General features: G+C 42.8%; 1 protein-coding gene across 1 annotated transcript; it reads left to right on the top strand.

The window, feature by feature from the left end:
* Positions 1-1,744: 1,744 nt before the first annotated feature.
* On the top strand, positions 1,745-111,201 carry LOC311223401 (consortin-like; the record flags this gene model as incomplete). The annotated part of the gene is given in 15 exon segments (XM_084308189.1): positions 1,745-1,832; positions 10,047-10,123; positions 15,840-16,175; positions 31,928-32,439; positions 47,404-47,434; positions 65,425-65,511; positions 69,967-70,048; positions 71,000-71,021; positions 87,829-87,895; positions 93,397-93,777; positions 93,808-93,935; positions 95,550-95,693; positions 105,328-105,481; positions 110,992-111,155; positions 111,157-111,201. Coding segments are annotated over 14 exon segments (2,166 nt in total). The 5' UTR covers positions 1,745-1,832; positions 10,047-10,110.
* Between the last annotated feature and the right edge of the window lie 10,695 nt (positions 111,202-121,896).

Below are 121,896 nucleotides of genomic sequence, written 5' to 3'. Positions count from 1 at the left end.
TAACATACTGAACTCCTTACAACACTTCTCAATACAAAACAACAAAACACTAACACTTACTAGGATGAAAACAGTGCAACACGACATGAACGGGGGGAAACTGGAGGTATGTCGCCACAAACATCTCAACAAACCACAGGCAATAAATACAGATCCTAATTAACGCTAATTAGTAATGGACGACAGCTGGGGGAAGAAAGGCATAAGAACTAATACAACAATCAACACAACAGGAACTAGGACTAGGCTATACCACACACAGAATCAGAGATACAAACACAGAGAACAACCTAAACAGATAACAATTGTAATATCAACACTAAATGCAATGACAGCATACTGTTAAGGATATTTATCATCACAGCGTGCATCAATTGTTTGTGACCACTAGAGGGTGGTAGGAGACCATTGTTCACCTCCTGTCTGTGGTCTTGATTCTCCCAGGCCTGACCTGACCTGGGCGTGTGACACTTTTGAGTGGCAAAAGCGAGAGGACGTGCCCTATTGGTGCCCCTCCAATGGTTAAACTTGACCATGTGCCCCCACAGTTGAAAATATTGCGCTAAAATGCCCTTTTGAGTGTCGAAAATGAGAGGACATGCCCATTGGTGCCCTTCCAATGGTCTAAACTTGACCATGTGCCCCCACAGTTGAAAAACATCACGCAAAAGTGCCTTTTTGAGTGAAAAAACTAGAGGATGTGCCCCTCCAATGGTCTAAACTTGACCATGTGCCCCCACAGTTGAAAACATCGTGCTAAACCTAAAGTGCCCTTTTGAGTAGCAAAAGCGAGAGGACGTGCCCATTGGTGCCCTTCCAATGGTTAAACTTGACTATGTGCCCCCACAGCTGAAAACATCACGCTAAAATGGCATTTTGAGTGGCGAAAATTAGAGGACGTGCCCATTGGTACCCTTCCAATGGTCTAAACTTGACCCAGACGGTTAAATAATGTCACACATAAGTGTTAGCTACAACTCTGAGCAGCCCTGTCACTACAATATTCCATCCATTTAAATGTTCAGTTTTAGACACATCCCCTCTTGAATGTTCAGATGCCAGATGCCTTAATGCAGTCTGAGCTCAGCTGTAACCCTGCATTCTACTGCTGTGTGTGAGGTGGGTAATACAGCAAGCTTTCTTTGAAGTTGCAAAGATTGAGTTTGTTTTACCAATTATGCATTACTAAATACTAATGAGCACTTTGTTTTACATGTTTTGTTTTGATCTGACGTGTGGGTGGGAGTTGAACTGTGTTTGCTTCTGTCCAATGTACAGGTTCTTCCCCCTCAAATGTATACTCTCTTTTTAGACTATTTTTGTATCACAAACAGTACTGTATTTAGTATTTGTAGATCTGGTATGTCATAAATGTATAGACAGCAGTACTGTCTATCTGTATGTCATGTATGTCACATATATGTCATGATGAATTGAAAATGGGGGACCCTGATGTAAACAAGACGAAAGTCTTTCTCAGGTCTGCATCCCCTTAACAGTTGTGTGTATTGAGCCGTACTGTATTGTACCCATTCTGCAATCTGTTAATACAATTGTTCAATCAATCAATCAATCAATCTGAACTGATGGGCAACCAATTTTTTTTACACTGACGTAGTAGCTAACTAACACCGCACGGTGGCGCCACTGCTGCTCCTGCCTGCATGCAGCACACAGCAGGGAGGACGCCCCTGACCACGCCCCCTGGTCACGCCCCCTGTCCGGCTGTAGGTAGAAGAACAAACACACACAGTCCGACTGCAAGCAAGGTGTCAACATCGCTGGCGGAGGAGAAACAGTTAGCCGTCCAACTGGTTTGACCCCATTCACCTGTAAGTGCCATCTAGTCGTTTTGTCTCGCAATCGTGACCGTTTCCATGCATGATCCTAAAGCAAGCGAGGTATATAGGCTTCTTTCAGATCAAAATAAGTAATGTAACGTTACGTGAGCCAGATGTGCAGACTAGTGTGTACAGTACAGGCTAGGCTAGCTGGATGGCTAGCTAACACCATTAGATGGCTAGCTAACGTTGGGCTGGCTATAGCAGCTATCCCATTGGGGTGATGATGATGTTTTAGGTAACGTTATTAATGTCAACAGCCAAGAGCTGTGGTGGTTCATATGTTTCCCATATTAATAACCTTGTCATAGAAATCAACGCACCAGAGTGCTGCTAACGCACTCTTTTGCTAACAGCTAACGTTGCCTAGCTGCTAAACTCAAATGACATGATGATTTGAAAATGGGGGACTCTGATGTAAACAATGTCATGTATATATACTCTTTTTAGACTATTTTTGTATCATAAACAGTACCGTATATTTGTAGATCTGGTATGTCATAAATGTATAGATGTAGCAGTACTGTCTATCTGTATGTCATGTATATGTTATGATGCATTGGAAATGGGGGACCCTGATGTAAACAATGTCATGTATATATACTCTCTTTTTAGTTGTATATACTCTCTTTTTAGACTATTTTTGTACTCATAAACAGTACTGTATATTTGTAGATCTGGTATGTCATGATGAATGAATGAATGAAAACTTTATTACCAGATTGCAGAATGGGTACAGTACAGTACAGCTCAATACACACAATTGTTAAGGGGATGCAGACCAGAGAAAGACTTTTGTCTTGTTTACATCAGGGTCCCCCATTTTCAATTCATATACACATTTATGACATACTCAACATACAATGACATACTCAACATACATAAATGTCTAGATGTAGCAGTACTGTCTATCTGTATGTCATATATGTTATGATGAATTGAAAATGGGGGACCCTGATGTAAACAAGACGAAAGTCTTTCTCTGGTCTGCATCCCCTTAACAATTGTGTGTATTGAGCTGTACTGTATTGTACCCATTCTGCAATCTAAAGTTTTCAATCAATCAATCAATGGAATATTAACAGTTATGTGTATGTGTGTGTTTTGGTGGGGAGGGGGGGGGGGTTCTCTAGTCTCTCTCTGGGACTTCCAATACATTGCCTCACGCAGACACATTTGTTTGACAAACACTGAATTATATTAGATTAGATTGATTAGATTATTGTCTTTATACAGCACTAGTAGTACAGTACAACGAAAATAATTGTGGCATCCAACCAGAGTGCAAATGTAACAGTAAAGTGCAACAGTAATATACAATGTGATTAGACACTCTCAAAAACACTCTCAAAGAACACCTACGGGAGACATGTCGTCAGCTTGTGACTGCAACTTGTTCCTGTTTGCGGACGACTCAGCCCTGCTGGTCTCTGACAAGAACAAGTTACAGGTTGAAAAAACCCTCAGCTCGGAACTAGGCAGAATCTGCATATGGCTCGCTGATAACAAACTATCATTACACATGGGCAAAACAGAGTCCATTCTCTTCGGTTCAAATAACAAACTCAGCAAGACCGACGGCTTCTCAGTTACAGTGGGTGACAATATTGTCACAAGGAAAGATGAAATTACCTACCTGGGTTCCATCCTAGAGGCTAATCTCTCCTGTGACAAAATGGCATCCAATGTAATAAAAAAAGTCAACCAACGAACTCGATTCTTGTACCGGATCTCCTCTCTGGTAAACAAGAATACCCTGAAGACTCTGGCAGGAGCACTCATTCAGGGGTACTACGACTATGCTTGCACCTCATGGTACCAAAGCACCTCAAAGGCGCTAAAAACAAAATTACAAACATCTCAAAACAAACTGGTCAGACTACTGCTTGACCTTACTCCTAGAACCCACCTCACCCCTGCCCACTTTGACAACCTAGGATGGCTTAGAGTAGATGACAGAGTACAGCAACTTGCAATGGGCCTGGTCTACAAGATACACTACACGACCAAGGTACCCATGTACATGGCAAAATACTTCCCAAAGGTCAGTGAATACCACGATCACAACACCAGAGGGAGCTCCACAAATCATGTTAAACCCAGATTCGGCTCAAATAAGGGACTAAACACGTTTCGCAATTATGCCACATCAATGTGGAACGCCCTACCCAAAGCTGTAAAGGAATGTGGATCACTACCCACTTTCAAAACCTCTCTCAAGAGACACCTACGGGAGACTGCAATTCAACACTGGCCCCTGTAAATATCCTAACCCAACCCCCTCCAATGTACAGTCATTTACCTAGTATGGTTTTGTCAATAGTCCAATGTACAATTTTGTTTGTTTGTACAGAGTCTCCCCCCCCTCAATGTACAGTTTTGCTTGTTTATACAGTGTGCCCCCCCAACCACCTCCAATGTAGGTTGCCCAGTGTGGTTGTCAGTATCCCAGTGTACCCAACCCCCCCCACCCAACCTCCTCCAATGTACAGTTTCTACGTCAAATGTATATACTCCCTTTTCTTGACTCCTTCTGTATCACAAACAGTACTGTATTTGCAAATCTGGTATGTCATAGATGTATAGATGTAGCAGTACTGACTATCTGTATGTCATGTATGTCATATATGTCCTGATGAATTGAAAATGGGGGACCCTGATGTAAACAAGACGAAAGTCTTTCTCTGGTCTGCATCCCCTTAACAATTGTGTGTATTGAGCTGTACTGTATTGTACCCATTCTGCAATCTGTTAATAAAGTTTTCAATCAATCAATCAAGACTGCAATTCGAAACTGGCCCCTACAAATGTCCTAACCCAGTTGTACAGTAAATTACCAAGTATGGCTTTGTCAGTATTCCAATGTACAGTGTCTTTCAATCAATCAATCAGACTTTGTATAAATGTGTACTACTGTGTGTAGTGCTAATTGTAATTGATTAGTTTGTCTCCTGGAGGGGAGCAGGGCAAACAGTCCATGATTTGGACGAGATGCTGCGTGCCTTCCTCAGACACCGTTTGTGATGGATAGACTCAATTGCAGGGAGTGGTGTACCGGTTTGATTGATTGATTGATTGATTGAAAATTGTATTAACAGATTGCAGAATGGGTACAATATAGTATACGGCTCAATACACACAATTGTTAAGGGGGTCATGCAGACCAGAGAAAGACTTTCGTCTTGTTTACATCAGGGTCCCCCATTTTCAATTCATCATAACATATTATGACATACATGACATACAGATAGACAGTACTGCTACATCTATACATTTATGACATACCAGATTTACAAATACAGTACTGTTTTTGATACAAGAATAGTCTAAAAAAAGAGAGTATATACATTTGATTAAGAAACTGTAAATTGGAGGAGGTTGGTAGGTACAGATAGACAGTACTGCTACATCTATACATTTATGACATACCAGATTTACAAATACAGTACTGTTTTTGATGGAGGAGGTTGGTAGGTAGGAGGTTGGTAGGAGGGGTGGAGGGGGGGGGTTGGGTAGGTGGGGGGGGAAACTGTACATTGGAGGTGGTGGTGGTGGTGGGGGGTTGGGTAGGCGGGTGGGCGGGGGGTAACTAACTGTACATTGGATTATTGACTAAACCTTACTTGGTCCCAAGAAGAGGGTCTCGTGTATTATTGGGTTTAATAGGACATTTACTGTACATTGGAGGGGGTTGCGTTAGGACATTTACAGGGGCCAGTTTCGAATTGCAGTCTCTCGTAGGTGCTCTTTGAAAGTGGTTTTGAAGGTGGGTCGTGATTCACATTCCTTTACAGCTTTGGGTAGGGTGTTCCACATTGATGTGGCATAATTGCGAAACATGTTTAGTCCCTTGTTTGAGCCGAATCTGGGTTTAACATGATTTGTGGAGCTCCCTCTGGTGTTGTGATCGTGGTATTCACTGACCGTTGGGAAGTATTTTGACATGTACATGGGTACCTTAGTCGTGTAGTGAATCTTGTAGACCAACGGTGATGCGTTGTAGTGCTTTCCGGTTAGAGGCAGTCCAGTTGGTGAGTATGCTTTCTATGGTGCACCTGTCGAAGTTCACCAGAATCTGAGGAGACAGGTGGGCTTTCCTCAGTCTCCTCAGGAAGAAGAGGCACAGTGGTGAGCCAGCCTTCTTGACCAGTGATGAGGTGTTGAGGTTCCATGAGAGGTCCTCTGATATGTGGACTGACTGGACTCCCAGGAATTTGAAGCTGGACTGTCGTGACCTGCCATAATAGTATTTGTGGGTATCATCAGCAAGCAACCAACAATAAGTTAGTATCAGAGCAATGTTGTCTAGGATTGTAGATAGATCTTAGTTTGTATTATTATTGGTGATACTTGAGATTAGCTAGCGTTAGCTTTTCACAGTCCCAGGTGAATTAAAAGCCTAAGGAGGGCTGGGGGAGGGGAAAGTGCGAACCACGAGGAGAGAGCGAGCTAGGAGGGAGATGGGCCGCACAACCAAGAGAGATGAACGGAACCTTATTAATCTAGTTTCTTTTCTTAAACCTTTTAAAGACTTTCAATTCGTTTTTCATTCTGTGTGAGACCTTTGTTTATGTAAATAAACTATCCTTTTTGATACACAATGGACGATTCCACATACGCTTGTCCAAATGCACTGGGGAATAGGGATGGGTGTTTTTCAGCCATTCCACCGAACGATTGCCTCCACGAACCACAACAAATGCAACGCAGAGGATCGAGAGAGATAACACCAGACTGAGGCAATGAAGGATGATGATGATGATCAACGACAGGCTGAAACAACCCTAATTTAACATCACCAAAATTGGAGATCACAAGGTTTTCACTAGGACAGCATCGATATGTTCTTCCTGTGTCCAAGGATAGTTCAGTCAGAGCTGCTCCACAGACAATGATTGGGGCTCTGACTTTATGAGGCCATACAATGTTTCTCTGAGCACTTACACCCAAATGAGGTTTTAACTCTAGTTCAGACCTTCTAGCAATACTAAAATATAAAACGAATTTCAGTGTAAGATGTTCTGGGGCATGATTCCCCTTTTAAGAAACACAAAAAAATAAAAACATTGTGGAAAGCTGCAGACAGACAGACACTCCTGATGGTCTCCCTGGGGGGGACACAGTCTCAACAACACCTGTGTGTAATCTGACGTCCAGGATTTCATAAGCCTTATGCAGCAGGCTGTTTGTATCGCTGTGCGGTCGGGTATGTCTCCCACTGGGACGGGCCCTTGCGCTCATCATAGAGCTAACGTTGCTACTAGGGATGGGTACCGAATTCGGTACTTTTGAGGTACCGAACCGAAACACGTCGGTACTACCGAGTATCGAATCAAGTGAGAAACCGAAAAAAAAATAAAAAAAAAATAAAAAAAAATATTTTTTATTATTTTTTTTTTTTACTTTTTTTTTTTTTTTACTTTTTTCTTTTCATGTCAACGTTCACACGCACAATATATGCTTACCTAGGATTTGACTTGATTCAACAACAAAGCAGTCGGAGCAATGACAAGCCGAAAACTGTCGAAATTGTAGTTATTTGAAGTTTGGATTTTTTTTTTACGACTGAGGTAGGTAAATTACATTTCTACAGTTTTCGGCTCGTCATTGCTCCGACTGCTTTGTTGTTGAATCAAGTCAAATCCTAGGTAAGCATATATTGTGCGTGTGAACGTTGACATGAAAAAAAAAAAGTAAAAAAAAAGTAAAAAAAAAAAAATGAATAAAAATTTTTTTTTTATTTTTTTTATTTTTTTTTAAAGTACCGAAAAAAGGTACCGTTGGGTACCGGTATCGATTCACAGGTACCGGTACCGGTACCGGTATCGGTTCAAATGTGAAAGGTACCCATCCCTAGTTGCTACGGTTGGGCATCGTTTGGATTTGAACGATTCCGATTCTCCATTTCGATTTTTGGTTCTAAACGATTCTCGATTCCGATTCTTTGAGGTGCAGGTCAAAACAGGTCACAGCTTAGTTCTCAGGAGATTTATTTATACTTTTTTTTTTTAATCTTAAATTGTTTTCATACTATTCACATTGTCAGTTGACTTGATACAGTTTAATTTGGTTGCTGTACTGCAACGAGGGTATTAATTAAGAATCGAAATGCTAATATGTTACTTCCGGTTCCAGAACCGGAAGTTATGAACCGGTTCCTATTAGAACCGGTTCTCGGTGCCCAACCCTAAACATTAGGCTATATGGGAGTCACTGGAGGCAAGCTAGTTTCAACATCCCATAAGGTTTCTAGGGATGGGAATTGATAAGATTTTATCGATACGATTCCATTATTGATTCTGCTTATCGGTCCGATTCTTTATCGATTCCTGATACATTTATAATTTAAATAACTAAATTGGAAATGCAACAGAACTAAGCTTGTTAGAATAACAACATGCAACTTGACATTTCTGATTGTCATTTATCATTTATTGTTGAGCCCCCATGTCAGAAAAATACAAAAACTGTACAAAATAATGAATTAAATTAAATTAACTATACACTTAAATAAAATAATGTATTTGAGAACTAATTTAATCTATTGAACTGTAGTTGCATTCAACAGGTCGTTATTGCAAAAGAGAATTTGTTAGCAATAACCTACCTATATATGTATAAATAAAGGCCAGCTCAGTGTTCTCTCTCTGTCTCTCTCTGCAATGAGCATGGCTATTTAACTAGCTAGCGGCTAACGTTACTTTACCATGTAAATTAATGACTAGGATGCAAAGCACTTTCAGTTTACACTGCACACAATATCAAGCCCTTTAGATTTTCCTAGTCAAGGAATCAAATAGTCTGCTATGGCTGCATGCGTGGCGCTAACGTTATTGTTTTTAAATGCGCAATTGTCGGAAAAACATGGCATCGATAAGAGGAATCGATAGTTGCGGAGGCATGCGATTCCAGGAACCGGCAATTAGGAACCGGTTCCCAATCGATTCCGATTCTCGATTCCCATCCCTAAGTACGGAACACGCATAGCTGTCACAACAGCTAGAAGATTGATCCACAGACACCATTGGAAATGAGTTCTGCAGAAATTACGTGCTTTCTGTTGCCATACTGCAAGCCATCCCGATATAGGCTACGTCATCATTGTTTACAAACAGTTCTCTAGTCTCTCCCTGGGACTTACAATACATTGCCTAATTGTCTTTGCGGGAGGACCCTACTAGGACCTATTTTTGGGTGTCGACCCATAGTTTAGGAAACCAGGACATGGACAGCCAGACTCTCATCCAGGTTAATGAAGGTCTATATCTCAGAGGACCAGTGTCCTCTTTCTTTCAGCACCAGGCTAATTGTACCCTAAGTACTCTGTGTAGCGCTGCTCCTATTTAGTTGATTTGTCACCTATGCCATTGCACAGTCTTTAATATTGCTAGCAACTTGATGTGTGATTTTCCTTTTGTGATTTTTGTGATTTTCTTTCCCCTGGTTGTCACGAGCAGAGCTTTATATAGGTAATCCTCCGTTGTAGTGGCATGTGGTGCTGTGCGCGTATGCACATTGGATCCTTTCATTCTTACATTTGTACTCTCCTATTATATTTGCATTGTCATTTCTATGACCCCTGAATTTCCCCAAGGGAATTAATAAAGTAACATCTTATCTTAACAAATATGTTACTCAGGACAGCCCTCATCTGTGTGCTAACTAGAGCTGTTGCTTCTCTTACTGCAGCACTTACCTTACTTACTCTCTCTCTCGCTCTCTCTCTCTCTCTTCTCTCTCCTCTCTTCTCTCTCTCTCTCTCTCTCTCTCTCTCTCTCTCTCTTCTCTCTTCTCTCTTCTCTCTCTCTCTCTCTCTCTCTCTCTCTCTCTTCTCTCTTCTCTCTTCTCTCTTCTCTCTTCTCTCTTCTCTCTCTCTCTCTCTCTCGCTCTCTCTCTCTCTCTCTCTCTCTCTCTCTCTCTCTCTCTCTCTCTCTCTCTATCTCTCTCTCTCTCTCTCTCTCTCTCATAAATCCTCTGGCAGTAAAAGGAAGGTTATGGTGAACATTGGTGATGATGGGTGAATTACTAGGTGGAAGTGAATCTAAACTGTAATGACAAGGTGTGTTTGTGCTATTTCAGGTGTGGCACTTGGAAAGGGTTTTTAGTTTTTACATCTGCTGAGGATTCAGGAATGACACTTAACTTGTTCTCTCTCTCTCGCTCTCTCTCTCTTTCTTTCTCTCTCTACACACCGCCCTCCCTAAGTTCCCAGGTGTGGGCGGAGTTGACCTTCATGCTGAGAGGGAGCAGGAGGTGAGGGTGGGGCCTTATGGATCATGGTGGTGAGTGTCGGATCAAAAGTTTTATACACAAACAAAATGGAAACAGCAGGACAACCTAGCTCTGTAATGGTGGACATTCATCAAGCTGCTTTGATGTCATGATGTGGGAAGTCCACAATGCAACACACGCACACATACTGTAGTGCTCTAGTGTACAGCTTCTGCTGTGATGTGGATGCCGTCTAGCCACTACTACCCTTCTGTCTTTGTTAGAACATACCACTGCCCTAGCGTGTTGCATTGATTGACCATTGTTATTGTTAACTTGTCCGGCTGTATAATTTCTAGGGCTGACCCCTATTAGTCGACTAATCGGTCGAAAGGAGCCGTAGTCGACTAACCAACCTCTTAGTCGAATAGTAAAAAAATAAAATTATAATATTTTTTTTTTTTTTTTTTATCATTCTTTCGTTAGGAGTGGGGGGGGGGGGGGGGGGGGGGGGGGGGGGGGGGGGGGTTGGGTAGGAGGGGTGGGTGGGGGACACTGTACAACTGTACAAACAACACTGTACATTGGATTATTGACAAGACCATACTTGGTAATTTACTGTACATTGGAGGGGGTTGTGTTCGGACATTTACAGGGGCCAGTTTCGGGTTGCAGTCTCCCTTAGGTGTTTTTTGAGAGTGTTTTTGAAAGTGGGTAGTGATTCACATTCCTTTACAGCTTTGGGTAGGGCGTTCCACATTGATGTGGCATAATTGCGAAACGTGTTTAGTCCCTTGTTTGAGCCGAATCTGGGTTTAACATGATTTGTGGAGCTCCCTCTGGTGTTGTGATCGTGGTATTCACTGACCTTTGGGAAGTATTTTGACATGTACATGGGTACCTTGGTCGTGTAGTGTATCTTGTAGACCAGGCCCATTGCAAGTTGCTGTACTCTGTCGTCTACCCTAAGCCATCCTAGGTTGTCAAAGTGGGCAGGGGTGAGGTGGGTTCTAGGAGTAAGGTCAAGCAGTAGTCTGACCAGTTTGTTTTGAGATGTTTGTAATTTTGTTTTTAGCGCCTTTGAGGTGCTTTGGTACCATGAGGTGCAAGCATAGTCGTAGTACCCTTGAATGAGTGCTCCTGCTAGAGTCTTCAGGGTATTCTTGTTTACCAGTGAGGAGATCCGGTACAAGAATCGAGTTCGTTGGTTGACTTTTTTTATTACATTGGATGCCATTTTGTCACAGGAAAGATTTGCCTCTAGGATGGAACCCAGGTAGGTAATATCTTCTTTCCTTGTGACAATATTGTCACCCACTGTAACTGAGAAGCCGTCGGTCTTGCTGAGTTTGTTATTTGAACCGAAGAGAATGGACTCTGTTTTGCCCATGTGTAATGATAGTTTGTTATCAGCGAGCCATATGCAGATTTTGCCTAGTTCTGAGCTGAGGGTTTTTTCAACCTGTAACTTGTTCTTGTCAGAGACCAGCAGGGCTGAGTCGTCCGCAAACAGGAACAAGTTGCAGTCACAAGCTGACGACATGTCATTTGCATAAATTAGGAACAGTAGCGGACCTAGTATGCTTCCTTGTGGAACACCACAGTTTACTGTGAGGGGGGGGGATAGGGTACCGTTTACCTCCACCATCTGCTCTCTCCCCTCCAGGTAGGATTGCATCCAGCTCACTGATAGACTATCAAAACCAATTGCTTTTAGCTTGTCAATCAGAATGGTGTGATTGACAGTGTCGAAGGCCTTTTGTAGGTCCAGCATGACCATGCCGCAGTATTTGCCCGCGTCCACCTCTTGTTTGATGTGGTCGTTTAAATAGAGAAGGCATGTGTCAGTGGAGTGGGATGTTCTGAAGCCAGATTGGAATTCGTAGATTAGATTTTTTTCCGCAAGGTATTTTTCGACCTGTTCGTATACAATTTTTTCCATGACTTTCGAGATGGAGGTAAGGATAGAAACAGGGCGGTAGTTGCCTGGGTCTAATTTACTGCCTTTTTTGTGCAGAGGGGTCACTCTCGCAATTTTGAAGTCCTTGGGGACGTGTCCCTGTTTTATGGAGAGGTTTATTATGTGTGTGATGACTGGGGTGATGGCGGCTGCTGAGTCTCTGAGGAATTTGGAGGGGATGTTGTCATGGCCAGTGGCCTTGTTTGGAGGGCGCTCAGTTTTTTGAGTACCTCATCTGTTGTTACCATTTCCAGTTTGAAGTCGTCTTTGTGGACCCCTAGGTTCTTGTAGTATGCTACTATGTGTTCTACCCCATAATGCCCTGAGTGGGAGGGTAGTTTGTTTACCAGTGTTGTGGCTATGTTTGTGAAGAAACTATTTAAGTAATTGGCTACATCCAGCTTTTCTGTGATGAGCGTGTTGTCCGTCTTTATGTTTATGTTTGAGAATCTGGTTTTGAGTTTTTTACTGCAGCCTAGTTGATTATTGAGTAATTTCCAAAGTTCACGCGGTTTGTTTTTGTTTTCCTCGGTTTTGTCATTGATGAATTTTTTCTTTGCTGTTTTGATCATGGAGTTTACATCATTTCTTAGTCTGTTTCTTTCTAGTTTGAGTTCAGTCACGTGGGCTTGGAGTTCACTGCTCGTGCTTATGTTAAGCTTTGACTGACTTTTACGAAACTCAGAGCATTTTTTGTCTCTGGTTTTCATAGCGGTCAGTATTTCAGCGTGCATCCACGGCTCAGCGCGATTTTTTACCCTAGTGGTTCTTAGGGGGGCCATGTTGTTTAGTATAGTTGAAAATTTGGTTTTGAAGCCAAGCCATGTTTCTTCAACCAGTGTACCATTGAGTTCATCTGACCAGTCCAGGCTCTTCAGTTCAAGGTTAAAGGCCTCGCTAGAGTACGTTTTGAGGTCTCTAGATGTGACTGTTTTGTGACAGCCAGCCTTTTGTTTTAGCTTTTTGCGGGTACAGAATATCATATAATGATCACTTAACCCGCATGCTATAACCCCTTTATTGGCGATCTTGGACTTGTCAGAGGTCAGGATGAGGTCAATGGTAGTCTGAGTTGACTCACACACACGTGTGGGTTGTGTGATTAGCTGGCTGAGGCCGTGCAGATCACAAAACCTATTGTAGGATTTGAAGACGGGTGCATCTTTTTGTTGCATATCCGTGTTCCAATCCCCAATAAGAATCATTTCTGTATCCTCGACTCCAGCTAAGCACGCATCCAACACGTCATAAAAGCCATTTTGGTCTGGCGGTCTGTAAATTGTGCCGACTAGAACAGATTTAGCCCTTTCAAATAGAATTTCTACAAAAACAGTTTCAATAGCCTCATGATCTAGGTCTGTACGGTTAATAAATTTGGTGTCTTGATGGATGTACATACAGACACCTCCTCCATGCCTGTTCCTGTCATTGCGGACTAAAGAATAGTTCTCTAATTCAATTTCCGGGTCTGTTACTGATACGTCCAGTTTAGTTTCTGAGAAACATAGTATGTTTCCTAGTAGTATGACTCCTCCAGACAGTAAGCACCCCCCACAGCCCAAATGGAATGATACAAAAAAATATATATATTTAAATATATTATATATATATTTTTTTTTTGTCGACCAATAGTCGACTAACGACAAATTTTGGCCAATCATAGTCGACCATCCAAATCCTTAGTCGGGGACAGCCCTAATAATTTCCCTTGCTGAAAGAACTACAGTTGAGTCGTAGGGGAGGGGCTGAGTACTTTCAGTCTCAGGTGTCAGACGTGCCGGCATCCCTTTCGAGACGATGGATCCAGTAGGCTACTTTGTTGGCAGTGTGAAAATATGCAGAGAAAAGCTTAATATCTTTAGAAACGTGTATATCTCATAGTATAAAGACAGTGCGCATCAGACGGAAAAGTGACCATACCTCCGCGTAGGAGGAAGCTCTGATTGACTCGGGCTTGGTCATTATGATCATGTCTCTAAACTAGTGAGTGAATTAACCAAAGGGGAGCAAAGCCTTGTCATTGTGTGTGTGTGTGTGTGTGTGTGTGTGTGTGTGTGTGTGTGTGTGTGTGTGTGTGTGTGTGTGTGTGTGTGTGTGTGTGTGTGTGTGTGTGTGTGTGTGTGTGTGTGTGTGTGTGTGTGTGTGTGTGTGTGTGTGTGTGTGTGTGTGTGTGTGTGTGTGTGTGTGTGTGTGTGTGTGTGTGTGTGTGTGTGTGTGTGTGCAGTGGCGCTGCTAGGGTCTATTGATGTCCTAGGCAGTCATTCTTAGGAGGGGCCCCCAACCAGTGTTCATCTCCATTATGTTACAAATAATCTGACGCGAACAAAAAATATACTAAATAAACTTATTTTTTATTACAAATGTGCAACTTTCAAAGAGTACAGTCCATTATGATGGGAAAGTATTTAGCTTTGTTTTTGTTTAGTTTGACTATCATCACTTATTTTGTCTCCAATCAGTGCTATGATTTCATAGGTGGTTGGGTTAAGTGTTGCATAGAGCCATTGATCATCCTGATGGCCTGGGGTCACAAGTCATTAGACTAAGGCCATGGTTAGACTAGTGTTTTTGTTTTCGTTTTGAATACTTTTTGAATACGTTTGCTGTCCCTGTTAGATAGAAATGCCGTTTTGGCAGGAAAACGCGTTGCCCTACCAAAACGCTGAAATTGTGTTTCCGTTTTGGAAAAGCGCCAAAACTCGCCGACAACGTGTCGTGTAATCGGCGCAGAGCTGTTGTTGCTCAACGCCCATGCGCAGTAGATACCGACATCTGCGTGCCCTCACAACAGAGCTGTCCCAAATAGCTGCAGCTACCATGTGTTGTCAAGTTATTGTTATAAGGACCCCAGTCCAAGCTACAACAGTCTGCATTCCCTTAATTTGTATTGAGCCGTATTGTATTGTACCCATTCTGCGATATGTTAAATAAAGTTTACATCCATTCATTCTGCTAGCATTAACGATTGCATGAGCAGCTGGCTAACGTTAGCTACCTACCGTAGCTACCAGACCCTGTTAGCTCAGAGCTCATCTTTCAACATAACAAGCATTAAACAAAATGGCCCAGTCATCTATTCACCTTTGTTTAATACACAAGGCGTTGTCTCTAATGTTATCTAGCTACTGATAGCTCCCGATATCATCAGTTTGGTGCTGGCTGGCTAACGTGTGCTAACGTTAGCTGCTAGCCACAATGCTATACTGTTATAATGGCATATTCCTATCACGTTAGCATGTAAGCTAACAAAATCAGCGCAGATGAGACTAAACTCCGCTCTTGGTGGTCAATTGTGTTGATATTAGTTTTGTTTCATCAACAAATGAGAGGCAGAACACACAGTGAATGTATCCGTTTTGTTTATTGCACTTTTATTACACTTTGCTGAAAAATAAGTGCTGCATTGGCTAAATAGCCGGAGGCATTTAAAGATGGCGGCGTGTTGACATTTCTGCAGGAAGTGTATTGGCACATTCAAGTTTTGATTGGTTGAAAATTGCCTTCATGTTCGCCACCTACTGCCACCTACTGCTTTGGCAGTGTACTACATCACTGTGCTCTTGCCTACCGCTACGTTGCGACCTGGAAAATCATCTTCAAAACGAAACGAAAACATCAGTCAGTTTAACCGCAGCCTAACAAAGGCAGGGCTGCTCTCAGCCTAGAAAGTGTCAAGTCAGCGGGGGGGGGGGGGGGGATCCCCCCCAAAAACAATCACAAAATAGCCCAGACCTCAGAGGGTGGAAGTACATCTTCCATCTGATTGTTTATTCATCTTTATTCAGGGGGGGGGGGAAGCCTTTATTAATCTGTGATTGCACTTCCAGGTCAGTGTGAGAGGGAGGGACCGGAGATGTCACAGGGTCAAGGGGACGGGCTTAACCACGACCCACCTGACACCGAACTGCTCGCGGACGACAATGAGAGCCTCAACCAGACGCGCACACTCTCTCCAACGCACACAAACACTCCAACAGACACACCCTCTCAACCCTCCCCTCTGGGACGAGACTCCTTCAACAACAACGAGGAGGAGAGGAGGGAGGGCGAGGAGGATGAAGGGGAAGAGAACGATGAGGTGATGAAGTCTGAGTCGGATGAGAGCAGCTTGATTCGTGGCCAGTCCCCTGACACGCCCATGACCGACTCCTCCTCTGAGACAGGTATATACACATACTGTACACACATACTGTACACACATACTGTACATACATACTAAACTTTCATACTTCATACTGTACACACATACTGAACACACATACTGTACATACATACTGTACACACATACTGTTCATACATACTGAACATACATACTGAAGATACATACTGAACCTACATACTATACATTCATACTGTACACACATACTGAACACACATACTGTACATGCATACTGTACACACATACTGTTCACACATACTGAACATACATACTGAAGATACATACTGAACCTACATACTATACATTCATACTGTACACACATACTGTACACACATACTGAACACACATACTGTACATACATACTAAACGTTCATACTTCATACTGTACACACATACTGAACACACATACTGTACATACATACTAAACTTTCATACTTCATACTGTACACACATACTGAACATACATACTGTACATACTAGTGTTGTCAAAAATATCGATACATATCGATACTGAATATTTAAAACGGTTTCGATACTCATTTCCCGAAATATCAATACTTTCTGCAGTATCGATACCAGCTGGCTTGCTCGCAGTGTTCTACTGCAAGTTGTTGACAGACAGACACACTGCTGCTGCAGAGCACGCTGGCCCCGCCTCCTCCTCAGAGACCTGTCTTCAGTTTGTAAACAAAGATTTTAGCTCAGAATATGGCCAGTGCAGAGCCTCCGCAACTTGTGCTTGTGGATAAAGAAAACAGCAGAAGTGCTGTTTGGAAGTACTTCGGGTTTGAAGTAAACGACGAAGGAAAAGCTAAATCGTTGTTACAGAGCAGTGCCAACAATACAGCTATTAGCCAACGTTAGCTTATGCTAACTAGCTGGCCACCTTTTTAATTACTTCATGGAAACGGAGTAACGTTAAGTCGACTTCATACTAACTACACTAGTACACGTATGAACTCGACATAACGTTACCCCGTTTCGGGAAAAGCTAAAGATGCCCATTTGCAAGCGTTGTTACAGAGCAGTGCCAACGATACAGCTATTAGCTAACGTTAGCTTATGCTAGCTAGCTGGCCACCTTTATAATTACTTCATGGAAACGGAGTAACGTTAAGTCGAGTTCATACTAACTACACTAGTACACGTATGAACTCGACATAATGTTACCCCGTTTCGGGAAAAGCTAAAGATGCCCATTTGCAAGCGTTGTTACAGAGCAGTGCCAACGATACAGCTATTAGCAAACGTTAGCTTATGCTAGCTAGCTGGCCACCTTTATAATTACTTCATGGAAACGGAGTAACGTTAAGTCGAGTTCATACTAACTACACTAGTACACGTATGAACTCGACATAACGTTACCCCGTTTCCATGAAGTGTTTAAATAGCAGCAATCTTGTTGAAAATGTAACGTTAATAAATGCTACGAGTCCGAGCATAGCTCCGGAAAAATCTCTCTCTCTCTCTCTCTCTCTCTCTCTCTCTCTCTCTCTCTCTCTCTCTCTCTCTCTCTCTCTCTCTCTCTCGCCATCATGAAAATTGTTGTAGTTGTTGTTTTAACAGAGCTATAATGTTGGATCAATGGACGCGATCGATATTTGGAATGGCGATCAGGAATTGGATTAATCTTTTTGCATGACATCAGATGTGAGGTAAGGCCTTTATGTTACGAATCTTGGGGTAATCAGATGTTCCTATCACCGCCATCGGAGCATGTGTGTGTGTGTGAGGTTCGCGCCGACCAAAGTACGGACAAACGATTTTTCAGACCCCGCTTCTCTTCGTACATGAGGACACATATACTATCGATAATCTAGCATTTATTTGAAAACTATTCATAAATCAGCCGAAAAATGACAACGTGTTTTGTGTATTCCACTAAAGGGCTATTATCGTGTCTTTTTCTGGAATTACTAGAAATCTCCAAAACTATACTCATATTCAAAACGGAAATGTACCGATGAAAAAACAATCCGTTTTGTACATGTTGACTGGAAGCAACTCATTGACGATCACTGTGTTATTTAGATCTTTTGCTATTATATTTGATATGTTTTATGCACTCGCAAATAAGTCCTATTCTCCATTGGATATAGGGAGGTGGAGTCTGACGTCACTGGTTGTTCCACCCGTATAGGGATTTATCATTGGGAAAATGGATTATCGGCTATTGTAACAATTCTGCTGCATGGAAATTGAAAAGCTTTCCATTTTTGCACAAAATGAGTTCCCTTCTATCACTAAAATAATTGTTTAAGCATTTTTGGTTGAAATAAAATTTGGCGATTTTTTTTTATGATTAATTGCGAATATTTTCATGTTGAGCTATAGATTGAATAAGCACAGAAAGGTACACCATGCCAATGTTCATGCTTTATTTGTTTTAAACCAGACGATTTAGAAATGGGCAATGGGGAAATACATTGCGTTGGAACAGAGGGTGGAACACGAAAAACGGCAATGACGTAACCACTACACCTCCCTATAGCGTTGGCACGGAAGGGCCATCAGCAGAGGGCGCTGTTGGCCCGGAATGAGTTAATGATTATAACTCATCAGTTTCGTCAACATAAATAATCCAATAAAAGGGCACGGTTGGTATGAAAGTGATGGTGACGTCTTGATTAGATGGAGTGCCGAGTGCCAAGCGGATGCAGATAGGCTACATCATTTATTATAAATGTTTTATTAAAATGTTTATGACGCGTCATATACTATAATAGTATAATACTATAATATTAGTGTAGCCTAATCTTTATCTGCAACTGTGAAGAAAACCCCCATTGGTTTAAAACAGAATGAATAGACGCATAAAAAAAAGATATAAAGAAAAATATATATATTATTATTCCTTTTAACACTTTGGCTGCCATGGGTTAAATTCATTATCAACCGTAGGTTGCCGGCTCTATTTGTCTATAGAGAAAGTCCCCTTCTTTGCAGGGCTATAACTTTTTAAATTCTATTGCTACATTGCCATTATTAGGGCCCATTCAAAGTCCTATATGTATTGTTCATTGTGTAGCAACGTTAAACTTTTTCATTCACATATTCATAGTAAAGTATGGTCTAATGTGTTTTCATCTCTTTCTGCAGCTTTCTCCAGAACGTGATCTATAGCCCCAAATACATTATATTGATGATGCAATACAGTTTTATGGCAATCAGCGCGATATAAAAAATTCCAACTAGACGTACTTCTAGAAGTTACTACACGTCATCTGATGTTGACCGGATGGGCTAGGGGGCGTTTATAATTCCGTGGGCAGCGTTATACCAATCATCTAATGTGGGTCAAATGTTGATAATAGCAGTTAGTATCGAAGACGGTAACTTTACACGCTAAAACTCACCCCAGTCTCCGCGCGCCGTTGGGCGATCATCGTAGAGTAGAAATTTTATCATTATGGGATGTAGATTTACCCGGTCCATCTCCAGCTTGTATAATGGTATATACGTCCAAATCATGTTGTTTATCGAGTTATTGGCAATCGATCGCTGTGTATTGTGACGAGCTAGAATGCCGGGACCTATAGCGAGTGCCCGGAAGTAATACGGCCGTCCAGCACAACCTCTATGGCACTTCCTGTTAAGCGATTGCGCCGATCGGCCACCAGATGGCGCTCCTGAACCGCCAGAGAGCTCAGTGGGTCCTCCTGGTGGATCTCAGGCCAGCGGAGGGGAAATATGAATCCGGCCCCAGATTTTTGAAATATTGATATCAAAGACGCTGTAAAGCGTCTTCGGCAACTTGAGCATGGCCGGGAATGACGTGTTTAAGCGTTTCCCGGCACCCAAAGTGTTAAAAATGTAAAATTCTAATGTTTATCTCGAATTCGAACGCCAACGCAACGAGCGAAGGTCCGAACATTTGGGCTCAGCCCTAGTGCGTGCGTGCGTGCGTGCGTGCGAGTGAGCGCGCGTGTGTGTGTGTGTGCGTTTACTAACCCTTTCACTGCCACGCGACAGAAGGTTAGCCCTTCCTTTACTATCACACAACCGACGGCGATGGAGCATCGCCGTTGGTTGTGTGATAGTAAAGGGCTAACCTTCTGTATTGTCACAGTGAACGGGTTAACCGGCTGTCATGTGGCAGTGAAAGGGTTAACCCTGCTAAGCAGTCGGCAGCTCAGATTGGGATCAGACTGAATTTGATGATGTCATCATGACTGAGACTGATGATGTCACACAGATCACATGACAGAGAGAGAGAGAGAGAGAGAGAGAGAGAGAGAGAGAGAGAGAGAGTGAAGGAGACTGGAAAATAGAGAAAAACAGAGGAGTAATAATGAGATGGAAGGAGGCGGGATAGAGAAAGAGAGAGGCAAGTAATGAGGGATAAAGAAGTAGAGAAAGAAGAGGAGAGAGGGACAGTCCTGAGGCGGAGGTTTTGAGGTAACGCACACACACACACACACACACACACACACACACACACAGACACACGCACACACAATGTGGTTGAGTGATGCAGAAAGACAAATGGATTTTTGATCACAGGGTATTTGCACTTGCAGAATATTTAGAAAAAGCTTGGGATAAACGTACGAGAAGAACATGTGATGTATTTATTTTACATTTATTTTACATTTATTATTTATTTTTGAATGAATGAATGAATGAATTTATTCACACACACACACACACACACACACACACACACACACACACACACACACACACACACACACACACACACACACACGATATATCACATGTACATATCTTCATGTGAAACATCATCGTCCAGATTGTGTGCGTGTGCCAGGTCTCCCAAGAAGCTATTTAAAGTTTAGTTTTGGAGGGAGCCTGATCACAAATTTAAACAAACAAAAACATACAACATGGATAGGCTTACACACCTACCTACTAACATACATACAACATGGATACATAAATACAGACAATTAATATACCTAAGTAATAGGGGTGTAAAGGTACACATATCCGTACCGAACCAAACAAGTTTCAGTGTGTACCATACCGTACCGAACGGCTGTGTGTAGTGTACCGAACGAATACAACGGTATGTTAACCACTGACGACCGCCCACCGGGGGCTGTTTTTTTCACAATCTAATATAATAATAATTATTTTTTTGATTATTAATTTCAATATAGAATATTCGTCGACAGCCCTACAAGTACAATTAGTTACTGCACACTACTACATCACGCCTGAGTGGAACATGGAAAGCCAAACTTTCCCCCACTGTACCGAAAACCGTACCGAACCTTGACTTCAAAACCGAGGTGCGTACCGTACCGTGGTTTTTGTGTACCGTTACACCCCTACTAAGTAATGATTCTATTTAGAGATATGATTTAAGCAGTTCCTCTTTCAGTGATTTTTTTAATGTTTTGAAGGATTTTTCACACATGATTTTGGCCTCTGATGGTGTGCATGGTGTAGCTTACAAACCTTGGGAAGTGAATGTTATATATTCAATGATTGTTTTTGGTGTTTTATAATGAAGCGTATGGGATGGGTCGTCGGACATGACATGGAAATAAAATTTCACACACACACACACACACACACACACACACACACACACACACACACACACACACACACACACACACACACACAGATGTTGCTAAGAAGTTGTGGTATATTGTTGCTGTGTTCATATATCATCATATCTCTGACCATATGTAGTATTCTGAAAATGTCTTAGCATAGCACTCAGGCATGATAGCAATCACAATCCGACCGTACATAGCTGACATACTGTGCACGTCGTGTACCAGGTGAACTGGCTATGCTGTGAAGCCGTCAGACAGTGACCTATAATTGGCAAGGTTACATTTTTGTTTTTGTTTTGGTCTGACGTGTGGCTTGGAGTTGAGTGGGAGAGACACTTTTATATGACTAGTTATGTCAGCTATGGCAATGTGTCAGCGTGTGATGGTGTATATTAGGGATGTCCCGATCCGATCACGTGATTTTCAGAAGATCGGGATCGGAAAAAAATATATATATATATATATGGATTTTTATTTATTTATTTAAACTTTATTTTTTAATTCAACAAACATGACCATGTTCACGTCTTAAACTCATACTGAGGCCTTAGTTTTGGTTTTAAATTGCACATCATCATTCATTTATTTATTGTCACACAGAGCAGAAGAATTTATCCAAAACAAACGCATTTCCTTTGATTTAATTATACATCAAATGATTTATGTCAAGGATGAGGGACATCCACTAGTTGCAGAACTTGCAGTCACCTGATTTTTACAGACGATGGCGCCATTGCTCTCATGAAGCAGCAGGTTGGAGGCAGAGTTTTTAGATTACTCCGGTTTAGGGCTGACCTTCGAAGCTTTTTTTGGCAATCGAAGCTTCAGGGCCGAGCTTCGATTTTTATTCGAAGCTTCGAGAAAAAATAAAATAAAATAAATAAATTAATAAATTATAATATTTTAATTTTAATTTTTTTATCTTATGTTGTGGGACTTGTACAGCACTTTGGTAAACTTTGTTGTTTTTAAATGTGCTCTATAAATAAAGTGGATTGGATTAATTAATTAAGTAGCCCCTTTCGTGACTGATGCAGCCAACAAGGTTTCACTCGGCTGCGCTGCCTGGGTGCAGTGGGGCTGCTCTCACAGCCAAAGACATGACATTACATAATTATGTTGCAACCTTCGTCTATCAAGCAAACAATTATATTATATTTAATTTATAATTTATAATTTATAATTATATCAGACAATGCACCTACAAAAGCAGATGATTACAATTAAATTAGCCAACTTGGTAACATAGCAGCATAGGCATAGCCTTATTAATGTTAGGTGATTTGACAAAGTTGTTGTAGAGGCATTGTCTTTGCATATTTTAAAGTGTAACCACACGTCTGATGACTTCTTCATCGACATGTCTGCTGCACATGTCCTTGTTGTTTTCAACACAGATAATCTCCACGTGCTTGTTGTAGAGAGGTGGAGTCGAGGCGCCGCTTACTTTTGTTTCATTTGATTGGAGGAGCAAGACTTTGGAGGCAAAAAAATTAATAAAAATACTTCGATTTTTTTTTTATGTTCGAAGCTCGTGCCATCGAACGAAGCTTCGAAGTATTTAAGACAGCCCTACTCCGGTTGCAATGCCTCGCTTGAATGAAGTTAACTTTTCACCTGGATAACGTCAACATTCAGGGTGAATGTAATGTGAGAAATTGGGATGGGAGAAAAAAATAAAATATATGGTATATATTTTATTTTTTTATTTTATTTTTATCAGATCGGGAAAGATCGGTATCGGTATATACTCAAAATCACATGATCGGGATTGGATCGGGAGCAAAAAAATTTGATCGGGACATCCCTAGTGTATAATTATGTATAGAAAGTGAGCGCATGCCAGGAGCCATGTGTACAGTGTGACCTTTCTGCTACCAAATGAGGTACTTAACAGTTTCTGAAGGATTATTTTGACTTGTGGTGATTTGGAACTTTGTGCAATCACCTTCCATGGTTTCTTAAGGTCTTTGAACAAACAAGGCCACAGAAATGCATAACAATGTTCCACATTCTTTGAATTAAAACAGGTCACCCAGTTTTGTGCAAATGATTTATCCCCTCCCACAACCAGAAAGCACACGACCCCTGGATGAGGTCACACCCTGGTTCCACAGGTCACAGCCAGGCCCGGACTGGCCATCGGGAGCACCGGGAGTTTTCCCGGTGGCCTGGCCTGCACAGATAAAAAATAAATTATATAATTTTTTTTTAATTTTAAATTTTTTTTTGCCAGGCCATTGTTTCTAGTTGTGGCGGCGCCGCGGCGCGATAGTTAGATAACCTAGGTGAGTGGGGAACAACCAGGATTTCACTGTCTGCGACAGAGTTGGAGAACTATCTCTCTCTCTCCCTCACGCGGATCACACACAGAAATGGAGCCGTGCTGCTGCTTGTGATTGGTGGAGGCGGGACCAGGCGATAGAACTGATTGACAGCGGAGGCGGCGAATGGAATGGCAGATAAAGAGAAAGTCAAAGATAATTCAAAGATTACACACCTTTGCCACATTGGCTACAAACATAATCACTGTAAAGTTATCAAAAAAATAAGAATCTGATCAGACACAAGGGTTAAGTTGTTGTTCCCTTTCTAATTTCCTCAAAAACATCTAGTCTAGTTAATGTGATCAATATTATTTGACAATTGATGCTTTTTGTTGGAAATTTCAGTCAGTGAGCTCATACTTTGAGCTCATTTTATAGTTAAAATGATTGAGACAACGCAATCTTCTGTCTTCGTTGTGCATGCATGCGTGTGCTCACCACACGCGATACATGTGTCACTATTCTGGCAGTGGCTACTGTTATTATAGTATTGCAATGAAAGGTCTGTTATTTAATGTTTGTGTAAAGGGCTATTTTAACTGTTGATGGGTAGTGCATCAGTAAAGTGAATATGGTATTGTGCTCTTGCTCTGTTTGAATAGGTGGAGAGAGTGGTTAACTGTATTATAATAGTAAATAGAAAAATATGTTGTGCGCTTACTTTTTTCTTTTTGAAGGTGGAGAGAGTAGCATTGCTAGGGCCACAACAGTTTTATTTGAGGTTCATAAGAGTACATTGTACTAAGCAATTGTTGGCTCATTAGTTTGTGATTCACATGCACTAAAATTCACCAGAATGCTGTCTTTGTAACAAAAAATTTCCGGGTGGGGGACCCCCAGACCCCCCGCTTAAAAAGTGGCCTGATTGGGGCTATATTTCGCGTTATATCTCCCGGTATGAATTATTTCCCCAGTCCGGCCCTGGTCACAGCTGAATGCCTATGTGGCTATATTATAAATACAGGCCACTTTTGCATTAGGGTTGGTTTTCTTAAACGTTTTCCTCTTTAAAGGTAGAATCTGTAATACTGTCAAACAGCGACCTCTCGGCAGAAGTGTTTCTCTTGGTAGAATAAAAGACCGTGGAACAGGACAGCTTCTTGAAACGAATAGTTGTAACAGAAAAGAAGGTGCTCTTTTGTAGAAAGGTGTGAATATGTCTCTGTCTCTGTCTCTCTCTCTGTCTCTGTCTCTTTCTCTGTCTCTCTCTGTCTATCTCTCTTTCTCTGTCTCTCTCTGTCTCTCTCTCTGTCTCTCTCTCTGTTTCTGTCTATGTCTCTCTCTCTGTCTGTCTCTGTCTCTCTCTGTCTCTGTCTCTCCATTTGATGTAGGATGGAGAGGCGGATCTGAGCGGCTTGTCTAAAGGCACAGGTTGTGAATACGGGCGAATATGAGTTTTTCACAATATGTGATATGTGACCTTTTAAAGGAAGAAAAAACAAAAGGTGTAAAACAGGGAAACAAGTCCAGGCACGCACTCCAGGTTTTTCACATTTATTGGCAGCCTGAAATCATGACCTTTCGGTGTGAACACACCTTCTTCAGAAATGGCTTGCAAAGTTAAACAGGTGTAGGCATTTAGGGTCATGATCAACCAGTCTTACTGGTGGACAATTAGCCCTTCCCTTTAAGATCATCTAATGGGGTCATTCTGGTCTGATGTTGGGGTTGGAGTGGAGTGGGGATAGGGGAGGTGTTGCTACTGCTGTTAAAAGTATTATTATTATTTTAATAATTATAACTGCAACTTCTGTATGAAAAGTGCTATACAAATCAAGTTTATTATTATCGATAACTGCGTGATAATAAATATAAAAATACTAGGTCTTGTGTCATGTTTTAGTTAAAACATCCCCATTTCATGTAAATTCAGTTGAATTGCAACTCTTCACTGTCTTCAATATGCAGTGCACTCCTCCATCACATCCAGAGACCACCGACTGTAACATGAGAAGGATCACTGTGGTAGTTTTGAATGGGGAAATCTGTAACACTAAAGAAGATGGCGGCAACGACAAATAATTGCTGCAAAATAAACATTTGTTGTTTAAATAATAATAATAAAAAAAGAATACTAATAAAAACATCGATATTTATCGATAATTTGGTCCCGATTTATCAATTCTTCCAAATGGCATATCGTCTCAGCCTTAAGGTGCTCCCATAGTCGAGCGGACTGTACACGGACTGGACTCTGCGGAGGTCCACTGGACTCTTTGAGCTTTCATAGTCGAGTGGATCTCCGCGGACCAATTTCCTACATGTCTCGTGCCAGCAGCGTTTTGTGTGACACCAAGTGGGCGCCGCGGACGTCCGCGCATCAGAAAATAGGAGCTTCGCACTTGGACTCTGCGTTGGGTCTGCTTTGAGCCCGCGGGAGTCTGCTCCGTGTACGGTCCGCTCGACTATGGGAGCACCTTTACTCACTATATAGTTATAATATGGTTTATATATTTCCTCTCTTGGTACAGTAGCGTCCGAGGTGTGGCCAGCAATAGCTACCCTTCCCCTAATACCCACTCAACTCCAACCCACACATCAGACCAAAACTAAAAATGTAAACAAAGTACAACACCATGCAGGGCCCTTTGGCCAAGATGTCGCTGTTTGATGGCATTTTCAGATTCTAGCTTTAATGCTTCAAACCACAGTGGGACTTGTTTTTCCGTCTTAAAAAGTGGCCTGATTGGGGCTATATTTCGCGTTATATCTCCCGGTATGAATTATTTCCCCAGTCCGGCCCTGGTCACAGCTGAATGCCTATGTGGCTATATTATAAATACAGGCCACTTTTGCATTAGGGTTGGTTTTCTTAAACGTTTTCCTCTTTAAAGGTAGAATCTGTAATACTGTCAAACAGCGACCTCTCGGCAGAAGTGTTTCTCTTGGTAGAATAAAAGACCGTGGAACAGGACAGCTTCTTGAAACGAATAGTTGTAACAGAAAAGAAGGTGCTCTTTTGTAGAAAGGTGTGAATATGTCTCTGTCTCTGTCTCTCTCTCTGTCTCTGTCTCTTTCTCTGTCTCTCTCTGTCTATCTCTCTTTCTCTGTCTCTCTCTGTCTCTCTCTCTCTGTCTCTCTCTCTGTTTCTGTCTATGTCTCTCTCTCTGTCTGTCTCTGTCTCTCTCTGTCTCTGTCTCTCCATTTGATGTAGGATGGAGAGGCGGATCTGAGCGGCTTGTCTAAAGGCACAGGTTGTGAATACGGGCGAATATGAGTTTTTCACAATATGTGATATGTGACCTTTTAAAGGAAGAAAAAACAAAAGGTGTAAAACAGGGAAACAAGTCCAGGCACGCACTCCAGGTTTTTCACATTTATTGGCAGCCTGAAATCATGACCTTTCGGTGTGAACACACCTTCTTCAGAAATGGCTTGCAAAGTTAAACAGGTGTAGGCATTTAGGGTCATGATCAACCAGTCTTACTGGTGGACAATTAGCCCTTCCCTTTAAGATCATCTAATGGGGTCATTCTGGTCTGATGTTGGGGTTGGAGTGGAGTGGGGATAGGGGAGGTGTTGCTACTGCTGTTAAAAGTATTATTATTATTTTAATAATTATAACTGCAACTTCTGTATGAAAAGTGCTATACAAATAAAGTTTATTATTATCGATAACTGCGTGATAATAAATATAAAAATACTAGGTCTTGTGTCATGTTTTAGTTAAAACATCCCCATTTCATGTAAATTCAGTTGAATTGCAACTCTTCACTGTCTTCAATATGCAGTGCACTCCTCCATCACATCCAGAGACCACCGACTGTAACATGAGAAGGATCACTGTGGTAGTTTTGAATGGGGAAATCTGTAACACTAAAGAAGATGGCGGCAACGACAAATAATTGCTGCAAAATAAACATATTTGTTGTTTAAATAATAATAATAAAAAAAGAATACTAATAAAAACATCGATATTTATCGATAATTTGGTCCCGATTTATCAATTCTTCCAAATGGCATATCGTCTCAGCCTTAAGGTGCTCCCATAGTCGAGCGGACTGTACACGGACTGGACTCTGCGGAGGTCCACTGGACTCTTTGAGCTTTCATAGTCGAGCGGATCTCCGCGGACCAATTTCCTACATGTCTCGTGCCAGCAGCGTTTTGTGTGACACCAAGTGGGCGCCGCGGACGTCCGCGCATCAGAAAATAGGAGCTTCGCACTTGGACTCTGCGTTGGGTCTGCTTTGAGCCCGCGGGAGTCTGCTCCGTGTACGGTCCGCTCGACTATGGGAGCACCTTTACTCACTATATAGTTATAATATGGTTTATATATTTCCTCTCTTGGTACAGTAGCGTCCGAGGTGTGGCCAGCAATAGCTACCCTTCCCCTAATACCCACTCAACTCCAACCCACACATCAGACCAAAACTAAAAATGTAAACAAAGTACAACACCATGCAGGGCCCTTTGGCCAAGATGTCGCTGTTTGATGGCATTTTCAGATTCTAGCTTTAATGCTTCAAACCACAGTGGGACTTGTTTTTCCGTCTAAGCTCCCTCATTTAGATAAAAAAAAATACCGTTTAACTTGTATCTGCATCCTTGGTCAATGTAGCACAAATGTTCTGCTTATGAATTGTTCCCTGGAGCTACAGCACGTCTATAATCCCTAGTAGGGCTGCAACGATTAGTCGACATAATCGACGATGTCGATTATAAAAAATCGTCGACGAGGAATTGTTGCGTCGATTAGTCATTAAAAAAATATATATATATTATTATAATTTTTTTATTTAATTTTTTTTGCACTACCTATCTTTGTGAAAGTGGCTTCTCAGCTCTGGTCCAGCCAGCTGAAGACTTCTTAGCTTAACATAACAGACCGACAGTAAGTTTGGGGGAACTAATGGGATAACTGGGGATGTTGTTTGGTCCTGACAAGAGTCTCAAAGCAACTCTGAGGTCATGCTCAATGTCCAATCTGTTCCTCTGCTCTGTCTTCAGCTGGACCAGAGCTGAGAAGCCACTTTCACAAAGATAGGTAGTGCAAAAAAAAATATATATATTTTAAATTTTTTTATATAATTGTTTTTCGATTAGTCGAAAAAAATAATCGACAGATTAGTCGACTACCAAAATAGTCATTAGCCTTCCCTGACTCACTCTGACTCTTGCCTTGTTTGTTTTGACGTGTTGTTCTGTTTCTTTGTCTGTCCGTTGGTTGTTTATATTTTCTGTTTATTTTATACTCTACGAGCACTTTCTTTCATTTGTTTTAGCTATGCGACTCACTGTGAAGCACTTTGGTTGACAAGTGTCATGTCTAAAATGTGCTATACAAATAAATTCTATCGATTGATTGATAAGGAACGACGTATTCAGTAGGGGTGGGGGGGGCGGAAATCGATACGTAGTAGTATCGTAATACTTTGCGTGGCGATACTGTATCGATACAGGGACGCCAAGTATCGATATAAATTTTTTTATAAAAAAAAAGAAAAATATATATATCTTTTTTTGTATAAGGAAGTTGCATTGTTCATTTCAATACCTGTAATAGTACAGTAGTCCACACGCACACGTGTGCATTCAGTTAAGTTGGAATAGGACTGTAATACAAACAGTTCAGTTTGTCAGGTACATGCAACACAGATTACAGTGTTGACATCTGTCTGCTTGAGAAAATACCACGTTCTGCGATAAAAATGATTGAAGTGAGATGAACAGACTGAACTTTATTTTATTAGATAAAACATGTTGACAAAGTTTTACTTTGCAGTTGAAAAAAGGTAATAAATTGCAATATATCGCAATATTAATATCGCAATACTCAACATATCGCAATATATTTAGTATCGCAATACTATCGTATCGCGACTCAAGTATTGTGATAGTATCGTATCGTGAGGCCTCTGGTGATTCCCACCCCTGGTATTCAGTTTGTTCCAGCGTCGTATCATCATTAAACATCACATGTTCCCGGGTTAACTAGCATGGTAGAGTGATATATAATCAGTCACCCTGAAATCTCTTCGGTCATGTAATGAGCCTGGCAGTGGCTATGATGATGATGTTATAAAGTTGGACTCCAGGGTCTTGAGAGGATTTAAAGCCTTTATTAATACCTCACTGAAACAGCCTGGGGATGTTACGCAATTCCTGTGTCAGACACCCAGGAGTCCCAGCACCTACTCCTGTGTTTTAAAGAAGAAGTACTTCATCTCCACATGCAATGTCCAAATGATACTACCGTGTATGTAGCGGCGGAACAATCTGAGTCTGTTAATAGGTTATTGCAAGATGAGATAGTGCTCATTTCCAACTGGGTAAGTGAAAATAAGTTAAAGTTAAATGTTGCAAAAACCAAGAGTATAATGATGGCCTCAAAATATACATCTAGATCAAATCCTAAATTAAATCTAGTTCTGAACTGTGCTGATATCGAACAGGTCAGTGAGGCAAAACTGCTGGGTGTTGTAATAGATGAAACACTTTCTTGGTCGAAACACATTAGCAATATGGTGGCTAAGATGAGCTGTGGTACTTCAATGATCAGAAGGTGTAGACATCTGTTTACTAACGGTACAGCAAAGCCTGTACTACAATCTTTGGTCTTATCACGCCTGGACTATATGGTCTAACGCCTCTAGGCTTGATCTGAACAAACTCCAGTTAGCTCAGAACAGGGCGGCACACCTCGCTCTGCGCTGCTCTGTGAGGAGTAGTGTTGGAGTGATGCATGCCGCGCTGACCTGGATGACAGTGGAACAGAGGATGGCATGTAGCCTGGTAACTTTTTTGTTTAATATCTGTAATACCGGAGGGTTTGCACTCACAACTGTACCCAACTAATATGAGACATGGATATAGCACAAGGCAAGCATTAGATTCATGCTTTACTTTACCTCTACCAAAAACAAATGCTCTGAAAAAGACGGTAATGTATAGAGCAGTTGCTTATTGGAATAAAATACCCAGAAATATAACTAAAAAAATTGTAAAAATTGCGCTCATGAATAATGAGTTACATTTTGGCCATTGACTTTTGAAATTAGTATGGAAATATAAAGGTGATCAGTGACTTGAGAAAAGTTATGCTATAATATGAGTTCAAATCATATATATGATTTTGATCCGTTTTGTTCTTATGGACTGAATATGTAATTTGTATTTTATGGTTGAGAATTGTGATATCTAACTTATGAATATTGAGTGAGCTTTTATTCACTGTTTTGTTCGTTGTGATGTTTTCTTGTGAGTACTTTAATGTTTGTGGTTTTATATTTTTATTTAATTTTACTTTTTTTGTGTGTTTGTATTTTTTATGTTTGTACCCCAGGAAGAGTAGTCTCACTTTGGTGTGTAGACTAATGGGGATCCACAATAAAACAATAAAACACTGTGTGGAATATGGCAGTAGGACCGCTCCCGTCAAATCCTTGTAAATTATTGTATTTTCCTCGGTGTAAGAAACTGTATATTGCTGTTGACGCCAAGTTGTTCTTCATTTCATCAGGCATTTTGTGATGTTATGACCTCAGGAGTTTCGTGAGATTTAATCCGACTTGTTATAAGTAGCTCACTCTGACTGTATTTTCATTTCATTGCATTATATTTGTTTTATTATTTAACTATTTAAAAAAAGTCATCCCTCTTCTTCCCAACTCAAAAAAAATAATAAAACCGTCGGACAAAGGAAGAGAACTAATGAACACTTTATATTCCAAACTAAGAGTTCACAAAAAATGAAGAGAAGTATAAAAATAAAAATAAAAAAAGGACATAAAAACTATTGCATATCAATGTTGTTCAATGCTATAAAATGTTTGTAAAAAATAAAAACAACGTTATTCCAGTGGCCATTGCCCCCATGGAATTTTTTTTTTCTTCAAAAAAAAAAAAGTAGCTCACTTTGACTCTCTCTCTCTCCCCCTCCCTCCCTCCCTCTCCAGGCAGTCTACTGGAGACTCCGTATCCCAACAGCCCTGAACCTGAGGTCAACTCTCACATCTCTGGGTCGGTCTCCTGCGCCACAGGGCCCATAGACTCTAGCATGGATCTTATCACCCGTTCCGCACGACGAGATACAGTCTCGGTGACGACGAGGACTATCGAATCCACCTCTTTACCCACCTCCTCCGCCACAGAGCCAGCGAGCTCCGCTACAGAACCCATCTCCTCCACACAACAAGGGTCCAGAACGGAACCCACCGCGACTTCTTCTTCCGTCACAGAAGACGACACCACCACCTCCATCTCTGGCCTCCTCACCTCCGTCACACGCCCGACGGCGTCCGCTCTACTAGCACCCACCACCTGCACCACGGGGCCCATGAGTGCTGCTGTGACCACCGTCTCCGGACCCACCGTCCCCTTCGCCCCCCCCGGCTCGCCCCTGCTCACGTCACTGCAGCACCTGGGTCAGAGAGGAGACGACACTCGCCTGCCACAGCACCTCCACCAGGTACCGTCTACCACCTACCATCTTTTACTGTCTGTCTGTCTGTCTGTCTGTCTGTCTGTCTGTCTGTCTGTCTGTCTGTCTCTGTCTGTCTGTCTCTTTCTCTCCTCCACCAGGTACTGCTGTCTGTCTGTATGTCTGTCTGTCTGTCTGTCTCTTTCTCTCCTCCACCAGGTACTACTACCTACCATCTTTTACTGTCTGTCTCTGTCTGCCTGTCTGCCTGTCTGCCTGTCTGTCTGTCTGTCTGTCTGTCTCTGTCTGTCTGTCTCTTTCTCTCCTCCACCAGGTACTGCTGTCTGTCTGTATGTCTGTCTGTCTGTCTGTCTCTTTCTCTCCTCCACCAGGTACTACTACCTACCATCTTTTACTGTCTGTCTCTGTCTGCCTGTCTGTCTGTCTGTCTGTCTGTCTGTCTGTCTGTCTGTCTGTCTGTCTGTCTGTCTGTCTGTCTGTCTGTCTTGACTGTCTTGACTGTCTGCCTCTCTCTCGCATACATGCACGAATACCCCATCAAACCACTCCTGTCATTTCAAGTATAACGTCATGCTTCATGAATATTACTTTTTTGTATAGAGTCAAGCTACTTCCCTTTGGCAATGTGCTTCCCACAAGGCATGGGTGTTGGCACACACACACACACACACACACACACACACACACACACACACACACACACACACACACACACACACACACACACACACACACACACACACACACACACACACACACACACACACACACACACAGACCCCCAGTGCATACAAAAACAACACTTAAAACTGTGCACAATCATGCATGCAAAAACACGTGCACACACAAACACACACAGCCCCCTCTGTCAAAGACGTGCATTTGTGGCGTGCACATACTCATACACACATAAATACATAGAGTTACATGACAAGGCAGGCTTTGTGAGGGTGTGTGAGGCTTGATGTCAATCTGATTAGTAAAGGATTTCTACCTGACCTTAGCTCTCCAGGCAAACAGCTGGCGTGTGTGCGTGCGTGCGTGCGTGCGTGTTGTGAGTTTTGCCCATCCCTTTAATTGCTAAATACAATGAATATACAGGAATGTGTCTTGATCACAATGGTGCAAAAACACATCAGCAACACCCAGTGTGACTGTATAGTAGTGTATATAGGAACCAGTTTCTCAGGACCTTAGCATGTATTTTTTTTTACCATGCATACTCTGTGTCTTTTTCGATGTTTATTTTTTTCTATGCCTATTTTTATTATTGTATTTTGCACAATCAATGCGGGCATGACCACCCGCATTTCACTGTATGCCCTGGTATGTATGTGACAAATAAACCTCTTGATTCTTGATTCTTGATAACAGAACCTCACATGTAGTACAATGGGGGAAATAAGTATTGAACACATCAGCATTTTGTTCCGTAAATATATTTCCAATGTGGCCATTCAAGTGACATTTTCACCAGACTTTGGTATTAACTCAGGGATTCCAGACAAAAAATCTAAACATTAAAGTCCATACATAAATAAAGTTATGTGTAATAAAGTGGAATGACATAGGAAAAAAGTATTGAACACACTAACTGAAATTAATTAAATACTTAGTGGAGAAGCCTTTGTTTGTAATGACAGCTTCAAGGACGCTTTCTGTATGATGTAACTAATCACCCGCAGTATTCAGGTGTGATTTTAGCCCATTCCTCTACACAGATTGTCTTTAAATCTTGAAGATTGCGGGGGGGGCCTCTTGTGAATCTGGATCTTCAGATGCTTCCACAATTGTTCAATTGGGTTTAAGTCAGGCCATTCCAACAAATTGATTTTCTTTCTCTGAAATCAAATGAGTTTCCTTTGCTGTATGCTTTGGATTGTTGTCCTGGTGGAAGGTCCACCCACGTGTCATCCTCAGCATCCTGGTGGATGGCAGCAGGTTCCTCTCATGAATCTCTCTGTACATGGCTCCATTCATTGTTCCTTCAATGATATGAAGTCTGCCAGTACCAGGAGAGGAGAAGCAGCCCCACACCATGATACTTCCACCTCCAAACATCACTGTTGGTATAGTGTTATTCGGGTAATGTGCACTGCCATTTCTCCTCCAAACATGGTGTGTTGTGTGACAGCCAGAAAGTAACATTTTGGTCTCATCTGACCAGAGTACATGCTCCCAGTAGTTCACTGGCTTGTCCAAATGTTGTTTGGCAAACTTTAAACAAGCTTCAACATGTCTTTTCTTCAGTAGTGGAGTCTTGCGGGCTGAACGCGCACAGAGGCCATGGCGGTGGAGTGCATTGCCTATGGTCCTTTCTGTCACAGTTGTACCTGCTGCCTCCAAGTCTTTCTGGAGCTCTTTCCTAGTGGTCCATGGCTCTCTGGCTGCTCTTCTAAGTATCCTTCTGACTCCCTGATCAGAAAGTTTGCGAGGAGCACCTGTGCATGGCCGGTTGATGATGGAGTGATGTTGCTTCCACTTATGGATAATGCCCTCAATGGTGCTTACTGGAAGATTCTGAAGTTGTGAAATACGTCTTTAGCCAATTCTATTTACATGATTTGCAACAATCTGTTTGTGAAGGTCTTGAGAGCTCTTTGCTTTTACCCATCATTTGATGTTTCTTGTGTGGCACCTTGGTAACAAAAAAAATACAATTTATAGCCCATCAATATATTCTAACCCAGTTGACATTATTAGCACAGATAGGAGGTAGAGTTGCCTCCTAATTCGTTTTGGTTTTCAGCTCGTTCCTTGCCTTTCCTTGCTGTGGTGTACTGCTTTTTCTTATACTTTTTTCCTGTTTCATTCCACTTTATTACACATAACTTTATTTACAAATGGACTTTAATGTTTAGATTTCTTGTCTGGGTTTCTTGAGTTAATACCAAAGTCTGGTGCAAATTTCGCTTGAATACTCTCATTGGAAATACATTTACTGAACAAAATGTTGATGTGTTCAATACTTATTTCCCCCACTGTACATAGAGACGGCATCACAAACAATAGACAGTAGACTATGCGTATATGGACATCAACAAAACTTTCATCATTTTGGCTCTGTACACCACAATGGATTTGAAATTATATGAACAATCAAGATGTGCTTTAAGTGCAGACTTTTAACTTAAATTTTAGGGTATTTGCATCCAAATTACAACAATTTATATATGTGCCTCCTCCTTTTTAACCTCTTAACAGGCACCCAGAAAAGTGGCAATTGTTTTACTTGAACTTGAGGACTGCATACCTTTTTTGCAAAGCTTATCTGTGAGAACTGGAGTCTGGAGCACAGCCCAATTGCTGAATACACGAGAAGAGAAAGGAGCGGTTTCAAGGGTGTTTAATGGAAATTGAGCAACACAGGAATTGGGGGGGAAATAGAACGGGGTTAATGTTCTGTCCTGTGGCTGCCACAGCGGCAGTGAGCGAGCAAGCGGTCCTGGTGCTTGTCGGGGGAGCTGCTGGGTGGCAGCGGGTGAATAGGTGTTCCTCTTCGGGAACAGGTGACGTCCAGACAGGGACGCTGGAGCTGCTGGGTGGCAGCGGGAGAATAGGTGTTCCTCTCGGGAACAGGTGACGTCCAGACAGGGACGCTGGAGCTGCTGGGTGGCAGCGGGAGAATAGGTGTTCCTCTCGGGAACAGGTGACGTCCAGACAGGGACGGCGGTCCTTTGGGGCACAGGAGAGAAACGGGTTAGAGTAAGCCAATACACGGAGGGTATCTAGCAGTAGAGCTTGTGGCAGAGACGTCGTACCTGGGCAGTGGTAATTAATACCACGACAGCTTCTGGTCAGCGTCGAGGTGCAGATATAGTCCCCTCATCAGGGGAGGATAGGGTGCAGCTGGGGAGAGTGGGGTGTTTGCCCGTGTGTGAATTAGGGGGATGGAATACAGCTGGGTGAATGAGGGTGAAGGAAGGGGTGACTGAAGAAAGAGAGGATGATGAGGAGTGCGCAGTGGATAGAGAGGGGGATGAAGAGGAGCGTGTGGAGGACGTGAGGGGAAAAGGAGGGGGAGTGAAGTAGGGCCGTGCTGTGATTATGACATTATCTTTATACTCATAGCACATGCATGAGCCTGGTCTCTTTTGAAAGATAACATTCTGAAGTTACTAATGCAAAACAGGAAAATCACTTTTAGTGCTAATGAAATAGAGTAACAGAGGTCTGAACTTGAGTTGAACTTGAACTTGTGTACCCCCCCCCCTAAAAAAAAATAGCTGGAAAACACAGTGGATCCATAGCCTGAAGTCTTATGCAGGTCAAATTTTCTTTTTTTCAAAAAACAACAGGGCTTTGAGATGATGAAATCACTGCAACCCAGGCAGCAGTGTTTCGGCAAAAAAGAATTCTGAGTATATATCTGCTTAGAAAACTAAAATGTCAAATCATTTTTTTTTTTTTTTCTCCACGTGGTAAATACACAGGACAGGTCAACGTGTTTACAGGAACATTTTTGGAGTTGTATTTGGAGTGTATTTTGTGACTGTTGGGAACTAGGCTACACTGGACACCTACTTCCAGTGAATGACGCTAAGCTAGGCTAACGGTGCGGCTGTTCCCTAAGGCTAATGCATGCACAGTGAAGAAAAGGGTATGTATCTGCTTGTCTAACTCCAGGGTAGATGGCAAATAAGCGAATTTCCCAAAAAGTTGGCGTGTTCCTTTAAGAGGTTAATAAATAATCTGTTTGTGTGTTCTCGATAATTCACTTTACGTGTGATTCGTACAGCCCTCTTCTGTAGTATATATAATGGTTTTATATTAGTCTTATAAGTATTCCCCCATACTTCAACACAATAACTAAGATACGGTGAGGAGTGTTCTCATTGCCTCATACTCTAACACATCCTTTACTTTATTCATAACAAAAATACTCTTGGACATCTTCTTTTTTTACATGTGCTATGTGAGATTTCGTATTTATTAGTTTAGCATCCATAATTACACCAAGAAAACGAAATTCAGTAACTCTCAATATCAACTCCAAATTAGCTAGCTTATTTACATCAAACCATTTTTTTTTTAGCTTTGTCATTTCATACACAATATATTCAACATATTGGCATCTGGAAATGTACATTTAAAAGCCATGTAGATAATCTTGCAAGTAAATTGCGTCAGACGGTTGGCTTTCTGTACAGAAACAAAACCAGTCCTATGTTTAGCAGATGATTGAAGCTGTTTTTCTGTCTGTTTTGGATTATGGAGACATTGTTTATAGACAATGACATGATGCTGCTTCCACTCTAAAGCATTTGAACTCTGTATATCATTCTGCCCTTAGATTTATCACTGGTGACAGTTATGGTACTCATCATTGTATCCTATATGATAAGGTTGGGTGGATCCTCTCTGGCAGAGAGATGTGACTTGCATTGGTATCTGTTTCTGTATAAGGCCATGATTGGAGATCTCCCCCCCCCCCCCCCCTACATCACCCCATTGCTGGATTGGAACTCTGGACCTTATCATACTCTCTGGTGATTGGCTTACACTTATGGTTCCTAGAGTTTGCACTGAATTAGGAAAATGTGCTTTTAGCTTCTGTGCCCCAGACGCATGGAATGTTTTGCAATGCACTTTAAAGCAAATGTATTAGCAGTTTAAAATTCATTAGTATCTATCAGTTTTAAATCTTTAACCTCTCTCCTCGTCCATACATGAAATGACGTCGTAGTGGGGCGCTTCCCCCCCACCGCAGCCAACGGTAAACAGCCATACGCGGTCCACACATATAGCTGTGATCGCGGTAGAAATAAATGTCAGATCAACGATCAAATTCATATATGATGTTCTTACCTTGTATCTGATGTAATGCAAAAGAGAGAATCCAAATATCTTATCGCAATTCCAAATAATGCTCGTGGAGGTCCGCACCACACTACTGACCGTTTCACAATGACGGGCAGGGGGGCGGCGTTACTGATGCCATCGTTACTGATGCCACCCCGCCCGCCCTGCTCAGATCGCCTCCTAAAAGACACCAGCCCATTTTCAATGAGATGCAATAGCTCTGCCTGGCAGTAGAGGGTGGTGTTGACCGTCTGCCAGCTCAGACAGGCTCTGAAGACTATACCAGAGGCTGCAGCTATGAATTATGAATAGTATAGCGAATAAATGAAATAATGATCCCAAAAACAAGTTAAATCGTTTCTGGCGCTCAATGCATGGCGGCCAATAACGAGTTATCTCGTTTATGGCGCAGAATGTGTTAATTGCTTGCCTGGATAAATAAAGGTTAAAAAAAAAACATATATATATATATATAGAATACGTGGCAGTGTTTGCAGGGCTATAACTATATTCTATATTATAGCTATGGATACAATACTATTGCCCATTTGACATCGAGTATCTATCGTTCAATATGAGAAAAAGAAATCTCATCCATACATTCCCGCTTTATACCGTGGTGAATATGACTATAGTTTTAGAATAATCCTGTCTAATCCCAGAAAACTATGCTATGCAGCAATACGTGCAATTCACTAAAAACTTTGTAATTTCTCGCCTATACACGCCACTATTTTGAAATCGCATCTATATTATCGGTATTATGTTTCATCATGAATGCATGAAAGGGTGGGGGGGGGGGGGGGGGGTCGTTTTGACTTTTGATGCTTTGATCGTCACCAACGGCACACGTTGTGGAGTAAAATACACACATATATTATGATAGAAGTGAAATCATGGTTGGATCACAGCAGGATTGATACCATATAGCCTTCACCTTCACTAGGATGTGCCCCAAAAAGAATATTCCAATTATCTGATCGCGAGTCCCAGTATTGGTATCGATCGTGTCGCCAACATAATCCGTCACACATCATGGACCGGGAGCAATGCACGTTTCTCAATCCGATCGGGACAACCGGGTCCCCTTGCCCGACCAATAGAAATCCGACCGGAGACCTCCGATCGACCCACAGGCCAAGATATCATGTTTCAAAGGGTGCTCGATACTGCCACCTGGGTGGATGCGGCAGGTATTGCACATTGGCATTCTCAAAATGATTCCCCATGTTAACCCAGATGTCCGTGTGTGGCTGTAATGAATGGAAATATTGAATAAAAGAAATAACGATGAAAACCCGACTATACTCTGGTCTGGCGCTGAACGTTCGGCGAGTTAACCCGACTATCATCGGGTTAACAATCCGACCTAGACCGTGCCAGGTCACATTTAGTGTATGTACATCAAACAATAGACAGTAGACTGATTCACTCTCCATGCATTTAGTACAATGTGAGGTCACTGTTGCTCCAACACTAGCAAAACATTAACATAAATATGAATTGTTGGAGAAAGAGAGAGGGGAGAGAATGGAAGAGGGTTCAAAGTCAAAAACCAGCACAAAGACTCTTAAGATGCAGAGAAAGAGAGGGAGGGACTAGGACTGAGTTAGAGAGAGAGAGAGAGTGTGAGAGAGAGAGTGTGAGGGGGGTCATTCAGTTGTCACCGCCTCTCAACTCATTTGAAATGCGAGCACTTGTGTTCTCTCCTTCCTTTCCCTCTCTATCTCTCTCCTCTCTCTCTCTCTCTCTCTCTCTCTCTCTCTCTCTCTCTCTCTCTCTCTCTCTCTCGCACACACACACATACATACATACATACATACATACATACATACATACATACATACATACATACATACATACATACACACACAGACTGACGGCTGTTTGTCTCTCACTCCTTGGACTTAGTGTTAGTCAGCAAAACAGGACAGCAACATTCAAGAGGTAGAGTGTGTTTATTTATTTTCTTTTTGTGTCCTTTATTCTCTCGTGCTCTCTCTCTCAACTCTCACGCTCTCTCACTCAACTCTCACTCAACTCTCTCAACTCTCGCTCAACTCTCTCTCAACTCTCACTCAACTCTCAACTCTCACACACTAAACACCTGAAGCTGTGGAACTGAACTCGTTACGAGGAGCGTAACTCCTTATTCTGTTGTGGTCGTGGTGTTATTTGTCTGTCTGTCTGTCTGTCTGTCTGTCTGTCTGTCTGTCTGTCTGTCTGTCTGTCTGTCTGTCTGTCTGTCTGTCTGTCTGTCTGTCTGTCTGTCTGTCTGTCTGTCTGTCTGTCTGTATGTCTGTCTGCAGCGCTGCACAATTTGGTGAAAGATTGCGATTATTGTGGACAATATTGCGATTGCGATATAATAAATAAACAGTGTCATGAGTTTACTTGCTTGGTTTTATCAAGGAAGATGCAGAGATGACTGATTTTCTTTTTGTATACGTACTTCTCAACTCAAAACATACAAACGTAACCACATGGCAGATAGGCAAAGTAGTTTAGATAGATGATAAAATGGATCAAATCAAATTAACTTACCCAATGGCAAGGGTGAAATCTATGGCCAATTGATTGATTGAATTGATTGATTGATTGAAAACTTTATTAACAGATTGCAGAATGGGTACAATACAGTACAGCTCAATACACACAATTGTTAAGGGGATGCAGACCAGAGAAAGACTTTCGTCTTGTTTACATCAGGGTCCCCCATTTTCAATTCATCAGGACATATATGACATACATGACATACAGATAGTCAGTACTGCTACATCTATACATTTATGACATACCAGATTTGCAAATACAGTACTGTTTGTGATACAGAAGGAGTCAAGAAAAGGGAGTATATACATTTGACGTAGAAACTGTACATTGGAGGAGGTTGGGTGGGGGGGGTTGGGTACACTGGGATATTGACAACCATACTGGGTAATTTACATTGGAGGTGGTTGGGGGGGGGGGGGGGGGGGGGGCACACTGTATAAACAAGCAAAACTGTACATTGAGGGGGGGGGGGGGGGAGACTCTGTACAAACAAACAAAATTGTACATTGGACTATTGACAAAACCATACTAGGTAAATGACTGTACATTGGAGGGGGTTGGGTTAGGATATTTACAGGGGCCAGTGTTGAATTGCAGTCTCCCGTAGGTGTCTCTTGAGAGAGGTTTTGAAAGTGGGTAGTGATCCACATTCCTTTACAGCTTTGGGTAGGGCGTTCCACATTGATGTGGCATAATTGCGAAACGTGTTTAGTCCCTTATTTGAGCCGAATCTGGGTTTAACATGATTTGTGGAGCTCCCTCTGGTGTTGTGATCGTGGTATTCACTGACCTTTGGGAAGTATTTTGCCATGTACATGGGTACCTTGGTCGTGTAGTGTATCTTGTAGACCAGGCCCATTGCAAGTTGCTGTACTCTGTCATCTACTCTAAGCCATCCTAGGTTGTCAAAGTGGGCAGGGGTGAGGTGGGTTCTAGGAGTAAGGTCAAGCAGTAGTCTGACCAGTTTGTTTTGAGATGTTTGTAATTTTGTTTTTAGCGCCTTTGAGGTGCTTTGGTACCATGAGGTGCAAGCATAGTCGTAGTACCCCTGAATGAGTGCTCCTGCCAGAGTCTTCAGGGTATTCTTGTTTACCAGAGAGGAGATCCGGTACAGGAATCGAGTTCGTTGGTTGACTTTTTTTATTACATTGGATGCCATTTTGTCACAGGAGAGATTAGCCTCTAGGATGGAACCCAGGTAGGTAATTTCATCTTTCCTTGCCAAAACAGTGGAACCGTTGACACCTTAAAGGAACACGCCAACATTTTGGGAAATTAGCTTACCGTCTTCTCCAGAGAGGGAGACAAGAAGATAGATACCAGTTTCCTCTCTGTGCGTTCAGTAGAAAGCTATCTGGCTGCATGTTAGCCTAGCTTAGCACAATGAATGGAAGCGGACAGTGCCGGATAGCCTAGGCATTGTCCAACTAACACCTCCCCCGAAGGCTAACCGGCACTGTCCGCTTCCATTCATTGTGCTAAGCTAGACTAACATGCAGCCAAATAGCTTTCTACTGAACGCACAGAGAGGAAACTGGTATCTATCTTCTTGTCTCTCTCTCTGGAGAAGACGGTAAGCTAATTTCCCCAAATGTTGGCGTGTTCCTTTAATGATGTTACTGCCGCTGTCTGCTGTTACAGTGACCTGACGCTCCCCTCACACAGGTCCCATGCAATCAATGCCTCTTCCAGGCCCGAGGCGGTGTTCTCTCTAGCTGGTACATCCAACCTCTACTGTGCTCTATAGGGAGGTGTAGTGGTTACGTCATTGCTGTTTCCCACGCGGTCCACCCCTCTTGTCTCGTTTAAAACAAATGAAGCATGCACAGCCATTGGCATGGTGTACCTTTCTGTGTGTATTCATCCACAATCTATAGCTCAACGTGAAAAAATGCGCAAATTAATCGTAAAAGGTAGCAAAATAACAACGTTTATGTTTTCGTTCACTGAGGAACTACACAATGCCCGTGACGTGTATTAGGGCCACAGCACTGAACGACAGGCGTTCTACTGGTAAGTGTAGTTATTTTTTTTAACAACACATTAAAAACCTTTAAGTTCACTTTATTTCAACCAAAAATGCTTAAACAATAATGTTAGTGATAGAAGGGAACAAATTTTGTGCAAAAATGGAAAGCTTGCCAATGTTCATGATGAGGCAGAATTATTACAATAGCCGATAATACATTTTCCCAATGATAAATCCCTATACGGGTGGACCGCGCGGGATACTAAAGTGACATCAGACTACACCTCCCTATTGATTGATTGATTGATTGATTGAAAACTGTATTAACAGATTGCAGAATGGGTACAGTACAGTACGGCTCAATACATACAATTATTGTTAAGGGGATGCAGACCAGAGAAAGACTTTCGTCTTGTTTACATCAGGGTCCCCCATTTTCAATTCATCATAACATATATGACATACACGACATACAGATAGACAGTACTGCTACATCTATACATTTATGACATACCAGATTTGCAAATACAAAACTGTTTGTGATACAATCACAATCTATTGACACAACTGTCATGTAAAGATGTGAAGTTACTTTGTTGGCTTTGTTATTACGCTACCGTAGTAGTCACACCGATGGTGTTGAAGTTGCAATATCGAGTTTGTATTATTTGTAAAGTGTGTGGATCATTTTCAGAAATCCCTCTTTACTAATGGTGTATATAGGCACCATGTCTCTTTGGTAACGGTGGATACAGGCACCATGTCTCTTGCCAAGTAGTTTGTTATGGAGTCTGTGATTTATTTATGTCTCTGTGAGGTCTTGTTGTATGGCGCGTAACACTCGCAAACATGTCTGTAATAGAGCTGCGCGATTAATTGTAAAAATCATCCAATCATAATTGTAAATTCATAGATCTATGTGAGTGATCTCATTTCATTTCAATTAATTATTTTTCCATTCACCATTTTCTCCCCAATTCCTCCTTGGTCGTTGCGCTGCCCTACTGTTGGTCTGGGGAGGGTGTAGACTACCACTGTAGTTCTAATGCAGGGCGTTGTGAGCCTAGATCCATTTATCCATGTCCTTTCATTATCATGTCTTTCACTAAATCTCAGCCTGTGTCTGAAGCCACTGGTGAAGATCTATTTGTGACCGGAAGGCCAGTGGCATCTGTTGCTAAGAGTCACAGACCGAGGGCTGATGAGACGACGGTTTTGGCTGACCAGAGGAGCTAATAACAGGATCTGCAATATGCATAATATCTATGAATCAATCCATTATTTATTGTAAGAATGCATAGACACATATCTACAAATGTGTGTACCATTAAAGTGGGCTATATACTGTATTAAAACAAGCAAATGCCTATGTGTAGGTAGGAATTCACTGATAACCCCCAGCCTGTCCTGAACCACAGGTGACAAAACTGTAATTCTAGATCCTTGCTATTTTAGCTGTTACCTAATGCGTACTGCATGCTGCTTAATGTGAAGAAAGCCAGGCTCCAGAAGAGTAAGTACAAGTCCTTTTTAATTCGGACAACATCTACCATGGATACCACTGTAGTTCTAATGCAGGATGGAGGACTTCTACCATGGCTACCACTGTAGTTCTAATGCAGGATGGAGGACTTCTACCATGGCTACCACTGTAGTTCTAATGCAGCCATGGCTACTACTGTAGTTCTAATGCAGGATGGAGGACTTCTACCATGGCTACCACTGTAGTTCTAATGCAGCCATGGCTACCACTGTAGTTATAATGCAGCCATGGCTACCACTGTAGTTCTAATGCAGGATGGAGGACTTCTACCATGGCTACCACTGTAGTTCTAATGCAGCCATGGCTACCACTGTAGTTCTAATGCAGGATGGAGGACTTCTACCATGGCTACCACTGTAGTTCTAATGCAGGATGGAGGACTTCTACCATGGCTACCACTGTAGTTCTAATGCAGGATGGAGGACTTCTACCATGGCTACCACTGTAGTTCTAATGCAGGATGGAGGACTTCTACCATGGTTAACATACCACCCCCCCATATACCGCAGCAATCAGCCACAAAATGTGAAGAGTTCGCAGTTTTCTTTAATGAAAAAATATCATTGATTAGAGCAAGCATTACCGCTGATATAGATCTGGCTGTGAGTGAAAACCCACCTGAGATAACTATGGGGGAATTCACATGTATTACATTACCTGACCTCTGTAAGATTGTCTCTGAGTGTAATTCCGCCACCTCCTGCCTCGATCCTATACCAACAGCATTTCTCAAGCGGGTGTTCGATAGTGTCTCAAATCATGTCCTTGAAATCATAAATATGTCTCTTCAAACAGGCACTTTTCCAGATGCATTTAAAACGGCTGTAGTAAAACCACTACTAAAGAAAACAAACTTAGATGTAAACGAACTAAAAAGCTATAGGCCAATATCGAACCTTCCATTTATCAGCAAGATATTAGAAAAGATAGTCTCAGTACAAATAAACTCCTTTCTCAAAGATAATAACATCATGGAGGAATTACAATCGGGTTTCAGAACAAATCACAGCACTGAAACTGCCCTTACTAAAATAGTTAGCGACCTCAGGCTAAACTCCGATGCTGGCAAAGTCTCAATTCTTGTCCTATTGGACCTTAGTGCAGCGTTCGATACGATTGACCATAATATCTTGATCAGTCGTCTTGAAAGACTGGTTGGCTTTTCCGATCATGTACTAAATTGGCTCATAACATACATTAAGGGGAGAAGGTTCTATGTTAAGCTTGGAGACAATGTATCCGAGGAACATGACAGCAGCTTTGGAGTTGCACAAGGAAGCTGCCTTGGTCCATTACTCTTCTCACTATATATGCTGCCCCTCGGGGACATCATTCGAGACCACAATGTATGCTTCCATAGTTATGCTGATGATACACAACTATATATCTCCGCAGAACCAAATAACACTACAGCCATACAGTCCATTACAAATTGTCTGTTAGCAATAAACAAGTGGATGAACAATAACTTCCTAAAATTAAACGAAAGCAAGACCGAAATCCTATTGATCGGCCCAAAAGCGAAAAGGGAAGTGCTGTGTGAAAACCTGGGGAGTCTGTCATCCTATGTAAAGACTGAGGTTACAAGCCTAGGTGTCATCTTGGACTCAGACCTGACCTTTAAGTCTCATATAAATAAGGCCATGAAAACGTCATTCTTCCACCTAAGAAACATAGCGAAAGTAAGACCTTTCGTAAATAAAAAGGATGCAGAGAAACTTATTCATGCTTTTGTATCAAGTCGGCTTGACTATTGTAATGCACTGTTCACTGGTCTTCCCAAAGCAACCATTGGGAAGCTTCAGCTTATCCAAAACTCTGCAGCTCGATTACTAACTCATACAAGGAGAAGAGAACATATCACTCCAGTCCTAGCCACTCTGCACTGGCTTCCAATAACTCATAGAATTGATTTTAAGGTCCTTTTCCTAACATATAAAGCTCTTAATGAGCAAGGCCCAAAATACATAGCAAATTCCCTAGTTAGTTATCTGCCCTCAAGAACGCTACGGTCATCCACTACAGGTTTACTAGACACGCCCAGAAACCAAAAGAGGATAGGAAGTATGGCATTTGCCAACTATGCCCCAAAACTATGGAACACACTACCAACACACATCAGAAACGCCAGCTCCATACACATTTTTAAAGGAAAATTAAAAACGTACCTATACAGTCTAGCTTACAAATAGTTATGGCTTGGAAAAACCTGATGGATCCATGAGGCTAGGATAAGCCTTGTGGACCCAACTTTTTAGATGAGGGAACGGGTACATACGCACACAATACGCGGCCACTGATGGGTCCATGGGGCTTGGATAAGTCCTGTGGACCTAACTCTGGCCACTGACCATATGAGGGAACGGGTACATACGCACACAATACACGGCCACTGATGGATCCATGGGACTTGGAAAAGCACTGTGGACCCAACTATGACAACTGATAAAAAACGTAACTACACTAGCGTTATAAGAGCTAAACATTGCTACCTACCGTACAAGTGCATTGGTTTAGTGCACTTCCGGTTGCTACTGAGCGGACATGTTTGTGCGGACCTGTTCTCCCAAACTGGTAAGCAAATGACTGTTTTTACGTTATTTTCATTTTTACGTTATTATTATTATTATTATTATTATTATTATTATTATTATTATTATTATTATTATTATTATTATTATTATTATTATTATTATTATTATTATTATTATTATTATTATTATTATTATTATTATTATTTTAAAACATTGATCTTAACTGATCACTGTGACTTTATTGCTTTTATCGTTATATATGCCTATATTTGTGTACAGCACTTTGAGCTACATGACATGTATGAAAGGTGCTTTATAAATACTTACTTACTTACTTACTTACATGGCTACCACTGTAGTACTAATGCAGGATAGATGCAGGATGGAGGACTTCTAACATGGTAGAACTTTGTGTGAGGCTGTGATCATTTACTGTATTTTGTATACGTGTTGCATTCTTGTGTATATATATTCTAATTGTGACTACAATGATTATCAGAAAAGCTTTCACTGTGGTTGGAAGGAATCAGGATATCGCGAGCAAAACGTTTAAAAGTAAAACAAATGAGTGTCTCTCTCTCTCTCTGCAGATTGCTGAGGCCTTTGTACTTCAGGAAGACTGTATCCTTGTCATTCTCGTGTGTGTGTGTGTGTGTGTGTGTGTGTGTGTGTGTGTGTGTGTGTGTGTGTGTGTGTGTGTGTGTGTGTGTGTGTGTGTGTGTGTGTGTGTGTGTGTGTGTGTGTGTGTGTGTGTGTGTGTGTGTGTGTGTGTGTGTGTGTGTGTGTGTGTGTGTGTGTGTGTGTGTGTGTGTGTGTGTGTGTGTGTGTGTGTGTGTGTGTGTGTGTGTGTGTGTGTGTGTGTGTGTGTGTGTGTTTGATTAACTGCTTGATTAACCCATTCTCTGCCACCACTTTGATCATCCTAAACCATTCTCTGCCAGTACTGTAAGTTTATGGAGATGTTCACCTTCTTTGCAGGGCTATAACTTTTTAAATTGTATTGCTAAATTGACATTACTATGGCCCATTCAACATCGATTATCTATCGTTCAGGGTGTAGGAACGTTTAACTTTTTCATTCACACATTCATACGAAAATACCGTCTAGAGTATAAATATGTTTTTTATCGTTTTCTGCAGTATTTCCTAGAACGTGAGATATAGACATAAATGCATATATTAGATTATCAAATGCCGTTTGATACCGATCAACGTTATATTAAAAATTTCAACTATACATGGTCCTAAACGTTATGACTGATCATCCGCTGGTGAACGGAGGGGGGGAGGGGGGTCATTTATAATTCCGTGGCCGACGTTAAATGATTTATGTAGTATGGGTGATATATAGATCAGAGCAGTTTGTATCGAAAATGATAAAGAAAAACACTGAAACTTACGTCAGCTTCCTCGTAGCGTTGGGCGATGAGAGTGGAGCAAACGGATCCCAGTTATGTGATGTGGATCGATGCGATCCAGTTCCGGTTTGTATAATACTAATATACGCCCAAATCATGTGGATTATTGAGTTATGGCAACGGATCGATATCCACGGTGTGTGTATTGAGTCCAGGGACGATAAACGAGTGCCCGGACGGAATAGTGAGATGCACCGGGAACACAAGAGATCGACTTCCGGTTGCAACTCGCCGATCAGCCACCAGGTGGCAGTATTGAAGTGTTGCAGAGTTGTGATGGCTCACACAGCATATGACAAGGCTCCGTGGATGAAATATGAATACCATGGTGGAAATATGAACTTTATATACCAGACTTGGAAGTAGATTTTGATTGGCAAGAAGTCTGGGCAAACGTTCGAATTGCGTCACGCAAACCGGATCATCAACAAATTAATCTTAATTATATTCATAGGACATACCTGACTGAAAATACGGTCTAAAGTATAAATATGTTTTTATCGTTTTCTGCAGCATTCTGCAGAAAGTGATTTATAGCCCTAAATGCATTATATTGATGATCAAATACAGTTTGATAGCGATCGGCGCGAGATAAACATTTTCAAATAATAATAAAAAATAAATAAAAAAAAGATGAACTTGAAACACGTCGTACGCCGTTATTGGCAGAATTCGCATGAACTTGAAACCCGTCGTACGACGTGATTGGCGGGAAAAGGGTTAATCGATTTTAAATCGAAATCGCAATTTGGAATGATGCAATTATCAAATCGCTAAAAAAATATATATAAATATATAATTATAATCGCAATCGCAATATCTGTCAGAAAAATTGCAATTAGATTATTTCCCAAAATCGTGCAACCCTAGTGTGTGTGTGTGTGTTTTGTGTGTGAGAGAGAGCGAGAGGGAGGTAGAGAGAGAAGGGGAAAAGAGAAGAATTGTTGTTGTTTTGTAAACAACAGTGAAACGGTAACCTTTCAGGGCCCTATTCCCCGTACCTGGTTCAACTAAGTCGATCAAGAGTCCCATTATCCAGATTCAATTAACCCGATGTTTGAATCCGGGATTTTCCTGTTCCTCGAACGCTGATTCAGTCTCGTTCATTTGAACCAGACTTGAGACTCAGGATAATTGCGCGCGGCCGCTTCAGCTGAAAAGACAGCAGGCGTCGATCGCAGAAATCCTGATTTTCTAACGGCATTGATTGATTGATTGATTTAAAACTTTATTAACAGATTGCAGAATGGGTACAATGCAGTACGGCTCAATAGCCTCGCCGACAAGTTAAATGCATAATCTATAGGCTAATTTTAAGTCCCTCATTACCCCAATCAATCAGATTATATTTCTTTAAACGTGCCTGCTGGCAGTAGGCTTATGGATTGAATAATCAAATGAGATCTTGCTAGCGAAAATAATTAGTTCAACTTTTTCAGAATAAGGATACGGCTCTCTTATCCATTGATGGATGTATGGTGGATGTTTTATTTATCTGGCAACGTGGTGTGCTGGTTGGTCCTTATGCCTTTCACGCGGATGACCCGCGTTCGAATCCCCCCTTTTTCTATTCTTTGTTTTTCTTTTTGCAATGTAAATGCTTCAATTTGGTGCACTTTGAGAGCTATATAAAGAATGACATCCTCAATGCATGTAGATTTATAATATTTTAACTTAAAACTAGGCTACTTTTGCGTATATTCATTAATATTATATTCCAAAAAAATTATATTGGAAACGCTGGGTTTCGAACTAGGGTCGTCCGCTTGACAGGAGTGAGCACTAGCCGTTGCACCACTGTGCCAGACGGGATATATCCATTGTGTATCCGTCAATGGACAAGAGACCCGTGTTTCGAATATTTTTCTTTTGAATGAAGTTTTATCTCTTTATTCTCAAATGCATTAATGTGACGTCAACGGCTCATTCAATTGCTCAAATCCGTCAAACAGCGCATCTCATCAGACATTTTAATCCCAGTTACAATATCACAATAACGTGTGAGTGATGATACAATTCAACAATCCTCAGATTCCTCGTAATTCATAATCCACAAAAACCACAATCCACGCATAGACACTTCAATTTTATGCTTGAATGAAACACAATCCGGGCGCTCCGTTAAGCAAATCTACAGCGGAGAATATATGAAACTAATCAGAGCCAAACGGCAGATTTTTCATTAAAAATATCCCTGCGGGATTCACATTTGCAATGCGCCGTTATTAAAATAACCACATGCAGCGTGTATCGCGACTCCGAGCGCCGTATATGACGTGCATTATTTTATTTAGGACAAAGTAAATCTATAGGCTGAATATGATTTATTATCAGCATTTAGTTCTATTATTATACATTTCAAAAGCCCCCTCTAGGAAAACGAAGCACAAAAACATAATTTAGAATGGTATAATGGGATCTAGACTGTGAGAAATATTTCAGGAAGCGAGCTGGCATTTCTTTGCGAGGGCGTGGCCATGGTTCATCCAGCTAACTGAACTTAACCCTGCTCCGGACCAGGTTCAAACTTTCTGATCTGTTACCATGGTGATTTAGAAAATCCGACTTCGGGGAACGGAAAGGTCCGGCTTAAGTCAAGCTATGCTGAAAATTATCCGGCTAACTCAGTTAGCCAGGTACGGGGAACGGGGCCCTGATTGTTTTGTAAACAATAACAGTAACTTTTCAGGTAGTTTTGTAAACAACAACAACAACAGTGAAACAGTAGCTTTTCAGGTAGTTTTGTAAACAACAACAACAACAGTGAAACAGTCACTTTAACTCAATGGCCCCCAACAACGATTATATACGTGTTTCGCTGACAACCGTTGAACGCCAACCACGTTCAATATATCGTTATTTCTTTTATTCGATATTTCTATTCATTACAGGCACAGGGACTCGGGGTTAACATGGGGAATCATCCTGAGAATGCCAAAGTGCAATACCGGCTGCATCCCACTAGACGGCGGTATCGAGCACCCTTTGTAACCTTGTATCATCGCCTGTGGAACGGCCAAATGTCTCGGGTTTCATTTTTCCTTCTCCCGGTTCCATTGAAGCGCGTCAAATATCCCCGATCCATATGTTGTGGTGGATTATGCCGTAGACCAAATGGACATTGGATGTACCAGATGGCTATCAAACAATTGGAATATTATTTTTGGAATACTCCCGATCACAGGTAAGGACGATTTGACATCAATTTTAGCTTGATCCTGCAATGCTTTTATACCGATCGGGCTGATAAGCGTTTTTAGTGTTCAATACGAATGCCGTTACTGACAATCAAATAATCAGAAACGACCCCCCTCCCTTTCATGCATTCATGATGGAACATAATACCTATGACATAGATTTGATTTCGGAATAATGGCGTGTACAGGCAAGAAACGACAACGTCTATAGTGGAATTGACGTATACGGCTATAACTCAGCATTTCGGGAATTACCCTAGACCGCTCTAAAACCATACTTATATTCACCATGGTATAACACAGGAACGTATGGATGGAAAAAATCATTATTTTTCACATATTGAGCGATAGATAGGTGATGTCAAATGGGCCATAGTATTGTATCCATAGCTATAATATAGAATATAGTTATAGCTCTACAAACAAGGTGATCCACTCCTATCTTTTAACCTGTTAATCTGTAGACCGTTTTCGCCTAAAGGTACATGCCTAAGTAAATGGAAGATTGCTCCACTTCTGCAAGGTCAATTTGCATGTTCTTGGTATCTAGGAACATCTAGGGACCTGGGGGTATGTATTTCCAGTGTCAGAAATATTGTGTCTGTTACTAGTAATTATTCAATTGTAATGAATACATTAATTATGATTTATGATTTTGATGATGATGATCAAAAATGTATACGGGTAGGAGAAAATGCTCACTGAGCTCATTCACCACCTTATTGAGATCATGTGTACAAAAAATCTAAGCAAATGAACCGCGGGAAGATGATTAAACAGAAGGATTTGTAGATACAGTTTAATGAATGATAATCGACTTTAATTATAAATTCATATTTGACCTTGAACTTGACCTTGACCTTATTATGGCCAAATCATACATCTATGGATAGGGAAAATGCTCCTCTTTCCAATGGCAGGGTTGAATCTGGATTTAGTCATTTCTTATGGTTTTTACGATAATTAGCATTTTCCGATAAATTTGTATTTCCGATAAATCGTATAAAACATCTGTAAAAATTTTAATATACACTTTGACTACTGTTTTTGATAGGGTTATGGTCTTTACTCTTGGCTACAAAAAAATTATTTAAAAACATTGACCTCTTAACATCCAAGGGCCCACATGTGGACGATTCTTTGCCGACCTCTAGTGGCTCGGGTGTGCATTTCTTTTAATACAATATATAGATAGAATTAAAGCCCTATTTGTTGCCTGTCGATTGCCCTTTCAGGTGACAAAATCCGTTCAGTGGTTCTCGAGTTACATGCCGATATGTGAGGCGTGCCCCAAAGTACGCAAATGTACACATTACCACCCCTGACTCCCGGGGCTCTAGCTCCGTCAATCATTTGGCGATCTCGAAAATCTTTGCACAGGGTTGTAGCCAATGAGTGTGGCTTTCCAATGATACCCCATGATATGATAATTGGGGATATAATACGGTCTCTATTGATCGATTTATGATAAAGAAAGGGGGACCTTAAGGCTTAACAGGTTAAAGCGTGGCAGTGCTAGAGCGGAGCCCCGTCTAATTCCCGGTGGTCAATGAGTTAAGGTACTTCCCCATGACATCACTCTGGACTGTTCCACAGTCTAAGTTGCTCTATACTGTCCACAGTATACCAGTGGGATTATGTTCTGATATGGGCTCGGTTTTTCAGTTTAGTCTCCCTTTTTAACAGGAGAAAAGAGAGAGACAGAAGGAAGGGACAGAGGGACCTGGAAGACCTGAACGAATGAGGGAATAAAGAAGAAAGAGAGTTAAAGTAATGCACTGAAAGAGAGAGAGATAGCAAGATAGAGATAGAAATAAAGACAGGAAGAGGATAATAGAAACAGAAAGACGGCAAATTACAGATGGAGATGAAGATGGAAAGAGCGACAGAAAGAGTGATAGCAAGATACAGATAGAGAGGGGGAGGAAGAGAGCTGAGCCATATCAAAGAGGGATTGTGTTTTCATTCCTGATATCCATAAACATGAGCTACTGGCAGACTCCCCCCCCCCCTCTCTGTCTCTCTTTATGTGTTCCTCTCTAAGGACATTTATTTTTTCCATTCTTTTTTCCAGGGTTTTCTTTCTCATTCAATAATTCCTTTAATATCCATTCAATATATATATATATATATTATAAAATTGCAGGGAGATATTGGTCCAATATCCAAATAACTGGCAAAGGAACTGAGGAAAAGGTGTATTTGCACCAGATTTCACATGGTGGTTCAAAACACCTAGATAGAACTTTTCATGTTGAAAAAAACAATAATTCCCTGGTAGACTATGTAGTTATTCAACAGAACACAAGGTTTCTTCACTGGGTGTTTTATTTTTATTTAAAGGGGAACTATTTTACTATTTCTTTCACTATTTGGGCACTTTTACACAATTCCTGTGAGTCTATGGAACACCTCTGTAATTTTTTTTCATTGTTTTATATTTCTAATCAAGTCCTCAAAAACAGCATTTTTCTACCTCAAGATCTTAAGCTGTTTTGAGCCTGGGCTCCTACCACTGTGTGCAGCTCATCATGTACCTGATGCCACACAGCCACATTATCATGCAGCGGTGTCTCTCTGACATCACAAATCAGCACATTTTCAGATGACTCAGTTCAGTGAGGGTGAATATTGTGAGAGGAGAATTGGAAGACTGCGCCAATATGAGAATTAATAATAATAACTTCGTTTTATATAGCGCCTTTCAGAGGACCCAAGGTCGCTTTACATAAGGGGGGGGGGGAGATAACAAATGAACAAACATAGTGGACAGACACAACATATACATATAAAGTGAGAAAGTTAGGGGTTGAAGGCCAGGTTGAAGAGGTGGGTTTTGAGCATTTTTTCTTTTTTAAATGAGTCCAGAGTTGGGGCAGTGCGGAGTTCTGCGGGGAGGGAGTTCCAGAGGGTGGGAGCTGCCACACTGAAAGCTCTGTCCCCGAACGTCCGTAGTCTGGTTCGGGGGATGGAGAGCTGACCAGTGTCCGTGGATCGCAGGGACCGTGACTGAGTGTAGGGGTGGAGGAGGTCAGTGAGGTACTGAGGTGCCAGGGCGTGAAGGGATTTGTAGGTGAGCAGGAGGGTTTTGTAGGTGATGCGGGATTTGATGGGGAGCCAGTGGAGGTGGATGAGGATGGGGGTGATGTGCTGCCAGGGTTTGGTGCGGGTTAGAACCCTGGCAGCTGAATTTTGAACATACTGGAGCCTGTCCAGGGTTTTGCTTGGGACCCCGGACAGGACCCCGTTGCAGTAGTCCAGGCGGGAGGTGACGAAGGCGTGGATGAGGGTCTCAGCTGTGGTGTCGGAAAGTGATGGTCGGAGTCTGGAAATGTTTCTGAGGTGAAAGAAGGCGGATTTGGTGAGGGAATTGACATGGGATTGATAGGAAAGGGTGGAGTCCAGGATAACGCCCAGGTTGCGGACCTTAGGGGATGGGGAGATGGAGCAGCCGTCAATGTTGAGGGTGAGATCCCCAACCTTCCGGAGCAGGGCCTTGGGTGCCACAACCATGAGCTCGGTTTTAGAGACATAGATCATATTAATATAAGTTCACATAGCTAGGAAACAATGCTAAACACTCAAAAAGGCCATTTATAAGATAGTTCCCCTTTAATGTTGAATATTGTAAGCTCACACAAAGGTAATGGTGTTGATGGTGACTTTACACTGCACCAGAAATAAAGGGTGGGTTCCCCTGAATCATACTGACTCAAAGAATAAGCTCAGAATTGGCAAATATTATAACACTATGGCTAAAATGTCAATATCAATGGCATCATATCACCTTTAGTCCCTTCCTAACCCACCCCCCGTAGCATGAAGAACTGCCGTGCCTCAGATATCGCGCTGTAATTGGCTGATTATTAGGGGGGTGATCAGATCATGCTGGATTGACAGCTCTCTTTTAGCTGAAGTAGCTACCATTTTATTTTCCATTCAATCACTAAAATGTTTTGCTATAAACTACCATGCCTATCAAATGGACCCTATTGGTTAGAAACTTGACTAATCCCCTAACTATCAAACTAGGTCAAATCTGTGTGTTTATTTAACTAATATCTACCGGAGTATGGCGCTAATGGTTTTAGCTTTTTACCTGAAACGGTTAGCATTAGCTTAGCTACACTTTTTTTTTTTTTTTAACCCTCTCTTTCTCAGATTTTTCTCTGTTTTCTCCCCGTCCCAATTTAGTCGTTGTGCCAATTCCCCAGCCAGTGACTATTTTTTCACCTGGCAGCGAGGACTCTCATTGGTGAAGTGTAACGCGTGGGAAGTCACGCTGCCTTCATCAAGTCCTGCCTCCGCTGAGCAAGCGCCCATACCTGACCTGTAGGCGTCGCTGTCCACAACGCCAGATTCCCACCCATGACTTGCCCTCCCCCTAACCCAGCCAAACGGATATAGCGAGCAGCCCAAGCCTCAAGCAATGCTGACTCCGGGAGTCGAGACTGCAGCCTCTTGCATTGGTGACGAGCACAATCTCTGCCAAGCCACCTGACCGCCCTTAGCTTAGCTACACTTTTGAGCTACTTTTTTTTTTTTTTTTTTTTATTGGGTTTTACAGTACACAAGTCAGGTTTTCATTGCCGTCAATTATTTTTTGTTCCTTTTCTCCACAAGTGTCTTTAAATCCACTTTTACTGTTATCATATAGAAATAATACATACATTCAATGGTACCTCCAGTAAGATAACTTATACATAGATCAAAATAAGTAAAAAAAATAAAATGACATCTTTACAACACCTTCAATGGCGTGCCTCCGCTCTTCCCCGGGGTCAACTGACCACAGGAGAGAGCGGGGGGACTCATCCTATAGCAGCCCTCCTATATCTTCCCTTCTCAGATATTCATTAAATGGTTTCCATATATCCTCATAAACTTCTATTTTGTTCCTGAGGATATGTGTTATTCTCTCCATTGACATGCATTGTGCCATGTTCTTAATCCAAGCACCGATTGTGGGTGCGTCAAATTTCTTCCAATTGAAAGCTATTGTTCTTCTTAAAAAAATGGTTTGAGCTACTTAACACTTTGATCGCCAGGCTTAAATTCATAATTTACCATCCTCCGCCAGCCCTATTTAATATGGAGAAGGTCCCCTTCTTTGCAGGGCTATAACTTTTTTAATTAATTGCTAAATTGACATTACTATGGCCCATTCAACGTCTTATATCTATTGTTCAGGGTGTAGCAACGTTATACTTTTTCATTCACATATTCATACTAAAATACGGTCTAAAGTATAAGTATGTTTTTATCGTTTTCTGCAGCTTTCTCCAGAACGTGATTTATAGCCCCAAATGTATTATATTGATGATCAAATACAGTTTGATAGCAATCTGCGCGAGATAAAAAATTTCAAATGGACGTGCTTCTATAAGTTACTACTGATCATCTGATGTTGACCGGATGGGGGGGGGGGGGTCGTTTATAATTCCGTGGCCAACGTTATATGATTAATCTAGTGTGGGTGATATGATCATTAGAGCAGTTAGTATCGAACGCGTTAGAAAATAACGTTGAATCTTACCGTAGCTTCCTCGTAGCGTTGGGCGATGAGCGTGGAACAGAAACTTTCCTATTATGGGATGTAGAAATATGCGATCCATTTCCAGGTTGTATAATAGTATATACGTCCAAATCATGTTGTTTATCGAGTTATTTGCAACCGATCAATGTCCAGTGTATCAAGATGGAGTCCCGCTAACGATAGCGAGTGCCCGGACGAAATATGGGAGAGCACAACTTCCGGCGCATCACTTCCTGTTTGGGCGATCCGCCGATCGGCCACCAGATGGCGCTCTTGAACCGTTGGAGAGTTGAGAGGGGATCAACAGTATATCTCAAGTGTCCGGGGGAGAAATATGATTTCGATCACAGATTTTTGAAATATTGGCAGAATAAGCATGGCGAGGAAAGACGTCGTACGGCGGTTTTGGCGACCATAGTGTTAATAACAGAGATTTGGGTGATGTACCCCAGTCTGCCAGTAGCTTTCAAACCACGTCAGGCTAATCTGAATTCTCAATCTAGCTAAAAGCTAAGAAAAGTGCTAGGGCTGGGCAATTAATTGAAATAAAATCACGATCTCGATTCATAGACCTATGCAATCTCATTTCTAAATTATGAAAACAAATTTTATAAAAAAAAATAATAAAACTTTTTTACTTAACTTTTTTAAATGATGCCGATTCTGACTTGAGTTATTTTGTATGTTACAAGAGACTTTTAAGTTTAAGTCAAGCACTTTCATATATGTTATGTTTAAGTTTAAGTCAAGCACTTTGATATGTTATGTTGTCTGTTTAACACATTGGGTGCGAGATATCTCGTTGTTGGCCGCCATGTGTTGAGTGCCAATGACGAGAAATCTCGTTATTTAATCGTTATTTCTTTTATTAGCGATATCCATTCATTTTTCATCCATCCAGCCTCACATTATCATTGGGACTGGCTCTGGGCTCAAAAAGAGCAAATACCGCCCCCTATCGTCTCCCGGATGGTATTGCACCCATTGGATTGGAGTCAATGAAAATGCATGAGAAAAAAAAACTCCGGATTCCACATTTTACTTCTGAGCCATGTAACCTGAGACTATTGCATTCATTGCGGCAACCGAAAGCAGCGTGGATTATCTGTTTCGAGGTCTAACGTTGGATCAATAAACGCGATCGATATTTGGAATGGCGATCAGGAATTGGATTACTCTTTTTGCAGAACATCTGATGTGAGGTAAGGACTTTATTTTACCAGTCTTGGGGTAATCAGATGTTTTTTCACAGATTTCACAACGTGTCTAATATGTGTGTACCTGCGTAACATTAGCGCCAGGCAGGGCATAGATAATCGATTTTTCAGCCCGCTTCTCTAGCTTGCATAAGTACACATATACTATCGATAATCTAGCGTTTATTTGAAAACGATTCATAAATAGGTCTAAAAATTACAACGTGTTTTGTGTAAATACCAGTAAAGGGCTATTTTCGCGGATTTTTCTGGAATCACTAGAAATCTTCAAAACTATACTCTTATTCAAAATGCTATAAAACGGAAATGTACTGATGAAAAAACAATCCGTTTCGTACATGTTGACTGCAAGCAAGTCATTGATAAGCGGCGGTTGTATTAGACACATAATTTAAGATATAGTTTATGCGTTCGCAAATATCCCTGTCCTCTCATTGACTAAAGCGCTGGCTCTCAAGCGATAAATAGCGCACCCCCTGCTGGCAACCAATGTGTTAAGAAAGAGTGCAATAAATGATTTGATTGAAAAAATAAGAATCGTGTGAGAGAAGCGTGATCTCAATTCTTAGAGAGAAAAATCGTGATTCACATTTGAGCAAGAATCGCCCAGCCCTAAAAATCGCAGTGCATTTTAGCAATGAAGACAACTTCCATGATACCACGCTCCTTCACGACGTCTTCAAACTCTGTCTTTTGTTATTGTTATTTGTTACTGTAGCTACGTTTAAATGTTTTTTTTTGTATTTTATTTTTTTATTATTTTTTAAACAAACAAATAAACAAACATGACAACACACGATAAGATATACAAGCATTATTAACAGTGCACATCCAATGAAATCACCATATAGTTAAATGTCTTATACAGGATATACCCCCAATACCTGCTCTAATACCCTACACACATATGCTCTAGCTCGTACCCTCCCTCCCGGACCCCCCATTGGATAATCCATCCATTATCCCTCGCTCCTAACCAGACACTACCATTATATGCTAGCTTTTATTTTCTCCACCACTTCTAACCACATTGTCATTTTGGATTCATTGAGACCCAAAATTCTTGCTGTAGATATTTCTTGATAAATCACACCGAGATATGTAATAATCCAGACCGTTCGGCAAATTTTTTCCGGTTGGAACCATCGTGATGCCATCAGCATTTTAGCCACTGTGATACCCGATAAAACCAATCTCTTTAGCTGTGGATATACTGCACACTCAAAAACATCATTCAGCAGTAATACAGAGGTGTGTACAGGTATATTCAGAGTTAAGAGATTTGATAATTGCTGGGTCACCTCTTTCCAGAATATCTTAACTGGTGGGCAGTCCCAGTACATGTGCATAAATGTCCCCTCGTCCCCATTTGTACATAAGGAGCATTTGGAGTCTTGTTTAAGACCCATTTTTTTCAGTCTTATAGGAGTCAAGTATGTCCTGTGAATATAGTTAAGATTTATTTGTTGATGGTCCGGGTTCCTTGATGTAAATCACTCCTCGCCACTGAGAGATCGAGCTGCGCAGGTGAAAAGATGTGACTGCTGTTACCTCAAGTACCGGAGGGGACTTGTGCTATGTATGACTTAGTCCACATTGCAGCCGGCTTGTGGGAGGCAAGAAACAGCGTTCGTGACAGGGGAGGGTTGAATTGGATGATACAAAATTGGGATGGGAGAAAATATAGAAAATGGGAGAAAAAGTGGATAAAAAAAAACAATAACTGTGCGTAAAAGAAATGTGTGGACTCGGTGAGATTAATTTTTTTGCGTATTTCTTCATAACTACAAAAACCCTGTTTGTTAAAAACATCACCTAATGAGTGTATGCCTTGCTTTTCCCATATAGGGAATCTTATAGGTCGTTTTCCAATCAAGAGTGCATTGTTATTGAATAAGGGAGTATGATTATGCCATTTATGTGGGTTAGAATATTTTTTTTGTGTTTCACGCCATATCCGGATCGCATGAGTAATTATGGGGCCAAATTTCCGTTCGCATTGCTTAATTGATAATTTAATGTACGTTTAAATGTTTGTGTGTACTGACTATATAGTACTGAATAGTCGCGGTAGTACGGTAATGTGGAATGCCCTGCCAACATTCATAAAACTCCTGAACTCCCCTCTCGGATTTAAATCCGCCCTAAAAACATGGCTCAGCAGCAACTCAAATTGGTCTTAATATGTTTTTTATCTCTTTTATCATAACTTGGCTTTTATTTCTTTTATCATGAGTTGCTTTTAAGGGTTTGCGGATTTTCTTTTAACATTAGTTAACTGTATGAGTTGTCAGGTTAGGTGTTTTTATACTAATTTGTATGATGTGTCCTGTCTAGTGTACATGTCCATTTGTGTTTCTGTGCTTTTTTATGTTCCATGTATGGACTACAATGGAAACAAGCCTTGGCTTTATTGTGTTTTATCCATTTTTGACCAGCGTGTTGACACTGTTATTGTTTTGTCTTTTAAATGTTTTGTCCTACGATTGTGTCAAAATAAAAGTATTCAATTCAATTCAAATGATATGGAGCTTATTTAACATCTTCCCTGGAGTTAGACAAGAAGATGCATACCTTTTTTGTGTCTGTGCGTGCATTTAGCTTTGGGAACAGTCGCTCCGTTAGTGTTACGAAGGATCAGATTAAACCAAATATATATATTTACCACTTGATATATATTGCATAATATTTGTATATCGTCTGATATCCCTTGTGTATTCTTTGTACATATACACGGAATATCCCTTTAACCTAGTACAGACCATAATATTTTGTTCTCCTATTGGACAGCGGTCCCTTAGGCGCCACTGCCATACCCCCAAGGTCTATTTCAAAGTCACCGCCAAGGCTTGTCTGAACATGCCCGGTTCGGCGGATGAAACGTACAAGTATGCTATCCTACTCAAGCACCTGAAGGTGCCCAGAGCGCACAATATAGCGCTGGCATATTCCAACTCTACTACCCCATACACCGCGGCTCTAGTAGCCCTCGACCAACGTTATGGACGCATATGGGACTACGTGATACAGGAGATAAGAGACATTGACCGTCTCCCCCCAGCCAGAGACAACAGAGCATTGGATGACCTCTCTATCAAGGTACAGTCCCTGGTAGGGATGCTGGGGTCCCAAAAGGAAAAAGGAATATACGAACTGTACGCTAACTCTAATGTAGAGAGAATATTAGAGAAGCTCCCTCCCGCCCGACAAGAGCGTTTTCGGCGGCAGAGAGACCACCGCGACCCCAACGGTCCAGAGGCATCCCTCCTAGACTTGTCTGATTTCCTCGCCAGGGAGGTCAGCAGCTTACGACTGGACACGTTCGTATGGAGTGGACCAAGCCCAAGACCAGGACCTCAGGGATTAAATGATAACCGCCGGTCGGTGACCGTTATGCACCAAGCCGAATCAGTACCGCAGCACAAGAACCACGACACCCCCTCGACGAAAGAGGAGTGGAAGATCGAATGCCAGTACTGTGAAGGGGAACACCGGCTGTATCAATGCGACGATTTCAAGAAGCTGACCACGGATGAGGTGAGTCAGTGGATCAAGGACCACCGCCGCTGCTTCCGCTGCGCGCGCAGCCACATGGCAGCTGCGTGCCGCTTGAAGAAGAAGTGCGGCAGGTGCGGCGGCACCCACTTGGAGGTCCTGCATGACATCAACAAGCGTCAGCCAGGACAACAGAGTGGGCCCGTCGCGGTAATGTACCATGCCGAGGTGGTGGCACCAGTACCGAAGATCCACCAGACCGCTCCCTACTGTTCCGACTGCTACAGCAGACACTGGGAGTCACGGTGCTACTCGGACGACCGCGAGTCGGCACCACCCCAGACGATCCAAAGCACAGGAGTGCTCCACATTGACCAGCATAGCGGGACCCCCCCGAGTGCTCATCAAAGTGGTCAGAGTGCTCCTGAGCTACGAGGACAAGGTCCTGGACACTTACGCCGTCCTGGACGATGGGTCTGAAAAGACTCTCCTCCTCGCTTCCGCAGCAGCCCAGTTGGGCCTGCGGGGTGCCAAAGGTACCATGACAATACGCACCATCAGAAGGGACCAGAAGACCATAAAAGGTGAAAAGGTCTCCTTCAAGATAGCAGCGGTGGACCAGCCCGAGAAGCAGTATAGTATAACCAGTCTTCACCAGCCACGACATAGGCCTGTCCCAGTACACCTACCCCATCCCACAGCTGATGGCGAAGTATGTGCACCTACGTCAACTACCTATACCGCTTATCGACGGCGCCACACCGACCCTGCTCATCGGCTCCGACCACGCAGACCTCATTCTCCCAATTGAGGCGGCCCACATCGGACCCAAAGGATGCCCAGTCGCGGTTCAGACCCGACTGGGGTGGACGCTCCAGGGCCCCCTCTACGGACTTGACAGTCAACCCACGTCTACACGCTGCCTGCACACAAAGGTGAGCGACACCGGCCACTCTCTCGTACAGCCCGTTGAGAGGCTATTGACATTAAGCGAGAGGCCTGTGAGAGAACCGTGGGCACAAGAGGGAGTTCGGAACTCCACCCCCCTCAGCTGCGCTCCAGACGTAGCTGACCTCGAACCTAGCACCCCAAGCGACTCCTTGACGGGGCGGCCGGAACCGGCCCCTCCTCAGACGGGGTACAGAGCAAACAAGAGAAACAGACGGAGGAGGAGGAGGCACAGCCAAGCACAGATCAAAGCAGTCTCAGGCCCGCTTCCTCCTAAGCCCCCCTTCATCCCGTCCAGTCGTCATGATCATAGACCAGTCACTACCCCGAGCTGCGTGGCCGGCCGGGCGCGTAAGGAAAGTGATCACTGGTGCCGACGGAAAGGTCAGAGCGGCAGAAGTGCTTGTCCAAGGGCGGACATACAACCGACCCGTGGCGAGGCTGATAGAGTGGCTAAGGCTCCCCGACTCGCTTAATGACGACCATGACCCACTGACTTTGTGAACTGCCCTACCCTCACAACGGACATTGAGTAGTGGACAGTGCGGTTAATCTGTCTCTGCTTATCTAATTAGGTGGGACTAATTAGGAGGCGGCTGTTACGAAGGATCAGATTAAACCAAATATATATATTTACCACTTGATATATATTGCATAATATTTGTATATCGTCTGATATCCCTTGTGTATTCTTTGTACATATACACGGAATATCCCTTTAACCTAGTACAGACCATAATATTTCGTTCTCCTATTGGACAGCGGTCCCTTAGGCGCCACTGCCATACCCCCAAGGTCTATTTCAAAGTCACCGCCAAGGCTTGTCTGAACATGCCCGGTTCGGCGCAAGAATACGAGACAGGAATAAGGCAGGTACTAGATTATTCACCGCACGTATAAATACGTCGCAGGTGGATACAGCAGCACTTAGCCTAAAGTCAAGTTACTCTCGAACGAGTTAACCTAGAAACGTGTTACCCTCAAACGTAAAGCCTTCATCACGAGTCAACGACAAAGTGAAGTGAGCAACCGTGCATCTAAATAGAGCACTTATAACCGCGTGCGAATAGGATAGTAAAGTGTCAGAGCTTAGTGGAATAACGTCAAGTTCGACCTAGTTAATGTGAAGTACCGCGCACCGGAGAATCTACACTGGTGAATGCAGAGCCCCTTTCCGGCTGGATTATTATTATATTGCTTTGGTCCTGTGGCTATTGGAGCGGAGGAGAATCGTCTACACCCCACTGCTGTGTGGGATTTACCCGTGAGGAACATCACTCGAGCCCGTCTCTTGGAGAGGCTGGCTGGCTTTCACCTATGCTGCACGCATACTGGGATTACAGCTGCTGCTTTCGTCTGCCGATCAAGGGAGTAATATACCGCAGGAGCTTATTGAGTCCCCGTTGATCCAGACTTCGAACATTTCCTCCCCCTGCTGGCTATTGTTATACCGGACGCTCTGAGCTAACCGGAGCTAACACAGATCAGGATGGTAAAGCATATATAATGACTTCCTTTCTGGGGTTTTCAAAATAAAAGTGCAACGTTTATAGCAGCGGAAAACGTTTATTTTGTACATTATCTAACGTTAACACGAACCTAAACTAACGTTTCAACTAACCTAAAGTTAGTTTAGGTTCGTGTTAACGTTAGATAATGTACAAAATAAACGTTTTCCGCTGCTATAAACGTCGCACTTTTATTTTGAAAACCCCAGAAAGGAATGAATGAATGAATGAAAACTTTATTTAACAGATTGCAGAATGGGTACAATACAGTACGGCTCAATACATACAATTGTTAAGGGGATGCAGACCTGAGAAAGACGTTTGTCTTGTTTCATTATATATGCTTTACCATCCTGATCTGTGTTAGCTCCGGTTAGCTCAGAGCGTCCGGTATAACAATACCAGCCATTGGATTACTGTTTTCTAAATTGGGGAGGCTTTTAATCGTCAAGGTAAGAGGATTTTAAGTCATGGTATCCATAAACTTCAATCGGTTCGGATCCTTTGAATGAATGCGAATGAACAATCACGACGACACGTTGAAATCACTGGCTGCGCTCAGAGAGGAGTGGTTAGGCAAAAAATTGTTCAGAGTATATTTGCTTATAAAACGTAATTGTCTAATTCAATTATTCTTTATTTCTCCATGTGGTGAATACACGGGTCACAACATGTTTACATGAACGTTTTGGAGTTGTATTTGGAGTGTATTCTGCAATCTGTTAATAAACGTATCAATCAATCAAACTATACACTGTAAGGGAACGTCAGGCTCCGGCCCCCCCTCACTTCCAGTGATGAAGCTAAGCTATGCTAACGGAGCGACCGTTCCCAAAGCTAAATGCACGCACAGACACAAAAAAGGTATGTATCTTCTTGTCTAACTCCAGGGAAGATGTTAAATAAGCTAATTTCTCAAAATGTTGGAGTTTTCCTTTAAGATAAGAAGAGGATGGGTCAGTGTTGTCATAGAAACTTTCCAAAATGGCTTCCCCGTATTCACTGGGAGACAAATTACATTGTCTCCCAATGCTGAACTTCTTCTGTGAGAATGTTAGGCCGTCCTCATCTTATAATTCTAGATTTATATCCTTTGTGTGTGTAGTGTATGTGTGTACGTTCGGATTTTAGGCATTATTTGTGTTTGTGCATGTCGGTGTAATGTATGTCGAGATAGCGTGTCTTTGAGTGAGGCGTGTATGTGGTGTGTATGTGTACTACCCAAACACACCAAAATGTTTGCATTATGTTTGGATTTGTATGCGAGTGTTCCTTAACCCCTTGCTCCCCAGACCAGCGGGCGTTGTGGTGCATCCAACTAGAGCGGATATATCACCAGAGAATCCTGCAAAACCTGACTACTTTACAGGAGCACTGGGGTAACACACACACACACACACACACGTCACACACAGCAGCCTCTCAGCAGAGTTCAGCTGTTTTTAGCACTTCCTGTGCCATTTGGACAACATAATACAATGTAGTCAATTTGACCAATAATGCCATGTTTTATCTGTAACATTGTGTTTCCCCACATTAAAATGGTAAATGGCTGCATTTATATAGCTCTTTTATCCAAAGCGCTTTACAATTTGTTCTGCACATTTTACCCGTTCACTCACACATTCACACACCGATGGCGAAGGCGACCATGCGAGGTGCCGACCTGCTCATCGGGAGCAATTAGGGGGTTAAGTGTATTGCTCAAGGACACATCGACACGCTGCCCGGCAGGAGCGGGAATCGAACTGGGAGTCTCCGGATTGCCAGACGACTGCTCTACCGCCCGAGCCATTGTCCCCCCTTAACATTATTCAACCTCTGCAAATGAATGCAATCTTCAAGAAGGATCTCTTTTAAACGTAGGGTTTGTTAACACATCCACCGCCGGAAACGCTTTAACGCGTTATTGCCCGCCATGCTTTGACCGCCAGATCTCGCTGTACAGCGTTATTGAGATCAATATTTCATTTTTTCGCCATGGCATTCATAATTCATATATACACCTCCGACGCTGCAGCTGGACCCTATAGGTGACGGCAACGACGGCTCAATACCGCCGCCTGGTGGATGGTCGGGCGAGTTACACTCGGAACAACAGGAAGTGGCCGATGTGCGTCGATTAAATTCATCCGGCCGTCAGACATTGTTGCATGACTCCCGACAGACATTATGTACATAATGGATCGCTTTATAAACTTAATAATCGATATGATTTCGGCGTTTATTGCGACATACAAACCGGAAATGGACCTAGGCCGTCGACGTCCTATACTTGGGATATTTCACCGCCAGTCTCTTTGACGCACGGTAAGAGGACACTAACGTTATTTTCAGCCCAATTGTTTATTAATTACACTGCACACCATCTGATCAATATATCACCCATACTACATAAAGTCGTTACTGATGATCAGGGAATTATAAACGACCCCCCCCCTTTCCTCCACGCATGATGAAGCATAACGTATACGATCATATACAGTTGAATTTGTTAATATAGCGTGTATAGGGAATAAACAGCAATCGATAATCTATATATGCGTTTAGGCCTATAACTCACGTTCTAGGAATTACTGCAGAAAACGATAAAAACATACTTATATTCTAGAAGGTATTTTTGTATGAATGAAAAAGTATAACGTTCCTACATCCTGAACGATAGATAATCGATGTTGAATGGGCCATAGTAATGTCAATTTAGCAATACAATTTAAAAAGTTATAGCCCTGCAAAAAAGGTAAACATCTCCATAGGCTTACAGTGGTGGCAGACTAGGTATATTGATGGGTATAACCAATGGCAGGGAATGTGTTAGGCCCTTGTTACACACAGTGTTTTTGTGCTCGTTTTTATACGTTTTTGAATACGTTTGCTGTCTCTGTTACATAGAAATGCCGTTTTTGCCGGATACGTTGTGGCCCTACTGAAAACGCTAAATTGTGTTTTCTGTTTTGGAGTAGCGCCAAAACTCGCCGACAACAGTCGTGTAATCTGCGCGGAGCCGTTGTTGCTCAACGCCCATGCGCAGTAGACTGTCAGACTGCAGTGTAACCTACAGCCCGCGCGCAGCACCATGTATATCCCTCCTGTCTGGCTGTCTGTCTCGAGCCCGAGGAGCAGCACCGAGCAGCGGCCGAGGAGCAGCCCGCGCGCAGCACCGTGTATCTCTCCTGTCTGGGCTGTCTGTCTGTCTGTCTCGAGCAGCAGCCCGAGCAGCACCGAGCAGCAGCAGCCCCCATGCCCCGCCTCATCTCTCCTGCCTCGAGCAGCACCGAGCATAATGCCATAACGTTATTTCGCGAGCCCAGCTGTCAGAAACTGTACATTGTAACGTTAACACAGCCCAGCTGTCAACTGTACATTGTAATTATGTTATTTCGGGCGTTTTATTCATAATGTTATTTCACGCGACTGTACATTGTAACATTAACACAGCGCACCCTAACTGCTTGTGTATTCTAGCAGTGTTTTAGAGGTTATTTTGTACAGTACCTTTATCTGCACTGAAACATAATTTCTACAGTACATGCAGTTGTTGGTAGATAACCGTGATTATGTTTATTTATTTATCTATCTCTCTGTGAGCAAAACCTATTAATATTACATATGTGTTGGCGGAATCGCGTCAATGTTTGTTATGAATAAAACGCCCGAAAGTTACAAAGTAGCCTACAGTTGACAGCTGGGCTGTGTTAACATTACAATGTACAGTCTGCGAAATAACGTTATGAATGCCCGAAATAACATAGCATAGGGCTGGGCGATATGGCCTAAATATGATATCACGATATTTTCTGACCTTTCGGCGATACACGATACACATCACGATGTTTTTCTTTTTTACCCCAAACAATTCATTATGAGGCTTACCAAGACAGTATTTGAGTTTGCAAGCTAACATTAAAGACAAAATAAAATACCCATGCATTTAGCATTTTTATATTAGATTTAGATTATTAGATTATATATTGCATATGAGATATTATATGATTTAGATATGAAATATGATGAATTGAAAATGGGGGACCCTGATGTAAACAAGACTAAAGTCTTTCTCTGGTCTGCATCCCCTTAACAATTGTATGTATTGAGCTGTACTGTACCCATTCTGCAATATGTTAAAGTTTTAAATCAATCAATCAATAAATAGCATTTTAGCATTTTTATGAAACTACTGTATATATGTATGTCTCTAAATGTTTTGATGAATTGAAAATGGAGGACCCTTATGTAAAAAAGCCGAAAGTCTTTTTCTGGTCTTCATCCTCCTGTACTGTATTGTACCCATTCTGCAACCTTTTAATACAGTTTTCATTCATTCATTCTGACGGAAACATAATCATTTTGATTGACAGTCGAGTCTGCCAATGACGTCACACCGCTTGCACCCGCCCTGCTGTTCTTAGCACCAATCGGCAAGCGTTATGACTTCCTGAATGTCCCGTGTGCTGAAGTGAACACTGAACATCAACAAAGCTACTAACGTTAGCTCCCCGCGGCCGTCGAGTAGGAGACCAGTGCTTCACAGGATGCTAAATGAGGCATAATGATTTTACTACAACGAATGTTATAATAAAAGCCTTTCCATACATCTGTCTGATTGAAAACTTTATTAACAGACCGCGGAATGGGCATATCTCAGCACAGGCTGAGATATGAACGAGTAACGTGTGGACAGATTGACGCGACACAATCCTCTTGGGCAAAACATCACGATATCCACGATACGTTGAAAAAGTGTATCGTTAATGAACTGTACCCGATATTTATATAATATCGTCATATCGCCCAGCCCTAACATAGCATTACAAAGTACAGTTGACAGCTGGGCTGTGTTAACGTTACAATGTACAGTCGTGCGAAATAACGTTATGAATGCCCGAAATAACATAACGTTACAAAGTACAGTTGACAGCTGGGCTGTGTTAAAGTTACAATGTACAGTTGCACGAAATAATGTTATGAATGCCCGAAATAACATAACGTCACAAAGTACAGGTCCAGCTCAGTATGATGTCATAATCAAACATTCTAGAACATTTGTGATGTCACAGTATGATGTCATAATCAAACATTCTAGAACATTTGTGTATCTATTCAACAATTCTCTCACAGCTGAGTGTGGACGACAGCGGGGACGAGGGAGAGTAACTACCTCCCCGCGCATGCTCAGTGCTGAATTCGAGACGAGATCCGTTGTGGTCTGACCAAGCCTCGTTCTGACAAAACGAAAGCGCTCAAGGTGCAAAACGAATGTCTAACTCGGCTGCCACGTGTGTTGCGCTCTGGAAAGCGAAACTCACCTGAAAAACGAAACGAAAACAGCGTAGGTGTAACTCCAGCCTTAATACCAACACATATTTGGGAATATTATTATGATGCTCGTCCCTTTTTTTCATCTACCATTTCCAAATAATTAATACACATTTTCTTGTGTTTAAACACACACATAATATGATACAACAATAACTAAAATAATTATAAATAAAAAGAACAAATAGTGATAATAATAATTAAAAAGAGAAATAATATACTGTATATATTTTCTGATATAATATATCTAATTTTACTGCAATTAGGTGAACAGACTGAAAACGTTATCTTATTAGATAAAACAGATGATGTATATATATTTTTATTGCCGATATTAACTAATTGAATCATTTGCCGTTGGGAAAACGCTAATAAATTGCAATATATCACTACATCGCAATATTGTGATCTACAAGCATTTCAAACTTATTTTTGTGATAGAGGCACAGCAGAACTGATCGCTGACATTCTCTCCCTCCCTCCCTCCCTCCCTCCCTCCCTCCCTCCCTCCCTCCCAGAGAGTCATAACAGGACGTCTGTTTCAGACCTTGACACCCAGCAGTTGGACACTCTCTCACACATATGCCAGACACACCAACGGTGAGTCGTGTGTGTGTGTGTTTTACATGTCTGCATTATTATCTCTCCTAATAATAAGTAAAATTGCGGTCTCTAATGTTTTTTTTATATTACATTTTGGTTTCTTTGCTGTAAAGTGCATTTAATTATAAAAATTTCAACACCTTACTGTATTTCCTTTAGCAAAACATATTTTCATGAAATTGCATACTCCTGGATGGGCTGATGATATATGTACTGTGTACATTTATATCTTCTGGTGAGTGTTCGTTTGTGTTTGTGCACGTGCGTTTGGAAAAGGAAAGCCCACCTGACATTTTCAATAGTTAATGGGAAGCCCTCAACACACTGTACACCTCTTTCTCTATCTCTCTCTCTCTCTCTCTCTCTCTCTCTCTCTCTCACCTACACTTGCTTCCTCAAACAGGTAAATTGTGTGCACAATTTGCAATCTGTGTGTGTGTGTGCATGTGCAGCACAGCAGTGATGGTTAAAAAACATATGGTTCTTTGCTGCTGTAGCACTTTCAGTCATTTGAGCCAGTGCACTGCTAGGGTTTCACTTAGACACCACACACACCGCATGCATTGCACACACACACATACACACACACACACACACACACACACACACACACACACACACACACACACACACACACACACACACACACACACTGTAATGGGCAGGGGAAATGTGTGCTGGGGCTAATATTAGATTGACAGTGTGGCATAAGGGCACCTAGTCTATTCTGCTTAATTTACCAAAGAAGATCAGACTTTCACACTTTCTGTGTCTCCTTCACTTAACCTTTATGCCTCTATTCTCTCTCTCTCTCTCTCTCTCTCTCTCTCTCTCTCTCTCTCTCTCTCTCTCTCTCTCTCTCTCTCTCTCTCTCTCTCTCTCTCTCTCTCTCTCTCTCTCTCTCTCTCTCTCTCTCTCTCTCTCTCTCTCTCTCTCTCTCTCTCACAGACCCAGTACCAGAGACACTGAGGTAACTTCCCTTTTTGTGTTCTGTGCCGTCTAAGCTGTGTGTGTGTGTGTGCGCATGTCTATATGTGTGCACGTGCACCCTTCTTTGCTTGTTCAGTAGGGCTGTCCCACAAAAATCCTTAGTTAACTAAGACAGACTTTGACTACAGTCAATAACTGTAAAAGTATCGGTTTAGTCTGTTTTTTCTTTTGGTGTTGATTAGTGTGGGTGACCACCCCACCCACACTATTGTAATCTATTCTATACTATTTATTATTTATTCTGCCGATTTTTGTCCAGTAACTCCTGCCAGAGCTTTCACACCACACACAAGTCTAAGGTACCGGCTTGGTCCAACTCGTGTTGCTATTACTTTTTGGAAAGTTTCACCGCACCGTTTGGCTACAAATCGACTTTAAACGGGAAATGTTGGTCCATAAGGAATGAATGTAAATTGCGACAGTCATCCCAATTTTGGACGTAGATATAAAAACAACACATCAAAACGATGACACAGCTGTCCCCTCGCTCACAAATGGAATTGGACATTTATATCTCAACTTATGACCATTTCTTTGAAAGTCATGCTCCACATAGACACGAATGGGCTCTCCACTCTAGCTAAAATCAGATCAGTGCAGCCTTTGACACAGTGTGTCACTCCATCCTCCTCCAAAGGCTGCACCAACTGGGTGTTGAGGGCACAGCACTTGGCTGGTTCTCCTCCTACCTCACAGACAGACACCAATTCATCTCCCTCTCCGGCCACACCTCCTCCCCCTCCCCAGTCACACAGGGGGTCCCCCAAGGCTCAGTCCTTGGCCCCCTGCTCTTCATCTGCTACATTCTCCCCCTTGGTCACATCATCCGTAAAATACCACCTCAACTTCCACTGTTACGCCGACGACACCCAAATCTACATCAGTACACAATCCCCCCACAGCCCACCCCTCAGTCACATCGAATCCTGCATCACCGAACTCCAAACTTGGATGACTCACAACTTCCTCAAACTGAACAGTGACAAGACTGAACTTCTCATCATTGGCACCAAAACCACCCTCACCAGATCCGGACCCATCACACTCACCATCAACGACTCCACCATCACCCCCTCCCCCCTAGTCCGCAACCTCGGTGTCCTCCTTGACCCCACCCTCTCATTTGACCCCCACGTCCGCTCCATCGTAAAAATATCCTACTTTCACCTCCGCAACATCGCAAAAATCCGTCACTGCCTCTCCCCCCCCGCTGCTGAATCCCTCATTCACGCCTTCATCTCCTCCCGCCTGGACTACTGCAACTCCCTCCTCACTGGTATCACCTCCCGCTCCCTCCATAAACTGCAAATGGTCCAAAATTCAGCCGCCCGCCTCCTCACTAACACCCGGTCCCGCGAACACATCACTCCTGTCCTCCACTCCCTCCACTGGCTCCCGATAAAACACCGCATTAACTTTAAAACACTACTCCTCACCTTCAAAGCCCTCCACAGCCTGGCCCCCCCCTACCTGACTGATCTCCTTCTCCCCTACCGCCCCACCCGTTCCCTCCGGTCCTCCTCCACTGCCTCCCTCACTGTCCCGACATCCAAGCTTAAAAACTTCGGAGATCGGGCCTTCTCTCGTACTGCACCCCGACTCTGGAACTCCCTCCCCCAGTCCATCAGAGACTCCCCAACACTCTCCACCTTCAAAGCTCGCCTCAAAACCCACCTGTTCTACCTTGCCTTCAACCCCCCCCACCCCTAAACCCCCCCCTCCCCTCCAACCTGATTGATGTCTGTCTCCAGTCTTTTTTGTGCTATCAGGCTGTCTCCCCGTTCCCCCCATGGTCTCATGTTCCTTTTGTTTTTGTTTCTTTGTTGTTTTTGTTTTTGTTTCTTTGCTTTCGTTTCTTTGTTTGTACTCCTGCTCCCGACTACTGTCAGCGACTTCGGGTTATTGAGAAGCGCTATATAAATTAAATGAATTATTATTATTATTATTATTATTTATTACCGTTCCTTCCCTTGTTTTCCGATCGCCACACAGGCCACAATTGTCGACGGAATTACACAATATCGCACATAACCCTTCACATGTATCTTTTGAGTAGGGATATCCTCTTTCATTGGTCTGTTGGCCACGCCCCCATGGTTCGGCTCCTCCCCCTTCAGGGGATTACCCCATGATCATTAGGCCACACCCCCTTTTTGTATATTTTGAACCGTTTGTCGTAGAGATGGTGGAAGACAAAGGGAAGGAGTCGGATGGTGTAAAGAAGAAGAAGAAGGAAGAGGAAGAACGGCAAATGGAGCTAACGACCGATATTCGCGATCAGTCGGAGTACAGTGGGGAGGAGAGGGAGAAAGAAGAGAGGGAGGAGGAGGGGTGGGAAACGGTGAGGAAGAAGAGGAAGAAGCGGACGGAGAGGAACGACAGCGATGGGGATAGTGAGAGTAGGGGGGAGGAGAGGGGGGGAGAAGGGGGGAAGAGGAAGAAAGGGGGGGACGATAGCTCAAGTGGGCCGGGAGACGAGGGTGCAGGAAAAGATGTGGCAAAAGCGGAAGTGATCCATATAGTGGTCAGGCTTGAGGGGGAGAGGGATGAGAGGAAAGTAGGTAGGCTCGAGTGGCCCAAACTCATTGCCGAGCGATTAGGAGAGGTAAAGTACGTGAACGTTTTGTGGGATGGGAATCTGGCCGTAGGGTGTGGTAGTGAGGGGCAGGTGGAGGTGGCTAGGAAGATGCAGAGCATTGGGGGGGTGGGTATAAGTAAGGTGGCGAGAGTAGGGGAGAAGAGGGGGGGGGGATGTAAGGGGGTGATAGTTGGGGTACCGGTCGCGGTTACAGTAGAGCAGCTGGTGGAAGAGCTAAAGGAGGACGGGCGTAATGGCATAGTTAAGAGTGCAGCAAGGATGAAGAGGGGAGCGGAGAGGGCAGTGACGGGGACGGTAGTGATTACATTTGAGGGTGGGGTTGTTCCTAGGGAGGTGTTAGTAGGGCGTAGGATGTATAGGGTTAGGGAATTTGTTCATAATCCTCTTAGGTGCTATAGGTGCCAGGGGTTTGGCCATATAGCTACCACGTGTATGAAGGGGATGAGGTGCGCTAGGTGTGGCGGGGAACATGAATATGGGAAATGTGGAGAGGGAGTGAAGCCGAAGTGCTGTAGTTGTGGTGGGGAGCATAGTGTAGCGTTTCGGGGGTGCGAGGTGATGATGAAGGAGGTCGCGGATCGGAGAGAGAGAAGGGAGGGTAAGTTGACGTATGCTGGGGCGGTTAGCAGGGCAGGACAGGGTAGCCAAGAAAGGGTGCAGGGGGTTGAAGGAGGGCATTTGGCAGTGAGGGTAGAGCAGGTGGAAAGAGAGAGGGGAAGGGAGGAGAAATTAGGTATTGTGGCCTTCGTGGCAGGGGTAGTTACTGGTATGGCAGAGGCTACGGGTAGAACGGAGATGGTGAAGATGATTGTTAGGATAGCGGTTCAACATCTGGGATTGGAAGGTCTGGACTGGAAGGAGGTGTGTAAAGAATTGGCTGAGGGGGCTGCGAGGGACAAGGCTGCGAGGGACAAAGCAGCCCAGGATAAGATAGCAGGGGGCAAGGAGGGTCCCGCGGAGGGGGGCTCAGGCAGGAAGTAGCAGCAGTAGCTGCACTCCAATGGACAATGTAGTTGATGACGGGGTCCAGTAGAAGAAGAAAAAGAAGGTGAAGAAGGAGAAGAAGGAGAAGAAGAAGAGCCCATAAAAAGAATTGCGGAGGGCAGTAATACGCCACGATGCGTCTACTCTGCTGGAAATTCAAATAAGAAGAAGAAGAAGAAGAGACTTGCGGGTTGTGGCATTGTACTCGGTAGGGATATCCTCTTTCATTGGTCTATGTTGACCACTCCCCGATCCTTAGGCCACGCCCCCTTTTTGTATCTTTTGAACCGTTTGTCGTAGAGACTTGCGGGTTGTGCCATTATACTCAGTAGGGATATCCTCTTTCATTGGCCTATGTTGACCACTCCCCCGATCCTTAGGCCATGCCCCCTTTTTGTATCTTTTTAACCATTTGTCATAGACTTGCGGGTTGTGCCATTGTACTCAGTAGGGATATCATCTTTCATTGGTCTACTCTATATTGATCACGTCCTTAGGCTGCACCCCCTTTTTGTATCTTTGAACTTTTTGTCATAGAGACAATACAGACCCTCTCCCGTTGGCCGGCGGTGCACAGGCATCACCCACACTTTCACAATTTCCCTGCACGGAATTGTCTATTGTTTGTCTATTTGTCTAATTGTCTATTTTCTTTATTTACATTTTTTAATTAAAAACAATGGTTCGAACGTCCGTTCGAAAAACCCTGACTAAGTTTCAATCACTTTATTCAAATTGAGGATTTAGTTTGAGGATATAAAAAAAAAGAATTTATAAAATTACACATTGACTCTGCATCTGTGCCCTAAACAAGTTCAATAAGGTCAAGAAAAACATTGTCCACATCTCCAGTGACATCACATCTGACATAAATGATCATGTAAGCTTTTCCATGAATTGTGCTTTCATCCAGTGTTATACTGATGAATCCTGCGATTTGACATGAGAAAAAGAAAGTTTCATCTCTGTGGCAATGTGCTCTATGATCTGTGCACAAGAATGATCGGATCGGTGAGCTGGCCCGACTGTCGCACCGTTCAACTCATTAAGTGTCATAAGGGGGTTCAATTTGGTATAAGGCAACCTTTCTTTAGCGACAGTATATGCTGCCCTGAATGAACTGGCTGTCTCCTTGAGCAAAGCAGATGTGATTTTGCTCACTTTTCTTGGAAGCACTTCCTTCTGGTTTTGACTTTCTATTTCTATAGCTATCACTGTGCAAGTATATTTTCTTCCTCAACGTCTTGCTCTGAGGGCTAGTCACAGTCCACTGCTCTGCCAAATGGGCTCCAAATGATTTATTTAACAATGTCTTGGCATTTTTTCATGGAAGGCAGCCAATGCATCCCTCCTTGGCAAATAACCAGCTATATTTATTTTTCCAAAAGGTCCACTGACTCGGACCCCAGCATTGTGGTGGTTGAGTAACAGCGCTGTCCAGGTCTAGTGGTGGAGACTCTGGTCTGGCAGCAGTGGCAACCGGCGCGGTAACAATAACTGCGCACAGGAGCAGCAGAGCTAACACTAGTACTAGCACTAGCAGTGTCAACTTCAGTGACAGTAGCGCTGCTAGCTGCTGCACTAACAGCGTCAGTCTTTGGCCTTTTTATAAAGCCAAAGCTGTCCAGCTTTGTACAGCCTTGCGGCGGGTTGAGCCTTTTTTTTTGGCAGCATGTGGCGTACTGTTTAGTGTTTATGTTTGAGTCGCAGTTGCAGGACACCGACCGGCAGCCTTCTGTTTACATATGCAGCTGCTTGCTGCTTCTTCTTCACTAGGTTGGAGTAGCGTTATGGGCGACGCATAGCGGCTTGGAGGTGAAATGCAGCCTATTCCACAACATTAATTACTCGGTTATTTTAAAAACTGAAAAGAAAGATTATCTTTTAACAATTTATTTAGGTAACATAAATAATACTAATTCGTACATTGAAAGAAAATTTTTATACATTTTTTGAGAGACCCCACAGGGGGTCTTGACTATGGGGGCTCAGACTCTATTTACATTTACATTTACATTTAGTCATTTAGCTGACGCTTTTATCCAAAGCGACTTACAAGTTCTGTACGACAAGCCATCAGGAAGGATACAACTCTATCAGCTGAGTAACAATGTTCATCAAAGTGTTGAGTGCTACAGTGTAGGTTAGTTTATTAGGACAAGTGCATGACAGTATGGTTAGTTAGGGTTAGGTTTTTTTTTTTTTTTTTTTTTTTTTTTTTTTTAATTCAGATAATGGTTGAAGAAGTGCGTCTTTAGTCGACGGCGAAAGATTGGACGTGTTTCGGCTGTCCTAACTGGGGTGGGTAGTTCATTCCACCATTGTGGGGCAAGGACTGAGAATAGGCGACTTCTCTTTGATGACCCTCCCGGAGCTTGGATAGGAGTAGGTCTGAGGCGGCCAGAAGATGCAGAGCGTAGGGGTCTTGAGGGTGTGTAGTTAGAGACCATTGACCGGAGGTAGGCGGGAGCAGTTCCCTTTGCCGCACGGTATGCTAGGTCGAGGGCCTTGAAGCGGATTCGTGCAGCAATGGGGAGCCAGTGCAGGTCCCTAAGAAGTGGGGTGACATGGGCCGACTTCGGTAGGTTTGAGATCAGGCGGGCCGCTGCGTTCTGAATGAGTTGAAGAGGCTTAGTGGCAGTGGCCGGGAGGCCAGCGAGCAGTGCGTTGCAGTAGTCGAGGCGGGAGATGACTGTTGATTGGACGAGGAGTTGGGTGGCTTCTTTTGTCAGGAAGGGGCGGATCCTTCTGACGTTGCTCAGGAGGAATCCGCAGGTTCTGGTTGTCGCTGCGATGTGAGCAGAGAAGTTCAACTGGTCGTCGAGGACAACACCAAGGTTCTTGGCGGTCGGGGACGCGGTCACAGCTGCATTCTCGACTGTGATGGAAAGGTCGGTCAGGGGGGAGGATTTGGCCGGCAGGTGGAGCAATTCTGTTTTGCTTAGGTTCAGTTTGAGGTGGTTGGTCGTCATCCAGGCGGAGATGTCGGACAGACAGGCCGAGATCCGCTCAGAGACGTGGATATCTGAGGGAGGGAAGGAGAGGAAGAGTTGAGTATCGTCGGCATAACAGTGGTAGGAGAAGCCATGAGACGTGATAATGTTACCCAGTGATTTAGTGTAGAGGGAGAAGAGAAGGGGTCCTAAAACCGAGCCCTGGGGGACACCCGTCCGCAGGGGGCGGGTGGCCGACAGGGTCCCTCTCCATGACACTTGGTAGGAGCGGTCATTGAGGTATGATGACAACCATGTCAGCGCAGAGCCAGCCACTCCCATTCCTGCGAGGGCCGCGAGGAGGATCTGGTGGTTGACTGTGTCGAAGGCTGCAGATAGATCTAGGAGAATCAGGACAGAGGAGAGGCCTTTCGCTTTTGCTAAGTGAAGTGCCTCTGTGACCGCAATGAGGGCTGTCTCTGTGGAGTGACCAGTCCTGAAGCCTGACTGATTAGGGTCTAGGAGGTCATTCTGTAAGAGATAAGCAGTAAGTTGGTTGGATACAGCACGTTCAAGTGTTTTAGAAAGGAAGGAGAGAAGAGAGACAGGACGGTAGTTGCCTATGACGGTAGGGTTCAGGGATGGTTTTTTTATGAGGGGCGTGACTGGCTTGTTTTAGGGAGGTGGGGACCACCCCCGAGTTGAGTGAGGAGTTGATGGTTGCAGTTAGGAATGGGAGGATGTCTGGTGCTATGGTCTGGAGGAGTGGGGAAGGTAGCCGGTCCAGCTGGCATGTAGTCGGACGGTTCGACGTTACCAGTGTCAGGGTCTCGGCTTCTGTAATGGGAGAGAAAGATGACAGAGTGAAGGATGAGGTTCTCGATTCAGCATTTGGAATGGGTGGGGGTTGGGAGAAGGAGCTGCGGATGTTCTCCACTTTTTCCTCAAAGAAGATCGCAAAGTCTTCGGCAGAGAAAGATGAGGGAGGGGGGGGTGGGGGGGGAGTGAGGAGGGAGGACATGGTAGCATGCAGTTTGCGAAGATTCTTGGCAGAGGCCTCGATCCTATGGTGAAAGAAAGAAGCTTTGGCATTAGTAATGGTTTTGGAGAATGTTAACAAGAGGTTGTGATATGTGTCGATGTCAGCAGTGAGGTGTGACTTTCTATACTTCCTTTCAGCTGCTCTCAGGACCTGTCTTTGTTCTCTCACTGGATCTGTGACTCTATCTATGGGGGCTGAGCCCCCATTGGCCCCCACATAATTCGAACACTGCCCCACGGCAACGAGCACCTCTCTTTTAATTTATTTCCTTGGAGCCAAAGTAGTGTTCTTTTTCTTCTCGTTTTCATTGACTAAATAACAGTAATTAAATAACATAGCCTACAAAAACAATGACAATAACTTGCGCATGTCTCCCTGGCTTTGCTCATCTCCCTAGCCCTGCCTGTACCTGTCCTGTGGTTTTAATCGGGGATGGCTGGGTAGATCTTTGACAGTCAAGCTGGGTGGGTCTGACACACGCAGCTGTCCGCATCACCTGTAGTGTGGGGAGAAAATAACTTTCACTGACGGCTCATATTCCTTTTGTTTCTATATAAAACTGCTTCCAATTAACATTACCTGCCTTTCAGTGTCTCATGTTGTTATATGTTGTTGAGGTCTGACGCGCGGCTTTCAGGATCACTGCGGGGAGAAAGATGTACAATTACGCACCGCAGATTTTTTCCCGAGCGCAGCAGATATATGGCCCTCTATAACTCTAAGCAATGCGCTACACATTTCATGACTTTTAAAGTCTTTAAAAGCCTGTGTGTAGCCTATATTTATTAAGATTCAGCGCTTATAAATATGGTATGATTAACGTAACGTTAACTTGAACAACATATAGACTGAAACCTGCATTTCTCAAACAAGATGCCTTGGTTTAGCTGTGGAAAGGTGAGTGTCCACAACGGCTAGCTAGCTGTTCTACTTGAATACTGAATGTTAATATTCAATCAGACAATTCCGCAGGGGAAATTGTGAGGTGATGCCTGTGCACTGCCGGCCAACGGGAGAGGGTCTGTATTGTCTCTATGACAAACGGTTCAAAAGATACAAAAGAGGTGGTTGCTAGGGTGTTATAGCTGGTTGCTAGGGTGTTTCTAGGTGGTTTCTAGGGTGTTACTAGGTGGTTGCTAGGGTGTTACTAGGTGGTTGCTAGGGTGTTATAGGTGGTTGCTAGGGTGTTATAGGTGGTTGCTAGGGTGTTTCTAAGTGGTTGCTAGGGTGTTTTAGGTGGTTGCTAGGTTGTTATAGGTTGTTGCTAGGGTGTTATAGGTGGTTGCTAGGTTGTTATAGGTTGTTGCTAGGGTGTTATAGGTGGTTGCTAGGGTGTTATAGGTGGTTGCTAGGGTGTTTCTAGGTGGTTGCTAGGGTGTTATAGGTGGTTGCTAGGGTGTTTCTAGGTGGTTGCTAGGGTGTTATAGGTGGTTGCTAGGGTGTTTCTAGCTGGTTGCTAGGGTGTTTCTAGGTGGTTGCTATGGTGTTTTAGGTGGTTGCTAGGGTGTTTCTAAGTGGTTGCTAGGGTGTTTTAGGTGGTTGCTAGGTTGTTATACGTTGTTGCTAGGGTGTTATAGGTAGTTGCTAGGGTGTTTCTAGGTGGTTGCTAGGGTATTATAGCTGGTTGCTAGGGTGTTTCTAGGTGGTTGCTAGGGTGTTATAGGTGGTTTCTAGGGTGTTACTAGGTGGTTGCTAGGTGGTTGCTAGGGTGTTATAGGTGGTTGCTAGGGTGTTTCTAGGTGGTTGCTAGGGTGTTATAGGTGGTTGCTAGGGTGTTTCTAGGTGGTTGCTAGGGTATTTCTAGGTGGTTCCTAGGGTGTTTTATGTGGTTGCTAGGGTGTTTCTAGGTGGTTGCTAGGGTGTTATAGGTGTTTCTAGGTGGTTGCTAGGGTGTTATAGGTGGTTGCTAGGGTGTTTCTAGGTTGTTGCTAGGGTGTTATAGGTGGTTGCTAGGTTTTTATAGGTGGTTGCTAGGGTGTTTCTAGGTGGTTGCTAGGGTGTTATATGTGGTTGCTAAGGTGTTTCTAGGCGGTTGCTAGGGTGTTATAGCTGGTTGCTAGGGTGTTTCTAGGTAGTTGCTAGGGTGTTATAGGTGGTTGCTAGGGTGTTTCTAGGTGGTTGCTATGGTATTTCTAGGTGGTTGCTAGGGTGTTCTAGGTGGTTGCTAGGGTATTTCTAGGTGGTTGCTAGGGTGTTATAGCTGGTTGCTAGGGTGTTTCTAAGTGGTTGCTAGGGTGTTTCTAGCTGGTTGCTAGGGTGTTTCTAGGTGGTTGCTAGGGTATTATAGCTGGTTGCTAGGGTGTTTCTAAGTGGTTGCTAGGGTGTTTTAGGTGGTTGCTAGCAGGCTCCAGACTAACTTTTTTCACCACCGTCCCAGAACCGTCCCGAAATACAATTTTAACCGTCTCAAAGTGAATGTAACCGTCCCAAAAATCAAATGTTGTTTATTTACTTTGGTTTTGTCGTCTATAGTTGTTATTGCCATAAGAAACACCATTCAGAGAAGGGGAGAATTAATTGATTTAGTCAAAAGGCTCCCAGGTGGAAAGATTTCACAAGAATAATTATGATTAAAAATAAATATATATATATAAAAAATAGTGTTTAACAATATAGGGATATTTGGTCACGGTGCTGTTATAGTCAACCAATTGGAGCCATGTTGTTAAATGTATTTGTATTTTATTTCGTTTTAGTTTTTTTTTGTTATTACAAATGTGTGTTTATGGTTGAAAATGTTAGATAAATAAAGATCAAATCTAACTGAATAAGTTATCCTTCTTCTAACAAGAAAGAAAAACGTAGTTTAGCTTTAAACTATATAATGTCATTGCGTCCAGAGATTCCACCTTTGATAACTAAAGTAATGACACTTGACTAGTAATGAAACATGTCCCTTAGATCGCGCTGTCCTCCTGGTCAGGTGTGTTAAATACGTTCTCAGATACATTCACACCTAACTTGTTGTGAATGACATGTGTTACATTCCATTCGTAGAGGCAATTAGGCACTGTCTGTAGTCTGTGCTCAAGCAAGGGGACATTAAATGCGCATTCGCGGGAGCGCGCGCGTGCGCCAGGAGCGCGCGTGCACGTGGCACCATTAGGTGCGTGCAATCCCAGTTGATTTCAATAACGCACCACTGCTCCTGGTCGATATTGATAACTGCTGCTAAATTCCAGCGGGCCCTCCTCACTGAATAATATAGATTCATCATGTAGCTGAAGTGAAGTCGTCTATTTCTCCGTGTTCATTTCGATAAATGTAACGTTATGCCAATTAACTCGCAATGGTAGTAACATTACGTGTTAGTATAGAATCGAATAGAAATCCTTTAATAATCCCGAGGGAAATTCGGCACTACAGAGCAGACTATGTATCGCTCACATTGAACAACAATAAACATTAGGTCAATATAGGACTAAAATAGGAATAACAATATAATAATATTAACAATAAGAATAAAATAGTGTGAACTATGGATTAATCAGTGGCAGTCTGATACGTTAGTCAGTAACGTTAGCTATAATAAGCAGCTATAACTAGAACGCGTCGATAACTATACAGTTCCAATAGACTAACATTACACTTCTGTGATTTAAATGTGTCCTCACCTTAGACTCAGGCCCTGGGCCTGGGGTAGTATTGCTGGATGTGGATGCAGTTCCCTGTTGGTCAGTTTGGGACTGTTCTCCATCTTCTGCTGTGTTCACCCTCTTCAAATAGCGCAGCATGTTTATTGTTTACAGTGCTCGCTTCACTGAGAGGATGCCACAGTGACAGTATAGCGTGTTTTTTTATTTATTTTACTTTTCGCTGTGTTTTTGTACAGTGGAGAAAGCCTAGGTAAGAGAGATTTCCCTCACCTGATAACACGTTTTTATTTTTTGGAGCGAGATTCATTTGGGGTGTGATGCTGCTGCTGCTGCTGCAGCGCGACTGGCTGCGGAGAGGTGGGTAGGAGCTTGGTGCTGCAGCGCGACTGGCTGAGGAGTGGTGGGTAGGAGCTTGATGTTGGATTAGCGTATCTCTGCCTTGGGAGACGGAGATAGACATTGGATTTCCTGTGAAAAAAAAGAAAAAATCCTCCCCGTCCCGGTTGCGTCCCAAAAAAGATTTCTGTTCGTCCCAAATCAATATTTGATCGTCCCCGGGACGACGGGACATCGTTAGTCTCGAGCCCTGGTTGCTAGGTTGTTATACGTTGTTGCTAGGGTGTTATAGGTGGTTGCTAGGGTGTTATAGGTGGATGCTAGGGTGTTTCTAGGTGGTTGCTAGGGTGTTATAGCTGGTTGCTAGGGTGTTTCTAGGTGGTTGCTAGGGTGTTATAGGTGGTTTCTAGGGTGTTACTAGGTGGTTGCTAGGGTGTTACTAGGTGGTTGCTAGGGTGTTATAGGTGGTTGCTAGGGTGTTTCTAGGTGGTTGCTAGGGTGTTATAGGTGGTTGCTAGGGTGTTTCTAGGTGGTTGCTAGGGTATTCTAGGTGGTTGCTAGGGTGTTTTATGTGGTTGCTAGGGTGTTTCTAGGTGGTTGCTAGGGTGTTATAGGTGTTTCTAGGTGGTTGCTAGGGTGTTATAGGTGGTTGCTAGGGTGTTTCTATGTTGTTGCTAGGGTGTTATAGGTGGTTGCTAGGTTTTTATAGGTGGTTGCTAGGGTGTTTCTAGGTGGTTGCTAGAGTGTTATATGTGGTTGCTAAGGTGTTTCTAGGCGGTTGCTAGGGTGTTATAGCTGGTTGCTAGGGTGTTTCTAGGTAGTTGCTAGGGTGTTATAGGTGGTTGCTAGGGTATTTCTAGGTGGTTGCTAGGGTGTTCTAGGTGGTTGCTAGGGTATTTCTAGGTGGTTGCTAGGGTGTTATAGCTGGTTGCTAGGGTGTTTCTAAGTGGTTGCTAGGGTGTTTCTAAGTGGTTGCTAGGGTGTTATAGGTGGTTGCTAGGGTGTTTCTAGGTGGTTGCTAGGGTGTTATAGCTGGTTGCTAGGGTGTTTCTAGGTGGTTGCTAGGGTGTTATAGGTGGTTTCTAGGGTGTTACTAGGTTGTTGCTAGGGTGGTTGCTAGGGTGTTATAGGTGGTTTCTAGGGTGTTCCTAGGTGGTTGCTAGGGTGTTATAGGTGGTTGCTAGGGTATTTCTAGGTGGTTGCTAGGGTGTTCTATGTGGTTGCTAGGGTGTTTCTAGGTGGTTGCTATGGTGTTATAGGTGTTTCTAGGTGGTTGCTATGGTGTTATAGGTGGTTGCTAGGGTGTTTCTAGCTGGTTGCTAGGGTGTTATAGTACTGAGTACAATGGCACAACCCGCAAGTCTCTACGACAAACGGTTCAAAAGATACACAAAGGGGGCACGGCCTAAGGATCAAGGGTTAATCCCCTGAAGGGGGAGGAGCCGAACCATGGGGGCGTGGTCAACATAGACCAATGAAAGAGGATTATGATGTCATAATAGAACATTCTAGAACATTTGTGTATCTATTCAACAATTCTCTCAGAAGATCTCATTGTGCTGTTCAGACAGATAGACTAAACAACACATAGACTGAAGCCTGCATTTCTCAAACAAGATGCCTTGGCTTAGCTGTGGAAAGGTGAGTGTCCACAACAGTTAGCTAGCTGTTCTACTTGAATACTGAATGTTAATATTGAATCAGACACCCCCCTCTGATGGAACAGTCCACATTAATTCGCGCGTCGCCTCGCGTCGTCCAGACTCCGTTGACAATCTGCGCATGTGTATGGGGAGTAGGTGCTGGAAAAGGGACTTCATCTCGGCCGATTTAGTTCTGATCGATTTAGGAATGGGTCGCGCCCTGTTCAGGAAACTCAGGCGCATAAAAGTCGATTGGATCATGTCTCTAGCACCCCCACAGCCGTAGCTGCAACCACTTACATCACGGCTCTCATCCACATTCATTCATATGCTCCCCCCCCTTTCTCCTCCCCGATTTCAGAATCCCGGAAGTGTTGCGGTGGTCTATGCTCTCAGAAGATCTCATTGTGCATCTTGAAACAGTACTGAACAGATATACTAAACAACATAGATTGAAGCCTGCATTTCTCAACCAAGGTGCCTTGCCTACCGGTTTGCTGTGGAAAGAGACAATACAGAGACAATACAGACCCTCTCCCATTGGCCGGCGGTGCACAGGCATCACCCACACTTTCACAATTTCCCCACGCGGAATTGTCTAGTGTAATCTATATTGTATCTTTATTCTTCTTTATTTATTACGCCGATTTTTGTCCAATAACTACCGCCAGGGCTTTCACACCCCACACACGTGTAAGGTATCAAAACGACCGGCTTGGTCCAACTCGAGTTGCTATTACTTTTTGGAAAGTTTCCCCGCACCGTTTGGCTACAAATCGACTTTAAACAGGACATTTTGGTCCATAGGGAATGAATGGCGGAATGTTCAGAACTAGAGTGTAGAAACTGCATTTTATTGTTTTACCATCACCTTTTGTAAATTGCAGAGACAGTGGTCTCAATTTTGGACGTATATATAAAATGTCTAGTTTGTATTGTATTTCACATCACAAGGTGAATAAGAGCCCTTGGGTCCTGCGTCTGCATAGGGCTCGGACAGTGGGTGGGGAGTTAAGCGGTTGCTGTTGTGGACGCCGGTCACCATCTTTGCTGGATCACTGACATCGATTTACACAGAGATGTCGCTAAAACTGCAAAATGCACAAACACAGAGGGAGAGATGAAGAAAAGATGGCTTCTCCCACAATGATCATGAGGTTTTTCTTTAACCCAAATATCAATTAATATATCAAATATCAATACCCACAGTCAATGGGAGTGATCTTCTACAAATGGTGGCTCGCCTCAGAAATGTGATGTCGGTGCGCCCCCCCCAGTGGCGAACCACATAGCGCGCTCAGCCGACCCGGGTTCGATTCCCGAACCCGTCGTTATTTGCCGAATGTCTTCCCCCCACTCTGTCTCCCATTCCTCCTCTGTCTCTCTCTACTGGACTGCCCAGTAGAAATAAAGCGATAAAACGCCTAAAAAATAAATAAAAGAAATGTGATGTCAGCTTCCCAAAATGCCTTGTGTGATGTGTTGATATGAATGAGTGAAATGGAGACTTAGGCCCCTGACTACACACGTATATGGATATTTTTCCAAACGGATATTTTCATGTTCTGTTTAAAAGAAAATCCTTGTCCGCATGGCAGGGTTTTAAAAAAATACCTCCGTCCAGACGTAAATGCAGAAACGCATATAAATTGCTCCAACAACCATGCCGGGCCAGTAGGTGGCGATAAGCGATATCTCAAATACCATAGAACAACAGTCTGAGCATGCGTAGTGAGCTGATTTTCATTGGCGGCAGCAACTGAAAAGTAAAAGAATGTAGTGACAGAAAATCCATATAAGCGACAACGGACCCAGTACTTTGTTGGCGGTGTGAAAATATGCCGACAAACATTAAATATCTTTGGAACCAGTTGTGTTAACCTCTTAACACTTTCAGCGCCAGCCATTTTATCCGTCCTTGTAGTCAATGGGCCACACTTTAAAAGATAGGGATTTTCACTGTGCGTCACGATGTTTGCAGAGCTATATCTATTCTATATTATAGCTATGGAGACAATACTATAGCTCATTTTACAGTCACTATCTCTCGTCCAACATGTAAAAAAGGGCATTTTCTCATGTATACGTTTGCGTGTTATACCGTGGTGAATATTGTATAGTTTCAGAGTGATCCTGGCTAATTCCTGGAAGCTGCGTTATGGAGCGCTATGTGAATTTAGCTAAAGGCGTTCGCGTTGCTCGCTTGGACACGTTACTATTTCCAAATCAAAGGTATATAATAGGTATTATGTTTCAAACCTCCGTTTTTTTATACCGAAAATGACGTTTATGTGTGTATGAAGCCCAGGGAGAGGAAAATGTGCCTTTTGTAAAAATATCCATACTCGTGTGGACCGGGCCTAATTCTTCTGTCAAATAGGAATCCAAATGAAAGGGGCCCTATTATGCTTTTTGTGTTTCCCACGCTGAAGGGAGTTATTCTCTCCGACAGAAGACACTGCTCCTGAAACGCCTCGTTTGTAGCCCAGCCTTGTCCTGAGAAAAGGACTACGAGGACTAACCTCTTTCAAGTTTCTTTATTAGTTGTCAAACTAAAATACAGAATACTTTTATATGAAATGCTTTTTTCTGTTTTGCTCCTGAGAGTGTGCTAGATAAAAATAGATAAGTATAAAATAGAAAGTCAAAAGTACGTAAACAAGTGTAAAACAAAAGTGTTCAATTATACAATATACAATACAGAGTAGGGGGAAAAACTGAGTTACAATATACAGTACAATGCAGAAATGGGATGAGGTACAACTTAGGGTAAGGTGCAATGAGGTATGAGTTGTAGTGCAAATCTCTTTACCAATAATATAAATATAAAGTGTGTTAAAGTGTCTAAAGTGGGTGCCACAGTGAGTTGTTTATTTAAAGTGAGTGTGTACGTGTGGATGTGTGTGCTGTGAGTGTATTTGATGGTTTGTTACATAGTGTTATTGTCGTTGAGCATCCTGATGGCCTGGGGATAGAAGCTCCTTCTGAGTCTCTCTGTGCTGGCCATGAGACTCCGGTATCGCTTGCCTGACCGCAGCAGTTCAAAGAGGCAGTTGTTTGTCTTTGTCTTTTCTTTTGTTACACGTCTACGTCACCATGTAACACAAGTAGGGATGTTCGATATTGGCTTTTTTACCGATATCCGATATACCGATATTGTCCAACTCTTAATTTCCGATACCGATATCAACCGATACCGATATATGCGGGGTTTCCCCCCCCCCCCCAAAAAACACAACATTATGCATACTTTTCACAATAAATAAAATAAGAATTTGTTCTTACTTGCTTGCCTGGGTAAATAAAGGTTAAATAAATGTAAAAAAAAAAATGTAATACAGATAATTTCCGATATTACATTTTAATGCCAATATCGGCCGATAATATCGGACATCCCTAAACACAAGGCATTTGGTTGGGCCTTGTTTTCTGTGTCTGTTCTTCAAGATTGTAAAACTTTCTTGTAAACGTTCTCCTTTTCCACCTAAACGGTAAAATATGTTTCTGACAACATTTTAGGTGAGAAATAGGATATTTGCTGGATCTTTTCATTGATATTTGCTCTGCGACGCCTTGACCGTTTACTTTGTAACTGTGAACCGTGTGTGTGTGTGTGTCACACGTTGTGATGTTCTGCTGGGTTTCTGTCTGCAGTGTGTATCACTGGACTCTCTGCTGAGGCCTGAGGAGCTCACCGATCCATCATCTGCATGTACTCCAGGTGAGTGAGTGAGTGGGTGGGTTTGATTGATTGATTGATTGAACATTTTATTAACAGATTGCAGAATGGGTACAATACACACAATACACTCAATTGTTAAGGGGATCATGCAGACCAGAGAAAGACTTTCGTCTTGTTTACATCAGGGTCCCCCATTTTCAATTCATCATAACATATATGACATACATGATGACATACAGATAGACAGTACTGCTTACATCTAGACATTTACGACATACCAGATCTACAAATATACAGTAGTTTGTGATACAAAAAAAGAGTCTAAAAAAGGGAGTATATACATTTGAGGGGGAAGAAACTACATTGGAGGAGGTTGGGTAGGTGGGGGGGGGGGGGGACTGTACATTGGAGGGATTTGGGTTAGGACATTTACAGGGGCCAGTTTCGAATTGCAGTCTCCCGTAGGTGCTCTTTGAGAGTGGTGTCCGTGTGTCTCTGTCTGTGTGCACTTGTGTGTGTGTGTGTGTGCGTGTGTCTGTGTGTGTGTGTGTGCGTGTGTGTGTGTGTGTGTGTGTTTGGGGAGGTCCCCAGCTTTGGGTTTTGGCTAATTGATGAACCAAAGGGGGGCAGTAGAGGCCCTGTATGCGAGTTACAGACACACACACACACACACACACACACACACACACACACACACACACACACACACACACACTGTCTTTGGTGTGTCTTACCAGTAAGGACGGAGACGGGGCATTATGGTCCGTGGTTTTACTTTCACAACCATGACACACACACACACACTACTCTGGAATAGTTTGGAGTGTATTTGTGAATATGATTTCCTATGGCACTTCGGCAGGATTAGAATCTAGAGAGAGACAGGAAACGGACTGGTGTGACAAATGTCATCAGTCAATTTCAAACCCATGACATCAGGAATACACGCCCGCCTCAAGGCCACTGAGCCACCTGATGCTCCATTATACACGCCCGCCTCAAGGCCACTGAGCCACCTGATGCTCCATTATACACGCCCGCCTCAAGGCCACTGAGCCACCTGATGCTCCATTATACACGCCTGCCTCAAGGCCACTGAGCCACCTGATGCTCCATTATACACGCCTGCCTCAAGGCCACTGGGCCACCTGATGCTCCATTATACACGCCTGCCTCAAGGCCACTGGGCCACCTGATGCTCCATTATACACGCCTGCCTCAAGGCCACTGGGCCACCTGATGCTCCATTATACACGCCTGCCTCAAGGCCACTGGGCCACCTGATGCTCCATTATACACGCCTGCCTCAAGGCCACTGGGCCACCTGATGCTCCATTATACACGCCTGCCTCAAGGCCACTGGGCCACCTGATGCTCCATTATACACGCCTGCCTCAAGGCCACCGAGCCACCTGATGCTCCATTATACACCTGCCTCAAGGCCACTGAGCCACCTGATGCTCCATTATACACCTGCCTCAAGGCCACTGAGCCACCTGATGCTCCATTACTTTGTTTTATTGGTCTCCTTAGTAGAGGTCTGCATGGGCCTGACATTTTGACATTCAGGCCCGGCCCTACCCTAGCCCGACAAGTTAAGCAATTACTCGACCCTAGCCCGACTTAAACCCGAGGCCAATATTACTACCGCAATTCCTCTAATAGTAACCGGGTCTCAAATACAAGCCGGGTCTCTATTAATGGCCGGGTGCGCTCTTGAGCTAAGCAATTATAAGCCGGCCTCCTAATACAAGCCGGGTTACTAATATACTGAGCTGCATACTGAGCTAGTTACTTGATTTCACTTTGAAAACGTTGAAATGACCAGTGACCACCTGTAATTGCACTGTTTACTATTTCATACAGTACTTGGTTTCAATAAATGAACCCAGTACATTTTACTGGGTTCAAACTGACACAAAATGTTGATTTATTCATTATGATCCGTTTGAAAATTTGAAATATAGGCCTCTCTCTTATACAGGCCTCCTCCTAATAAAAGCCTGGTACCCGCTACAGTTGAAACAAATACAAGCCGGGGTTACTATTAGAGGAATTACGGTATGTGATGACAGACATCACACACACACACACACACACATACACACTACCTATGTTACACACACAGATGCTACATTACGACAAAAAATGCACAATGCAATAATGACAGCTCCGCGGCTAACAACGGCAATAATTACATGCCCACACACTAAAACATTAATGTCACGACACTAAAGCATACCGAAAACACTCATAAACCAGCAGCCAATTCATTTGAGTAAATCAGGCTGGACTCGTTGAATAACGTTAACGCTTTCTCACAAATCTTCGGCCAACCGGCTGCCGCTGTTTGCGGGTATACTCGACACATAGAGTGCGAGTCTAGCTAGCAAAGGCAGCTTCTCCATCTCCGACACGCACGCTCTCAACGCTCTAGCTTGTTGCTTTGATGGCAAACGCTACGGCACGTGACGGCGCTCTTGTGTGTGTCTTTCCCTGTGCGTCTGTGTGTGTTGCGCGCTGTGCACGCACGACTCTCTTATAAATATACAAATAAAAGGAGCCTGAGCCCAGGGGTGTAAAAAGGATCCAGAAATTATACTTAAGTGAAAGTATGGGTACCGTCTCAAAATCGTACTCAAGTAAAAGTCATAGTATCTGGCTATGTATCTGACTGTCTATTCTTCTGATAGCAGGTGTTTAATCAAAGATCCCCGCTTTCTAGTCTTGCACAAGGACCAATCAGCATGGGTATGGGCGGGTTCATTTTCCATTGATGGGGATTTGATTGGCTGTTTTTAAATAAAGTGCGGCCGCAGGTTTTAATAACGTTAACGTTAGTTCGGCCAGAGAAACAAATATACTCAATAAAATTGTTGGCCCTGCGAGAATTTGTACTTTGTACTTTGTAGGTCTGCATTTTAAATGTAAGGAGTAAAAAGTATGTTTTCTTTCCCCCTCTGAAATGTAATTGAGTAAAAGTACAAGTATACAAACCTAATAATACTTGAGTAAAGTACAAATCCCCAAAAACCATTACTTTACACCCCTGCCTGAGCCCTACCCGAACCCAATCTATGCATAAAAAAATCGTCCCAAGCCCTAATCTGTCCATGGTGTCGGGCTCCGTCTGGCTCTACTCCTTAGGGCTGCGATTCACTTTATATACATAAAACTAGAGGTGGGCATAGATAATTTTTTTTAATCTAGATTAATCGATCTGCAATCCTTGATTTAATCTAGATTAATCTAGATTAAAATGGCAAAAAAAAAAATCTGCCGAAGGCATTCAAAATATGTGTGTTCTACCCAAATAATGACCAGAAGTAAGTCCTTACTTTTTCTTTCATCCTTACGTTACACCATGAGCCCATCTCCCATTTCCAAAATGCATATTTTTCCCGTTGAGTGCCAGACAGGGCCAAACCCTGCCAATGCAAATCAAATTACCTTTTTAATTGGTTAATTAGGCCTATAGCTCCGGCATAAGACTGTACCACATAAAGGTAGACAAATAATTTAATTAATAGTAGGCCTAGACTACTGAGCAAGCTAAATCATAGGTTAGTTTGCTAAAATGTAACAATCAATTACCTTTTCATAAATTCAAAAACCACTCAAGAGTCATGCTCAATTCAAAATCAAAATGTCCATGTATTGGATTCAATTCAAATCATAAGCAAACATTTCATAAAACAAACAATTCATTTTCAGTCCAGCATGTGTGTTAAACTCCCATAAACCAGTCAGGTCACTCAATTCAGTTCAGCCCCGTGGGGCAGCGGTGGCCTAAAGGTTAGAGAAGCGGGTTTGTGACCGGAAGGTTGCCGGTTCGATCCCTGGGACCGGCAGGAACACCAACCGCTGAAGTGCCCTTGAGCTCCAACTGCTCAGTGGAGTTGCTCAGTGGCCAATGGTGTCAGACTGTGGTTGTACTGGGCAGCTCCCAGGTGTCAGACTGTGGTTGTACTGGGCAGCTCCCAGGTGTCAGACTGGTTGTACTGGGCGGCTCCCAGGTGTCAGACTGTGGTTGTACTGGGCAGCTCCCATGTGGCAGACTGTGGTTGTACTGGGCAGCTCCCAGGTGTCAGACTGTGGTTGTACTGGGCAGCTCCCATGTGGCAGACTGTGGTTGTACTGGGCGGCTCCCAGGTGGCAGACTGTGGTTGTACTGGGCAGCTCCCAGGTGTCAGACTGTGGTTGTACTGGGCAGCTCCCAGGTGTCAGACTGTGGTTGTACTGGGCAGCTCCCAGGTGGCAGACTGTGGTTGTACTGGGCAGCTCCCAGGTGTCAGACTGTGGTTGTACTGGGCAGCTCCCAGGTGGCAGACTGTGGTTGTACTGGGCAGCTCCCAGGTGTCAGACTGTGGTTGTACTGGGCAGCAGCTCCCAGGTGTCAGACTGTGTTTGTACTGGGCGGCTCCCAGGTGTCAGACTGAGGTTGTACTGGGCAGCTCCCAGGTGTGAATGGAACTGTGTGAATGTGAAGCAGAGCGTTCCTGAAAAAGAGCATCTGTGCCCAGCGAACCTACCCTGGGTAAATAAAGGTTAATTATTTTTTATTTTTTATATAGATTAACGGCGTCAATTATATTATCGCACGTTAACGCCGCTAACGGCCCAGCTCTACATAAAACATAAACATACACCCACACTCTTCTGCCGTTGTCTCTTTGTTCGCTGTATCTGAACTGAAAGATGCTGGCTAGAATCAATAATGCATCGCCATCTATAAGCGTGAACATTTGTGTGTTAATCTATTATCATCACCTATAAGGTTTTAATAGCATATACATTTATTGCTAACTGAATCAGTTCGGTCACGTTTGTATACATGTGATGACTTTAAAAGAAAAAAATCAATCAATCAAATTTAATTGAACCACAGTTGAAATATAATTACTTTATTATGCGTTACATCATTGTAATAAGTATTGTTAGATTGAATCATTATTACACCCCAGTCATTGCCATAGGAGCACATTTCAGCACAGATGAATGCTGTCATTAGAGACATAATATTACTGTACATAAACGGAGGAAGGATTATCCATGCTTGATGGACAATGACTTATTCATTAACTTTCTCACTCTCTTTCTCACTCTCTTCTCTCTCTCTCTCTCTCTCTCTCTCTCTCTCTCTCTCTCTCTCTCTCTCTCTCTCTCTCACTCTCTCTCACTCTCTCTCTCTCTCACACACACACACTGTATCACTTTCCATCTCTTGTTTACTGTCTTTCTCTCTCCCTGTATCTCTCTGCATCTCTTTTTCACTACATGTTCCCCCTCCCTTTTTCTCTCACTGTCTTTGTTTCTCCCTCCATATTTTTCTCTCTCTCTCCCTCTCTCTCTCTCTCTCTCTCTCTCTCTCTCTCTCTCTCTCTCTCTCTCTCTCTCTCTCTCTCTCCCTCTCTCTCTCTCTCTCCCTCTCTCTCTCTCTCTCTCTCTCTCTCTCTCTCTCTCTCTCTCTCTCTCTCTCTCTCTCTCTCTCTCTCTCTCTCTCTCTCTCTCTCTCTCTCCCTCTCTCCCCCCATCTCCAGGCCATCGGGCTGACAGTGGGATGGATGAACAGACGGAGATAATAGACCCGTCCCTCTCCCAGGGCAACCAGCCAATCGCATCCTCCACACCCCCCGTGATGGACGTCTCCTGCTCCAATGACGACACAGACTGGGAAAGGCCAGAGGTGGACCGGAGCTTAGAGAGGCGGGGTGGTTTCTACGGAAGCCATCCGATTGACGGGGAGGAGGAGAGGTGTTGTTCGGAACAAACCACCACGCTGAACCCCCCCGCCGCCCGGGGAGGAGTGAGCCGGCCCGAAACCACACAACTGCATGGAGGAGAGACGGAGCAAAGAGAAGAAGTAGAGGAGCAGGAGAGAGAGGTGTTGGAGGAGGCGGCGGAGGCTCTGGAGATGGAGAAGGAGGAAGAGGAGGAGGGAGAGGAGGAGGAGGAGGAGAAAAATAGAGTTTGTTTGAAAGCTCTCCCAGAAGAGGTCCTGGTCACAAAGGCAGAGATGGTCCAACACCTGCACCAGGAGGCCCTCCTCGCTGCGGAGGAGCTGCACCACGAGGCCCAGGTACACCGTGGATCCAATCATTTATTTACATTTTGGGGGGGGGGGATTATTTTTAAAGGGAAATTCCACCGCGAAGCAACATTAAATGTATTCACCAGTGTGAGGCGTAATTCTCTCTTATGTGGCCAAAGTGATCTCTGCTCAGAAACATCATCGTTATCATTATCATCAATTAGGCACCGAAGATGCTAATTTGATAGAGCTATATGGGGGGAGGGACCAGGACCAGGATGGTCCAATATGTTATATTTGTTGATAAGTAGGGATGTCAGTTTATCGCGTTAATTAGATTAATTAATTACACAGCAAATTATCACGTTATTAAAATGTACGCAAAATTAATAAAAAATTATAATAATATATTTTTTTTATCTCATTCATTCCATAAGAATGTAGAATACACATTTACAGACTTTTTTTAATATGACCATTTGCATGTTCTTGGTATCTGATTCTAGGGACATCTATGGATCTCAGGGAATGTATTCCCAGTGTCAGAAATACTGTGTGTTACTACAGTAGGCTTGAGTAAATTGTAATGAACCAAATGAGAATATCAATTACATTATTTTTTATCCTTGACTGTGAATAGCACCATGCTCAAATTGACCAGACCTGAAAAATCTAAGCAAATGAATAAATGGAAGATGATTAAACATAAGGTTTTGTAGATACAGTACTGAATTCTGCCATCCGGACACATGCAATTTGAAATATGATTATAGAATATAGAATATCAGGCCTAAAATGGTTATGCGATTAAAATGCGATTAATTAGATTAATTTATTACAAATCCTGTAATTAATTAGATAACTTTTTTTAATCGCCGGACAGCGCTATTGATAAGTGATATTTTTCTCCTAAAACCTGCACCCTGATCTCATAACAGTTTGATCTGAAACCATCTATCTCTTAATAAGACTGTCAACAGATCCAGTCCACCAGGTTTAAGCCAAATCAGATCAGGAACTGTGTGAGTTGTCATGGTTGTGGACAGGCACACATGCAGAGACAGGGTTATAGCGCCCCCTTTGGGCATAACAAAGACGGTAGCAGCATGACGAGCGTTTCAACAGGGGGCGCCGTCCTGCAATTACGGATTGTGCCTAGGGCAGGGCGATATGGCCTAAAAATTTAATCTCAGATTTTTTCACACCACATCAGGTTTACAATTTTAATCGATTCTTTTCTCTTAAAAACTAGAAACGCCAAGGAAATCATTCAAATAAGCTTTGTTTTTATTTGACACAAAAATGATCAAACCAAGATGAATTTCCCTATTGGGATTGAAGTGCAAACCTAACTTTCACCAATCTTCACTTAAATTTTTTTAAATAATATATATATATATATATATATATATATATATATATATATATATATATATATATATATATATATATATATATATATATATATATATATATAAAAGGTTACTCTTGATCAATAAAGTGCAAATCTAACTTTCACCAAACATCACTTTTTGTCAAAATAAAAGGTGACTCTTAAAAAAAAAATATCTTAAATCATTCATTGGAATTAATTGATCAAATCGATTAATCGCCCAGCCCTATAACAAAGATAACTTCCTACGTTCCTAACCACTATGGCAGGTATCTGAAGACGCCCCGGCGCACCACCAGGGGGCGCAGCAGGGGCTGTACTTTGAGGAGGAGTTGTTTGGAGTCGAGCGGGTCGACATCCTCAGAGAAGCAGCCGCTCTGGACGACCTGGCGAAGCGCATCACGGTGGAGGAGGTGTGTGTGTGTGTGTGTGTGTGGGCCTATTTGTTGTTTGTGCATGGGATTGAGTGAAATATATATATGTGTGCGAGTGAGGCGTGTGCATGCGTGTGCACGTAGCATACGTTCATATATACATGGATGTGTGTAACTTGATATATTTATCGTGTCACTTGTTATCACTGTGTAAGATGGTCTGGTTATATGGACTGCATTTATAGAGCAGCTTTTATCCAAAGCGCTTTACAACTTGTGCCTCACGTTCACCCGTTCACTCACACATTCACACACCGACGGCGGAGGCGACCGCGCAAGGTTGCCGACCTGCTCATCGGGAGTTAAGTGTCTCGCTCAAGGACACTTCGACACGCTGCCCGGGAGGAGTGGGAATCGAACCGGGAACCTTTTAGATTACCAGACGACCGCTCTTGTAGAGGATCACTCCCATTGACTGTGTGTGTTGTTGTTGTTGACGGGTTGACATTTGTGGGTTGAAAGATGGTTTGGAAGTCTTCTCTCACAGCCATCCTGGGAGAATTATAGAGCCCCCCCCCCCCCCCCCCCACATCTTGCCATTTTTTTTATAACTCTTTATTTTGGTTCATTTTTCACATCTTTTCCAAAGTCACTTTTTCTTTTTTACATTTTTGCATGGACATTTTCCTTTTCTTTTCCAAAGTCACTTTTTCACATATACAATTTTTCTTTACATGAAAGAATTCCACTTTTTCATAGACAATTTACAATGTTGTTTCAGTGGTTACGAAAAAATTTGCATAAACATTTTCCTTTTCTTTTCCAAAATCACCTCTTCACATTTTACAACAACCTTTTATTTTCTTTACAGTATGATTTTCTTTTGTATAGCCAATCTACTCATTTTTCTTGAATAAGACAACCACCACCACAAGACAAACAAGACTCACAGGACAGGGCATTGGTATATGAGGGATAGCCGTTTTCGTTCTTGCTTGGTCTGGTCCGTTTATGGTCCTGACATTCATTTCCCAGTTATTGCATAATGTTAGCTGCCTCCCATACCCTACATTCTTCCCAACATTTAATATATAACATTTAACACGTTATTGGATTCGACCTCCAAGCGAGGGGGGAAACACCCGCTCCTCTTGGCATAAACCCCGTTGGTGTGCGAGGGAGAGCCCCTTGTTAGAGGGGGGGCCCTGCGCTAAGGGTGTGTGACGAGACGTCTATCCGAAACCCCTCCATCCCTTGGTCCAACGTTGGCTGCTAAAGAAAACCTACGCTAATAAAATGACCTTACCCCTCCCGGGCACTTAGTAGACATTGCCATGACCACAGAAACAAGAGGAGTCCTATGGTTTCTTTCTCATTGTTCTTGAAGGATGTGTGTACTCGCTGAGCCTCTCTCTCGCTCTCAGTGCAGCGGCCCCTCTGTCTGCCTGGTGCTGGTGCCGTCGGCTCGTCCTGTCTCTCGCGTTCCGAGGCGCCTTGAGCCCCCGATTCCCTCCTCGCCTCCTTCCAGTACTTCTTTGAATCTTCATGTTGGAGTGTGGAGTCTGGAAGCGGGTTCCTTTTATCTTCGGTGCTTTTTTAATGCATGCTTCTCTCGGCCCCAGCTCCTTGGTTGTATATCCGTGTTCCGTGCTCTTCTCCTGACTTGTCGGCACGTTGTCATCTTGCCACATTTTATTTAAGCTAGCGACCACGTTAGCTTCGCTGTCGTACTCCTCTGTGGTCTCGTTTTCGAGTTTTTAAAAGTTTTTTCCCTTTTTTTTCGGTCCTTCCCTTTCCTTCTTCCACTCATCTACCGTTTTATTTTGGTATTTGTGTGGAAGAATTACACTTTGCCCGGGAGAGCGGTCTTCTATGCGTCTGTGCCCTCTAACGTCACACTTTAAATAATAATTTAAAAAAATATATATAGTTTTTTTTTTTTTTTTTTTTTTTTTTTTTTTTTATATATATAGGTATATGTAAATTAATAATAATTATGAATTATGAGTGAATTTGTGTTTCACGTGTTGTCATAGAGAAACCTCCACTGCTGCTCCCCACTCTGCATCTTTCCACTACTATGGAAGCGGACAGTGCCGTATAGCCTAGGCATTGTCCAACTAACACCTCTCCCTAAGGCTAACCGGCACTGTCCACTTCCATTCATTGTGCTAAGCTAGGCTAACGTGCAGCCAGATACCTTTCTACTGAGCGCACAGAGAGGGAACTGGTATCTATCTTCTTGTCTCTCTCTCTGGAGAAGACGCAAAAGCAAATTTCCCAAAATGTTGGCGTGTTCCTTTAAGATCACGATTGAGAACCGACCATCTGTTGCGCAACGGTGTGCCTTTTTTTTTTATCCATCAAAGATGTTTTAATATAGTCCTACATTTACACTCACTCAGTAAAGTAGGCTACCTATGCTTTATAATGCACCATCCAATTAACGTGCCCTGGCGCCTGTGCGGTCCCACACCGCACAGACTGGTGTAATTTCCCCCCAGACTTGGGCCGTAAGATAGTGAAAGTAAAGTAAAGCTTCAAAGCTTTCAAATCTGATGCCCGCAGTGCACCATAGAAGCGTCAATTGAGTCAATTATCGCTTTCAGTACATTTGGGCCTTTACATTCCGCCTTCAACTTTCGACTGGTGTCCGTAGCAAATCAAATCGAATCAAATGTATTTGTAAAGCCTGCAATCAAATCAAATCAAATCAAATTTATTTGTAAGGCCCGACAACACACGTTAATGTCCCCATGGGCCGGACACGTCTTCTTTAAACAAGTCAAGAAGAAAGATCACAATAGGTCAAGAACAAAACACCATAAAGTCAAAAATAATTTAAATAAATGCAACACTCCCAGACATACCCCACGTGAAGGTAAGGAAAAACTCACTAAAACCTAGCAATAGGAAAAAATGCACCACAGGCAATGTGGAGGAGAGAAACCTTAGAAGGGCCGTTCAAGGGGGGGATCTCCCTTCTTAGATGTCGGTGCTAGTAGTGTTGCAATAAAACAGGCGAGCAGTTGGTAAAGCATTCACACGTTAATGTCCCCATGGGCTGGACACGTCTTCTTTAAACAAGTCAAGAAGAAACATCACAATAAGTCAAGAAGAAAAAACCCATCATGAAAACCAAAACGACACTCCCAGACATACCCCAGCGAAGGTAAGGGGAAAAGTTACTAAAAACCTAGCAATAGGAAAAAAGCACCACAGGCAATGTGGAGGAGAGAAACCTTAGAAGGGCTGTTCAAGGGGGGATCCCCCTTCTTGGATGTCGGTGATAGTATAGTGTTGCTATGGATGATCGATGGGTGGAGAATAAAACAGGCGATATAGTTGGTATGTAATATGTATGTACACTGTACGTGTAATAAAACACAAAATATGTACATGCAATAGCAACTGGGGTACATAAGAACATGTTTGAAAGATTTAAAGAGAAAAATAGAAAGCATAGCAGTAGCAACGCCTAGCGACTGTCTAACTTATGCCCTATTGTGCACCAGCTTGAGGCCAAATTGGCCCTTAGTTGCAGCACCCTAACAGGATCATCCAGTCATCTCAGGGCTTTGGCTCTGCCTCCAGGACCAGAAACCTGTCTGGCATGACGGATCATGTTCAGCTCAACACAGAGACATGGAGGCGTATAGTGAACAGAAGGGGTCCATGGAGAATAATCTGTCTATATACTGTTGCTATATGTTTAACAATAACCAGTTTACACATCCTGATATTACCATCAGTTAGTGGTGTGACAATGTCGACCCACAGATTTGATTTGATTATGATATATATCCAAGGAGTTGATGTATTATAGAATCTTATATTTTGACCATGGTTCAATCATTTTGGTTTATGGTGTCATGTTTTTTTTTATAAAAGTGTAATAAGTATTGGATGTCAGACTGAGTTTTAAGAATCCCTACCATTGTGAAATATTGTCGATGACTCGATGGATGGAGGGAGGGAGAGAGGGATGGAGGGAGAGTTTATGATGTCATGTTTTATAAAAGTGTAATAAGTATTGGATGTCAGACTGAGTTTTAAGAATCCCTACCATTGTGAAATATTGTTGATGACTCGATGGAGGGAGGGAGAGAGGGATGGAGGGAGAGAGAGAGAGAGAGAGAGACAGAAGCCACAGAGGGAAGAGAGAGAGAGAGAAGCCAGAGAGAGAGAGAAGCCACAGAGGAGAGTCATTAATTAGAGTGGCCAGTCATTGGCCCATGGTGTTACCAAATATGGAACACAGTATGGTCTGTAGGGACGGGGGCGGAGCTCTGTATGGGGTTAAGCAGTTCAACTCTTTTGAGATGAGATGTTTCCTGACTCTTCTAGAGCTTGGCCTGGGTTCACCAGGTACCACGTGAAAAGTGGTGAAAACTGGCTTTTAACTGTTCGCCTCAACTAGGGATGTCCGATATTATCGGCCTACCGATATTGGCATTCAAATGTAATATCGGAAATTATCGGTATCGGTTTTCAATAAAACGATTTATTTTAAATTATTTATTTATTATAATAATTATTTTTAAATCTTTATTTACCCAGGCAAGCAAGTAAGAACACATTTTTTTTTTTTAACAAATGTTTTTTATTTCCCCCTTTTTTTTTTTTTACATAAAACCAGACATACAATACATAAACAATAGGAATCCACAATAGATAAAAAATATTTACCCATAATAAAAACAATACAATACCTATGCTCTTGCTCGCTCTTCCCCCCCCCCCCTCAGGACCCCCCTTTGGACAATCCATCCATTATTCCGCTTAACACCAGGAATTACAAATTCATATGCTAACCTTTATCCTCTCCACCACCTCTAACCAGATTGCTATGCTGGCTTCATTGACACCTAAAATTCTTGCGGTAGATATCTCTAGATAAATCACATCGAGATGGGTAAGAACCCATACCTTCCGGCACATTTTATCCGGTTGAATCCAGCGTGATGCTATCAGCTTTTTAGCAGCCGTAAGACCGGACAAAATCAGTCTCTTTAGCTGTATAGAGGTTGCTAACTGAGAAACATCATTCAACAACAATACAGAAGGCAGTACAGGTATGGTCAGAAATAAAAATTCGGATAATTGCGTGGTTACTTCCTCCCAGAATATCTTAACCGGATGGCATTCCCAATACATATGCATAAATGTACCAATATCACCGTTTAGACATAAGGAGCAAGTAAGAACAAATTCTTATTTTATTTATTGTGAAAAGTATGCATAATGTTGTGTTAATTCCATTCCAAGAGATATGTAATGTTAATTACCTGAAATTATTCAGTTTTTTGGGGGGGGGGGGGACCCTGCATATATCGGTATCGGTTGATATCGGTATCGGAAATTAAGAGTTGGACAATATCGCTATATCGGTAAAAAAGCCAACATCGAACATCCTTACTTTCAACATAGTCCCTCCATGTTTTTCATCTCTGATTAGGGCTCTTATGTAGCTTCTTTGTTATGATTGTGATTGAGCTGTTTGGCTGTCTTTATTTAGGCTACATGGTCCATTACACCGATGTGAGTCAGGCCCACAGAGTTGTGTTAGACCATGTTACGTCCTGCTCTCTCAGGCGTAGTGAAAGTCTCATCCCCTCAGTCATCTCCGTTCCTGTTACCCCTCCATCTCTCTAGTTCTCTCTCGTCTCTCTCTCTCTCTCTCTCTATCTCCTCTCCTCTCCTCTCCTCTCCTCTCCTCTCCTCTCCTCTCCTCTCCTCTCCTCTCCTGTGTGTACTGTTGGGGGAGGTGGGGTTGACTATGTATGTATGTACCATCAGCAGATTGTGTGTTTTATTTGACGTTAACTTGCGAGCTGGTTTGTTGTAAAATATGAAGTCAAGTCAAGAGTTTTATTTGTCACGGCATACGAGTATACAATGAAATGCGGGTGGTCTTGCCCGCAACGATGTGCAATACAGTGGTACAACATATAATAGAATCCAATACAAAAAACATTGTGCAATAACAGGTAACAGGCAACATGGTGTGACATCTCGGCATTTGTACATAGTTATTTACAGAGTATATAGGACATGCTAGGTAGCTTTGGTAGTGCAATACACTGTTACTGTTGCTAATACTAGTTTAAAGTGGCCTTTCCTTTTGGCAATAAGTGTGGGTGTGTGCGGCATGAGTGTGTGCCCGCTCATGTTAAAGTGTCAAAGTGGCTGCTAGTGTGTGAGCGTGCACAGCGCAGAGCCACCGCTCGCAGCTATTGTGGATTTGTGCTTGTTAAGTGAGGTGTTTGATTGAAGCCTCTCTCTCTCTCTTGGTCTGGCTTGACCAACGTGGCTCTCTAACTGATTAGGCTAGAGAGATCTAAACACTGAACAGTGAAAAGCTGTGATGAGTTGATTGAATATGAGAAGGTAGTCCTTCCTTCAGATGATCAATAGAGTGCTGAGTGACTCCGTCCTGGACCGCTGTGCATTCACCTGAACTAAATATAACAGTTAGATCCATTTAAAAGCCAAAGTGTTGGGACATTAACCTTGTTTTGTTTGGTAGCCCCAGCATTGAGACACTGGGTTTAAGTTTGGACCCTTTAAAGCCTAGGTGTTGAGACAATGAGCTAAAGTTGGTATTTTTAAAGCTGAAGTCTTGGAACATCCATGTTCTTTTTTTAAAGCACACATATTGGCTACTGAGGTCGAGTTGTTGTTTTCTCTCAAAGCAAAGTATTGACTGTGAGCTAATGATGTCATATATGTTATGATGAATTGAAAATGGGGGACCCTGATGTAAACAAGACGAAAGTCTTTCTCTGATCTGCATCCCCTTAGCAATTGTATGTATTGAGCCGTACTGTATTGTACCCATTCTGCAATCTGTTAATAAGATTTTCAATCAATCAATGGTATTTTTAAAGCCTTGTCAGTGTTTTGGACAGTGAGCTAATCATGGTCTCATTACAAGAATGGAACACTGGGAGGCGGCTGGGTGGCGCAGCGGACATTGCACTCGTCACCAACGCAAGAGACACCGGGTTCAACTCCGTCATCCGCCGTCATACCGACTCAATTGGCAGAGTCAGCGGGTGGAAGTCGATGGGTGGTAATCTGGACGTTGTGGACAGCGACTCCTACAGGTCGGTTGGGGGACGCCTGCACAGCAGAGACAGGAAAATGGCGGGGGCAGCGTGAGCCTCCCACACGTTACACCTTGCCAAATGAGAGTCCGCGCTGGCAGGTGAAAAGATGCGACAGGCTGCCTCCTCGTGTACCGGAGGGGACGCGTGTGGCTTTTTCCCAATCCAACAGTGCAAAAATGCGGAAGCATTCGTCACCGCACGCCACTACGGTAAAGCGCCTTTCTTTTCAGGCCCGCTTTGGGAGCTGTCGCGCGGAAATAGGCTGTCTATTGCCATTCTCTTTGACAAACTCTAACCTTAACCAGCTCCTTAACAGCGCCTAAACTTAACCGTTCTAACCTTAACCAACTCCGAAACAATGCCTAACCTTAACCTTAACCTTAACCATGCCTAACCTTAACCGGCGAAAGAATACACGTTAAAAAAAAATCACGTTAAAAAAAATATATTTGACGGGATTCGAACTCACCAGCAACTAGCTGTAGGATCCACAGCCATGGCGTCTTGCCAATTGAGCTATTTCTGGATACTGAATTTGGGGCGGTGACTTATATATATTGTTAAGGCGGGATCTCATGCGCATGCGCGAGCACCTCGCGAGCACGCCGGCGCACGCACGCACCTGAGCGAGCACGCCGCCGCTGGGCGCTGCGTGAAGGAAAATGAAAGGCGCATTACCGCACGCCACTACGGTACCTCCGATGACGAATGCGGAAGCATTTTTGCACTGTTGGATTTGGAAAAAGCAAAAGGCGGAGGGGACATGTGATGCAAGGCTTCTATCCTCCCTACAACCGACCAGTGGGGGGCAAATGCGAGCAACGTTCAAGACGGGAGGAGGAGAGGCGGCTGAGTGGCGCAGTGGGCAAGGCGCTCGCCACTAACGCAGGAGATGCTGGTATCGAGCCCAGCTCTCTGCGTTGCTACCGGCTTGGCCGGCCGTCATACTAACACAATTGGCAAGTGTTAGAGGGTGGGAAAGCCGGTGGGTGGGGATTGGACGTTGTGGACAGCGACTCCTATTTGATTTGATTACAAGAATGGGACACTGGGCTAAAGCTTTTCTATTTGGGCAGTGAGCTGAAATTGGTGTGTGTTTTTTTACCGATGTATTCTATAATGATTACGACTGTTTGTGGACAAAGTCAGTTAGCCTAGCTTAGCACAATGAATGGAAGCGGACAGTGACGGTTAGCCTTCGGGAGAGGTGTTAGTTGGACAATGCCTAGGCTAACCGGCGCTGTCCGCTTCCATTCATTGTGCTAAGCTAGGCTAACATGCAGCCAGATAGCTTTCTACTGAACAAGAAGAGAACAAGATTATGTCAATTTGTTAGTGTGCAGGTATATCTGTGTGTGTTTTTTACTATCTCTTATACAACGGCATGCAAATTTCTCGATTCTGATTGGCCATTCACACGTCTTTATTGGCAACAATCCACGGTCCTGGGCTCAGGACCCGCCCACAACCAAATCACATAACCCTCCCCGGCTCACTCCGGGAGAAAACAAGATCGCGGACAACAAATGGTTATGTTGAAAGCACCATAACGACTAAATATGAAGCGATTCTGTCAAGGGGAATGTGTTAGTCCTTTAAACAATGTTGGATGATGTAATTGATGGGTCTTGACTCAATCTAGAACAAAAGAAAAATCGCGGATTGATTGATAGATTAATTGATTGATTTAAATTTCTTCCTTCCTACTTTCTACTGACTGCAGCGTTCTCTCTCCGACGCTGGCGTACCCACAAACACACACACACACATACACACACACACACACACACACACACACACACATACACACACACACACGCACACACACACTGTGACACACACACACACACACACGCACACACACACACACACTCCTGTCTGCAACAGCGGGGGAGTCAGACTGAGAGAGAAGCAGCGCTGTTTTAAGTGAGCATGGTCTATTGAATTGATTGATTGGTTGATTGCTAATTTTATTACTGTACCCCTGGTTTCCAACTGGTTAAGTTTAGGCTAAAAGAAATAAATAAAAAAATAGGGCGAAGAAAACGTTTTTTTCCTATAGGGCAAAGAAAACGTTTTAATTTGTTTTACCTACTTTATATTCTGCATCTGGTAATAAAATTTTCAATCAATCATTCCAATAATACACAGTTGGATGTGTTAGTTGGTTGGATGCACTTCAAGCTGCTTCCACATGAGGCAACTTCTCTCAATCATTCCAATAATACACAGTTGGATGTGTTAGTTTGGTTGGATGCACTTCAAGCTGCTTCCACATGGAGTTGTGGGAACTACTTTTTCTGGCGGATGGTTTTTTCAATAAATCTTCGATTAATGTGTGTTTATTGTATAGAAATAAGGTTGGATGAATCTGGCAGTTGTATAAAAGCTTTACACCACGTGCAGTCGTGATTTGTGACCAATAAACCATGCCTAGGGGGGTCTAACGACCCTCGGCTGCGCCTCGGGCCTAACAACCACCCCTAGGCATGGTTTATTGGTCACAAACCACTCCTGCGTGTGATGTAATGCTTAATTATCTCTCTCTCTCTGCTCCTTAGATATCTCCTTCACCCGGCCTGGTGTCTATCCTGAAGAGACGGAGAGTGTGTGTAGACGACGTGTGTCCGTCTTCGAGCGCCGAGCCCAAACACACCCAGCCCCCTGCCCAGAGACGAGTCCGCTTCAAGGTCCCCGACGAAGGCTTCGATCACGGTGAGAGATACTTCCATATCTGACGTTTTTCGTTTGGATTGAGAGATCACTCACTATTGCCATGTTCCACACGGTGTAACCGGGGATCCATTATCTCTTGGTATATCTGTCCGAGACGTACAGTACATACATGTAGGCATAAACAGTTAGATACACCTATTACATTAGAGGAACTTAGGGAGGCTATATATGAAATGCAAATTGGTAAGGCTCCTGGTTGGGATGGTATACCACCAGAACTGTACCTCTCATGTTGGGATGTAATTGGACCCCTATTACTTGATATGATTTTATACTCAATCAAAGAGGGGAACTTCCCCAGGGACGTCAATATGGCACTTATAACTGTCCTCCTTAAAAAGGACAAAGAACCCACCAAATGTGGTAGTTATAGACCCTTAAGTCTCCTCGGAATCGATCTCAAGCTGTATGCTAAGGTACTAGCCATCAGACTTCAAAAGCATATGACATCGTTAGTTCATCCTGATCAGACTGGCTTTATAAAAGGCCTCCTGATCACGGATAATATAAGACGTATTAGACGCCAGTAAGGATGCCATTCCACCTACAGCTGTATTATCCTTGGATGCGATGAAAGCTTTTGATAGGTTGGAATGGTCGTATTTATGGGCAGTACTCGGAAAGATGGGGTTAGGAAACGGATTCATTAATATGATAAAAGTATTATACAAAGACCCATCGGCCATGATTATAACAGGTAAAATCACCTCCTCACTATTTCCTGTGTCGCGCTCATCCAGACAGGGTTGCCCTCTTAGTCCCGGACTATTTGCTCTATCCTTAGAGCCTTTAGCACAGTATATAAGACAATCCCAATCTATAGAGCCAATCTTAATTAAGGGCACACAGCATATTAGTTTATATGCGGACGACGTAATATTGTTCATGCAAAACCCTACCACCTCATTGCCTCATCTTCTCAAGCTGATTGATGATTTTGGCAATCTATCGGGATTTAGGATAAACTGGCCAAAATCGGCCTTCCTCCCACTTAATGTCTCTGCGAAGACTACAATCCTTCCAGGAAGTATACCAATGGTAGAACACTTTAGATGTCTTGGAGTTGAAATATTCCCTACTATATGCCAAACGGTGAAGTATAATTATACAAGACTCCAAGATAGGATCACAAATGACTTTGACAGGTGGTCAAAACTTAAAAACTCAGTACAGGCCCGAGTATCAATAGTTAAGATGGATGTTTTACCTAGAATCAACTTCTTTAGTTCAATGTTACTGTTACCTCCCCCTGATGGTTACTGGAAAAAATTACACTCCACTGCATATAAATTTATTTGGAACAACAAACCTCCACGAATAAAAAGATCCACCGCACAGAGAAACAAAGCCGATGGAGGTTTAGCATTTCCAGACTTCTACCACTATCTTAAAGCGTTCTCTTTAAGACCACTGATCACCTGGTTTGATTCTCAAGCATCTGTATCCTGGAGAACATTAGAAGAAAACATAGTGGCACCACATAGACTGCAGGATATAGTATACATCAAATTATCAATTAAGCAATGCGACTTGAAATTTGGTCCTCTTATTACACATGTAATTCGGATATGGCGTGACACACAGAAGAAATGCACTAACCCACATAAATGGCATAGCCATACTCCCCTATTCAATAACAATGCACTCCTTATTGCACAACGACCTATCAGATATCCCAAATGGGAAAAGCAAGGCATACATACATTGGGAGATATCTTCAACGAACGGGGTTTCTGTAGCTATCATGAAATTTATAACAAATTTAACCTCACCAACTCCACTTATTATTTCTATATACAGTTATTAGCAACTTTGAAGGCTCATGGAGTCCCATTAAAGATACCACTTGAGCACCTCAGACTTTTATCATCACTTACTTACTTCTTCATATGGAGTCCTCCCCCTAGACTCAGTCTGGAGGAGGGATATACCAGACTTGGAAGTGGATTTTGATTGGCAAGAAGTCTGGGCAAACGTTCGACTAGCGTCACGCAACCCGGATCATCAACAGATTAATCTTAATTATATTCATAGGACTTACCTGACTCCTATAAGATTGAACCGAATGGGGCTTAAACAAGACTCTCTATGCTCCTTGTGTTCAAGGGGCGATATCGGTACATTTATGCATATGTACTGGGAATGCCCCCAGTACATATGTAAGTAGTAACCACGCAATTATCAGAATCTTTATTTCTGAACATACCTGTACTGCCTTCTGTATTGTTGTTGAATGATGTTTCTCAAATAGCAGCTACTAAACAGCTAAAGAGACAAATTTTTTCCGGTCTTACGGATGCTAAAAAGCTGATAGCATCACGCTGGATTCAACCGGATAAAATGTGCCTAAAGCCAAAGGTATGGGCTCTTACTTATCTCGATGTGATTTATCTAGAGATATCTACAGCAAGAATTTTAGGTGTCAATGAAGCCAGCATTGCAATCTGGTTAGAAGTGGTGGAAAGAATAAAGGTTAGCATATGAATTGTAATCCTTGGTTAGAAGCGAAATAATGGATGGACTATCCAAGGGGGGTCCTGGGGGGGGGGGGGGGGGGGGGGAGAAGAGCGAGTAAGAGCATAATGTATGTATTGTATTGTATTGCAAGTATAATGTATATATCTCGTAAACTACATTTATATTGATTCAAATATTGGAATGTATAATCCTGTGATTTATTGTGGATATTTACTGTAACTTGTGTGTCTAGTTTCATGTCATGTCAAAAAAAAATTAAAAAGAATTGTTCACAAAAAAAATTAAATACATTTAGGCATTTCACCAGAGAGGCCAGAGCTGTTATTATCCACTTGCACAATGTGGGGGCTTCATATCTCGTATCACAAACAGTACTATATTTGTAGATCTGGTATGTCATAAATGTATAGATGTAGCAGTACTGTATCTGTATGTCATGTATGTCATATATGTTATGATGAATTGAAAATGGGGGACCCTGATGTAAACAAGACGAAAGTCTTTCTCTGGTCTGCATCCCCTTAACAATTGTGTGTATTGAGCTGTACTGTATTGTACCCATTCTGCAATCTGTTAATAACATTTTCAATCAATCAATCAATATCCGGTTACGTAAATGGTAAATGGCTGCTTTTTTATATAGCGCTTTTATCCAAAGCGCTTTACAATTTGTTACTCACATTTTTACCCATTCACTCACACATTCACACACTGACGGCGGAGGCGACCACGCAATGGTGCCGACCTGCTCATCGGGAGCAATTAGGGGTTAAGTGTCTTGCTCAAGGACACATCGACACGCTGCCCGGGAGGAGCGGGAATCGAACCGGGAACCTCCGAATTACCAGACGACTGCTCTACCTCCCGAGCCACTGTCGCCCCACGTCTCTAGCCCCGCAGACTTCTTCCGGTCCCTTCACAACACATTGATTGATTGATTGAAAACTTTATTAACAGATTGCAGAATGGGTACAGTACAGTACAGCTCAATACATTGAGTTTAGCAACTTTTCTCCCGTCAATTAAACAACATTATCGTCACTTTTTTCTTTTTGAATTACTTAAAAAAATCATTTAATAAGCAAATGTTTGTAAAGTGTGTTTGTCAGCGCGGTCTTTTAAGGTTTTTGGGCTGTATTTCATGTACAAAAGTTTGCCGTTAGTTAGCCACATTAGCATTTAGCTCAGTTTACCAGATTAACAGAAAACGTTCACAACTTTCCAGAATATCAAACGTGGGTCTAACTGTAGACTCTAACAGATGCCACGTCGATACTAATTGAGTTACCGTACTTTTCGCACTATAAGCCGCACCTGACTATAAGCCGTAGCAGCTAAATTGAATGATGTGTATATATATAAGCCGCACTGGACTATAAGCCGCATGTGTTTTAATGTTTAATTAACATATGTAAGGAGTGGAGCCTGTGGCTTAATTTGACTCAACACGGGAAACCTCACGCGGCCCGGACACGGAAAGGATTGATAGATTGATTGCTCTTTCTCGATTCTGTGAGTGGTGGTGCATGGCCGTTCTTATATTGAGCTTTAAGTTCCCACCTCTACAGAGATTGACTCCCATTGGGACACAATACTGTCGGACAAATAACATTAACTCATTTACAAGTTGTATTACGTTTAGCAAATAAGGGAACAGATAAATAACATTTCAATGCAGTAAAAAAAGCAATATTTCGATTTTCGGGTTTTGTCCACATATAAGCCGCACCGTTATATAAGCCGCAGGGTCGAAAAATGGGGAAAAAAGCCGCGGCTTATAGTCAGAAAAGTACGGTATATGTCTCATTTCATGACATCCCAAATCAGCCTCCTAAGCCCTATTGCAGTCCAGGCTTAGGAGGCTGATTTGGGATGTTCCTGGGGCAAGCTACCATTCTCGCAGGGTCATTCCCACTGACTGCGTGTTGACAGGCGGACGGTTTGGAAGTCTCGTTGTGTGAAGATCTCACACCATCATGGTGGGAGAAACCTCAACCCTTCCATTTCTCACACCCCATCATCGGTTTTATTTTTTTTATGATTTTTTTCTTTTTTAGCATTTTTACAGCTTTTTCATCGGATAGGAGGACAGGCAGAGGAAAGTTGGGAGCAGATTTGGGGAGGACTTGCAGCACAGGTCCCCGGGCCGGACTCGAACCCCGGACGCTGCGATTATAGTGCGATAATCCCAATCCCAAACGATAGTGGAAATCAACGATGCTCTTCTCCGGATACCACGTTCCAAATCAATACAATCCAACCAGTAATGGTTCTGCAATCGCCGACGCCGGTTCTCCTGTGCACTATACTTCACATTAAACTAGGTCGAACTTGACGTTACTTCACTAAACTCTGACACTTTTACTATTCTATTCGCACATGTTCTAAACGCACGGTTGCTCACTTCAATGTTACCGAACTTGTCACACTGCTGCTTTAGACGAACTGAATGAACTGAATGAACTACTGCTGGGCACACCTGCGCCAGCAATATACTTAAGTGGCAATCTAGTTCCAAACCTAACCACTTTGGTCCTGAATCAATACACTGCCAAGGGCATGTTCTGACATGCCTGAAACTCGCCCATTGCACCTGTCTGAGTGCGAGACTGCCTGGAGCCTAGGGCGCTATCCAATAAGGAGAGCGAATATTACTCTGGTGTGAACGTAGGTAAAGGGATATTCCGTGTATATATATAAATAATATACAAAGTATATCAAACAATAAAGGGATATTCTCAGTTTAATCTGGCCCTTCACAACACATACTATATACATTCTGTTTATATATAGAATGACCAAATAGGACAATGTGCACTAAGCTATCTCTCTCTCTCTCTCTCCTGTCTCTGTCTCTCTCTCCATCTCTCTCTCTCTCTCTCTCTCTCTCTCTCTCTCTCTCTCTCTCTCTCTCTCTCTTCTCTCTCTCTCTCTGTCTCTCTCTCTCTCCATCTCTCTCTCTCTCCATCTCTCTCTCTCTCCCCTCTCTCCCTCTCCATCTCTCTCTCCAGACGTCGGGGGCGGAGACTCCTGCCTGCTGCTCTTCCTGCTCTGTCTGGTCACCGTGGTGATCAGCGTGGGAGGCACCGCCCTCTACTGTGCCCTGGGCGACGCCCACTCCTCCGTCTGCCAGGACTTCTCGCGCAACGCCGACTTCTACCTGGCGCAGATGCAGCGCGGGCATCGCTCACCTCCAGCACTGGTTCGCTCCGGGCTCCTGAGGGATGGAGAGAGGAAGAACGGGAGGGGAGGGGGGATAGTGTTGTTGACGGCACTGGCTTTTACCCCCGAGAGAAGTAGAGGAGGGCAGTGGAGGGCAGGCCAGTAGATTTAAGGTCAGTTTCCAATAGGTCTCTGTAGGGTGTTCTGGTAAGGGGCACACTATGCCGCCAAGACGGGACGTGGTGTCCACCAGGCCTCTGTATGAACGCCCTGGGTAGCCGATAACCAGGGTGCTTTTCTCTTAACCATTCAGAGCAGAGGATTTCTCTAAGCGATTCAAATCTCTGACGTTTTTTTGCGCTGATGTTGCCAAGAGCTGCCTCCCTTGGAGTGTTTTTTTTCAAGAGCTTCCCCTTGGCAGTTTCTTTCAAGAGTTTCCCCTTGGAGTGTTTTTTCCCCAGAGCTACCCCTTGGAGTGTTTCTTCAAGCGCTTCCTTGGTGTTTTCTGCACAAAATAATTTACTCATGTAGGGTGTGGGACTGTATAGGAGTGAACCTACCAACAAATTAGAAATTGTCTAGTGATTTTTACCAGACATTCATGAGGCAAAGATGTTCCAGGTTTTTTTAGTTGGGGAGTCACTGGCAGGTCTGCCTACGTTTTTTTTCTTTTCTTTTTTTTTCTTTTTTTTTTTTTTTTTTTTTTCTGCCAGTAAAATCAGAAAATCCCCATGTAGTTATAGCAGAGTTGCTGTGAATTCGCCTTCCTAATATTGGAGCAAAACATGCCAGTAAAAAAAAATTATTAAAATCTGTTTAGAAGAAACTGCTCTATAACATTAGTAGTGTAACAAAAGAATTTGGACAAAACCAACTGTGCCCTTTTTCAAATAGAAGGCAAAATCGTGGATTTGAAGAATCATTATACACCTACTTAACTTTACTTCTGGGTGAAAAGCTGAAAAGTCATGGGTGCGTCTGTGTAGAGGAAAGGAACGAGAGAGAGAGATAGAGGGGTTAGAACAGAGAAAGAACAAGACATGGTTAAGAGAAGAGGAAAAGAGAGAGAGACAGAGAGGACCTACTGTTGAATCAGCTCTCAGTGTGGACCTGCTACAGGGATGGATAGATCCCTACAGGCCCCTGGCTGGTTCAGAGCAGGCAACCAACTGGACTCAAAGTCCACCACTGGAAAACAAACATCTACCAGGAGGAGAAAAAGCTTCCAACCCTCTCTCTCTCTCTCTCTCTCTCTCTCTCTCTCACTGGAAATATCTAGCTCACCTAACTGCAAGCCTCCTCCACCTTTTCTTCCCGGGACTCGACGAACCACGAGCCGCACAGAACGAAGAAGCAGCGTGTGTCACAAAAGAACCGCGACGGGCTGCGCGTTGTTTTTAAGTCAATGTTTTTAAAATGAACAGTCCTCCTGTGGTGTACCACACGGAAAGGAAATCATGATGTGTGTCTTAACGTTTTTTTAACGTATGAATGAATGCTTTGTTGTTGTCCAGAAAGAAAACCTGTGGAATTGGATTATTTTTTTTATTTTTTTGGGAGGGGTGCATTACAACAGTGGTTCTCAACCTGGGGGTCGGGACAAGCAGGGGGGGGGGGGGGGGGGGGTTCACTCACAAGATAATTTTGGGGCGTCGCAAAATACATCATCGCGTGTATGATTGTTGGTTTAGATGCTGATTTCTTGTGTAAACGAATTCATATGTAAAATTGCCAAAATAGTGAAAGAAATAGTAAAGTAGTTCCCCTTTAAAGTCTAAAGCCTTCATCCAATGATTAATCTAGTTAAAGGGGCAATTCACCCCCTTCCCCTTTTAAATAGCGGGATATAAAATTAAAATGTTTGTGTCAACGTTCAACATTCTGTCCATGCCCGACTGTTGGGGGGTCTCAGCTTGTAGGTGTCACAAACCAAAAAAGGTTGAGAACTGCTGTCTTAGTGGACTTGGAGTGGAGTTTTGTCCAAAGATCAAAGTGATCCAGCGCATACCACGAGTGTTCAGATGGACCTTTTTAGAAATAATTTCATATTCATCATATAAAACATTCCTATGAATGTGAATGATATGATTTGTCATCGTGGCTTCTTCCGGTTTTGGAAAAGGGCACAGGGCGCTTGTGTCTTCAGGAGCCGGTGTCTTGGGGGTGAGATTCAGTTCCTGAGCTGAGATTTAAGTTTGAGAGCCGTGTCCGTAGACTAGAAATACCAGATCTGACGGAAATAACGGAAGCTGTCTTGGAATATCGTGTCAAAATGTTTGGACCACTTGAGGTGCGTTTGATTTCGGCTAGTTTGCCAAGCTTTGACCACCCTCGAAAGTGGCCACATCCACAGTGAGGTACCACTTTAACGTTCCCCCCTACTTCCTCACTGACTGTGGTGGGTTGATTGACGCGATCCTCATCACACACTATTCAGAATGCATTGAAATGCTACCGTGTCTGTGTGTCGACCAGGTCTACGTCGGAAAGCCATAAGCATGATGAGCTTTGGCTCTATGGGCCACACCAAGAGAGGACAACTCACTGGCTAACAGCTGTTGCCTCCCACGCTTTTGTTGGCCTAGCTGCTATTTCAGCGCAGGACCGTATCAGGGTTACGTACTCGGAAAAGGTTTACAACGCAGGATCAATAGCAACCAACATTATGCACATTGCGTTGTTATGGGAGGAGATGGTTGATGATCGGTGAGCCATAGGTCGACCAAATTGGTCCCTGGAGTTGAAACCAGGCTGATAATGAGATAACCCTGTTTGGCCCCATAGTGGAAACCTGGTATCACAGTGTGTTGTAGAGAGTTTGTTGTCTGTTTCGTGTTCATTAGCATCAGTCAATGAGAGGTTGCAATGGTAACTATTTTTACTAATTATGGGGCATTTATTCAGAATTATTTTCTTCTTAGTCTCGGTACAAGAAACTTTTCTCTCATTAAGAAAAATCTTCCCGGTTGTTCTGAGAAGAAGAAATGACCTCTACATTAACTGGTTAGAAATGTGTGTATGGTAGAGGTGGTGGTGGGAGGGTATGAGCACCACAGCCAAACACATCATTTCTAGTTTCAAACAGCGCTCCATGGATCCAGTTTCTCTCTTGTAACACTTTATGTATTCAATACTAAGATTTATCATACTGTATTTGTACTTTTCAGATGTTTGTTCCCCCCCCCCCCCCCCCACAAAACTACCCTGTGCACCTTTAATATTTGCTGGGGAAAGACGGATATATATGCAATATGGACAGGAAGGCAATATACGTATAATGTAACATGATGTCAAAGAATGTTTGGAAGGCCTACATGGTATGGTACAAGAAGGGAAGAATTGTAATGGAGGTTCTGCAGACTTTGTGTTCCGTTTTCCCTCAGACATTGTTCCAGTCAGTCAGTCAGTCCTGGACAAAATACAGGTTTTAAATGGTTTCAGATGGATGAGGAAAATCAAGGTGTGCCATTGTGTGAGTTGTGTGTCCCTAATTTAATGTGACTGAATGGAATACATCAGACCAGTGCATCCAGGTAGACTTTTGGGTGAAGACGGATTGCTATTGTATTTTGCCCATATAGAAACTAGGCAGGATGCTTACATGTATTGAAATGTTTGTTTTGTTATAAAGCATCAAGTTAGGTCAAGCAATTACTTTCCAAGACAGGTGGCTATTGAGCATTCACACTATTTACGTTTGATCCGTCTTCAAGCGAGCCCCTTCAGTCTTCCCCTGTGGTATTTCCCCTTTTCCCTACCTAGACATTTAATATGATGCTTCAGAATCTCTGGGTGACCTACTATAACACTAAGGTAATTACTATTTCTGGGACTTGATAGTTTTCAGGACGACTTGCATCAGTTTGTTTTGTCCTAAAGTTGTAGATTGTGAACAAACGCCACCTGCCCCCCCCCCCCCCCTGTTTACTCCAAGCCATTATTATTGTTAACTAATTATTATACCCCGTTTACTCTCCTCAAGTTTTTATTATAATTATTATTATTGTTATTATAATACCCTGTTATTCTCTACAATTCCCAAATTTCCCAAAAACAATTACAATTTCCCAAAAACAATTACAGCGCAGTGCTGATGACACAATACCGGTCTGATGTATAGGAGGGACACAAAATGGCATCGTTACATCATGTGAAAACAAAGGACCATATAAGGTTGACTACTTTATGACAGAGGCAGTCAACCAGTGTCTCAGTCCACGCGTGTGTGTGTGTGTCTCGATGTATCTTTGTCATGAGTTCTGGCCATCGTCCCAGTGTACTCATTATGGGTCTGGTTTCACAGACACAGTCTAGTCCTATATGTCCTATTTATGTCTTTAAAATATGGGTTGTAACAGAATTGGCCACAGGCTTTCTGGCAGGTCCTCACATGTGTTCCTAGATTCATGTGAGGCTAAATTTTAAGTTTACGCCAGGTACCACTCGCTCCAGATTAAAGCGTATTTTTATAACTTAATTTTGAAAAGCTTTTTAGTTTCTGACCAGGATTAATCTTTGTCCATGAAACCAGCCCTTTATCATTTTTGCTTAACTTTTTATGGTTTTTGATTTAATTGTATTCTCGTATTTTGCTCCTTTTTATCTGTAATTTAGCCCTTTTTGCCATTAAGTGATGTTCTTTGCTCCTAGTCTTACGTGACAATGCTTTGATGTATTTGTGGATACTGTTTATGAGTCTCCTGGGGGGGAACTTGTATCTCCATAAAATGTGAAAGAGATGTAATTAAAAAGCAATCTTTGGAAATACAAGGTTTTCCCACAGGAATCAGAAAAAATTGTTGATTTATCCTTTTAACATTGTTTTTATTTTGCACACGTCCTCTGGCTGGTACAGACGACTCTTACCGCACCATAAACGTCTTAAGATTTTGAGATGATTTTAACTATTTATGTTGTAATGCTAAGTATATTAAATGTAAGTGGTTTGAAAAGGGAAACAATGTCCTTTCTGTTCCTTTCCTTTTTGATTGATGAGGGTATCCATCATCATCATCATCATCATCATCGTCATCAACATCATAATATGATAATATTGTTACCTCTACAAAAGGTGGTTATATAATCTGTCCCGTCTGTACTGTAAATAAGTGAATGAGATATCTGGAAAAGCAATGGTAGAATTTACATGAAAACTTTGCTGCTCACATCATTCACAGCCCCATGAGGAGGAAACGTATTGATTTAGGAGACCCCATGACCGTTCCTCTCGTTTTAAATGAATGCATCTCCTGTTTATTGTACAGTCACAAACATTGATGTCAACAACATACATTATCCCTAGAGGACGACACCTATTGATTTTTTTACCCCACAACTGTTCCTCTAGTGCAGGGGTGGCCAACCCGCGGCTCTTTGCCCGTCAATGTGCGGCTCTTCCATCCATAAAACATTTAAATTTTTTTTTTTATGTCACTCATTCCATAAGGACGTAGAATAAACATTTACAATTTTTTTTAAATGGTCCATTTGCATGTTCTTGGTATCTGAATCTAGGGACATATATGGATCAGTGTCAGAAATAGTGTGTCTGTTACTAGGCTTGAGTAAATTATAATGAACCAAAGGAGAATATCAATTCTATTTAAAAAGAAAATGATCTTTGACTGTGAATAACACCATGCTAAAATTGACCAGACCTGAAAAATCTAAGCAAATGAATAAAGGGAAGATGATTAAACAGAAGGTTTTGTAGATACAGTACTGAATTCTGCCATCTTTTTTATAATGTAAATTTCTCCACCATTTTTCATCATATTGCAACACTGTTTTTTGCAAGACGTTCACAGAAAGGTAGAGAAACTAACTGCGTTCTGTTTTATGGCAATAACGTTCAGGTTTGTGGGAGATAATCCCAAAAAATAAGAGAAATAAAAAAGTAAATCCAGAAGTCAGATGATTGACAGGGGCTGGTGTGAGCTGGGTATGGTAGTTTTTCGAAATTTGAAAGCCCTGAGTCTCTTCCTTCAAAAGACTACACTCACTTTTGGATGTGCCACTTCCTCCTGTCAATATGCTCCGGTTTCCGACTCAATGCCCTGAGATTTCTATAATCTTATATTTCACTAATAACAGTTAAAATAATTCGTAAACAAATGTAATGCTGAAAATATACACTTTTACTGTATATCTCGGGCTTAAGAGGTTAACCCTGTGAGGCCCAAATTAAAAAGACATTAGCAACTTCAGAGGCCAGAGGGTGGGACATATAAACACATTTACTATCAAATAGCATTGTGAGGCTGAACAACAGGACCAATTGACTATACATGTGCTTAAAGGGGAACTATCTTATAAATGGCCTTTTTCAGTGTTTACCATTGTTTCTTAGCTATGTGGACTTATATTAATAGAATCTATGTCTCTAATTCTCATATTGGCGCATTCTTCCAATTCTCCTCTCACAATATTCACCCTCACTGAACTGAGTCATCTGAAAATGTGCATATCTGTGATGTCAGAGATTTCTCAGCTGCATAATAATGTGGCAGTTGATGTGGCAGTTGGCACCAGGCCACACAGTGGTTGGAACCCAGCCTCAAAACGGCTTAAGATCTTGAGGTAGAAAAATGCGGTTTTTGAGTACTTGATTAGAAATACAAAACAATGCATTTTTTTTTTTTTGAAAAAAAACCTAGGTGTTCCATAGACTCACAGGAATTGTGCAAAAGTGCCCAAATAGTGAAAGAAATTGTAAAATAGTTCCCCTTTAACATTTTTTAAATAAACATTATTTTTTTAAATGGCTAAAAGTGTTTTTGTAATTTTGAAACCGTGGGTCTCACAGGGTACTTTTAACCCTGTGAGGCCCAAATAAAAAAGACATTAGCAACTTAAGAGGCCAGAGGGTGAGACCTATAAACACATGAAGGGTGCCGTGACTGAAAAAAAAGGTTGAGAAACGCTGGTATATGGTGTGGCTCTTTGTGGTACCACAGTAATTTTTGTGGCTCTTTTCTGACTGGTTGGCCACCCCTGCTCTAGTGCCACCATCAGGACAAATTGAGAACAACATATCTCAAAAAGTAATAGCTATAATAATTACTGCACATGCATGACCCCAAGAAGAAGAAACCCATTAATTTTGGTGACCCTGTGACCTTTCCTGTAGCGCCACCATATGGACTTTCCTATTTTTACAATGCAGCATGTCCACGTTTGTCTGCTGACACCTCTAGACGTGAGCACATGTTGGGAGCAGAACTGGGAACTTCATCATATCGTGTTCCAAGTCTACAAACGGCAACATTGAGGCAGATTTGTCGTGTTTGTTTACTTGTGTATATTTCCAAGATTAAATGTGATTGTTGGAAGTTTCTATAAATGGGCATGTTGTATAAATCTACAGTGGGAGAGTGCTGTTCTATTCATCTGTGGTTTATGAATTAGTTGTGATGTGTAATGATGTGATTATTTATCCAGGAATGTCCCATTGAGATACAAGATATCTTCTTCCAGGGAGTCCTGACTAACAATTTCAACATAAAAATATGGCATATAGAATGTACAGTACATTAAACTAAAAACATACAAATCAAATACAAACACAGAAGGCCATTTGTGCAGTGGCAAGAAGCATAATCAGATCAGCAATAGCATCAGGTAAAACAGTTACATGTTTCATGAAGGGCTAGTCGTAGCATGCCATAGCATATCATTACACCTGGGTAAAACAGAGTCCATTCTCTTCGGTTCAAAAAACAAACTCAGCAAGACCGACGGCTTCTCAGTTACAGTGGGTGACAATATTGTCGCAAGGAAAGATGAAATTACATACCTAGGTTCCATACTAGAGGCAAATCTTTCCTGTGATAAGATGGCATCGAATGTAATAAAAAAAAGTCAACCAACAAACTAGATTCTTGTACCGGATCTCCTCTCTGGTAAACAAGAATACCCTGAAGACTGGCAGGAGCACTCATTCAAGGGTACTACGACTATGATTGCACCTCATGGTAGCAAAGCACCTCAAAGGCGCTAAAAACAAGATTACAAACATCACAAAACAAACTGGTCAGACTACTGCTTGACCTTACTACTAGAACCCACCTCACCCCTGCCCACTTTGACAACCTAGGATGGCTTAGAGTAGACGACAGAGTACAGCAATTTGCAATGGGCCTGGTCTACAAGATACACTACACCACTAAGGTACCCATGTACATGTCAAAATACTTCCCAAAGGTCAGTGAATACCACAACTACAACACCATATAATATACAATACTATGCAGTGTACTAATATACAATACTATATAGTGCAAGGCAGAAATGGGATGAGGTGCAATTTAGGTACAATTTACAGTAGGTGTACGAGTTGTGCAAATCCTTTATCAATAAATATAAAGTGTAAGTGTGTTTGTGTGATCTAAAGTGTGGAGAGTGGGTGCTGCAGTGTGTTTGTTTAAGTGAGTGTGTGGGTGTGTGTGCTGTGTGCATTTGATGGTTGCATAGTGTTTATTGTTCGTTTAGCAGCCTGATGGCCTGGGGATAGAAGCTTCTTCTGAGTCTTTCTGTGCTCGCCTTAAGACTCCGGTATCGCTTGCCTGACCGCAGCAGTTCAAAGAGGCAGTTGTTCGGGTGGCTCGAGTCCTTAATAATTCTCTTAGCCTTCCCCCTGCACCGCTTGTTGTAAATGTTCTGGAGGGTGGGAAGCCCCCCTCCAATTATGCGTAGCCTAGCAATGACTTCAGGATAAAAATCAACATGTGTGATTGTCTTCGTTGATACAGAGAGGACCATCCTAAAGACTGATACAAAGTGCAGTGGTGGGTGCGAGAGCCTGTGCACCCGTTACAAAACGTATAGCAGCATGGTACGCAGAATCCAGCTTTTTAAGCAGGGAGGAAGGAGCAGCATGCATATAAATCACATCGCCATAGTCTAATACAGACAGAAAGGAACTCTGCACAAATTCTCTTCCTGGCTTCAGACGGGAAAAATGTCTTTAAACGGAAGAAAAAGCCCAGTTTAGGCCTAAGTTTTCTCAGTGATGACGTGTCTGTATCTCTTTGAGTATTGAAAGGAATACAATACGTGGCTACTAGCTAGCTAATACATACAGTGTTCGTGTTTTAAGGGAAGGTTTAGTTATTTTCAGAGGTCTACCTTGTTAATCACTAACACATCAACTCAACAAGTTTTCATGCTGGTGGTCCTGTTTCTGAGAACATATGTGCACATGCCTGAGAGGCAGTTAAATCATTTTGTGTCCTGTACTGTGCAGGACAGTGATGCAACAGTAGCAGGACAGTGGATCACAGTGATGTAGCAGGACAGTGATGTAGCAGGACAGTGATGTAGCATCACAGTGATGTAGCAGGACAGTGCATCACAGTGATGTAGCAGGACAGTGATGTAGCATCACAGTGATGTAGCAGGACAGTGATGTAGCAGGACAGTACATCACAGTGATGTAGCAGGACAGTAATGTAGCAGGACAGTACATCACAGTGATGTAGCAGGACAGTGATGTAGCAGGACAGTACATCACAGTGATGTAGCAGGACAGTGATGTAGCATCACAGTGATGTAGCAGGACAGTGATGTAGCAGGACAGTGATGTAGCAGGACAGTACATCACAGTGATGTAGCAGGACAGTGATGTAGCAGGACAGTGATGTAGCAGGACAGTACACTGTGCAGGACAGTGATGTAGCAGGACAGTACATCACAGTGATGTAGCAGGACAGTGATGTAGCATCACAGTGATGTAGCACGACAGTACATCACAGTGATGTAGCAGGACAGTACATCACAGTGATGTAGCAGGACAGTGATGTAGCAGGACAGTGATGTAGCAGGACAGTGATGTAGCAGGACAGTACATCACAGTGATGTAGCAGGACAGTGATGTAGCAGGACAGTACATCACAGTGATCTAGCAGGACAGTGATGTAGCAGGACAGTACATCACAGTGATGTAGCAGGACAGTGATGTAGCATCACAGTGATGTAGCAGGACAATACATCACAGTGATGTAGCAGGACAGTGATGTAGCAGGACAGTGATGGACAGTGATGTAGCAGGACAGTGATGTAGCAGGACAGTACATCACAGTGATGTAGCAGGACAGTACATCACAGTGATGTAGCAGGACAGTGATGTAGCAGGACAGTACATCACAGTGATGTAGCAGGACAGTGATGTAGCAGGACAGTACATCACAGTGATGTAGCAGGACAGTGATGTAGCAGGACAGTACATTACAGTGATGTAGCAGGACAGTGATGTAGCAGGACAGTGATGTAGCAGGACAGTGATGTAGCAGGACAGTACATCACAGTGATGTAGCAGGACAGTGATGTAGCAGGACAGTACATTACAGTGATGTAGCAGGACAGTACATCACAGTGATGTAGCAGGACAGTTAAAGGTGTATTCCACCCAAATGGTTAGCAGGACAGTGATGTAGCAGGACTGTACAGTACAGTACAGTGGACAGTGGTAAAATGGCTGCAGGACAGTTAAAGGTGTATTCCACCCAAATAGTGTTAAAGGTTATAACCCAAATCGAATGATTTTAAAGGTGTATTCCACCCAAATTGTTTTAAAGGTTATAATACAGTAGCAGTACAGTGGATCACAGTGATGCAACAGTAGCAGGACAGTTAAAGGTGTATTCCACCCAAATGGTTAGCAGGACAGTGATGTAGCAGGACTGTACAGTACAGTGGACAGTGGTAAAATGGCTGCAGGACAGTTAAAGGTGTATTCCACCCAAATAGTGTTAAAG

This window comes from Notolepis coatsorum (assembly GCF_963971535.1).
Source record: "Notolepis coatsorum genome assembly, chromosome: 2".
NCBI classification, from domain to species: domain Eukaryota; kingdom Metazoa; phylum Chordata; class Actinopteri; order Aulopiformes; family Paralepididae; genus Notolepis; species Notolepis coatsorum.
The sequence above is the reverse complement of the archived record's forward strand: the minus strand, read 5'-3'. Positions and strand labels throughout refer to the sequence as shown.